Source organism: Coregonus lavaretus (genome assembly GCF_964263955.1).
Source record: "Coregonus lavaretus genome assembly, chromosome: 36".
In the NCBI taxonomy this organism is placed as follows: Eukaryota; Metazoa; Chordata; class Actinopteri; order Salmoniformes; family Salmonidae; genus Coregonus; species Coregonus lavaretus.
Window position 1 is genome coordinate 18,385,554 of NC_140023.1, and position 117,613 is coordinate 18,503,166.

Consider the following 117,613-nt stretch of genomic DNA (forward strand, 5'->3'; position numbering starts at 1 on the left):
GATTTTTTTGTTAATTGCTGAAGATAATTTTATTGTTCAGTGTTGGACTTGTTAAGTGTACACGTCCAACAGAAATTCTACATGTAAACAAGAGTTAACTTTTATTTGTACACTGCTGCTAAAGCTTTTCTAGTGTAGTAGTTAGCTAGCAGATGATTGGCCACTCCAAGGTTCTCTTATGTATTAGTTTTCCTTTTATTTCTAACTTAATCTTGTCCATTTTAGTTTTTTTCCCACTGTATCCAAGCTGTTAGGTTGCCTGTGGCTGACCAGCGGTGCGCTTTTTCCTCCAACCTATCCACGAGTCTCTTTACCCTTTCCAATGATGACCTCAGGACTAGGTTTTGAACATCCAACAAGAGCAAAGGTGACAAGTTCAGTTGAAGTACATTTTTAAAATATTTTTATTTTTGTCATCTTTGGAAATTATAAAGCATTCTACAACATCAATAAAATATCTGTGAAATGTAATGTACAGTATAGTACCAAATTCCAGATGTAATTTTGTAGTTATGTCACCATTATTTTTTGTGTATTGTGTTTTTGTATTAATTTTTATCACAATATAAAATTCTGTGCCATAGGTGACATTGAGGTGTGCATGTTGTGACATCTGATGACATTGTGTGGTTGTTGAGAGGAGAGACAACAGAGCACAGAGTATCAAGAATAATGAAAATGCATCCAGAACTGTAAAAAAGGATGGATCTGGGTATGTTTTTTGTGGATAGTCTGTTTGAAATGTTTCTGAAAAATAAATGTACACCGCTGTCATAAGGCTTGTTACTAAACTTACTGCTATTCCTATCTTTTCACTCCTGAAAGATCATTATGGTATGACAATAAACACCAGCCTATTATGAAGATATGACTTGTCTATAATTTTACATTAGATTGATAGGCTACTAAAATCTATACCATATTGGTATGCACTACTTAGACCCAAGCTTTTGATGCAACATACATTTTCAGTGTAGCCAGGCTAATAAATTGTTGAACATACTCAAATTAATTTAAATGGACATTGCTAAAGCTGCTCGTCTGAATTCAACTAGTCAGACAAAAGTAAATTGTTGATAATTACACAAAAGGCAACTCAAACCCAGTGCTTTCAGAAATATTGAAATGTTAAGCCTTTACAGACTCAGGGCGTGTTCCCTCTACCCAGGCGTTGCTGCAGCATGGCAGCTATTACAAAGCCTGGATGGGTATTTTCTGTATCAGCTAACCACATTAGGGGTGTGTTCCTATGCTTAGACGTTGCTGACGCCTGACAGATCTTACTACACATGGATAAGTATTTAAAGTACCAGCTAAGCCAGTGTTTCCCAACCCTGGTCCTCGAGTACCCCTAACAGTACACATTTGTATTGTAACCCTGGACAAGCACACCCGATTCAACTTGTCAACTAATCATCAAGCCCTCAATGAGCTGAATGAGGTATGTTTGTCCAGGGCTACAACAACAATGTGTACTGTTGGGGGTACTCGAGGACCAGGGTTGGGAAAAACTGAGCTAAGCTAACCACATATGTTATAGCAATTTGTCAGTCGATGACGTGGCACACAACCATTGGTTGTTGCATCTTTTCGCCTTAGCTGTGGAACATGCCCCATATGTTATGCTGAGTTCCCATCACAGGAGGTTGGTGGCACCTTAATTGGGGAGGACGGGCTTGTGGTAATGGCTGATGCAATTCCATTTGCGCCGTTCCAGCCATTATTATGAGCCAGCCTCCCCTGGTTCACATGCTAGTCGGAACCAGAGTTTGAGAGCAGAGTTGAGCAGTAGGAAATCAGGCTCATCGCTCATGGATTGGCGCTCCACGTCCTTTCCAACCGCTTCACTAAAATCTGCTCCTCACTCACGTGAAAAAAAATGCCGCTCCAATTTTGCTCCATTCATTAAAATCACAATTTAACCAACACCCATCAATATTTGTGACAACCTGGACCAACCATTTGGTTTTGAAGTATTGAAACCAAACCATGTGATTTGAATGAAAATTATTATAATAAACACGAAAAGGTGAATGTAAGAAGCGCTCATCATTTCAAATAGGCTACAATGAATTATTTAGACTATTATTTCAAGGCTATAGCCTACAAAGAAATACATTGTGAAGCATTTGCGAGTGCGTCACACTAGGTTAGTAGGGAGTCAGGGACATTAAGCGCTCAGAATTTAAACAACATTTTGTGTATTAAATCTTTATAGTCTATAAATTGCACATATTGGCTATGACTTACTTAGAATTAAATACAAATTAAATGAAAAATGCCTTATTAGGTTCAGTCTACAGTGCCTTTGAATTCATTTTTAGAAACACCAGTTTGGCCAGAGTCTGTGGCTTCAAGCTCATGCGATGGTGCCTGGAGAGCAGGTCAGCAGTGGAGAATGTCCTCTCCGCGCTTGCAGAGCCACTGGGATGCTAAACACCATGTTGGCCACTCTCATTCTTTGTAAGTCACCTTGATTTTGCACCTGTGTGTGTTATCAGTTAATTTTTTTAGCGAACTCCATGACAGTAGATCAAACAAGGGTATAAAGCAAGGGCATTTGAAGTCGACTACAAATGCATGCTGGGCAGGGCATGCCCTGAGCTGATGAAGTGAATGCTACTGTTATTGGAGCCGGCGAGAAGACCGACGCTCCAGCCTTTGGGAATCTCGCTCCGTGCTCCAGTCAAATTGGGCATACTCCGCTCCTTGCTCCAGCTCCACTCCGCTCACATACTCTGGTCGGAACTACGAAACGGGGAAATTTCCGACTTGCTGATTCAAGTGTATAACTACAACCAGTTAGCAAGTCGAAATGTCAGTTTAGTTCTAACTAGCACATGAACGCGGCATTATAGCAATCTGGTGCCTGACTGCACAGTCAATTACTTGGCAACGTCTGAGCAGGGGAAAGCGACCAAAAACAGAAACCTCTTGCTTGCGGTGTATCAATGGTCGAGTAAAATGAGTCCTATATCGACATAACCTGAAAGGCCGCTCAGCAAGGAAGAAGCCACTGCTCCAAAACTGCCATAAAAAAGCCAGACTACGGTTTGCAACTGCACATGGGGACAAAGATCGTACTTTTTGGAGAAATGTCCTCTGGTCTGATGAAACAAAAATAGAACTGTTTTGCCATAATGACCATCGTTCTGTTTGGAGGAAATAGGAGGACGCTTGCAAGCCGAAGAACACCATCCCAACCGTGAAGCACGGGGTGGCAGCATCATGCTGTGGTGGTGCTTTTGTTGGTGAAACCATACAGGAGAGGAAGTACAGAACCAACGACGCTAGACGGAGAGGAATATGTTTAAGCAAAAGGCAGTTTATTAAACAACAGAGATAGCTGGTACTGCTCAAGCTACATGCATGGACCCATTCAGTTGCCTCTTATCGAGACAGTTGAAAAGGGATCAAAAACAGAGTTTTCAGCATTACTTTATACAATGCAACACAAAGGAAGGGGTCCTTCTTCTAGTCCCTTGATTGGTTCCCGAAGCGTAGGAGGCGGGTCTGCTCTGTCCAGAGTAGAAGCCCCATTTTGTGCACGGCAGAGTCCTCTGCCCTAGGCACCGACCAGTAGAAAGATGTGCAGTTTGTGTGTGTGTGTAACTCGTGAGGCATGAGGATGAGTGTGCGTATGCATGGAGATGTGTGTGTGAATGTGTGTATGTTCTCAAAGGAAAGTCTCGTGGGGAGCAACCAGATTGTGGCCTGTGGCGTGGGTGTTGTCCTTGAGAAGATATTGGCTCTGTCCATTGTTCTTGCATAGGAACAGCATTGATTGAAAACAAGCTCCTAACATTAAAATGGGTCATGCACAAGATTTTAGTCAGACCAAGCTATAACATTTTAATATTTACTACGACAAATCCCCCTCTTCACGTCTCCCCAGAGACGTGACCAAGTAACAGTAAAGAAGGAAAACTTGAGACGTGACACAAGCTAACAGTGTAATTGGCAAAATAGGGAAAACTTTATCAGAAGATAAAGTTTTACATCCCCCCTCTTCACGTCTCACAAGAGACGTGACAAAAAGCTTAAATGCTATTCATCATCCAGATATCCTTGGTCAGCATCGTCAATAGCAAGCAAAGGAAACATCTGACCGTTATCTGCAGGATTTGGATCAATAGCGGTGGTTATAATCCTGGTTGTCAGCGTCCGTATGCATGGAATGCAACAGCATCCACAAAGCACTAGAATTGCAGCAAAATTGAGATGGATACAAGTATAGAAGAAACAAGCGTTTTATATTTACCAAACGCATCCATCCAAGAGTCCCACATTGAAGTGTCCACCCCTGAGTGGCTCTTCATCTTACCATTAAGAGTTCGTAACCCTTCCAGGGCAATTATCAAACTGCCATCTGCAGCAGTATTATTAGGAATAAAAGTACAACATTGTTCCCCGAACATAGCACACACACCCCCTCTTTCAGCAAGTAACATATCAACAGCAATTCTATTCTGAAAAGCCATTAATGAAGTTGCAGCTAGTTGTCCATGAACAGCCTCAAAACCTTGTTGAGTCCAGTTTTCTAATTTCTGGACATTAATGTATGTAGTTAATTCTATCGACGTTTTTATTAATAGTACAACAGTCAGCACCCAAAAGGACGAGCCCCCAAAAACTGTACTCCATGTACCCATGTTCAAGGACAGTTTCACAGACAACAAAGAGAGAGTGTTCTTATCAGCCTGTTATGTGAAACAATCCATATCAGTACAGTGCTCCTCATTAATGCATTCCTTCCAAGCTATTCATCACATACAGATCCAAAAAATAAAACCCAACAATTTTATGGTGTCACTCTAAACAGAGTATAATCACCCTTAAGAATAACAGGATATGGAAATTAAATCACAACATTTAATGTTAATAAAAAATAAAAAATAATAATTTTAACCCTCTATTCCTCCCCTACACCTAACATGTACTGAGTTGGCTACCAGCCACCCAGGAATCCTTTACCTTCACATCAGGAAGAATAAACAATCACAGTGGTTAGTAAAAACAAGGTAATAAATGAGCAAGAACTGAAAATAAATGCGTGTATGTATTTTACTAGGCAAAACATGGATCATCCAGCTTGGTCTCAGAGTCAGTAGCAGAGTCACCTGCATCATCCTGGGCCGGTAACAACAGCATCATACCCGACGCCTGCACCACTCCTACCACTGACCTCCTGAGACAGGGGACGATGCAAGTAGCACAACACATTAACAGTAAAAACACAATTACTAGGGTCAGAAATCCAGTAACCACCATAGAAGAGTACTCACCAAACCAGTCACTCAGCCAGGAAATAAGGCAACATCCACAAAGAACAAGTATACCCATAGAGGCCATAACTTCACCCAGAATAGTCACAACAATAGTTTTCCATTTACCAAATATGTTATCAAACCAACCGTTTATGGAGCTATCAATACCAGAGTTCTCAACCAGTTCGTTCGCCAGCGTGGTGATGGTCACTCAAGCGCTTTGGTCACAGGCCCGTCCGGTGCTATATTGTTGGAGATGAAAGTACAACACATATATCCAAACAGAACACAAACCCCGTCCTGCTCAGCCAAAAGCATATCTAAAGCTATTCTATTCTGCCATGTCATTAAGCTAGTTGCCGCTGTCTGCTCAGCTAATCCCTTTATTGCATCACGAGTGTGGTTAATAAATCTTTTGCTGGTTATATTAAATATAATTTATCCAATCTACATTTTTATTAATTGTTGACCACCAGAAAATACTTGATTCAAACCCAGCTGCGATCTGATTGTGGATCCCATCAATATATATCCTTTCATCAAAGGATCCCGGGAGGAGGTCCTACTTTCTATGTGACAACTCACCAGTCTCTGACACATTTGATTGTTTGCTTATGTAGGTGAGTTCACAATCAGTTATCACCACACATCCATCAGATGTCAGCACGGGCCTGCTTTTGGCTCCTATAATCCTCTTGCTGCAACAAAGAGGAGAGATTTAGTCATGGTCTCTTTAGGTGTGACATTCTCTGTGTGGGAGCAGGAGCTAAGATGCCCTACCCTGTATCCTATCCTTACTAGTCCTAGAAAAACAATAATAAGAATCCCCTGTGACTTCAAACTGAGGCAACCCAGGTCGGGATGACTTTGTTATCGGGGGAAACAGATAGTGCAAGTTACCATAAGACTCTTTCACCACATTCCCAGGTGGCTTGCATGGAGGAAAAACCTGACAGAGAGTTAAAGCCTGTCAAGGGGAACGGAGTAGTTGTTATCCCTGGTTTGGCTGTCCTACAGGCAAAACAGTCCTCTTTAGACATAGTTTTTTGCCGTATACTGAATCCATTCCAACCACAGGTTAAGATTTCTATACCCCGTTTCCACCTGTACTACTTCCTCCAGGTCTATAGTTTTGCACTATCTTTACCACAGCCCCGGTCTCACTACCTCCCTCAGAGAGGTTTACTCTAGAATTTCCCCTTTCCCTACGTCTAGCTGTCTCCTATGCCTTTTCAACTTGTGTTAGGTTAACTACCACTTCTGGCTGAAACAGGAGGGTCCGTGTGTGTTAGGAATATGGCCCCCACAATCAGACAGCTACCTACCGTCGGGAGACCTGTGAATCCCCACCCTTGCCCTGAGAACATGTCAGATGCCAGAGGCCAACCCATTGCTTTACCTTCTATCGAACTCACACAGGGATGATCAGACAGGGTAAGGGAATCTTCGTTAAGGAGGCAACCCCCGAACCATAGTGGTGATCGGATCTTTCTCCTAACTCTGTGTTTGTTCGTCAGGTGTAGCTGGTTTTGTACAGTGTGTGACATGGACCCAGATGGATCTCTCAGCTATTCTGCTGGCAAAGGCAGTACTTGGTAGGGCCCTTCCCGCCAGGCCTGATTCAGTCTCCTGGTTAGATAGAGTGGGTCACCTTCTCCTTTAGTTCACCTGTGGGGCACAAAACCTCTGACATACAGGTGTGGTTAATAAACTATCATACATGTTTTTTTTTGTTTGTTTTTTAAAAGTATTTTGTCCTCTCCTTCGTATATATTTAATATTTAATCCAACCATCCCCCTTTTTGACACATGATTTGGCCATGTGTCAATATTACCACCTACCTAAACAATCACTTTAGTTAATATTGGTATTTCATTATCCAATTACCATTCCTCCACTCTCTCTTCTGTTATTTTATGGTTCAAATCAAATATATTATTACCAAATTATAATCTTCTTCACAATTTTCACAGTACTATAAATTACCCTCAACTTAGTAAAATAAACTATCTTAAAGTCCTCCTCTCATGCCTTTAGAATTTACTAGTGTGGATGATTAAAATAACACCAGAATGTTAAAACAGAGTTCAGAGGCCATTGAAATCATTTAACGAACTGTTTAATCCCATAGTATACTAAACATTACCATTATTCTAAATATTTCATAAATGTTAGTTATCCCAAGTGTTCATTAAGTCCTCATGACATTCATTCTCATAAGAAATCATATATACCCCAAACTCAGCCAAAACCTAAAAAATCCATAAAATTCACTGTGTGCACCTTTAAGACCTATAACCCTTGACCTGCTGAAAACCCTCCAAAATTGAAACAACAAGACTTTATTAACATCATACTAGGTGTGTTGTTTTCTATTTGAAAACCCCAATTAAAAAACAACAACCAAACAGCCAGGTCATGAGGACTCCTGATTTCTCTCTTCCCCTTCTGCCTACAGTTTCTTAACTGGTGCCCTTTCCTTGCAGTAACTCCACGGTTCCTCACATTCTCTAGCAAAATGTCCCGTTTTGTCACAATTGTAACACTTCCACTCACTCCTGTCTCCACTATTACTATTTCCTTCTTGTCTGTCTTTGCTACCGTAACCTCTCTTCTCTCCTAGGTGTTGACTAATAGTCTCACTGTCTCTAATTCAACACAAAACCCCATCATCCAATTAATTTTCATACCCATTACTGTCAATGCCAAATTAGGTTTCTCTGTTCCTGTTGAAGTGCTAAGTCAATAGTAGCCAATTCAAACACCCCACAATTTGGATCAAAGGGTTCCTTAGTCTTCCCCCCACTAGAGTCTACTATTTCTCCCTCAAGGACTAGTCACGCCTTATCTTCCTCTTTCTCACACTCAAAGCTGGGGGATGGACTTCTCTCTCCTCTCTCCTGTCTGACTTTCTCTCATGATGGATTGCATGTCTCTCTGAGGCTATTACACAATTCAGTTATTTTCCCAACATACTCTCCGTAATCGGCCCATGGCAAAAGTGTCCTATGGGCATCCCCTGAAACCCACTGCCCTCTAACGGCAGCCCAAACCTTACTATTCCTGTTTTGGGGTGGGTCATTCTTTCTACCGCTCTGGCCACGTCCTCTGTGTTCATGGCCTGTCTGCTAAATGGCATATTATTATTATTACTGTATACATCTAAGGTTGCTTGGGCCCCTTTCATTCCCCGCCAATAGATTAGGTAAGGCTGTCAGTGGGTACTGGCCCCCTCAACTCTCTCTCTCTCTCTCTCTCTCACTGCTTATTTCTCCTTTACACACCTTATGTATCTGTTTAAGCATGGATTCGAGTTTATCTCCGTCCAGACGTCCCTCAAAACCATACCTCTCCCTCCACCTGGTTATATAATGGAGATTTCTTCTATCCCTGGATTCCATTTTAATTACATCAAGCATTTCTCGTCCCCAGTAAATTCTGGGACCTCTTGTGAGGATTTGCCCCCCCCCCCATGGTTGGTACTGTTAAAAATCCCTTAGCCACCTCTTCTATATTATAAGTCAATTTAACAAGTAATTCTAAATAGCTTCACACAACACGGGGCGGCAGGTAGCTTAGTGGTTAAGAGCATTGTGCCAGTAACCGAAAGGTCGCTGGTTCTAATCCCCGAGCTGACAAGGTGAAAAATCTGCCGATGTGCCCTTGAGCAAGGCACTTAACCCTAATTGTTCCTGTAAGTCGCTCTGGATAAGAGCGTCTGCTAAATGACTCAAATGTAATGTAAAAGAACAACACCTCATAAGGAGTGCCCAGCAGGAGTCCAATTCCTATCAGAAAACATACATACATCATTCAGACACTCCCAATCTCTCCCAGGGGGAAAAAGTTATCCTTCTCCCTGAGTGAGATTGTTGTTCCCATAAGGGTTTCTTCATTGTGTTGTCAGGATTGGTTCTCGCTGCTCAAATCAGCTCTTACTTCAGACAATGGTCTGGAAGGAGTGGGGGCTGGAGTGCAGTGTGTTAGATGGTGTCAGGGTGCTCCTGATTTACCTCTGACCTGGACTGAGTGTGAAGTAACCTCCTTCACTTCGTACGGTCCAGTCCACCTGGGTTCCAGCCACTTTCTCTTGTGGACTTTAACCCTCACCCCGTCTCCCACGTTTACCTTCAGTGTCAGCGTACTTCCCGACAGCTCCCCCTCTTGGGCCTTCTGCGCCTGAGAAGAGAGTGCTGCAGAAAATTCCGTCAATTTCTTCACATAATCAGTCATTTCTATCTGTTGTACATCAAGGGAGGGCATATGACCTCCCTCCCTTGGTGGACCTAGCATTACTCTCCCTGTCATTCGTTGTTCTAAGTATTCATTGAATTTGGGTATGGTTATGTTTGGTCCTGCCATCTTGCTTTCTCTCTCTTGGATGTATTATCGGTATCAAATACAGACTTATCTCATGTATGACACCCTCGCATATAAAGAGGCTAATTTATATAATTTGTAATGCAATTATTATCATAAGAATAAGAATTCCAGTCACATATACCAATGCAGTAATCTCTACACACAGCACACACCACGCTTTAGTTATCTCACGCTTGTTCTAGAATCATGCACAACTTCAATATCAGTCTCCCCAGTCCCCGGTTCCTGAAACCCTAGGTCAAATTCACTCAAATCCACAGATTGGTGTTCAGTCTCATAAGTCTCACTATAACTTCCCATCATCCATTACACGTTATAATACATAAAAACACAGACACGTTAAAATATAAACACAGCAAAACAAAACTGCCAATTAGAATACAATACCTTAAAAAATTTAGGTTACCAGAGCGTCCTAAAACATAGTCTCAGTTCAACTGCCACCCTTCACACAACCTTATACTTATGTGAAGTCACAGAAGCAACTGGATCCCTATCAAAGGATTTTCTTTAGACAACTCAATCACTAGGAAAGACTTAATCTCAGCTTAATTGTACCTTTCACACAACCATTTATATGGAACGTTTTAAGTGTGAAATCACAGAGATAACTGGCATCCCCGGGAATTTAATACCTCTGGTCAATTTTCAGTGATTCTCCCCCACCTAATGTCTAGAACTCTGCCACAGTTAAACTTCTACCTCCTCGCAACCTATAGGGTAGGACCTCCCCTAATAGGATTTATGCAAAAGGTCTCAGTTCAAACTGGGTCCCTTTAGGAATCTAGTTGTGGGTCAAATCTTATCCACCAATGCGTCAATCCGTAGTTCGACACATTCTGGATACGTTTATCTTTATTCCTTATTCCTTATTCCTTATTCCTTAATTCCTTATTCCTTAATTCCTTAGTATAAAACACAGTACCAGATATCTCATGTATGCCTTAATTCATTAGGATGGAAAATTATTTAACAAGTATTCATACTCACGCTCAGTACTACTGATCATAATTTGGTATTGGTCTATAATACAATATGCAAGATTTCGTTTTAACAGGCTCTGCATACCTTTTTTAGAAGAGCGCGCTCTGATCAGGTTCCTGAGCCAAGACGAATAGTTGATTTCTCCAGGATTTTCAGGTCACTCTTCCGTCTGTTTTTAGATCGATGATTTGCCTTTTCCTCTCGCACCAACTTTTAGATCGAATTAAAAACCATCCTCTGCTACCATTTTTGTTGGTGAAACCATACAGGAGAGGAAGTACAGAACCAACGACGCTAGACGGAGAGGAATATGTTTAAGCAAAAGGCAGTTTATTAAACAACAGAGATAGCTGGTACTGCTCAAGCTACATGCATGGACCCATTCAGTTGCCTCTTATCGAGACAGTTGAAAAGGGATCAAAAACAGAGTTTTCAGCATTACTTTATACAATGCAACACAAAGGAAGGGGTCCTTCTTCTAGTCCCTTGATTGGTTCCCGAAGCGTAGGAGGCGGGTCTGCTCTGTCCAGAGTAGAAGCCCCATTTTGTGCACGGCAGAGTCCTCTGCCCTAGGCACCGACCAGTAGAAAGATGTGCAGTTTGTGTGTGTGCGTAACTCGTGAGGCATGAGGATGAGTGTGCGTATGCATGGAGATGTGTGTGTGAATGTGTGTATGTTCTCAAAGGAAAGTCTCGTGGGGAGCAACCAGATTGTGGCCTGTGGCGTGGGTGTTGTCCTTGAGAAGATATTGGCTCTGTCCATTGTTCTTGCATAGGAACAGCATTGATTGAAAACAAGCTCCTAACATTAAAATGGGTCATGCACAAGATTTTAGTCAGACCAAGCTATAACATTTTAATATTTACTACGACACTTTGCTGCAGGAGGGACTGGTGCACTTCACAAAATAGATGGCATCACGAGGAAGGAAAATGATGTGGATATATTGAAGCAACATCTCAAGACATCAGTCATGAGAAACAAGATTCTCTGGTCTGATGAAACCAAGACTGAACTCTTTGGCCTGAATGCCAAGCCTCACGTCTGGAGAAAACCTGGCACCATCCCTACGGTGAAGCATGGTGGTGGCAGCATCATGCTGTGGGGGTGTTTTTCAGCGGCAGGGACTGGGACACTAGTCAGGATCGAGGCAAAGATGAACGGAGCAAAGTACAGAGAGATCCTTGATGAAAGCCTGCTCCAGAGCGCTCAGGACCTCAGACTGGGGCCGAAGGGTCACCTTCCAACAGGACAACAACCCTAAGCACACAGCCAAGACAACGCAAGAGTGGCTTTGGACAAGTCTCTGAATGGCCCAGCCAGAACCCGGACTTGAACCCGATCGAACATCTCTGTTGCCAAGGGTGCTTCAACAAAGAACATTTAGTCATTTAGCAGACGCTCTAAGAGCGACTTACAGTTAGTGAGTGCATACATTTTTTGTTTGTTTTTTCATACTGGCCCCCCCGTGGGAATCGAACCCACAACCCTGGCGTTGCAAACGCCATGCTCTACCAACTGAGGTATGTGGAAAAAGTCAAGGGGTCTGAAAACTTTCCGAATGCACTGTGTGTGTGTATATATTTTGGGGATGGGGAGGAGTGTCTTATTTTACGGACTATGGTCGGAATTAGCATGGCTGTTTTATTTTCTTAGTAGTATGGGATTTGGTAGGACTCGGAGGATTTAGGTTTTTGTTGTATTTTTATGTATAATCTAACCGTGGTCGACCACAAACTCCAGCACAGTAGGTGGCGGCATGCACCTTTCACGTTTGTTGGCGGACCGCCAATGTACGAAAGAAGAAGACAAGGTTTTTGGTCCATGCAGGCCGGAAATCGCAACACGGTGAGCGCTGCGTTCGTCAAACAAACTCAAATAGCTACATGGTAGTTGTAATTTGTTGTTATCACCCACTGCAGAGAGATAGTAAGTAATAGAAAACGGCAATGTGTATAAAATCAATGCGGTAGTAAGTGTCTGTAATTGATAGGGAAAGTCAAATTTAACAGATTAATATGTATCGTGGTCGGCCTCCACCTCGAGGAGGGTATCCTCCGCCGTACGAGGGCCGTGGTCCCCCGCCTGGCCGGCCGTATCCTCGGCCTCCGTTTAGAGAAGAAAGAGGCAGGCCTAGACCGCCGTTTGAGAGTTACCATGACGGTCCACCTCCAGACCCGTACAGGCGTTCTCCACCGCGTAGGAGGTATCCTTCAGCCGGTTCAGGAAGTCGCAGAGGACCAGGCGGTGAATACTGGGGCAGCGGCCCTCCCCAAAGAGAAGTAAGTGCAATAATTATTTGCAATTTACTGTACTAGCTACCTGACCAGCCTACCACTAGTTAATTACATTGGTAAATGTAGCTATAATTGTTGGGGGTAACGAGGCTAGTTGGCATAACCATTTGATCACTGTTTATTGTTAGCTGAACCAGTATCTGGGGTGTATTCATTACGTCTTGCAACGGAAACAGTTTATCGTTTAAGAACCAAACTGAAGGAAACTGGGCGGGGTCTACCTTTAATTTGTCCAATAGAAACTCTCGTTTTCGTCACAAAACATTAATTTGGAGTAAACGGTTTCTGTTGGAGAAAAAAAATCAAGCAACGGACAAAACGTTTTGCAACAGAATTGGCGTAATGAATAAGCTTCTTTGCATGGTAGGAGACAATGAATATGACAAGTCTCCTCTCTAGCACAGTTTGCTACCATTCATTTTCCCATTAGACAGTTCTGCAAGCATTATAACGTCAAAATACGTTCTTTACTCACCAAATATGGAGTTTCGCTGAGCAACTTTCATCATGTACTGCCATCATGCCTGGTATGTACTTCCAAAAAATGTCTACATTAAAATTTACAAGCACCCCAAAAAAGTATTGTTTTTGACCAAGTGCGCATGCGCCAAATCCACCTCTTCAGAAAGATCACTATAAAAACATATTCTTGTCTACTTCATCTATTTAAATACAGAGGTGAAAGTAAGGCGGTCCGGTACAGTGTCCCGGCAAACTAAATAGTGGGGGTACGCCATACCGGTAAAACATTAGCCTATCACAATAATGAAAACAAATGTCAAGAAAACTGTAGGCTACTACCCCATTATTTATAATTACCGTATGTCAGAGGCAGGAAAAATTAGCAAGTGAAAACGGGTGGACACCCTACAATCCAAAATGCAATGTGGTTCGACAAGAACACAGACATTTTGCCAAGGCAGAGATGAATGGCGGACACCGAGACACGCGCAGACAGCAGTGGAGGCATTAATTCTGGCCTAATGACAATCGCCAAATGTCATTACACTTTTTGGTGTTTTGTGTAACAGATGTCTCTCTCCATTCACCACTGTTTGGAGGTTGAAAATAAGTTGCGAGTGGATGAACGTGCACGGGTAACCTAGTAAAGGTGCCCTTTGAAGTGATTGTTTGACAATCAAATGAAAACTTCATGACTGGTTGGGTTTATGCCACAATAAAAGGTAATACATTTTTAAAACTCAAATTTGTATGGCTAGGCCCACAGAGATGCTATTGAATTAATAAGGATTCTAAATATAATTCTCTGATTAGGCCCCACGGCCGGCACACCCATTATGCAGGATTAGGTAGCTGCCCAGTTTGACGAGGGCGGCATTTTCCAAACTAAACTGACCAAGACGCACCTCCAACAACGCATAACGCCTCACATTATTCTGCCCAAAAACAATGATAAAAGGCAGGTGTGCAAAATATAATTTGCTTGTCTGTGCCCAGTGCGCCTCTCCAGGGTGCTGTTGGAGAGACGTGGCGCTCCACCAACGCTGCATCACATTCATTTTAACAGAAATCATGTAGCCTACGGTAGAAAGAGTAGTAGCCTATGTGGTTTTTCTGTATCCCATAGACTGGAGACCAAATGTATTACAATGTCATGAGACAGACACTTTTTCAATCATATACTTATTAATGAGGAGGGAGAGTGCAGGAGAAAGTCAACCAAAAAGTCAAGCGGGCAGACATCAGCTTTGGAGCGGCTGCAGCATAATCAGAGGTGGACAGCAAATGGTGCTAAAAGTTATTCATTTCAACAATTGTCTTCATTTTAATTCGACTTCACTAACAACATGAGGGCTTTGTTGGAGCCTATTTCTTCCTATATAAAAAAAAAAAGAGGTAGGCCTACCTGTTTGACAGATGCAGTTATGCTATCCATAGATTTGTCATTTATAGCCAAATCCTCCAATGCTGTCACCATGCACTCCTTAAATACATCCGTGTCTAGGAATGGCTTGGCTTGGTGTTTGGTTAAAACCAGGGCTCAAATTGAGTGAGGGTATGACATACCCTTTCTTAAAGAAAAGGGCCTTATACTAGAAACAAGCTTTAAAATGCCCACAAAAGAAGTGACTGATGCATATGGAGATATATTGATTCCTCTCTGACATTCTGAAGCTGAGCTTGGTATTTTTTTAGGATCCCCATTAGCTGTTTTGCGAACGCAGCAGCTGCTCTTCCTGGGGTCCACACAAAACATGAAACATGACAATACAGAACATTAATATACAACAGCTCAAGGACAGAACTACATCAATTTAAAAAAGGCACACGTAGCATACATATCAATACATACACACAAACAATCTAGGTCAAATAGGGGAGCGGTGTTGTGCTGTGAGGTGTTGCTTTATCATTTTTTAAAAACCAGGTTTGCTGTTCATTTTAATAATATGAGATGGGATGGAGTTCCATATAATAATGGCTCTTTATAATACTGTACGCTTTCTTGAATTTGTTCTGGATTTGGGGACTGTGAATAGACCCCTGGTGGCATGTCTGGTGGGTTAAGTGTGTGTGTCAGAGCTGTGTGTAAGTTGCCTATGTAAACAATTTGGGATTTTCAACACATTGTTTCTTATAAGAAGTGATGCAGTCAGTCTCCGCTCAACTCTTAGCCTAGAGAGACTGGCATGCATAGTATTTATATTAGCCCTCTGATTACAATGAAGAGCAAGAAATGCCGCTCTGTTCTGGGCCAGCTGCAGCTTAACTAGGTCTATCCTTGAAGCACTTGACCACACGACTGGACAATAATCAAGATAAGACTAAACTAGAGCCTGCAGGACTTGCTTTTTGGAGTGTGGTGTCAAAAAAGCAGCCCATCTCTTTATTACAGACAGACCACTCCCCATCTTTACAACCATTGAATCTATATGTTTAGACCATGACAGTTTACAATCTAAGGTAACACCAAGTAATTTAGTCTCAACTTGTTCAACAGCCACACCATTCATTACCAGATTCAGCTGAGGTCTAGAACTTAGGGAATGATCTGTACCAAATACAATGCTCTTAGTTTTAGATGTTCAAGACCAGTTTATTATTGACCACCCATTCCAAAACAGACTGCAACTCTGTGTTAAGTATTTCAGTGACTTCATTAGCTGTGGTTGCTAATGCAAACATGGACACACAAGCTTTGTTTAATGCCAGTGGCAGGTCATTGGTAAAAATAAGAAGAGTAGAGAGCCTACAAAGCTGCCCTGCGGTACTCCACACTTTACATGTTTGACATTAGAGAAGCTTCCATTAAAGAAAGCTCTGAATCATGATATGGCAGAGGTTGAAAAGCCATAACACAAGTTTTCTCAATAACAGGTTATGGTCAATAGTATTACATTGACATTTTAGTCATTTAGCAGACGCTCTTATCCAGAGCGACTTATAGTTAGAGTGCATACGTTTTTCATACTGGCCCCCTGTGGGAAACGAACCCACAACCCTTGTGTTGCAAGCGCCATGCTCTACCAACTGAGCTACAGGGGACCAAAGGCTACACTGAAATCTAACAGTACAGCTCCCATAATCTTCTTATCAATTTATTTCAACCAATCATCAGTCATTTGTCAAGGCAGTACATGTTGAGTGCCGTTCTCTATAAGCACGCTGAAAGTTTATTGTTAATTTGTTTACAGAGGAAAAAAATATGTTTTACAACAGCTGCGGCCTTGAATATTCGAGGAGACAAAAAGCTTTTCCATTTCTGAAAAGAGATGTTTAAACCCTGGCAGCTTTTATGGAAGCACTTCTGTTGTTGGGTTAAGCAACGGACGAGTAGCCAGCAGTTGAAGCTTATATTTTTCTAGGTCAGTCGAGTCTCTGGGTGAAAAGGTAACTTTTGAAAGTGCCAGGCTTAGATTCATAAGGATGTCTAATATTTAATTATTTGCAAACAGCAACCGTTTCATTGCAAACAAGGCACTCTGGTTTGACGTTGGAGAAATATGGTAAGAATGCCTAATTCTCTGTCCATTCTTCCCTGAAACTTCTATTTTCATTATCCACCTTTTGAGACTTTTTCAGAGCGACGTTTTCTCTTGATTGCAAGCCGTTTTTCCCCAATCAACTCACAAAGAAATATAAAAAACAAATTTAAAAGACATTGGTGATTTTATCATTGTAATCAGATTGAAAATATTAGGATATGTTATTGACATGTAACTGATTATATAGCATACTAACCAGATATGTTAAACATTTGTTTAATTTGTAGCATAGGCCTATGAATTGAGCTGCTATTATGTTCTATGTTGACTATTAGTGAAAAAAAATTTTTTTGGTGCACACAGGTCGTTGCGTACTGGGAAGAAATTAAATCTACTTTCACCCCTGCTTAAATAATTGTAAAACATACCCTATTGTCTCATTCGTCTTCTTATATAATGTTATTATATTGCATTCCATGTAACACTTGTGAAATAACAGGTTGATATGACATTATACACTGTTGTAGGCAGAGGTGGCACCACAGGTCCCAGAGTGGTGTGGTGAAAAAAAAACATTCTGGTGCCCATAGTTTTTCTTGATCTGGTAACCTAACTCCGGACCTTATACGGTATGATGTGATTCATCTGTTTTAAAAATGTTTAATATGGGCTATGTTCAGATCATGGTTGTATTAATTAGGTCACATGGTTTTTAAAAACTCCTGGCGTTGGAGAGGATGAAAACTCTGACAAACTGCACCAACCTTGTACTTGTTCATATGAATGATATTTTGAAGAAGGGCTAAGGGGATTCCTATACACGGACACAGATAAAGTAACATGATTGGACAATAAAACTCATAGGGCTGAGCTTGCTTTATGCAGGTTTGCTTGGTGTACTGCCCTATGCAACTTTAGGCCTAATAATTGTATTTATTTATAGTCTGTCAGCTGTTGTTTAATTAATTCCAGTTAATGATTTTGATGGATTGAAAAACTCTAGGTAGCCTAGTCAACCCAAGTTTGAATATAAACCAAATGTAATCCCATTCACATATTTTCTCACAAACAAATTGGCTATTCAGTGCCTACAGAAAGTATTCACACCCCTTGACTTTTTCAACAAACAAATAAATCCACAGCCTGGATTAAATTGAGATTGTGTCACTGATTCACAGATTCAACCACAAAGACCAGGGAGGTTTTCCAATGCCTCGCAAAGAAGGGCACATATTGGTAGATGGGTAAAAATACAAACAGAAGATATTGAATATCCCTTTGAGCATGGTGAAGTTATGAATTACACTTTGGATGGTGTATCAATACACCCACTACAAAGATGCAGGCGTCCTTCCTAACTCAGTTGCCGGAGAGCAAGGAAACCACTCAGGGATTTGGAATGGTGACTTTAAAATAGTTATATTTTGTGGTCCTCTGTAGCTCAGCTGGTAGAGCACGGCGCTTGTAACGCCAAGGTAGTGGGTTCGATCCCCGGGACCACCCATACACAAAAAAAAAAATGTATGCACGCATGACTGTAAGTCGCTTTGGATAAAAGCGTCTGCTAAATGGCTTATTATTATTATTTATTATTAATGCCTTTGATAGGAGAACTGAGGATGGATCAACAACATTGTAGTTACACCACAATACTAACCTAATTGACAGAGTCAAAAGAAGGAAGCCTGTACAGAATACAAATATTCCAAAACATGCATACTGTCTGCAATAAGGCACTAAAGTAAAACTGCAAAAAATGTGAGCAAGGACTAGGGAGTTTTTTAGGATAAAAATAAACGGAATAGAGCTAAGCACAGGCAAACCTGGTTCAGTCTGATTTCCAACAGACACTGGGAGACTAATTCACCTTTCAGCAGGACAATAACCTAAAACACAAGGCCAAATCTACACTGGAGTTGCTTACCAAGATGACAATGAATGTTCCTGAGTGGCCTAGTTAGTTTTAACTTAAATCGATGTGAATGCTTATGTACATTCAATATTTTTATTTCATTTTCAATAAATTAGCAAAAATGTCACTGTCATTATGGGGTGTTGTGTGTAGATGGGTGAGGAAAAAATCAGTTGAATCCATTTTGAATTCAGACAGTAACACAAGAAAATGTGGAATTAGTCAAGGGGTATGAATACTTTCTAAAGGCACTGTAAATGCACAACATTATCGCTTCGTTTACGCTGGCCAGAGGGACAGGCCGCATAGTAGGCTAGACTATGCAGCCGCTGTTGTTAGTAGTCTACAGTTGATCAGACTAAAAAATAGACTTGTTCCATGCAATACAGCGTGTCAGATCGCTAATGTTTAGGTCACAGTAGGTTGGTGGCACCTTAATTGGGGAGGACAGGCTTGTGCTAATGGCTGGAGCGTAATCAGTGGAATGGTATGAAACACATGGTTTCTATGTGTTTGATGCCACTCCATTTTCCCTCTGTTCCAGCCATTATTATGAGCCGTCCTCCCCTCAGCAGCCTCCACTGATTTAGGTGTATAGGCTGCTACATTTATGTACGAGTTGTAACTTGTCTTTCGGGAGTGATGTGTTATCAGACTTGCTAAATAAATACAGGCGGAAAGTGGAGCGCGCACCTTGAGCATTGTGCCCGGCCCTGATTGGTCAAGACACGCAAAGTGCCTGCAGCAGCACTCCGATGTGAAGGACAGAGAAATTGTGCACGGGTTGACAAATCATGAGACAAATTTGTTAAAAAACATCAACAAAAAACAGCACTTTGCCCCGCTTTTTTTACGCTTTGCGTCAATATACACTGAGTATACAAAACATTAAGAACACCTGCTCTTTCCATGACATAGACTGACTAGGTGAATCCAGCTGAAAGCTGTGATTCCTTATTGATGTCACTTGTTAAATCCACTCGAATCAGTGTAGATGAAGGGGAGGAGACAGGTTAAATAAGGTTTTTTAAGCCTTGATACAATTGAGACAGGGATTGTGTATGTGTGCTATTCGGAGGGTGAATGGGCAAGACAAAAAATGTAAGTGCCTTTGAATGGGTTATGGTAGTAGGTGCCAGGCGCACCGGTTTGTGTCAAGAACTGCAACGCCGCTGGGTTTTTCACAATCAACAGTTTCCCGTATATATTAAGAATGGTCCACCACCCAAAGGACGTCCAGCCAACTTGACACAACTGTGGGAAGCATGGGATTCAACATGGGCCAGCATCCCTGTGGAACGCTTTCGACACCTTGTAGAGTCCATGCCCTGACGAATTGAGGCTGTTCTGAGGGCAAAGGGGGAGTTGTAATTCAAAATTAGGAAGTTGTTCCTAATGTTTGGTATACTCAGTGTATTTTATTAAACTATACTGAACAAAAATATAAATGCAACATGAAGCAATTTCAACAATTTTACTGAGTTACAGTTCATATAAGGAAATCAGTTAATCGAAATAAATTCATTAGGCCCTAATCTGTAGATTTCACATGACTGGGCAGGGGCGCAGCCATGAGTGGGCCTGGTAAGGTCCAGCCAATCAGAATGCGTTTTTCCCCACAAAAGGACTTTATTACAGACAGAATATCCCGCAGGTGAAGAAGCCGGATGTGGAGGTCTTCAATTCTCTGGCAACTGCTCTGGTGGAAATTCCTGCATTCAACATGCCAATTGCAAGCTCCCTCAAAATCATCTGTGGCATTGTAATAATAATAATAATATGCCATTTAGCAGACGCTTTTATCCAAAGCGACTTACAGTCATGCGTGCATACATTTTTTTTTTTGTGTATGGGTGGTCCCGGGGATCGAACCCACTACCTTGGCGTTACAAGCGCCGTACTCTACCAGCTGAGCTACAGAGGACCACATTGTGTTGTGTGACAACTGCACATTTTAGTGTCCATTTATTGTCCCGTTCACAATGTTTACGTGTGTAATGTTCGTGCTGTTTAATCAGCTTCTTGATATGCCACACCTGTCAGGTGGATGGATTATCTTAGTAAAGGAGAAATGCTCGCTAACAGGGATGTAAACCAATGTGTGCACAACATTTGAAAGAAATAAGCTTTTTGTGCATATGGAACATTTCCTAAATCTTTTATTTCAGCTGATGAAACATGGGACCAACACTTAACATGTTGTGCTCATATTTTTGTTCAGCGTACCCTACCGTTCAAAATGGTTTTTCTTTATTTTTACTATTTTTTACATTGTAGAATAATAGTGAAGACATCAAAACTATGAAATAACACATATGGAATCATGTAGTAACCAAAAAAGTGTTAAACAAATCAAAATATATGTTATATTCTTAAAATAGCGACCCTTTGCCTTTGACAGCTTTGCACACACTTGGCATTCTCTCAACCACATATGCTGAGCACTTGTTGCCTGCTTTTCCTTCACTCTGCCGTCCGACTCATCCCAAACCATCTCAATTTAGTTGAGTTCGAGTGATTGTGGAGGCCAGGTCATCTGATGTAGCACTCCATCCCTCTCCTTCTTGGTAAAATAGCCCTTACACAGCCTGGAGGTGTGTTGGGTCATTGTCCTGTTGAAAAACAAATGATAGTCCCACCAAGCCCAAACCAGATGGGATGGCGTATCGCTGCAGAATGCTGTGGTAGCCATGCTGGTTAAGTGCGCCTTGAATTCTAAATAAATCACAGACAGTGTCACCAGCAAAGCACCCCCATACCATAACACCACCTCCTCCATGCTTTATGGTGGGAAATACACATGCAGAGATAATCCGTTCACCCACTCCGCGTCTCACAAAGACACAGGGGTTGGAACAAAAAATCTCAAATTTGGACTCCAGACCAAAGGACACATTTCCAGAGGCTTAATGTCCATTGCTCATGTTTCTTGGCCCAAGCAAGTCTCTTCTTATTATTATTGGTGTCCTTTAGTAGTGGTTTCTTTGCAGAAATTTGACCGTGAAGGCCTGATTCACACAGTCTCCTCTGAACTGTTGATGTTGATGTGTCTGTTACTTGAACTCTGTGAAGCATTTATTTGGGCTGCAATTTCTGAGGCTGGTAACTAATGAACTTATTTTTGTTCAGTATAAAGCCAAAGTGGTGTGGCGCTGCCTCCTGATTGAAAAGTGCTGTGGCAAATGCCGCCTCGCCACACGTTTTCCGGCAGGCCTGGTTGTAGGAAATAAAATAAATGAACTTTCGGGATACTGTGCAGACCTGTGCATGGCAGTAATGAGTGATTTGTATTGGTGCCGAAGAGGTGGATTTGGCACATGCGGACTTGGTCAAAAACAAGACAGATTATTTCCAGACAATGGTTTTTGGTTGCGTGTAAATGTTTATTTAGACCTTTTTTTGGAAGTACATATCAGTTACGCACCAAAACTCCATAGTAACGTACGTATTTTGACATAACGTTTGCAGTGCTGTCTAATGGGAAAATGAATGGTAGCTCACTGGGCTAGTGAGGAGACTCGTCATATTCATTCTCCTCCTCTGCCCAGATACTGGTTAAATTGTTAGCTAGCTAGCTAACGTTAGCTACAAGTGCAGGTGCCATTTTAAAAAAAAACATTGGGATTGGAAGTTAGTCTGTTCCCTTGCACTGGCTCGTATTTCCTTTTTACTGGAGCAATGCTTCAATTGCACAAAATGCTGTCTAATCATTTCAAAATCGAAAATAATGCAGTGTTATGAAACTGATTACAGTTTTTAAGGAAATTCATTACAAATCTATTTCTGTCATTAGAGATCTCCATCTCCTCCCCGTGGTGGCATCCCCACTGACCACAATCTGGTAATCACTGTGGGCAATGAGTTGACTGGACCACCTGGGGTAGGGCTACCCTCAAGAGACTACCCTCCTTACCTGCCAAAGAGGTCCAGTTATGACGGCCCTGATGACCGTGGCCCCAGGCGGCAGAGTCCCAGCAGGGGGAGAAGCCGTCCTCGTAGTCGCAGCCCGGGAATTGGGGGACGGAGCAAGAGCCGTGCTCGAAGTCGCAGCCCTGCAATGGGGGGAAGGAGTAAAAGCCGTGCTCGAAGTCGCAGCCCTGCAATGGGGGGAAGGAGTAAAAGCCGTGCTCGAAGTCGCAGCCCTGCAATGGGGGGAAGGAGTAAAAGCCGTGCTCGAAGTCGCAGCCCTGCAATGGGGGGAAGGAGTAAAAGCCGTGCTCGAAGCCGCAGTCCTGCAATGAGGGGACGGAGCAAAAGCCGTGCTCGAAGCCGCAGCCCTGAAATGAGGGGACGGAGCAAAAGCCGGGCCCGAAGTCGCAGCCCTGAAATGAGGGGACGGAGCAAAAGCCGGGCCCGAAGCAAAAGCCCTGAAATGGGGGGGCGGAGCAAGAGTCGTCCGCCATGCAGGTCCCGAAGCAGGAGCGGGAGTCGTGGCCAGAGCTATGGTCGGGCCCGCAGTATGAGCAGAGCACAGAGCAGAGCAAAGAGTGTTGGTCAACGCAGGAGCCGCAGTATCAGTACTAGTAGCACCAGCAGTAGCAGGAGCAGCAGGGGAGATGATGATAAGATAAAGAAGACGAGCGGGTTCAAGGAGCTGGAGTTGGCCCGTCGCCGCAAAGAGATGGAAGACATACTGAATATTCCCACAAAGTCCATCCTGAAGAGGCGCATGGACTCTGAGACTGACTCCCCCTCATATGTGCAGGTAGGGGACAATGTCATTTTATTACTATGTTAAATTAATTATGTTGCATATAGCTGTGTAATGTATTACCCATCTCTATACTCACTCTAACCCTGTCATCCCACAAGGCTTTTCTTTATCCAAATTACTATTCATGATTAATTTGGTAATCATTCTTTTGTTTTTGTTTTGCAGAACAGTAATTCGCCAAGAGTTGACCCTGCTGGTGAGGCTGAGGCAGAGCGTCTCCTCTCAGCTATGAAAGGCATGGACCCTATCATGTTGGCCACCATGCTGGGGGAACTGAGGGATGACCCGCACATGGCCCAGGGTAGGCTGGACCCCAGTGGGATTGCAGGGATCCTTGACCTGTTGGGAGGTGCACCTGCACCGCAGGAGGAGAAAAAGAGGGTACCAGACATTGACGATGAGGAGAAGTTCCTTTATGGAGATGAAGATGATGTAGAGCGGGGCAGAGCTCCAGCAGAAGCTCCCCGTCAGCACAGTCTGTCAGAGCTCTATGGTGATATTATGAGTGAGCCAGCACGCTATGGCGCCTCACCGCACCTAGAGGGCCATCCTGGTATTGTCGATCCGAGAAGCTCTCGTCAGCAACAGGTGGACATGAGGTATCGGCATCAAAGCAGGTCCTCTGCCACCCCTGACCATAATATCAAGGTTGAAGAGCCTAATGACTACCCACCAGGAACAGGGCCACTGGAAGGGAAGGAGAAGCAAGACGTGGAGGAGTACGAGAAGATCCAGGACCTCCTCAAAACCATTGGGTTGGACCTGGGGGTGACGGAGATCAGCAAGATGGCTGCCAGGACTCAGGAGCGTCTGCATGGAAAGAGGCCCCCTCCAATAAAAAACTCCCGTCGACTTGGCAAGAGGCGGGGTTGCCGTGACTCTTCAGGAAGCTCAGACGGGAGCAGGGGCAGGCGTAGGAGCCACAGTGGGAGCAGCTCTAGCAGTCGTAGCCACAGCCCGAGCCGGAGCAGCAGCCGTGATGACAGCAGGAGCCGGAAGAAGTCACCCCCATCTGACAGGCACAGCACCCATGGGAAGATTCGAGGCGCCAGAGAGGTGAGGACTGAGGACAGTAGCTGGGGGCAAAAGGCTTCACAAGCCCCTGAAACTACTCCAGTGCCACCCGCCCACCCATCTCTCTCCATGCCTGCCTACGCCCAAGCCCAGGCGCATGGTCTGGTACCGCCCAACTATCCACCTCCTGGCTATGGGCAGTATGGGAACTGGCCTTACATGCCCCAACAGTGGCCCATGTACCCACCTCCATCTATGGGCATGCCGCCTCAATCTCCCATTGAAGATTTTCCGAACGTCCCGCCTTTTGACAGACCATACCTTAAAGTCATCCAGCCAGAGTTGCACCAGGGGGGTGATCGAAAGGGTGAGAATAAACTGATGGCATAGAATAAGTGAATGTTTAATTACTTGTTCATTCCCCATCAATATATATATTTTCTTGTGATCAATGAAACTGCAGCACTTAACTCCTGTCTAATTCTGTACATTCTTCCTATATAGCATCATCCAATATGGCCCCTCAAGATAATGGCAAGGACAGGAGGGTTTTAGAAGAGCGAAATAATGAAAGCCAAAAACAAAAGGTAGGGCATTCAGCTATCCACTTCAATTCAAATGTCATTTGACACTGTTTTCGCTTGTTTTGTTCTCTTTCCATACACTAGTTCTCTCATGATTCTCCTTCATTCTATAGGTTCTTGAAGAACGGGAAAAACTGAGACGAGACAGAGAGATCCGCATGAAAAAGAAAGATTATCTCATGAAGGAACTGGAGAGATTGCGGAAACAGCAAGGTACTTCAATCATCTCATTCCTTTCCTATAGATCTTCGTATTTTAATGTATAAATGTTCATTCTGTTTTTGCACAGTTGAATAAAACATGTATTGTCTTTGTAGGGGAGCTTCTGCGCAAAAAGCGGCGTGAAAAGGATGGCCATAAGGACCCGTTACTGTCCGAGATCAGTCGGCTGCAGGAAGAGGTCATGACTCAGATTGCTGAGCTCCGCAAAGAGCACGAGGTAGCAGAGAAGAAAAGATCCGAGCTCGACAAGGTGGCTCTCATTCTCGGTCTACAACCAACTGACAAGCCCCGGCGAGAGGGTAGGGCTTCTAGGGACCTTGAGCAGCCAACACACCCACCACCTCCAGAGAAGGAGAAGAAAAAGGAGCGTGCGCACATCCGAGAGAAATCACCTGTGGCCCATGCTTCTGCTAAGGTAGAATTCCGTAAGCTGCTCCAGGCACAAGCCAGAGAGCTGAAGTACTGGTAAAACCTTAATTGCTGCAGAAACGTAATTATTTTGTAGAAATTCACATGAAGCCTTTGCTTTATTTTAGAATGAGTCTAAATGACTTCCTGAATAACTATTCTAAAGGGCTGGTTTGGATTTAAATGTCTACTTGCCCTTGTCTGATCCATTAAATACCAGTAAGCAGTATTTACTTTGAATACCTGGCATTCAGCCTTCTGCTTATACATCATATATGGGGTTAATCAATGTTGGTGCAACTACTCAATCTAACCTGGATGAACCGTGTGCTCTGTCATATGTTGGTGTTGCCCAAGAGGCAGAGTTTGACTCCTCGATTTAATACTCTTTGTATGCCAATGTCTGACCCAACTGATCTCATAACTGGTCTGCAAATTCATGCATGTTTACAAATGAATGTGTTTTATACCTGCAACCTAGGTGGGAGCTGTTCACTTTCATATGGCCAACAGTTGGGATTAAGCTTAGGGGTCTCTTCCTACATTTTACAATATTTCTAGGAGTTAACAGTATTTGTTGTTTATGAAAGACCACAACCATGTCAAACTTTTTCTCTAAAAGAGTTTCTGGAGATGCCAAACTCAGGTAAGATGTTTGTGTTAGAAGCTTGGATTTAGAGTATTTACATTCATAAATTGAAAGATTGCCATCTTTCTCCCCAGTTGTTTGGAAACTGTCATTTCATGAAAGCATTTTCACAATCAACATGTAGGTAGGAGATCAGAGATTAGTTGGGATGAATACTTTGCATACAGAGAGGGATCCTAGTTATGTGGACTGTTTTAATCCTTTCCATTGGCTCTAATTCTTTATAAAAAAAAAAAAAATTAAAATAACATGTTAATAGGGTGATCACTCATCTATAATTTCTTGTTCAAAAACGTAATCATAGGGTATTCAATTTAAATAGAAGTTATTGAATATGGAAAACATATCGTTTGAAGACAAGAATACACCAAAATTGAACATTTTCATCTTTACAGTAGAGCAGAGTGGTATCTTAAAAGTCAAATGGATTTTAATGGCGACGGCGCGTAAACTTGTAGGAATTCAGATATGACGTCATGGTTTTATCACTAACTCCATGGAGTTTTTAAACTACGGCGCCCGACATGGTTCAGTGCTCCAATAAATCAGCAATATATTATTTTCCCGATTTTTCTAATTGCCTGTGTCTTAGCGCTTAACTTGGATCATGTATACTGGGCTTATGACCATACAAAAAAGAGGAGCAGAGAGCAGTGTACAGTATGGAAAACTTGGTAAACAAGTAAATCTCTTGAAATATCATACTTGAGGTTTTCCCTCTCTACACTCATGGTCTGTGAACAGCACTCATTGAGTCTATTTCTCTCGACTGCTTTGCTCTGCTCACAGATCAGTACTTAAAATGTGATTTTGACCATTAATTGGTGGAGATTAGCGTACAAGGATACGACGATATGAGTCCGATATTAGCATTAAACAGGATTCTCTGATAACTCACGAGTAACTCCCTCAAGGCTGGAACACAGATCGCCTATGTCGCCAAGGTAAGACATTTTGAAAACTTCAGTGTTTGGGGATCATCGTAGAATTTTCTTTATTGAACGTCTGTTTTAATTTTTAACACTGTCTTTCTGTATTTTTTTTTGTCTGCTTCCTCTAGGCTTATTTAGCTCTTTTGCTGACTCGTGCAACTTCTGTTCTTCATTAGGCAGCATCATCGTCTTCAAGAGCCTCTCCTGGAAAACCGAAGAAGAAAGCCCCCGTCAGTACCCAGCCTCCCGAGACTCCAGCAGACCTGTTTGAATACTATGATGCTGGGAACCACTGGTGCAAAAGCTGCAATGTCACCTGTGGTTCCATGTTCGATTTTTTCACGCACTTGCACAGCAAATCTCACCGAAAGGTTTGTGTACTATTTGTATAATGTTCCAATAAGACTCCAGCTTCAGCAGTTCCGTGCTCAGGAGTTCTGCTGTAGAACCAGTCACATACGGTACAGACTACAGAGAACAACCAAACCGTCCTTGCTAAGCTACTCAGTAAACAAACGCGTAAGCTAGCTACAGTGTTGCTGAATGTAGAAGTCTTATTAATACATTTTGCGAGTGAAAGTGGTCAGGTAGCCGTGCTGTTCTTGCAGTTACCAGCATGGCTGGAGCGCAAGATGAACAATAAGATTGCATGGCCAGAACTACCGTTTTTATAATACATTATTAGCTAGCATAGTGTGAATGGTTTGGTGAAGGTATGATAGATAGCTAGTCGAGTTTACATGTAACTTTATATTTAAATTGCTTTCTAATAAACACTCAGATGGACTCATCTCTTTACAGGCTCTGTTACCTATGAAGTCAGCTAGCTAGTTAGTTAGCTACCTTGAAAAGGAATGCAGCAGACTCCTGAATGTGATGCTGAAAGCCTATTGGCTGTTCTTGGCAAGGATCTCTTGAGCACAGAGCTCAGGACTGATCGGCTGCAGCTGTACCCTTCTTGGATATTAAGTCATACTCAGTGAATTGAAGAGCTTTTGTTTACTATCATGAGTGCTGTCTCCTGTTCCCGTTCTTTGTCCCCCCATCACTGGTCTGATTTCCTTTACCTTTTCCAACGTAAATTTTTTTCATTTGAACTGTTCAGTCCCTTGTATTTTTACAGCAGATTGGTTATGCATTTTTTTGTTTTGCCACTTTGCAGACTCAGGATCCTTACAATCGACCGTGGGCTTCAAGTTCCTCCAACAATGAGAAGAATAAGATTCACTCTTCAGGAGAGAAAATGACTAAACCTGCTAAAGGTACAAACTTAAATTTCTGTTTTGTATTTTTCCCCTTTTCGAAATATTTATTATGTACTGTTAAATGTTAGCAATCGTTTACTGCCACAGTTTGCAGACATTGAATATAAAATATGCATAAGAAGTAAGAAATAAAAATTGATTTTTATATGCAATGTAAAGGGGATCATATTTTGGGCAACCTTTAGTCAATTACAAATGTCTACAGTGAGTATCATACGTATGCACCCACTTGGATTTCTTCACATTTTGTGCTACAAAGTGGAATTAAAATGGATTTGTATTTTTTTTTTGTCAACGATCTACAAAAAATACATTTAGTCAATGTCAAAATAATTTTATTTTTTTAATGTATGAAAATGTAATGCTAATATACCTTGATTAGATAAGTATTCACCCTCTTGAGTCAATACATGTTAGAAACACCTTTGGCAGCGATTACAGCTGTGAGTCTTCTTGGGTAAGTCTTTAAGAGCTTTGCACACCTGGATTGTGCAATATTTGCCCATTATTCTTTTCAAAATTCTTCAAACTCTGTCAAGGTGTTCGGGGTCATGGCTATACATCAATTTTCAAGTCTTGCCATACATTTTAAAGTATATTTAAGTCAACTAACTTGGCCACTCAGGAACATCCACTGTCTTCTTGGTAAGCAACTCCAGTGTAGATTTGGCCTTGTATTGTAGGTTATTGTCTCATCTCCCAGTGTCTGGTGGAAAGCAGCCTGAATCAGGTTTTCCTCTAGGATTTTGCCTGTGCTTAGCTCCATCCTGTTTCTTTTTATCCTGAAAAACTCCCCAGTCTTTGCTGATGTCAAGCATACCCATACCATGATGCGGCCACCACTATGCTTGAAAATAACCAGGCAGTTACTCAGTGATGTGTTGGATTTGGCCAAAACATAACGCTTTGCATTTGAGCCAAAAAGTGTATTCCTTTGCTGTGTTTTCTTGCACTATAACTTTAGTGCCTTGTTGCATACAGGATGCATGTTTTGGAATATTTTTATTCTGTATATTTATATTGTTCTTTTCACTCTGTCATTTAGGTCATTATTGTGGAGTCACTGCAATGTTGTTGATCCGTCCTCAGTTTTCTCCCATCACAACCATTGAACTCTCTGTAGCTGTTTTAAAATCACCATTGGCCTCATGGTGACATCCCTGAGCAGTTTCCTTCCTGTCCTGCAGCCCAATTCAGAAGGATGACTGTCTTTGTTGTGTCTGGGTGGTTTGGTACATCATCCACAGCATAATTATTAAAGAGATATTCAGTGTCTGATTTTGTTATTGTTACCCATCTACCAATCACTGCCCTTTATGAGGCATTCGAAAAGCTCCCTGGTCTTTGTAGTTGAATCTGTGCTTAAAATTCTATGCTTGACTGAGGGAACTTACAGATGTATGTATGGGGGACAGAGGAAAGGGGTAGTCATTCAAAAATCATGTCAATCCCTATTTTACACACAGTGAGTCCATGCAACTTATGTGATTTGTAAGGCAAATTTTACTCATTAACTAATGTAGGCTTTCCTAAACCAAGGGGGTGAATACTTATGCAATTACTATTTTTGTTATTCATTTGTAAGCATTTGTAGAATTTTCTTTTCACTTTGACTAAGGAGTATTTTGTCTAGATGAATGACATAAAATCACAATTAAATCCATTTCAATCCCACTTTGTAATGTAATTTATTTTGAAAACTTCCAAGGGGGGTGAATACTTATGATATGGTATATATGTTGATGTTATGTGCTTATGTATGTTTACTGGAATGGACCTAAATGTAATGACTATCTACTTTTACAACAGGTTTTCTTCCATGGAGAGCACAGTAAAGGTAAAAATCAGTGATTGTTCCATGTGGCCATTAGGTGTTTCTAAAAACGTCTCTCTTTTTCTCTTATAGGATCTGAGTTTTTGGTGCCAGTGAGGGGATATTATTGCCAGCTGTGCGAGGAGTTTTGCGGGGATGCGATTTGCGCTGAAGATCATGCCACGGGTCAATCTCACAATGAGAAATACAAGGTTAGGCCATTACTAGTTGGGAGTAGGGCATTATTTCACCATGACTACATTAAGGGCGTTTTCATCTGAAATTCGGTACTCTGGTTTGGATTCCTGGAGCGTTTGGGAGAGTTCTACAAAATGTTTTGCTTTCACAAGATTTTAAAATAACTGTTTCAGGGTGCGATTTGCAAGACGCACATTCTACATGATGTTAGCAAGCTAGCTTGTTTACAACGGGTTAAAAAGTGCCATGCAACTCGTGCTGCTGTGTCACAATACCTGGCACTCTGGTCCTGGATCTTCGACCTACTACTCACGTAGGTCCAGGATTCATTTCAGCAAAGGTTTGTTTGTGTTTCAAACATCAGGGTACCAAATGCTCCAGGATCCTGATCAAAAGTACCCTAAGGCTTTGTTTGGGGAATGCTTTTGTCATGCATTGTCCTCAAGTTATGTCTTGAACACTACTACTGAATTTGTTGTCATTGCTTTGTGCACACAGTAGTCTTTTATTCTCTACTTTGCAGACCTATGTACAAATGGTATCTGAAATAATATGTAAAATGTGCTTGATTGAGCTTTCTGGTGCAATGGAAATAACAAAATAGTCCCACAAATCTTGCCCTTTTGGCACTCCAGGCAGGCTCGAGCAACATTTTCAGATTTGAAAAGAAATGGCGGAAAATATGTCTGACCAGAGTGGATACAAATTCATTACTTTAACAAATTATGACAAATGTTAAGAAAATGTTGAGCAATGTGATAAAGTAATTACTTTTCAAATAAGTTACGTTACACGCTATGTTGGCTGACAATTTCTTAGCTACGCTAGCCTTACGACCACACGGCATATCATTACAGCAGTTGCTTGTATGTTAGCTAGCTACCTAACTAACGTTAGTTGGCGACTAATACATCGAACTTGCCAGTATATTAACTATATGCTATCTAACTACCCAACGTTTATTGATTTGATTATTTACGTCATTCTTAGCTAAGTGGTATAGTCGTTGAGCGTTCTCAATGGACATTGTTAATGAAGTCGTAAGATGTCTAGCTAGTAATTTGTTAGCTATGCTAACAAGCTAGCAAGAAGTTGCATAGCAACAGCATCAACTTCCGGTAGACAGGCGAAGCGCTAGTACGCTCAACTGAAAGGATACCGTTCATTTACAAGTATACGAAAATGAACTAATAGTATGGAGTATATACTCATTAAGTGTCTAGTATACAGTATGTCAGTATGGGTATTCAAACACAGCCATATTTCACCTATATAATTACAAAATTATATATTTGTTTCCTCAAGTAATCTGCAAACCAAGTTTTGTTTGTTCACCTAGCCACTGTCACAAACTTAGGCATTTTCTAAAAGTCTCCCAAAGTCTCTAGATTGTGTTGTTCAATGACTTGGTTTGAAGTTGAGAGAATTTTGGGCATGACATTGAAAACATGCTAATATTGGTTACATTGGCTTACAATTGTTTTTGATTTGAAAATGCTAATGTTAGTGTTTGGTGTCAATGGCTAGATAAACAAACTCAAATCATATATTGCACTCTGTCTTTGTCCATAAACTGCTTACAAGGTAAGGAAACAAATGTGTTTTTGGGTGGAATGTTCCCTTTAAGTCAAATTTTGGGACAGTTAGTTTACATTTCACTCTAATGACTTGCATATTTGTTTGGTCCTTCTGCCAGAAACGAATGTATGAGTATCCGCTCTACGAACAGAGAAGGAACCTGGATCGTCAGGCTGGACTCACGTTGGAAGTTAGTGACAAAAAGCACTCTGAGCTTAAACGTAAACACGAAGAGGAAGAGTCCAAAAAGAGCAAAGAGAAGGAGGAAGGGAAACCTAAACGCAGCAAAAAGGACAAGGAAAAGGAGGAGGAGAAGTCCAAACACAAGAAGGAGGAAGAAGAGAAGGCTAAGCACAGCAAAAAGGAAGAGGAGGAGAAGTTAAAATATAACAAGAGGGAGGATGAGGTGGAGAGGGCCAAGTACAGCAAAAAGGAGGAAGAAGAGAGGTATTTGTACCGCAAGAGAGAGGAGGAGGAGAGATACAAACATGGCAAGGAGGGAGGAGAGAGACCCAAGTACAGTAAGAAGGAGGAGGAGGAGCGATACAAGTATGGCAATGAGGAGGAGCGGTTCAGAAATCGCAGGGAAGAGGAAGAGCGGCTCAAAAACCGTAGAGAGGATGAAGACAGGCCTAGGTTTAGCAGGGTAGAGGAGAGACCCATGTTTAGTTGGAGGGATGATGAGCAGGAGGAAGAGGAAGAGCGGTCCAGATATGGTAAGTGGAAAGAGCCCAATCCTAAATGCAGCAAGAAAGAGGAGGAGAGGTATAGATCAGAGAGGGAGGAAGGGAAACCTAAGAATGAAAAGGAGGAAAGACAATCACGGAAAGAGAAGGGTGGGTGTCAAAGGGAGGAAAAGTCAGGATCTAGAAAGCAGTCTGAGCCTGAGAAGCCCAGTGAGCCTCCAAAAGTGTTCTGTGGGCCTAATCCAGCATTGAGAGCAAAGCTGCGCAAGAAAAGTGAGGAAACTGCCAAAGTGGAGCCAAAGGCTCCATCTACCTTCGGTAAGTTCAGCTGGAAAAAAAAACAAGAGAATGAGCTTGCGAAGGAGGCAGAGAGAGTGGCTGCTGAGTTCCTGAAGGAAGATGAGGTTGAAGAGGATGACGACCCAGATGCATTTTCAAAGTCCTTGGCTGCAGCCAAGAACATTGCTATCAAACTGTCGGGGAAGACGGTCATCTCCCCAACTAATGCATGGGTACCCTTCAACTCCGGGAAAATACGCCCAAACCTCCCTGCTCCTTCCATGGTCCTGAGAAAGCCCTCTGGACTTGGGCCCTGGGTATATGCTAAACCGGCCCCTCTCAACACCTTCCTCTCTATCAGACCACCCGGTGCCAGTGGAGTGACTCCTCTTCCTGTCATACAGAACCAGCCTAAAAAGGACCCGGTACTGGCAGCAGACATCATTTCCAAGGCGTTCTGTGGTGAGGAAGTAGATTTGAAAAAGTCAGAAGATGGTACCGAGAAGCCAGATCCCACTTCTACACCAGACGAAAAGAAAGCTTCCACAACAGAGTATTTTAGTCAAGCCCCCACATCCACTCCTTCAGCAGTGATGCCCGAGTTCAAGACTCCCCTGCCTCCCCTGACCATGATGACCATGAAGTCTGATGTATCTGCACCAGGAGTCCCTGAGAGTGAGCAGAATGTCCCTGTGATGGTCACACCCCCTCCTTTCATGCAGAGACCCCCAAGTGAGGTGATGAACAAATCAGAAAAGCCCAAGTCTAATCTAGCTGCCGCAAAAGCCCAAGATTTATTTGACATATTTTATAGCAGCAGTACCACAGCCAGTACCACATCCATCACCAGCACTGCCACGGCCACTAAAGCGGTCGTAGAGTCCAAAGCTGCAACAAATGATTCAAAGAACAGCGAAGCCTTGGAGACTACGGCCCCACAAACAGAGCAAACCCAACCCGAGCTTCCAGCTGTTGACAACAGTAACACAGTTGAAACCAACAATCAGGAGTCAATAGAGACTGAGAGTGGGTTTGACCCGCAGGCCACTAAAGCAGTCGTAGAGTCCAAAGCTGCACCGAATGAATCAAAGAACAGCGAAGCCTTGGAGACTACGGCCTCACAAATGGAGCAAACCCAACCCGAGCTCCCAGCTCTTGACAACAGTAACACAGTTGAAACCAACAATCAGGAGTCAATAGAGACTGAGAGTGGGTTTGACCCGCAGGCCACTAAAGCAGTCGTAGAGTCCAAAGCTGCACCGAATGACTCAAAGAACAGCGAAGCCTTGGCCCCACAAACACCACAAACCCAACCCGAGCTCCCAGCTCTTGACAACAGTAACACCGTTGAAACCGACACTCAGGAGTCAATGGAGACTGAGATTGGGTTTGACCCGCAGCCCAAGGAAGAGACTCCTGAGGATGCCCCCGTACAACTGGATAACCCATCAGATACTTTGGGTTTCTCAACAGAGACCCTGGATCTCCCTACAGAAGTGCTGGGTTTAGACCTGTTTGATTTTAATCTTGAGTAACAAACTCCACTAGACAGAAGGCCGTTGGAGGGGGATTTTGTTTTTAGGTAGTTGATGGGATTAGGGTGTACATTAGACGGGAACAAGTAGTAACCCACACAAATACTGCTGATTCGGAAACTAAGCCCTGTTAACTTGGTGGCCCTAGCAGGCAGCTCAAATTTGAATGGAGTGAAACTTCCACTAAAAGACTTGACTTTTGTATTAAGTGATGCCTCTTCAGAACTTTAGAAGCTTGTTCTGCAAGCCTTTTGTGTTGAGAATTATACTTCTTCATTCATCAAAACCTTTCTTTACTTCTTAAAAGGTAATGTACTGTACCATGTTTATTGATTACTATGGTTTTTGGTATATTCACCTTCAGACTCTTAAGCAATTTGTTCTTTTCTCTTTAAATGATTGAAAGGTATTTTAATACAGGAACAAGAGAACTCACGTTTAAGAAGAAAACAGAATTTGGTAAGGTAGTGCAGCATGGACCAAAAGATATCTGAACAATGCTTTCTTTGACAATTGCACAATGTAATATCTGTCACTCTTTACAGCACCCTCCAGAAAAGAAGATGTGGATATAGATACTCATTATTATTTTTTAAAACTTTCCATTGGTTCACTGACAGTACTATGCTCAATATTATTCTGTGTAAGTTAGTGAAAATGTAATAAAAAAACTGGTTGTCCTTTACCTGTTGTTGCTAAAGTAGAGTTCAAATAAATTTCAGTGACCACAACATTTTCTCTATTATTTCTCAGACCTTGTAATCAGACATTGTAACCATAAAGCATCACTATGGTATGCCCCTTGCAGTCGAAAGGAATTCTGAAGAAAAACCTCAGTGGCTGCAACGGCCAATTCTGAAATGAACTGAACAATGTTATATGTATTTATGTATGTACATAGGTGTTCTTTCTAATTGTGTGAATTAACTAAATGTTTTTGATTTGTGTTAAATAACTTGATTTTATTATTTATTCACTTTAATTGTGATCAGGTCCTTGATTAAGTAAATTTAATGATACACGTCTCTGTGTGTGTGTGTACAATTAGGCTGACCTGCAATAGAGTTCCAGACATTTGTAGAATCTATGCCAAGGCGCATTGAAGCGGTTCTGGCGGCTTGTGGTGGCCCAACGCCCTATTAAAACAATTTATGTTGGTGTTTCCTTTATTTTGGCACTTACCTGTGTATAGGTAGTATGGCAAAGCTGAGGGCAGCATGAATAAGGCTTTTGGCTCATAGTTATACAATATTACTGTAATAATTAATTATAGAATTCTGAGAGCAAGTGATTGGACTTGAGAGCAAAGGTATGGCAAAGACCATATCTGAAGTTTCTGCATAATGTCATGTTCGACAATGCCTGCTGGGAGATCAGTCTTCTCTTCAGAAAAGGTAAGGCCACTAAACAATGAAGATATGATTTTCTTTCTGAACGTTCAGTGGAAGGTGGATAGAATAAGGAAACAATCTATACATGAGGGGAATTTATGTACTTGCTATGTTAAGCCAGGGACAGTCTATCCTAGGATATTGCTGTTCTCTGTCTTTCATAATAGTCATTACTCTGTCACTGAATAATTATTTCTATTCTGTTTCACTGACTGTGGGTAATACTCTATTGCCAATGATCCCATATCTGTGAATTTTTGCTCACTGTCAGATCTTCGGAGTATGGCCTCAACTGTTTTGTTTATTTACTCTATGTGTTGTTTAAAACCTTGCTCAACCAATGTCATTTAATTTGCCAAATAAATTATTTTGAATGGAAGCTCATTGTCCATATTGATAATGTATGAAAAGAGGGTGCAGATCATTGCCAATAACATGCTTACCAACGTATGTTTTTACAAATGTGTTAGGCATACATAATTTCCCATGCACATAGATGGGATTCCTCTTTAGCCCCTAAGGGAATATGGATCATGCCCAGTAGGTGGTGCTGGTAAAGTGCATTGACACTACAACATGAGACCACAGCCTTTTGCCAGTAGATATTTTGTGAAGTAAAAGTGCATTGTAAGTGGTTACATACATTGTGGCTATAGTTTTGTAGGCTGTACAGCTTGCCAGAGGTCTGAAACCTTGTTTGTGAGGCTTATTTCCAGTGGTGTGCTGCACAGATGTGCACAAATTGCCTAAATGCATGTCAAACTTCTCACTTTACAGTATGGGGTTACTTTGGTAAACCCCAAATCTTCCAATATTGTTTAGAATAAAGGTATTAGATAATCATATCTTTAATCCTCCATTTCGGAACACAATATTTTTTAGATTATGAACTGAAACTAGTATGGATCAATTTCTGTTACAGAGCTGCCTGCATATGTGACAAGCACTGCATCAATGTGCTCAGCTGTAGCATACATGCCAAAGATAGGACCATGCATGGTCACGGCAAAGGTGGCTCAATGTAAGGGCTGCATCTCCGTTATACTGTAGTTTACTGTTAACTATATAGCTAGTCTTCCTATTGCTGTATTTCTGAACAATGTTTCCTGATATTTTTAAGCTGAGGATTCAGGGAGGTTGCTATATTCTTTGGCCACTTGCCAGTGATAACAATCTGACAGTTAGTGTGGGCATAGTGCTATTCTGCACCCGTTGAAAGCCAGGTCTGGTGATGACTGTTTCTTTGTGCAATGTTCTGTCTGCCCATATAACAATAGCGTCGCACTGCAATCAAAACCACTGGTGGTAAGTGGCGTGGACGGGGTCAATTATTGCACTAGATTGAATAAAAATGCAATGTATTGTCAGTGAATAGATAAACATAGACATATTATAAAGTGTACGCGATTGTTTTCAATTAATTCACAATTTTGCCCTAATTATGTTGATGTAGGTTATAAGCCTAGGTAGGGATTCATTCATGAATTGTTGCTAGGTAATAAGTACATAATTTCAGCAACTCCACCAAACTGTGCTGTCTTTACCTCCACCCTAGACGGGGTCGTCACTAGTTAGCACAGCCACATTCATAATTATGGCTAAACCCCGCCCATTTCTACAATTCATATTTTAAAAATGTGATCTTAACCCGAACTTTAACCACACTGCTAACCTTATGCCTAACCCTAACCTTAAATTAAAAATCCCATTTTGACTTTGTGGCTGTGGAATCTGATTTTGTGACTCTGTTATCTAGCATTCTAGTGGAAACCCCTTGACAGGGAGTGCAATCCGCCCATCCTATAACCACCCAATGTAATAATTACAGTGGCCCGTCACTAGGCAGTATAACGTGTGACTGGCCAATGGTCTTTTTCTTGGCCTAGAAGGGCGCAGGGAGCTGAAGGTAACCGAGTGGCAGCGATCGAGTCCCGGCGAAGTCTGTCGCGGAGTCACGGTGAAAAACACCAACAGCCACAAAATGCCGAATAAAACTAAAAAGGAAAAGGTAACGTAATGATCGCAACATAATGGTAACAATCCAAATATTGTTGCCAAATATTCAGAGGAAAGCTGACCGTATCTCGTGATTGTATTTTAATTCGCCAACTAGATTTTGTATTATTATCGTAAGGCCTAGCAGAGCAGATAATTTTCCAGACCGCGCAAATGCCATCAGTAGCCAACAACATATTCAAATGTAATCTTATCAAATTGTTTACATTACCCTGAATATTACATTCTTTAAAAAATGGTTTAATGGATGTGATACCGATAGACTAGCCTAGGCATACAGCAACAATGCATTTTAACTTTTAAATAATTAATATTCTCAAATCAGTTTTTTCGTAAAATAATGTTTATTTTTAGTAATGGCATAGTCGTATTTTTATCTGAATGTGTTGTCAGAATATGAACTGCAAGCATGCACTAGTGTGAGCCTGATCTCTGATAGTAAGTTGACAGCTATAAGCTTGCATGCATTTGGTTAGACTACATTAGTCACATAAACACAATATTATCTTCAAGTTGAGAGCTACAAGTTCAATGTCTCGTTCTTCATAAGAGAATGCACTCTTGTCTTGTTACAATATGTGAAATAGCTTGCTACAATGTTTCAATATCGTCTCGCGCTTGTGTTTAGTCGTTGCTTGAGGGGATAGTAATTGCTGTTTTTTCCTCTTAAGGGGTATTTCAAGTCTATTGCTATACAGTCTGTCTTACAAATGCAACAGTCATTGCCACAAGAATGCATTCTAACTGTTTTTGAAGGTAAAGCAAATAAGGCCATTGCTACCCAGGGCCGAACTACCGCATTTGGGGCCCCAGGGCACATACCTCTGTGATTGCTTATGAGGTGTTCATATGCTATCTGGGGCCCTCCGACCTCCTTTTGGTTGGGGGCACATGTCCTGCGTGCCCTTTCGGTAATCAGGGCCATTTAACCACATAAATTACATCTCTGTGCAGTGTACAATTACTCCATAGACCAGAAGATGTGAGTTGTGTATGGTCCCATATCAATTTTGTTCTTCTTTATGAATACAGTAAGATAACTATGGCTTGTTGTCATTCACAGGAACCAACCAAATCTGCCAAAAGTAGCACTAAAAACAGTAATGCCACTAGTGGGAAAGACACAGGAACTGAAAATGCAGATGAGGTAAGATATTATTTGATTAACATGACAGTTCCAAATGGTTCTTAAACAGTATTTATTTGTTAATTTTTAGCCTGCCATTTATTTGTGAAGATGAATTGATCAAAGATTTGTGTATGACCATTAACCTATAATTAGAGTTTATTTTGAGGTATTATAAATGGTCTATTGCATAAGGGGCCTATGCATGCACCCAATGTAATTTCATTTGACACTGTATTTCCTGTTTCTTAATCTTGTTCTATGGTTCGTTTTCAATGCTACATAGATAGTATTGCATCAGTGTCAATACTTGTTCCTCGCCCTGCTTAGGCCAACATTACAGAGAGGAGCTAAACATAATGTTATGCCTTTGCATAATGACACATATGGCCAATGTCTGATCAGCCATATAGGCCTGCTGGTTCAGTTCACTCACAGCAGCTCCTTGGGAACATTGTTAAGGGGCCATTATGATGCTTGAGTTGGATCCAGACTCCAGCCGTTTTATCAGGAAGGGAGCGGCTGTCCTCTGTGTACAGACCTCTCTGTATGCAGCTGAGCTCTCTGCATAGACCACCATAGAGGCGGTAACTTCTCCATAGTTTACTCCCCAATAAAGTGTCCTTCTGTCAAAGTAGAAGTTAGACCTGCCTATTTTACATTTTGGTTTTTAAATCTAAATAAGCATTATTGAATCAGGACTCATATTTCGTTTTGGTTAGCCAACAAGCTCTGAGATGGAAAAACAGTGTGGAAGAGGTCATGCAGGTTCAGGTACCTCAGAATATGATTGATCTGGCTGTTTATGTCTGATTTGGTATGGCCAGATAAATACGATCATGCATTTTTGTAGATGACAAACACTGACCTGTTTGCATCTAAGTGTTTCAAATGGCGTTGCACTCAGTATGCAACAGATCACTGTTGTGACAGCTAGGCAGGTGTCTAGGATATAGTGCCCACAGATTACTCCTAGATAGCAATCTAGGCACATGCTTTATGGCCACCTGGATCCTCACAGAAACAATGTAGCTCTTCTTACAGTTTCAAATATATATATTTTGATCTTGCAGTGTTTTTTAATCATTATTTTTCAGTGCAGCACTAACACACCTCATTTAACTAATCAACTACCTGATTCAACTAATCCAGGGCTTAGTGATTAGTTGATAAGTTGAATCGTGTGTTAGTCCTCGGTCAGAATAAAAATGTGTGCACAAGTGGGTCCCCAGGAATAGGGTTGAAAATCTCTGATGTACAGTATAAGCCAATACTGTGTGTTGCATCACCATGTCCTGCAACTGTACACCTCATTAACATTGGCTAGACGCTGGATACCCTCCATTAGTCACTGAGTGTGGTTTGTTAACCTCTCGCGTAAGTATTAGCGTGCGTACCTTAACAAACAATAGTGTTTGCGCTCTCAAAACATCCCACAGTCCAGAGAGCGGTATTGATGACAGGAAACGCAGGGCGCTTAGGGTTTGACGTTGCGTAGGGTGAAAGGCTATTGATTGGGTCTATTTTGAGATCGGCCCAGTCATGCAAACCGGCCATCTCTGCCATGCCTTGGGCAAGCCCCAACATGTGTCGGATGGGAATGGTCCATAACATACACCATCACCACCCAGGATTTCAAAAACATGCCCAGATGTGTTAATGCACTGCATGCAGACTATGCACTCTCAAACATACATGCAATCATAAAGGTTGGGACAACAGTTTAGAAAGCAATCTTTCTTCATTTATTTTTCTTCTGGATCACTGATCGTGATAGGTGAAAGCCATAGTAAAAACGTATCCAGTCACTCCACCTATCAAAAGGTCATACCGGAAAGGAGATGGGGGGGGGGGGGGTTCTGATAAATCAGAATTAATTGCAGCACTTAATCTTTGCAGGCCAATATATAACATTTATTGCTCAGTTTGATGGGTATTTTACACTATCTGAGGATGAGTATAAAGGACTCCCCTTTGATGGTCGTGTTGTTATTCACTTTTGGATTGATCCGTTCCCGTGGCCTCGTAAGAAAGGGGAAGCTGTTTCAGCAGCTAATCAATCCTACAGATCCTCTTACTGTACTTCAGTTACTCAACCTGCACCTTTTTACAGTACTTATTTTACCCAGACCTTTTACCCAGACCTTTTAAATAGAGTGTCATTTGACACTACTATTGAGACATGGGACCATGAATGCGTTTTTAATTAAACTTCATTTCAACAGTATACTTCAGTGATTTCATTGAATGAAATACATTTTTAACATGGAGCTAAATTCCTCAGGGAATCCCTCCTGTACTCAATTAGACTGGAAATACCCCTGTAAGCATATCTGCCTGTAATGGCAGAGGGTAGAGAGGGGTTAGTGCCCAAAATGGGATGGAGAACGGGCCTTTAGGGGAACAGCGGCCTTACAAGTGATTTGTAAAGCCAACAGTGGTGTGTATTCATTGACGCCAAGGGAAGCCAGGCTTCCCCCAAAAATTGACCAAGAAAAAAACATATAAAATAATGTATTTTGTCTCTGTGTTTCAAAATGTTCCTTCAATTCTCAAGAGGCTGAATGTATCTCACCGGAGAACGCAACTGAGCGAGCGAAACAGCGCCCCTCTGTCTCTGTATGTGTAGGCCATCTATCTGATGTGGTCTGGTCATACAGAGTATGACATTGTTGCAGCCTGTAGCATTGAATGCAAGGGAAGCCAGCGAGCATTTTGGCCTCCCTTGATAAAAAGAAAAGTGTAAAATAATAGCCAATCAGCGTTGAGCTAAACTGAGTGAGCTCAACTGTGAATGGTCCTGGCGCACCAAAAAAGTGTCAAGGGAAGCCAGTTTGGATTCGATGTCACTCCTATCAAATTGCATTGAGAGCATTCGTCATTGACAGAAACAACTTGAATTGTTGCATCTCGTTGTGTTGTTGTCCTTCAGTAGCTAGCTAGCTAAAATTGTCCCTTTCCTAAATTAGCCATGGATGGAGATAGGAATTTGGACTGGTTTTACTTAATTTTCCGTATTGGCCAGTGATTATAACGGCGATTCTGATCCAACCATTAATTCATACATTGTGCCCCTGGCCTGAGAGGATGGAAGTTCAACATGTAGCCAGATGTAGAAGGCTAATGTTAACTAGCTAGCGTTGCCCATGAAAGGACGTTAGGCTAGCAAGTAAGCATTTTAGCCAGGTAGCCTAGGACAACAAGAAATAAAGGCGTGTACTGTATGACAGAGTGATAGACCGTTTCATCAACATGAAAGAGAGGAGGGTGGCATTGGCATTTGTCTACAAGTGTTTTTTTTTACTTGCATGAACACGCAAGCACACACACACACCACGCACGCACACACACAGAAATCAGTTGACAGCCACATCATATTTAGCTTACGTTGATTTAACTAAATAGTTTTTGGTATCTTTTAGTTCTCACTGTATTAGACTAAGCATAGGTGATTTGATGATGTTGAAATGGTGCTGGAATAGTGGAGGCAGCTCCTGTTTTCTTTGCGACTTGCGATAACTCTCCGTGGTTCTAAATCAATAGTTGTTTAGTGGTCCGAAAAATGTCAGAAACATTAACTTGCTTGACCGTGCTGTAGGTCATGTAACTAACTGTTTGTTACATGCAATATGCTTTGTGAACTTCACTGGACAGAGGTTGCTCTCTGGTTTTGTGATGAAAAAAAGGTGTGGTTGAATTTATCTTGCCACTGTGTCTTCTTATTGTCTTGGCCTTTAGGCCTATATATCACGGTCGCAAGGCATATGAACTAACAGGTTATAGAGCAAACAACGCAATTATCACAACACAGGTTGTAAAATGGCGTTTCTTCTGGCTTCCCCACGCATCGCTACTGAAAGCCAAGAGAGGGTAACTAATATAAAATATACATGTAATACCCCAGCACATACAGTTGAACCTCAACTGAACTGTTTCAGTATTACAAAGGAGTAGTTGACATTACTGCTGAATGGAGTGCAGTGTTACTCATGCATACTTGAGTCCAAACTAAGTACAAAGATGTGATTGTCCACTCGATTCTAGACCTTAGTCAGTCAGCGTGGACTGCATGAGAGCAGTACATTATTCAGTAAACCTATTTACAAGAGCAGCTGCATGTCCAATGACAAGCTTGTTCAAGAACATGGATATGCAAATATTTTTTTTTTAGGTTAGCATAGAACTACAATTCCCAAGAGGCATTGTAGAGGGAAAATAATAGTGATGTGAAAACCTAAATCCTTTCTTCTGGTCTGTGATTTCACATATGTAAGTTCATTACAATCCTTGAGGAGGACCTCAATTTTGTCAGGGGTTCAATGCTCTTGAGGTTTGTGATGAACTTCTATGCATGTAATCATGGACATGAAGAAAGGATTACGAATTTGATTGAATGAAATCAGGACATCACTGACTATACTACTGTATTCCCTCTAGTCTATAATGTCCCAGAGGGAAGCTTTAGAGAAAATATATATTCTTGGGACATGGAATTATAGTGTTTGTAGTGTTTGACAGAATAAAACCCCTCCACCTCTCATTCTCAACAGCATGACCAGTCATATGTTCAGGAGTCATCTCTCTGTGTGCTCCCTTTAAAACTCCAGGATAATGGTGTCATTAGACCAAGCCAACCAGAGTGTCTCTGTGGAGTCATTTACTGCTCTCTGCATGGTGAATGTAGTATGGGTTAGCAGCTAGTGAGAAACAATGTATACCGGATTGAATGGGGTTTTATCTACTAGATTGATTTACTGTGATAGTAAATGTCAATCCCAAGAAATGGAAATGATGTTTACTGAGGGAATGCAAATGGTAATCTTCTCAAATAGAAAAGTCTGTCAAGGGTTCAGGACAGATTATTAAAATTGATATGGAATATTATACATTTAGTTTGAATAAAACATCCATCTTGCATTCTATTTTCAGTGGTTCCAACCTTTCCAAGCCTCACAGAACTTAATCAAGCTCATTGTGATTTTCGTGTGTGTTGTTCACAGGCGCAGCAGCAGCAAACTGCCAGCAAGCGTCCCAGCAACAGCACCCCACCACCCACTCAGCTCAACAAGATCAAGTACTCTGGCGGGCCCCAGATCGTCAAGAAGGAGCGTCGCCAGAGTTCGTCACGATTCAACCTCGCCAAGAACAGAGAGCTGCAGAAGCTTCCTGCCCTCAAAGGTATCACCAGCTAAACCATCAGCTTCTCTGGCTGCATCCTGATTTTCCACCTTTCTCCTGAAGTGTGCTGTTCCCTTCACTCATTTTTATAATTTTTTATTATTTTAACCCCCTTTTTCTCCCCAATTTCGTCTCATCGCTGCGACTCCCCAACGGGCTCAGGAGAGGCGAAGGTGGAGTCATGCGTCCTCCGAAACATGACCCGCCTAACCACGCTCCTTAACACCCGCCAGCTTGACCCGGAAGTCAATGTGTCGGAGGAAACACAGTTCAACTGGCAACCGGGTCAGCCTGCAGGCACCCGGCCCACCACAAGGAGTCGCTAGAGCGCGATGAGCCAAGTATAAAGCCCCCCCCGGCCAAACCCTCTCCTAACCCTGAAGACGCTGGGCCAATTGTGCGCCGTCCTATGGGACTATGAGAATGAACCCGGGTCTGTAGTAATGCCTCTAGCACTGCGATGCAGTGCCTTAGACCACTGCGCCACTCGGGAGGCCCCCCCTTCACACATTTTAAAAGCATTAGCATGGTGTAAACATTGGCTGGAGGAGGTTTCCACCATTTTAAATTCACGATGGAAGGTGTGCAAGTGCAAACTTGGGGAGAAAGGTGGAGAATCGGGATCCTATTCATAGATAACCACACAGACATCCTCTATGCTCTCCCCTCGCTCCATCCAGATCTTAAAGGGGGGCTAAACTGACTGATTTAGCCTCAGTTTCAGTCATCCTCATTAGGAAACGCGACTGAGAATGACATTTGGGTCTTGGAGGTGTGCTTTGATGTGGGTGTCTCGTGTGTATGTTCGCACGTGGGAAGCATTTGTACATTCACTCTGCCAAAACAGTACACAGTTACAATCACTCAACCTTCTAGATAACTTCAAACAGTCTAACCACATATTGTGTCTGGTCAGGTATTGTGTCTGGTAATAGCCCAGACTAGCTAGCAAGCTAGCCAACTTCTTTCGCCAATTAGCTTCAGCCAGCCGGTGTGCGACCGTGGCAAAATTGGTTTAACTTTGGATAGCATATCTGTGGGGCTAGTAAGGAACTGTCAATAAATTACACAATGTAAATGGACAATATACACTGAGTGTACAAAACATTAGGAACGCCTTCCTAATATTGAGTTGCAACCCATTTTGCCCTCAGAACAACCTCAATTCGTCAGGGCACGGACTACACAAGGTATTGAAGGCGTTCCACAGGGATGCTGGCCCATGTTGACTCCAATGCTTCCCACAGTTGTGTCAATTTGGCTGGATGTCCTTTGGGTGGTGGACCATTCTTGATACACACAGGAAACTGTTGAGCGTGGAAAAACCCAGCAGCGTTGCAGTTCTTGACACACTCAAACTGGGGCCTGGCACCTACTACCATAACCCATTCAAAGGCACTTAAATATTTTGTCTTGCCCATTCACCCTCTGAATGGCACACATACACAATCCATGTCTCAATTGTATCAAGGCTTAAAAATCCTTCTTTAACCCGTCTTCTCTCCTTCATCTACACTGATTTGAAGGGGATTTAACAAGTGACATCAATAAGGGATCATAGCTTTCACCTGGATTCACCTGGTCAGTCTGTCATGGAAAGAGCAAGTGTTCCTAATGTTTTGTACACTCAGTGTATTTATATTTTTCTGTATTGACAATTTATTTAATTTTTTCATACTTACAAAAAAAACACACAGTACACCAAACTATACCTAAGCCCAGTGCACCATAACCAATACAATCCCAAAACAATAATCAACTAAACAAACCTACATTAAACAAAAAAACACAAATACATAGGGTGATTTGTTTTTTCCCTGATAATTTATATGCTACTTGATGGCCGTGATTTGCGCCCTTAAGGAAACACAAGAATCGTTCCCATATCATTTTCAGGTATATTTAAGTTAAAACTGTAACTTGGCCACTCAGGAACATTCACTTGGTAAGCAGCTCCAGTGTAGATTTGGCATTGTGTTTTAGGTTATTGTCCTGCTGAAAGGTGAATTCATCTCCCAGTGTCTGGTGGAAAGCAGACTGAACCAGGTTTTCCTCTAGGATTTTGCTTGTGTTTAGCTCCATTCGGTTTATTTTTTATTCTGAAAAACTCCCCAGTCCTCAGTGATTACAAGCATACCCATAGCATGATGCAGCCACCACTATGCTTCAAAAATATGGAGAGTGGTATTCAGTAATGTGTTAGTGTTGGATTTGCCCCAAACATAACACTTTGAGTGCTAACATTGAAAAGCTACTAACAAAGTGATATACAGTGCATTCGGAAAGTATTTAGACTCCTTCCCTTTTTCCACATTTTGTTACGTTACAGCCTTATTCTAAAATGGATTAAATGAAACAATTTCTTAATCAATCTACACACAATACCCCATAATGACAAAGTGAAAACAGGTTTTTAGACATTTTTGCAAATTTATAAAAAAATAAAAAACAGAAACACCTTATTTACATAAGTATTCAGACCCTTTGCTATGAGACTTGAAATTGAGCTCAGGTGCATCCTGTTTCCATTGATAATCCTTGATATTTCTACAACTTGATTGGAGTCCACCTGTTGTAAATTAAATTGATTGGACATGATTTGGAAAGGCACACTCCTGTCTATATAAGATCCCACAGTTGTCAGAGCAAAAACCAAGCCATGAGGTCGAAGGAATAGTCCGTAGAGCTCCAAGACAGGATTATGTCGAAGCACAGATCTGGGGAAGGGTACCAAAAAAATTCTGCACCATTGAAGGTCCCCAAGAACACAGTGGCCTCCATCATTCTTAAATGGAAAAAGTTTGGAACCACCAAGACTCTTCCTAGAGCTGGCAGCCCGGCCAAACTGAGCGATCGGGGGAGAAGGGCCTTGGTCAGGGAGGTGACCAAGAACCTGATGGTCACTCTGACAGAGCTCCAGAGTTCCTCTGTGGAGATGGGAGAACCTTCCAGAAGGACAACCATCTCTGCAGCACTCCAGCAATCAGGCCTTTATGGTAGTGTCCAGACGGAAGCCACTCCTCAGTAAAAGGCACATGACAGTCCGCATGGAGTTGGCCAAAAGGCACCTAAAGGACTCTCGGACCATGAGAAACAAGATTCTCTGGTCTGATGAAACCAACATTTAACTTTTTGGCATGTAGGAGGGTTCAACGCCAGGGTTGTGGATTCATTTCTCACGGGGGGCCAGTATGAAAATGTATGCACTCACTAACTGTAAGTCTAGAGGCAAGAATCTTAGATAACAACTTTCCATCCACATTACTAAGGCTGATGGGCCTATAATTTCAAGGTTCGGTCAGGTCTTTCAATCGCAATGCTTCAGTGAATATTTCATTCAGTATAGGGGCTAGTATACCTACAGAAGACGTGTACTACTCTACTGGTAGGCCATCTAAACCTGGTGATTTTCCGTCACTTAGCTGGGCAATAGCTTTTCTAACCTCCACCTCTGGAATGGGGGCGTCCATACACTCTGCTTGTTCTGTTGACATTTTTGGCGACCTTTAATGAACCAAATAAGTTATTATAATCTGCATCCACTGAGTTATCCTCTGACTGGTATAGACTCCATAGAAAACCTAATTAATACCCTGTGTGCCAGTAAATAACCTATTATCTTAATTCATTATGGCAGAAATAATATTACTGGCATCTCTTTTCTTCAGCTGGCTTGCCAAAAGTTTTCCTACTTTATCACTTCCTTCATAAAACGTGCTTCTCGTCCTAAAAAGGGCATATTCCGCCTTAGTGTTGTACATCTCAAGTAGCTAAAATTTTACGTCACATTTGTTTAAACAAAATCATATAATCGTTTTTTACAAGTTCTTTCTCTAATAAATGTATCTGATGTTCTAGTGTATCAGCTTTACCTATACTTTGTTTGTTTTAGGAGAAAAGCTGATCATCTTCCCCCTTACAAAGGCCTTTGAGGTTTCCCATACCATACCCAATGTTTCAGTAGAGCCCATATTCTCTCTCCAAGTGATCTCTCAAGTTCATCATCCTGTAATAACTTGTTTAAACACCACCTACTTATTTTGACTGTTTCCCCCTGTAATTCAATTTGCAATTCCACTATTTTGTGCCCAATAGAAATGAATGGTAAATAATGTATTGTGCCATTTTGGAGTCACTTTTATTGTAAATGAGAATATAATATGTTTCTAAACACTTCTACATTAATGTGAATGCTACCATGATTATGGATAGCCCTGAATAAATCGTGAATAATATAATACTGAGTGAGAAAGTTAGACGCAGAAATATCATGTTCTCAAGAGATGCTAACCTCTCACCATTACAATAACAGGGGAGGTTAGCATTCTTTGGGGGAGGCGGTATAATATTTATGCCTCTGTAACTTTCTCACTCATCATTATTCAGGATTACATTTCCTTCTGTCATATTACCAATAATCTTATTTATACTATGGAAAAACAATGGATCTTCAATGTTGGGTGCATAGGCTAAATGTTACAAAGGTTTAATTTAATCGCATGAACAATGGCATTAACACATATCACCCGACACAGATCATCCTTATACTGCTGTAGCAAGGTTACATTTAAATGTTTGTTGAAAAGTATTGCCACACCGTGCTTTCTTTTTGAGAATGAACTATGCACAATATTTCCCACCAAGTCCCTTTTCCATTTCATTATTTATGTTTCTGATAGGTGGGTCACTGTATAAATGCAATATCTACTTTATTTGTTTGAAGATAGGATAAGCATTTCCTTCTTTTCACAGGATTATGTGAGCTATTAATATTCAAAGAGATCATCTTAAAAAACATCACTAAAAATGATCAAATGAGTGGATCGCTCCATATATTCACTGTGATGTAACCTAGAAAGAAATAGGATGTAAACCCCCAAAATGGAACAAACCATAATTGCCATGTCACTAATAATCTTTTCATTTCCCCCTTTACAATTACACACCAAACAAAAAATCCTTCCCCACACATTCCATCCCTAATCCCAAGGAGCAGTAGGGCTATGCAAATCTCTGCCCTATATAACCCTCCCTGTAACCCTCCCTGTGACTAACTGCATTGATAAATTATATCTATTTTTTTAGCATTTCCAAAACAAACAAACAAAATAAGTCACATGTCTCAAGTTATAGCCCATGCATCCCTTTATTGCAACTCAAAGTTAATGTTCTATCATGCAGAAAATACAAATAAAATTAGAACACTCAAAGGATGCAGGAGAGGGTGAGAGAGGAAAACAAAATATATAGACCTATATAGCATAAGTTAGTCATATCTACCAACCCTCCATAAATCCATGCATTCCCTTTTTATTAAATGCTCAGAGCTCTTCTTTTTTTCTCATTATATTTGAATTTCTACAATTTATAGTTGGTTTGAGGTATTTAAGTCATTGAAATTTTGAGCTACTGACATTTTAAAAATATTGTCCCATGTATATTGTGTAATTTACTCATGGTCCCTAACCAGCCCCATAGGGATATCCGAAGTCAAACCAAATTTACCATGGGCATTACGATCGGGTTGCTTGCAGCTGCGCTCCAAATTGGTGATTTACTTGGGTGCTTCCAGCTGTGGGCATGTGGGCAGGATTTAAATAAACCCAACCCAAGGAAAACTGTGGGGTACCCTTAATTCTGTGAGATACAATTTCTGTGACCAAACTTATCCTATTAACACTTGTAGTCAATTTTGACACTAGAATAAATGTTTCTGACTCATATCGCTCTTTAAATGTCCCACCTGTAGTGGCTTCGATGCTCAAGCATGGACAAGCAATGTGATTATTTAGCATCTATATGAATACTTACTGGTAATTGCTTTTGTCTGCATATTTTCGTTAGATCCCTTCCACTTGCATCAGTCATGGAGAATGATGCACATTGATGTTGGCCCTTTCCTCCCAGTACTTCAAAAAGCACGACTGCATGTCTTCGCTCAAATTAATCACACAGATATACAGTGGCATCATAAAGTATTCACACCCCTTAACTTTTTCCATATTTTGTTGTGTCACAAGGTGAGATTAAAATTGATTTAATTGTCATTTTTTTTTGGCAAAGATCTACACATAATTCTCTGTAAGAAAAATTCTAACATTTGTAGAGAATGTGAATTTTGAAAACTAAGACACTGATATATCTTAATTAGATAAGTATTCAACCACCTGAGTCAATACATGTTAGAATCACTTTTGGCAGCAATTACAGCTGTGAATCTTTCTGGGTAAGTATAAGAGCTCACCATACCTGGATTGTACAATATTTGCAAAAAATATATATATATTCAAGCTCTGTCAAGTTGGTTGTTGATCATTGCTAGATAGCCATCTTCAAGTCTTGCCATAGGTTTTCAAGCAGATTTAAGTCAAAACTGTAACTCGGCCAGGTGATGATCTCTTATTGATGTCACTTGTTAAATCCACTTCAATCAGTGTAGATGAAGGGGAGGAGGCAGGTTAAATAAGGAATTTTAAGCCTTGAGACAATTGAGACATGGATTGTGTATGTGTGCTATTCAGAGGGTGAATGGGCAAGACAAAAGATTTACAGTGGCTTGCGAAAGTATTCACCCCCCTTGTCATTTTTCCTATTTTGTTGCCGTACAACCTGGAATTTAAATGGATTTTGGGGGGGTTGTATCATTTGATTTACACAACATGCCTACCACTTTGAAGATGCAAAATATTTTTTATTGTGAAACAAACAAGAAATAAGACAAAAATATATAAAACGTGAGCGTGCATAACTATTCACCTCCCCAAAGTCAATACTTTGTAGAGCCACCTTTTGCAGCAATTACAGCTTCAAATCTCTTGGGGTATGTATCTATAAGCTTGGCACATCTAGCCACTGGGATTTTTGCCCATTCTTCAAGGCAAAACTGCTCCAGCTCCTTCAAGTTGGATCGGTTCCGCTGGTGTACAGCAATCTTTAAGTCAAACCACAGATTCTCAATTGGACTGAGGTCTGGGCTTTGACTAGGCCATTCCAATACATTTAAATGTTTCCCCTTAAACCACTCAAGTGTTGCTTTAGCAGTATGCTTAGGGTCATTGTCCTGCTGGAAGGTGAACCTCCGTCCCAGTCTCAAATCTCTGGAAGACTGAAACCGGTTTCCCTCAAGAATTTCCCTGTATTTAGCACCATCCATCATTCCTTCAATTCTGACCAGTTTCCCAGTCCCTGCCGATGAAAAACATCCCCACAGCATGATGCTGCCACCACCATACTTCACTGTGGGGATGGTGTTCTCGGGGTGATGAGAGGTGTTGGGTTTGCGCCAGACATAGCATTTTCCTTGATGGCAAAAAAGCTCAATTTTAGTCTCATCTGACCAGAGTACCTTCTTCCATATGTTTGGGGAGTCTCCCACATGCCTTTTGGTGAACACCAAACGTGTTTGCTTATTTTTTTCTTTAAGCACTGGCTTTTCTCTGGCCACTCTTCCGTAAAGCCCAGCTCTGTGGAGTGTACGGCTTAAAGTGGTCCTATGGACAGATACTCCAATCTCCGCTGTGGAGCTTTGCAGCTCCTTCAGGGTTATCTTTGGTCTCTTTGTTGCCTCTCTGATTAATGACCTCCTTGCCTGGTCCGTGAGTTTTGGTGGGCAGCCCTCTCTTGGCAGGTTTGTTTTGGTGCCATATTCTTTCCATTTTTTAATAATGGATTTAATGGTGCTCCGTGGGATGTTCAAAGTTTCTGATATTTTTTTATAACCCAACCCTGATCTGTACTTCTCCACAACTTTGTCCCTGACCTGTTTGAAGAGCTCCTTGGTCTTCATGGTGCCGCTTGCTTGGTGGTGCTCTTGCTTAGTGGTGTTGCACACTCTGGGGCCTTTCAGAACAGGTGTACAGTTGAAGTCTGAAGTTTACATACACTTTAGCCAAATACATTTAAACTCAGTTTTTCACAATTCCTGACATTTAATCCTAGTAAAAATTCCCTGTTTTAGGTCAGTTAGGATCACCACTCTATTTTAAGAATGTGAAATGTCAGAATAATAGTAGAGAGAATTATTTATTTCAGCTTTTAGTTCTTTCATCACATTCCCAGTGGGTCAGAAGTTTACATACACTCAATTAGTATTTGGTAGCATTGCCTTTAAATTGTTTAACTTGAGTCAAACGTTTCGGGTAGCCTTCCACAAGCTTCCCACAATAAGTTGGGTGAATTTTGGCACATTCCTCCTGACAGAGCTGGTGTAACTGAGTCAGGTTTGTAGGCCTCCTTGCTCGCACACGCTTTTTCAGTTCTGCCCACAGGTCAGGGCTTTGTGATGGCCACAACGTTGTTGTCCTTAAGCCATTTTGCCACAACTTTGGAAGTATGCTTGGGGTCATTGTCCATTTGGAAGACCCATTTGCGACCAAGCTTTAACTTCCTGACTGACGTCTTGTGATGTTGCTTCAGTATATCCACATAATTTTCCTTCCTCATGATGCCATCTATTTTGTGAAGTGCACCAGTCCCTCCTGCAGCAAAGCACCCCCACAGCATGATGCTGCCACCCCCATGCTTCACGGTTGGTGTTCTTCGGCTTGCAAGCGTCCCCCTTTTTCCTCCAAAAATAACGATGGTCATTATGACCAAACAGTTCTATTTTTGTTTCATCAGACCAGAGGACATTTCTCCAAAAAGTACGATCTTTGTCCCCATTTGCAGTTGCAAACCGTAGTCTGGGTTTTTTATGGCGGTTTTGGAGCAGTGGCTTCTTCCTTGCTGAGCGGCCTTTCAGGTTATGTCGATATAGGACTCGTTTTACTGTGGATATAGATACTTTTGTACCTGTTTCCTCCAGCATCTTCACAAGGTCCTTTGCTGTTGTTCTGGGTTTGATTTTTACTTTTGGCACCAAAGTACGTTAATCTCTAGGAGACAGAACGCGTCTCCTTCCTGAGCGGTATGACGGCTGCGTGGTCCCATGGTGTTTATACTTGCGTACTATTGTTTGTACAGATGAACATGGAAATTGCTCCCAAGGATGAACCAGACTTGTAGAGGTCTACAATTATTTTTCTGAGGTCTTGACTGATTTCTTTTGATTTTCCCATGATGTCAAGCAAAGAGGCACTGAGTTTGAAGGTAGGCCTTGAAATACATCCACAGGTACACCTCCAATTGGCTCAAATTATGTCAATTAGCCTATCAGAAGCTTCTAAAGCCATGACATCATTTTCTGGAATTTTCCAAGCTGTTTAAAGGCACAGTCAACTTAGTGTATGTAAACTTCTGACCCATTGGAATTGTGATACAGTGAATTATAAGTGAAATAATCTGTCTGTAAACAATTGTTGGAAAAATTACTTGTGTCATGCACAAAGTAGATGTCCTAACCGACTTGCCAAAACTATAATTTGTTAACAAGAAATTTGTGGTTGAAAAACAAGTTTTAATGACTTCAACCTAAGTGTATATAAACTTCCGACTTCAACTGTATATATACTGAGATCATGTGACACTTACATTGCACACAGGTGGACTTTATTTAACTAATTATGTGACTTCTGAAGGTAATTGGTTGCACCAGATATTATTTAAGGGCTTCATAGCAAAGGGGGTGAATACATTTCCGTTATTTATTTTTTAGAGATTTTTAAAGATTTTTAATTTATTTTTCACTTCACCAATTTGGACTATTTTGTGTATGTCCATTACATGAAATCCAATTAGAAATCCAATTAAATTACAGGTTGTAATGCAACAAAATAGGAAAAACGCCAAGGTGGATGAATACTTTTGCAAGGCACTGTAAGTGCCTTTAAACGGGGTATGGTAGTAGGTGCCAGGTGCACCGGCTTGAGTGTGTCAAAAACTGCAACGCTGCTGGGTTTTTCACCCTCAACACTTTCCCGTGTGTATAAAGAATGGTCCACCACCCAAAGGACATCCAGCCTACTTGACAAAACTGTGGGAAGCATTGGAGTCAACATGGGCCAGCATCCCTGTGGAATGCTTTCAACACCTTGTAGCGTCCATGCCCCGATTGAAGGTGTTTCTAATGTTTTGTACACTCATTGTTTTAGGTTATTGTCCTGCTAAAAGGTGAATTTGTCTGGTGGAAAGTAGACTGAAGCAGATTTTCCTCTAGACTATTCCATGTATTTTTATCCTACAAAACTCTCTAGTCCTTGCCGATGATAAGCATACCCATAACATGATGCAGCCACCACCATGCTTGAAAATATGAAGAGTGGTACTCAGTGATGTGTTGGATTCTCCCCAAACATAACCCTTTGTATTCAGGACATAAAGTTAATTTATTTGCAAAAATTTTTGCAGCTTTACTTTAGTGCCTTATTGCAGACAGGATGCATGATTTGGATTATTTTTATTATGTACAGGCTTCCTTCTTTTCACTCTGTAATTTAGGTTAGTATTGTGGAGTGGCCTCATGGTGAAATCTCTGAGCGTTTTCCTTCATCTCCGGCAACTGAGTTAGGAAGGAAGTCTGTATCTTTGTAGTGTCTTGGTGTATTGATACAGCATCCATCTACCAATATGTGCCCTTCTTTGCGAGGCATTGGAAAACCTCCCTGGTCTTTGTTGTTGTTTGAAATTCACTGCTCGACTGAGGGACCTTACAGATAATTGTATGTGTGGGGTACAGAGATTTGTATTTTTGTATTAATTATGGATCCCCATTAGCTGCTGCCAAGGCACATGTGTACGTGTGTGTATAGTGTGTATGTTATCGTGTGTATGTATGCATGTGTTTGTGCCTATGTTTGTGCTGCTTCACAGTCCCCGCTGTTCCATAAGGTGTTTTTATCTGTTTTTTAAAATCTAATTTGACTACTTGCATCAGTTACTTGATGTGGAATAGAGTTCCATGTAGTCAAGGCTCTATGTAGTACTGTGCACCTTCCATAGTCTGTTCTGGACTTGGGGACTGTGAAGAGACCTCTGGTGGCATGTCTTGTGGAGTATGCATGGGTGTCCGAGCTGTGTGCCAGTAGTTCAAACAGAAAGCTTGGTGCATTCAACATGTCAATACCTCTCATAAATACAAGTAGTGATGAAGTCAATCTCTCCACTTTGAGCCAGGAGAGATTGACATGCATATTATTAATATTAGCTCTCTGTGTACATCCAAGTGCCAGCCGTGCTGCCCTATTCTGAGCCAATTGCAATTTTCCTAAGTCCTTTTTTGTGGCACCTGACCACACGACTGAACTGTAGTCCATAGATGAGGTAGTCATTCAAAAATAATGTTTAACACTATTATTGAACACAGAGTGAGTCCTTGCAACTTATTGTGACTTGTTAAGCCCATTTTTACTCCTGAACTAATTTAGGCTTGCAATAACAAAGGGGTTGAATACTTATTGACTCAAGACATTTCAGCTTTTCATTTTGTATTAATTTGTACACATTTCTAAAAATATAATTACACTTTGACATGATTGTGTATTGTGTGTAAGCCACAAAATTCAGGCTGTAACACAACTAAATGTGGAAAAAGTCAAGGTGTGTGAATGCTTTCTGAAGGCACTGTACATCAGCCTATTTTCATCAGAAAGTTTATGAAATGCTAAGTTATTGTGCATGAAGTTGGATATTATTGCTATACAATGGGATTCAAGGTACAGAAATGCCTTTTCAGTCGTATGACTCATCAGGTATGGTCTTGATGAAATGCGTACAAATTAAAATGGATGACTAATTGACTTTATTGCGTGGTACTTATTAAGTTAAAGGATCTGGCACAAAAGCTACTGTAATACCCAGGTTCTCAATGACCACCACATCCCTTTCCTTCTCTGTCTCTGTCTCTCTCATTCTTGTTTTTCACTCAGTGTCTCTCTCGCTCTGCCTGTCCCTCCTGTTGTGGCTCTGGGCTCTCCTCTCATTGAGTCATCCCTTGTCTGGCCAGGCAGACAGCCAGAGCAGAGGGATCACATGAAGGATCACAGGCAGTAATTGGATCAGCAGTGCAAGTGTCTGCACTAAGTAGGACAGCGAAACCTCGCCATAACACACCATGCAGACCGATTAGGCACGGCCTCTTCCTCACATTCACTCTCACTCTTCAATTTAGGCTTTTTGACAAATACTGTACCTGAGGATTTGCATATTGTACTTCTAGAAGATAAATGCCAAAATCTGATATAAAAATTGTCTGTTTACCAGCACATAGACCAAGTGCACAGGCTTTAGAAAAAAAACATGTTTTCTGCCAAACCAAAATGCATAGATGTAGTTTGTAGTAGATGCTTGTTTCTCAGTCAGTATCCACGTTTGGGATGGGTGTGATGGGAACAGGAAATGTCGGTACAATTTTATACATGTTGACAGACGATTTGTTCGACATGGTGGGATCTTTTTGCGTCGGTAAAATGAATTATGCAACAAATTGCGGCGGAAACTATTTATTGCGCAATTGTTGATCGAATAACCATAATGTCAAGGTAAATGTGCAGGCACACAATGCTATGTTGTGTGGTCCTCTCACTGTGACGTGGAAAAGCATGCACAGCTTAGGATACAGGGTGGTGAAAGTGCACAGTGATGAGCTACATGCTCCTTTACAATAAATATCAAGGGTCTTAATTTGTATGGTAGTGACATGATGATCGGTGCTTAGCTGGCAATTAACAAATAAAAAGGATCTTGCTCTTATCCATCTCATCATATAACCGAACCTGTCCAGAGTCCACTTTATCAGCGAACTGTGGTCTTGAGAACATGCGCGAAAACCAGATTGGGCAAGTTTGCCATTTATCGGTAGAATGAAAAATGCAATGGAAACACATTAAACTCATATTTTTTTATGTGTGCTACGTCATCACTTTCATCCGCAACAAAGTCAGTCAGATGGAAACCTCTCTGGTGAGGAAATGCACATCTTTCTCATGCAGATTTATAATATTCGCAAATTGGATGGAAACCTCTACTTCTGAGATTTTGTCACACTCTGGCTCCGGGACTGTGTGTTAGAGCCAGGGTGTATTTCATTTGGTGGTGTTGGGGATGGGTGAGTTTCATTTTGTTTGTGTTTAGTGGTGATTGGTCAATGACTCCCAATCGGAGGTAACGAGTGTCAGCTGTCGGCTCGTTATCTCTGATTGGGAGCCATATATATTCTGTGTGTTTTTCACCTTGTGTTGGTGGGTTTTTGTTCCAGTGTTCCATGTTTCCGTGTTGCTGTTAGTCTGTATCAGTATTTGAACTTCACGTATCGTCATTTGTTGTTTTCTTCGTGGTTGCTTTAAATAATAAAAGTCATCATGTTCACTCCACGCGCTGCGTATTGGTCCGCTCCTTCAGACGATCGTGACAGAAAAACCCACCATCAAAGGACCAAGCAGCGTGTCCAGGAGCCGAGGGTCTGGACATGGGAAGAGTTATTGGAAGGAAAGGGGTCATGGACTTGGGAGGAGATCCTGGATGGCATGGATCGCCGTCCATGGAGCGAAACAGTGGAGAGGCGACGGAGAGAGGAGCAACGGCGTCGGCAGAGCCAACGTCGGAAGGACGAGAGGCAACCCCAAGAAATTTTTTGGGGGGGGCACATGGCTTGGGCGACTGAGCAGCAGGAGGCTGCCACAAGGCAGATGCAGAAGGCTACCAGGTTAAGGGGGCTGACGGAGGCAGAGAAGGGGCGGATTCAGGAAGCTACCAGGTTAAGGGGGCTACTGGGAAAAGCAGGGAAGGAAGGTGTAGAGGCTCGGCGAGAGGTACTGGGGTGTGTAACCAGTCCGGTCCGGCCCGTTCCTAATCCCGAGGTACAGCCAGTAGTGTGTGTTCCCCGTACGGTACGACCTGTTCCGGCCCCTCGCACTAAGTGTACGGTGCGCGTCGCCAGCCCGGTTCGGCCTGTTCCTGCCACCCGCACCAAGTGTACGGTGCGCGTCGCCAGCCCAGCCCGGCCTGTTCCTGAGCCTCGTAGGAAGCCTACGGTGCGCGTCGCCAGCCCGGTTCGGCCTGTTCCTGCCACCCGCACCAAGTGTACGGTGCGCGTCGCCAGCCCAGCCCGACCAGTTCCGGCACCACGCATCAGGCCTACGGTGCGTCCCCAGGGCCAAGCATGCCCTGTTGCTGCTTCCCGCACTAGCCCTGAGATGCGTGTCCTCAGCCCGGTACCTCCAGTTCCGGCACCACGCATCAGGCCTACGGTGCGTCCCCAGGGTCCTGCATGCCCTGTTGCTTCTCCCCGCACTAGCCCTGAGATGCGTGTCCTCAGCCCGGTACCTCCAGTTCCGGCACCACGCACCAGGCCTACGGTGCGCCTCAGACGGCCAGAGTCTGCCGTCTGCCCAACGGGGCCTGAACTGCCCGTCTGCCCAAAGCCTGCAAAGCCGCCCGTCTGCCATGAGCCATCAGAGCCGTCCGCCAGACCGGAGCCGCTAGAGCCTTCCGCCAGACAGGATCAGCCAGAGCCTTCCGCCAGACAGGATCAGCCAGAGCCTTCTGCCAGACAGGATCAGCCAGAGCCTTCTGCCAGACAGGATCAGCCAGAGCCTTCTGCCAGACAGGATCAGCCAGAGCCTTCTGCCAGACAGGATCAGCCAGAGCCTTCCGCCAGACAGGATCAGCCAGATCCGTCAGTCGGCCATGAGCAGCCAGATCCGTCAGCCAGCCATGAGCAGCCAGATCCGTCAGCCAGCCATGAGCAGCCAGATCCGTCAGCCAGCCATGAGCAGCCAGATCCGTCAGCCAGCCATGAGCAGCCAGATCCGTCAGCCAGCCATGAGTCGTCCAGCCGGGATCCGCCAGAGTCGTCCAGCCGGGATCCGCCAGAGCCGTCCAGCCGGGATCCGCCAGAGCCGTCCAGCCGGGATCCGCCAGAGCCGTCCAGCCAGGATCCGCCAGCCAGCCAGGATCCGCCAGAGCCAGCCAGCCAGGATCCGCCATTTAGTCCGGTGCTGCCCCTTAGCTCGGTGTTGCTCCTTATCCTGGTGCTGTCCCTTATCCTGGTGCTGCCCCTTAGTCCGGTGCTGCCCCTTAGCTCGGTGCTGCTTCTTATCCTGGTGCTGTCCCTTAGTCCGGTGCTGCCCCTTAGTCCGGTGCTGCCTCTTAGTCCGGTGCTGCCCCTTAATCCAGGTGGGTTAGGTTGTAGGGTGGTCAAATGGAGGAGGCTACTAAAGCGGGTAGTGACTATGGTGGGGTGGGGACCACGACCAGTGCCAGAGCCGCCTCCGAGGAGCAACACCCACCCAGCCCTCCCCATTTTTTGGGTTAGGCGCGGTCGGAGTCCGCGCCTTTGGGGGGGGGTACTGTCACACTCTGGCTCCGGGACTGTGTGTTAGAGCCAGGGTGTATTTCATTTGGTGGTGTTGGGGATGGGTGAGTTTCATTTTGTTTGTGTTTAGTGGTGATTGGTCAATGACTCCCAATCGGAGGTAACGAGTGTCAGCTGTCGGCTCGTTATCTCTGATTGGGAGCCATATATATTCTGTGTGTTTTTCACCTTGTGTTGGTGGGTTTTTGTTCCAGTGTTCCATGTTTCCGTGTTGCTGTTAGTCTGTATCAGTATTTGAACTTCACGTATCGTCATTTGTTGTTTTCTTCGTGGTTGCTTTAAATAATAAAGTCATCATGTTCACTCCACGCGCTGCGTATTGGTCCGCTCCTTCAGACGATCGTGACAGATTTGTTGTTCAGATGTGGCTGAAGCCCTTTCCTAGTTCCATACACACTCTGCATTCAACATCTATCACATGCTTCTTGATTCAAGTTTCAAAGGTATTTGTCCCAGAGGGCAATTGGTTTTGCAGCAAGAAGCACATGACGTAAAAACATAAAAAACACATGAATCACAATGATACCGAATGCAAAGGTACATACAATGCTAGTGCATCAGTCATGGGTTGGCAGCCATCAATATGAATATAACAATACTATGATCAACATTAGCAGTAGCAATAGTAGAAAGTAGAAGGTAAGTAAAGTGCGCTATCACATTCTCAGAAACATCACGTCAACATCATCATAAAAAAACATGCTGACCAAAAACAAAACATCCAAATGCTGATTACATCATCATCAAAATCACCATCATCATCATCCCATGTAATGACAACCAAAGACAATAAAACTAGTTAGGACAGACTAACCTACCTCCTCCTCTTCCCTGTATTCAAAAGACCAATGGCCGTAGGGGTAAACTCCTAGCTGTAGTCAGAGCTGATTTATAATGCATATACTGTTGAGGATTTGTTGCTGTAGTTATTAGTTAGTATGAACTTCTATAGCCCTTTATAAGCTCTATTGATTTTCTTTATTGATCGCAAACATCTGCTTTACACTGCAGTGTTATGAAGGTGATCTCACAGAGAAAGGTCAGTGTTTGTCGGCTGTTCCCCGCCAGGGTGATTCAGCTATGGATTTTGCATTAGGACTATTTCTCCCAACAGACAGTGATATTGTCCATTGGCACTGCACTGCTATATGTTTCTGTCTAGTGCCTGAGGCTGTGTTACACATGGCCCTACACACACTCCCTCTCTCTATCCCTCTCCGCTCCTGATCAGCACATTCTGCCAAGTGTCTTGGGTATGTGACCCGTCGACCTCCACAGCAGCTTGCTTTTTCAGGAAATGTTAAAATTGGAATATCCTGGGAAATGGTATTAACCCCATTGGATGCACTGTGTGCTGCCAAGTGTTGAAGTGCTTTAGAATAAGACTGATTTATAACTGCTAATATTTTGTATGTTTAGGGGAAGAGTAGATCGCTACTTGCCACGGCATGCATATTCAAAGATCACCAAGGATTTTTAACTCTCAGACGCAAATGCATGCAGAGAATTGGTCGTTTGAGCTAGCCACTTTGAGTGCATCATAAATGTGGGCTGTGAAAGAAAAGGTAGTGAACTAGGATAACAGATGATACAGTAACTGATCCATGCTGCTGATACAGTGTTTGCTCAGAGCACCTGAGATCTCAGCCCATATAGGTCAGAGATTACATCCATAGGTGGCGTGTGAGTTTCAAGTTAGGGTTCCCAAATGTTCTGGCCCAGGACCCCATTTTGATATCAAAAACATTCCGCAACCCCACCATGTAAAAAAAAAACAAAGTTTACTTTTTTAATTGGGGCTATGACAATCTATTACAAATCAGTTTGAAAGTACTTTTGACAGTATTTCAGTCTGAAGGAAGTATGGTTTGAAGTGACTGAAATGCATCAGAAAGGTATTGGGAAGTTCAGAAGATCATCAGGCAATAATTTTGTATGATTTTCCCCCAGTCGGATTTAGTGCCTGGTCTTGTCCACTTCTAATGAGTCCTGCGTGGCTTGTGGGCATTGTAGAGGGAACAGAAGACACATACAGTGCCTTCGGAAAGTATTGAGACCCCTTGACTTTTTACACATTTTGTTACGTTACAGCCTTTTTCAAAAATTTATTAAATGTTTTTTTTCCCCTCATCAAGCTACACACAAAACCCTATAATGACAAAGCAAAAACAGGTTTTTATAAAATTTTCAACTGAAATATCACATTTACATTAGGATTCAGACCCTTTACTCAGTACTTTGTTGAAGCACCTTTGGCAGCGATTACAGCATCGAGTCTTCTTGGGTATGACGCTACAAGCTTGGCACACCTGTATTTGGGGAGTTTCTCCCATTCTTCTCTGCAGATCCTCTCAAGCTCTGTCAGGTTGGATGGGGAGCGTTGCTGCACAGCTATTTTCAGGTCTCTCCAGAGATGTTCGATCGGGTTCAAGTCCGGGCTCTGGTTAGGCCCCTCAAGGACATTCAGAGACTTGCATTGTCTTGGCTGTGTGCTTAGGGTCGTTGTCCTGTTGGAAGGTGAACCTTCGCCCCAGAGGTCCTGAGCGCTCTGGAGCAGGTTTTCATCAAGGATCTCTCTGTACTTTGCTCCGTTCATCTATGCCTCGATCCTGACTAGTGTCCCATTCCCTGCCGCTGAAAAACATCCCCACAGCATGATGCTGCCACCACAATGCTTCACTGTAGGGATGGTGCCAGGTTTCTTCCAGACGTGACGCTTGGCATTCAGGCCAAATAGTTCAATCTTGGTTTCATCAGACCAGAGAATCTTGTGGTCTGAGAGTCTTTAGGTTCCTTTTGGCGAACTCCAAGCGGGCTGTCATGTGCCTTTTACTGAGGAGTGGCTTCCGTCTGGACACTCTACCATAAAGGCCTGATTGGTGGAGTGCTGCAGAGATTGTTGTCCTTCTGGAAGGTTCTCCCATCTCCACAGAGGAACTCTAGAGCTCTGTCAGAGTGACCATCGAGTTCTTGGTCACCTCCCTGACCAAGGCCCTTCTCCCCCGATCGCTCAGTTTGGCTGGACGGCCAGCTCTAGGAAGAGTCTTGGTGGTTCTAAACTTCTTCCATTTAAGAATGATGGAGGCCACTGTGTTCTTGGGGATCTTCAATGCTGCAGAAATGTTTTGGTACCCTTCCCGAGATCTGTGCCTCGACACAATCATGTCTCGGAGCTCTATGGACAATTCCTTCGACCTCATGGCTTGGTTTTTGCTCTGACATGCACTGTCAACTGTGGGGCCTTATATAGACAGGTGTGTGCCTTTCCATATCATGTCCAATCAATTGAATTTACCACAGGTGGACTCCAATCAAGTTGTTGAAACATCTCAAGGATGATCAATGGAAACAGGATGCACCTGAGCTCAATTTCGAATCTCATAGCAAAGGGTCAGAATACTTATGTAAATACAGTGGGGGAAAAAAGTATTTAGTCAGCCACCAATTGTGCAAGTTCTCCCACTTAAAAAGATGAGAGACGCCTGTAATTTTCATCATAGGTACACGTCAACTATGACAGACAAAATGAGAGAAAAAAATCCAGAAAATCACATTGTAGGATTTTTTATGAATTTATTTGCAAATTATGGTGGAAAATAAGTATTTGGTCAATAACATAACTTTCTCAATACTTTGTTATATACCCTTTGTTGGCAATGACACAGGTCAAACGTTTTCTGTAAGTCTTCACAAGGTTTTCACACACTGTTGCTGGTATTTTGGCCCATTCCTCCATGCAGATCTCCTCTAGAGCAGTGATGTTTTGGGGCTGTCGCAGGGCAACACGGACTTTCAACTCCCTCCAAAGATTTTCTATGGGGTTGAGATCTGGAGACTGGCTAGGCCACTCCAGGACCTTGAAATGCTTCTTACGAAGCCACTCCTTCGTTGCCCGGGCGGTGTGTTTGGGATCATTGTCATGCTGAAAGACCCAGCCACGTTTCATCTTCAATGCCCTTGCTGATGGAAGGAGGTTTTCACTCAAAATCTCACGATACATGGCCCCATTCATTCTTTCCTTTACACGGATCAGTCGTCCTGGTCCCTTTGCAGAAAAACAGCCCCAAAGCATGATGTTTCCACCCCCATGCTTCACAGTAGGTATGGTGTTCTTTGGATGCAACTCAGCATTCTTTGTCCTCCAAACACGACAAGTTGAGTTTTTACCAAAAAGTTATATTTTGGTTTCATCTGACCATATGACATTCTCCCAATCCTCTTCTGGATCATCCAAATGCACTCTAGCAAACTTCAGACGGGCCTGGACATGTACTGGCTTAAGCAGGGGGACACGTCTGGCACTGCAGGATTTGAGTCCCTGGCGGCGTAGTGTGTTACTGATGGTAGGCTTTGTTACTTTGGTCCCAGCTCTCTGCAGGTCATTCTCTAGGTCCCCCCGTGTGGTTCTGGGATTTTTGCTAACCGTTCTTGTGATCATTTTGACCCCACAGGGTGAGATCTTGCGTGGAGCCCCAGATCGAGGGAGATTATCAGTGGTCTTGTATGTCTTCCATTTCCTAATAATTGCTCCCACAGTTGATTTCTTCAAACCAAGCTGCTTACCTATTGCAGATTCAGTCTTCCCAGCCTGGTGCAGGTCTACAATTTTGTTTCTGGTGTCCTTTGACAGCTCTTTGGTCTTGGCCATAGTGGAGTTTGGAGTGTGACTGTTTGAGGTTGTAGACAGGTGTCTTTTATACTGATAACAAGTTCAAACAGGTGCCATTAATACAGGTAACGAGTGGAGGACAGAGGAGCCTCTTAAAGAAGAAGTTACAGGTCTGTGAGAGCCAGAAATCTTGCTTGTTTGTAGGTGACCAAATACTTATTTTCCACCATAATTTGTAAATAAATTCATAAAAAATCCTACAATGTGATTTTCTGGATTTTTTTTTCTCAATTTGTCTGTCATAGTTGACGTGTACCTATGATGAAAATTACAGGCCTCTCTCATCTTTTTAAGTGGGAGAACTTGCACAATTGGTGGCTGACTAAATACTTTTTTCCCCACTGTAAGGTATTTCTGTTTTTTATTTGTTATAAATGTGCAAAATTTTCTAAAAACGTGTTTTCGCTTTGTCATTACGTGGTATTGTGTGTAGACTGCTGAATAAAAAAATATTTTATCCATTTTAGAATAAGGCTGCGACTTAACAAAATGTGGAAAAGGTCAAGAGGTCTGAATACTTTCCGAAGGCAGTGTACTTGTTACTTAGAGTCTTACCTGTCAGTGATCGGGTCATATATATTTTTTGCTTCAACCGTTTAAAAGATAGAGCCACATTTGTAGGAAGAAAACACAACGCTCTGTTTATTACAACCACATCTAGCGGCTAACGGAGGTTACTGACGTAACCCTGGTTGTATTAACTAAGAGCAAATGTTTTTATTTTATTTCTGAGTTTCTCTCGTGACCCTATTTTCAAATCAGGTGTCCCGTCATGGGGTCGCGACCAATGGACTGCCGCGCAGGAGAAATGCCTTGCCGCGTAGAGACGCAAGAGATTGAACGAACTTCAATGAGTTCGCCCCATTAGTTTACACTATATAGATCAACGTTTTTATAAAGTGGTTTCTTGCATCATACAACACAATACAATGCAATTTACAGTCACCTATTTGGCTCATGGTGTTACAGACCAAGTAAAAAATAATGATTTAATATCAAGACCTTAATAATGTAAAAATGTTTTTAAAAGTATCATGCAATGTAGGCCTGCATTGAACACCACATATAGGCTACTGTAGGCCATATCTTAGAAATCAAAAGCTGTTTCCATGTGAAAATGTTATGGGGTTTGCTCCATTGGTTTTGTTGGTAGGCCTACATTATGCTCAAATAGCCACAATAGCCTATTGGCTACTGTCTAAAACTGTAAGGGTACAGCCTCAGTGTTCAATGTAAGAGTACAGCCTCAGTTGCACAAAATTCTCACAACATTTTACATAACATTTTACATTTTAGTCATTTAGCAGACGCTCTTATCCAGAGCGACTTACAGTTAGTGAGTGCATACATTATTTTTACATACTGGCCCCCCGTGGGAATCAAACCCACAACCCTGGCGTTGCAAACGCCATGCTCTACCAACTGAGCTACATCCCACAACGTTCAAGTTTCTGCTCACAAGACCTAAAATTTGCTCAGTGCCCCCAGAAAATTTGAGGGAACATTGGCCTCGACCCATAGTTTGGGAAATGCTGAGTTAGGGGGATAAAAAAATAAAAAAAAATCATGAAAAAAATCACCTTTATGATAAAGTATTGCATGCATCTACCATCACATTTGCAGACTAAAAGATAGCCTACTATTCCTAATGTGATGAGTAGGAGTGGATGCGAGCGGTCTGCCCAACACATCACCGGTGGCAAACTACCTGCCCTCCAGGACACCTACAGCACCCGATGTCACAGGAAGGCCAAAAAGATCATCAAGGACAACAACCACCCGAGCCACTGCCTGTTCACCCCGCTATCATCCAGAAGGCGAGGTCAGTACAGGTGCATCAAAGCTGGGATCGAGAAACTGAAAAAACAGCTTCTATTTCAAGGCCATCAGACTGTTAAATAGCCATCACGAGGCGGCTTCCACCCGGTTACGTAACCCTGCACCTTAGAGGCTGCTGCCCTATATACATAGACTTGGAATCACTGGCCACTTTAATAATGGAACACTATTCACTTTAATAATGTTTACATCTTTTTGCTTTACTCATCTCATATGTATATACTGTATTCTATTCTACTGTATTTTAGTCTATGCCACTCCGACATTGCTCGTCCTAATATTTATATATTTCTTAATTCCATTCTATTACTTTTAGATTTGTGTGTATTGTTGAGAATTGTTAGATATTACTGCACTGCTGGAGCTAGAAACACAAGCATTTCTCTACTCCCGCAATAACATCTGCTAAATATGTGTATGTAACCAATAACATTTGATTTGATTTGAGATTGGATAGTCATAAGTAAATCCACAGCTATTTAAAAAAAAAAATAGAAGCTAATTATCCTATGTGTCCAAAAATGAATGTAGCAATTGCTGATTGCCCCTTTAAGATACTCTTTGAAGAGGTAGGGTTACAGATGTTTTTGGAAGATGGGCAGGGACTCTGCTGTCCTAGCTTCAAGGGGAAGCTGCTGCACCATTGGGGTGCCAGGACAGAGAAGAGCTTGGACTGGGCTGAGCGGGGGCTGCCCTCCTGTAATGGTGGGAGAGCCAAGAGACCAGCACAGAGTACTCGGGTTGGGGTGTAGGGTTTGAGTATAGCCTGTAGGGAGGGTCAGTTCCTCTTGCTGCTCCGTAGGCAAGTACCATGGTCTTGTAGTGGATGCGAGCTTTGACTGGAAGCCAGTGGAGTGTTCGGAGGAGTGGGATGACATGGGAGAACTTGGGAAGGTTGAACACCAGGCGAGCTGCAGCGTTCTGGGTAAGTTGCAGGGGTTTGATGGCACAAGCGGGGAGCCTAGCCAACAGTGAGTTGTAGTAGTCCAGACGGGAGATGACAAGTGCCTGGATTAGGATCTGCGCCGCTTCCTGTGTGAGGTAGGGTCGTACTCTATGGATGTTGTAGAGCATTAACCTGCAGGAGCGCGACACTGCTATGATGTTTGCAGAGAACGACAGGGTGTAGTCCAGGGTCACGCCAAGGTTCTTTGCACTCTGGGAGGGGGACACCGTGGAGTTGTCAAACATGATGGAGAAGTATTGGAGTGGGCAGGCCTTCCCCAGGAGGAAGAGCAGCTCCGTCTTGTTGAGCTTGAGGTGGTGGGCCTACATCCAAGCTGAGATATCTGCCAGGCAAGTACAGGTGTGTGTCGCCACCTGGGTGTGAGAAGGGGGGAAGGAAAAAGGTAGTTGACTGTCATCCGCATAGCAATGATAGGAGAGACCATGTGAGGATATGACGGAGCTGAGTGACTTGGTGTATAGAGCCCTGGGGGACACCAGTAGTGAGAGTACGTGGTGCAGACACAGATCCTCTCCATGTCACCAGGTAGGAGCGGCCTGCCAGGTAGGATGCAATCCAAGAGTACAGAGCCTGAGACGCCCAGCCCTGAGAGGGTGGAGAGAAGGATCTGATGGTTCATGGTGTCGAAGGCAGCGGATAGATCTAGGAGGATGAGAACAGAAGAGAGTCATCTTTGGCAGTGTGGAGAGCCTCCGTGACACAGAGAAGAGCAGTTCGGTTGAGTGACCCTTCTTGAAGCCTGACTGGTTAGGTTCAAGAAGATCGTTCAGAGAGAGATAGCGATAGAGTTTGTCAGAGACAGCACGCTCAAGTGTTTTGGAAAGAAAAGAAAGAAGGGATACTGGTGTGTAGTTTTTGACGTCAGAGGAGCCGAGTGTTTGATTTTGAGGAGGGGAGCGACTCTGGCCATTTTGAAGTCAGTGGTCAGGGATGAGGGAAGTGAGGAATGGGAGAAGGCTTGTTCTTCAGTGACACTCTGGCATGGCTACCCAATACGTAATACTTTTCCCTCTCTGAATCAAACCTTGACCCTCCATCACTACGTAACTATTCATAGCTGCTCAGTCTCTGCTACATTGAGATCCCCAGTAGCCTATTTCTTAAGTAATGCATAGCACACCTACAGTGGGGAAAAAAAGTATTTAGTCAGCCACCAATTGTGCAAGTTCTCCCACTTAAAAAGATGAGAGAGGCCTGTAATTTTCATCATAGGTACACGTCAACTATGACAGACAAATTGAGGGAAAAAAATCCAGAAAATCACATTGTAGGATTTTTAATGAATTTATTTGCAAATTATGGTGGAAAATAAGTATTTGGTCACCTACAAACAAGCAAGATTTCTGGCTCTCACAGACCTTTGACTTCTTCTTTAAGAGGCTCCTCTGTCCTCCACTCGTTACCTGTATTAATGGCACCTGTTTGAACTTGTTATCAGTATAAAAGACACCTGTCCACAACCTCAAACAGTCACACTCCAAACTCCACTATGGCCAAGACCAAAGAGCTGTCAAAGGACACCAGAATTTTTTTTTGTAGACCTGCACCAGGCTGGGAAGACTGAATCTGTAATAGGTAAGCAGCTTGGTTTGAAGAAATCAACTGTGGGAACAATTATTAGGAAATGGAAGACATACAAGACCACTGATAATCTCCCTCGATCTGGGGCTCCACGCAAGATCTCACCCCGTGGGGTCAAAATGATCACAAGAACCGTGAGCAAAAATCCCAGAACCACACGGGGGGACCTAGTGAATGACCTGCAGAGAGCTGGGACCAAAGTAACAAAGCCTACCATCAGTAACACACTACGCCGCCAGGGACTCAAATCCCGCAGTGTCAGACGTGTCCCCCTGCTTAAGCCAGTACATGTCCAGGCCCGTCTGAAGTTTGCTAGAGTGCATTTGGATGATCCAGAAGAGGATTGGGAGAATGTCATATGGTCAGATGAAACCAAAATATTACTTTTTGGTAAAAACTCAACTCGTCGTGTTTGGAGGACAAAGAATGCTGAGTTGCATCCAAAGAACACCATACCTACTGTGAAGCATGGGGGTGGAAACATCATGCTTTGGGGCAGCTTTTCTGCATAGGGACCAGGACGACTGATCCGTGTAAAGGAAAGAATGAATGGGGCCAGGTATTGTGAGATTTTGAGTGAAAACCTCCTTCCATCAGCAAGGGCATTGAAGATGAAACGTGGCTGGGTCTTTCAGCATGACAATGATCCCAAACACACCGTCCGGGCAACGAAGGAGTGGCTTCGTAAGAAGCATTTCAAGGTCCTGGAGTGGCCTAGCCAGTCTCCAGATCTCAACCCCATAGAAAATCTTTGGAGGGAGTTGAAAGTCCGTGTTGCCCAGCGACAGCCCCAAAACATCACTGCTCTAGAGGAGATCTGCATGGAGGAATGGGCCAAAATACCAGCAACAGTGTGTGAAAACCTTGTGAAGACTTACAGAAAACGTTTGACCTGTGTCATTGCCAACAAAGGGTATATAACAAAGTATTGAGAAACTTTGGTTATTGACCAAATACTTATTTTCCACCATAATTTGCAAATAAATTCATAAAAAATCCTACAATGTGATTTTCTGGATTTTTTTTCTCATTTTGTCTGTCATAGTTGACGTGTACCTATGATGAAAATTACAGGCCTCTCTCATCTTTTTAAGTGGGAGAACTTGCACAATTGGTGGCTGACTAAATACTTTTTTTCCCCACTGTATGTCATCGCTGGGTAAATCCATCTGAATTCACCTTTTGACAGTATCCCTTTTGATTTAAACAAAACTTTCCATACATGTTTGCCCATGGAAGAAGTGGTCAGAAAGTGACTTTTTGGACCTGAATGCCAAAACATTCAGGAGATAAAGGTGCTCAAAGTTGACCTATTTTGCATAACCCACCATACCATGAGATATCCATGTCTTCATCAGTGGACGGTTGAGTTTGATTTAATTTAAAAGCTTACAAACAGGGTTGTCAAACTGTTTTTATGTTGTGCCTGCCATCAGTTAAGACACACCATGCTCTTGAATACAGATTGGGTATCATACCTTGGCTGATAAATGTACTAAAATGTGGGGAATAAAATATAAATTTCGACTTTCAAATGGTACCACAAAGGAGGTCCACACATCATAGAATGTTGACTTAAATGGGAATATCTGTTATTAAAAATTATACTGTCATCAGTGGCGTGTCCAGGGGGTGGCACAGGGTGGCCACGGCCCCCCCCCTGAAATCTGATTGGCCACCCCAGTGGCGCCCCAGAAATTCTGAGATCTGATAGGTCGTCTCTGAATATATTGAATATACAGCCCTACTGAAAGGCCTTGGCCACGTGTTATTGCCGAGATGTTGTTTTTGACAAGCAGAACTGAACTGATGGTACAGAGGGTTAAATGATATTTAGCTATGTTGTACAAAGCTCCTCATCTGATTCTGCTGTGCTTAGAGGAATGATGTTGATGTTCTGCTCCATATGCTTGGGTACATGATTATTGATTAGTTCTCGTAAGGAACTCCACTGTTTTGGCACTCACTAAGTCTTTTAAGTCAAGTCAGATAGATATCAGATTCCATGAGGCCACTGGTCATCTTTTTCAATATAGGCCTACAAGTAAGTGGGATTGTAAAGTATAGATGTACAATACTGTCCAACAGATTGTTCTTAGCTAAGTGAAGTCAATACGGATTCCAATTCATCTTCAGTAAACATTTTTCCTGAGAAGGTCATGTTTTCTACCTGTGGGCGATAGAAAGTGTCCAATCTATAGTCTGATGGAAACTTTATGAAATACAGATATAGATGCTTTGGCATCAGTAAGGTGTACTTCTAGATAAAGGAGCACTTGCTGCTGTATTGTAAGAGTGAGTCATGTATGCAGTGGTGTCCTCCCCCAAGCTCTCAGGAGGTTGCAGGGAAAGTGGTGTCCTCCCCCATGCTCTCAGGAGGTTGCAGGGAAAGTGGTGTCCTCCCCCATGCTCTCAGGAGGTTGCAGGGAAAGCACGGAGTCTTAGTAGGTCAGGAGTACAGATGTCTCTGCTTGAATCTGCTTAGAACTGGGATTCACACTGTCTGTTTTGTTTTTATGGATGACTGCCGCCCTTAGGTATAAAACAGGCTTCTAGTATATAAGGAGAGAGGATAGATGTAGCCAGAACGCTAGCCTTTTGTGACTCTTTTCTCTTTTTTGAATCATATTGAATCTTATAGAGACCCCAATTGATGTATAGAACGATCTTTAAATTATCTACTTTGGTCTAGATACAAGCATCATGAAACCACTAACACAATAAATTCATTTTACTTTAGTGAAAATCAGTTTTTGTTGTTTGTTTAACTTAATTTGATTACCACTTTTTCCATGTGGTTTCTTTCTTCACAGACTCCATGAAATGATGACCTCTTCCTAAATATTTGGTCAAATGCTTAATTTTGTGTATGGTTTCCTAGAAACAAGTGTGGCCAAACTTACCCCTTTGGCTCAACTTATCCCACTCTCCCATATTCTATATCTCCCATAGGCACTGTCACATGTTGGGCACATTGAACAAATTCTGTCTCCGTTCAAGCCATTCTCCGTTTGTGCGAGGCCTGATGAGAGTTGTGCTGTTTTGTAACTGGTCTCACATCACTTCATTGCATGCAAGTCATATGCAACCCCTCTACTAGTCCCTCAAGCCAATGGGCCAATGGGGAGCCTCCACCTGTTGTCACATGCCGCTGGCCTCCTTGGGTGATTCCTCCTCCATCACAAAAAAACCCGAAGTTGAAATTAGATAATCTAGCTTTGTGTCGTGGATTCGTGGCCCCGGCCTGAAGTGAAATGCTTGAAAATGGAGCCAGCAGTTGTTGGGAGGAGGGAGACTGAGGTCAGCAGTATAGCGTAGTGATTTTGTTTGCTGTGATTATACCACTAAGCAGCTTACGTTCCTAGTAGAATAGTGGCAGACATAAGTAGTCAAGTGCCAAACCCGTAGTGTCCAGTATCCTCTTCCACTCTAACCTACCATTTGTTCTCGTTGCTCTAGACTAAAGTAGACAAGATACATTCTTTGTTGTCTTGCGCCTTTTAGCTACTCAGTTTAAAGGCTTGTTATTGGCAACAGTATTGGGCACTCATATTATATCATCTTATGTAGGAGGATGTGCCTATGTCACAAGTCCTCCATGATGTTATACAGTAGTCCAGGGGTCGGGGCCCGCGAGTGAAACGTTTATTTTGTTGTTTTTGTAGGATTTACATTTTTTTGGTAAAAAAAGACTAAAATCACCAGGAATTCAGCAAAAAAATTGTTTAATTTAGGAAATCTGTTCCCAAGTATTCCCACAAATAAAAAAAGAGACATGATCTTGTCTCAATGTAAGAAATTATGATTATTTTCAAGTACAATCTCTTATTGGGCTTAGTTAAGGTCAATTTGCAGTGTACAAATTATTCATAATATATAGTGGGGTATTTTATACTAATACAATTGCTCAGAGAAAGAGATTTTGTTTAACAAGTAATTCACATTTTTTCTCAACGGTAGGGGTCAAAATTATTGACACACCTAAATATTAGTATAAATAAAGTAGTCAAAAGTTTAGTATTTGGTCCCATATTCCTAGCACGCAATGACTACATCAAGCTTGTGACTCTACAAATGCATTTGCAGTTTGTTTTGGTTGTGTTTCAGATTATTTTATGCCCAATAGAAATGGATGGTAAATAATGTAATTGTGCCATTTTGGAGTCACTTTTATTGTAAATAAGAATATAATATGTTTCTAAACACTTCTACATTAATGTGAATGCTATTCTGACCACCCCACACCATCTGCTCCAACAAAAATCGGCCCGTGGCTGAAATCTAATTGCCTACCCCTGCAGTAGTCTATGTGTGAGTGCATGCGAGCTTCCCCAGAGACACTGTCACATACCAGGGGGATTTGTGGGGAGTGTGACAACATTGAGATAATGAAATAGACCCCTTGTGACAAATTTGACTGTGTAGTGTCAAAGTGTCTGTTTTGTGTCGGTTGGGGCAGGCTGTACTGTAAGGAAGGCCCTGGTCTGGTCAGTGGAGAAGATGGGGCAATACATAGAGATCCTATTAAATTACTTGAGGGGCGATGTCATAAACCCTAAAAGTTCCATAATGGGGTGAAAATGGCAGCCATATTGGTCAGGGAGAAATCCAAACCAGTCTAATTGGAATGAATGGCAGTAGAGGCATAATCTTAATTTTACTAATGCAGGAAAATAAAAATAAGGCATGTGATATATCAGAAATTGTGTAATAGAATTGTCAACCTAAAATATTGTCATATAATTATAAATACCGTTTTTACTGGTTTTACACCCATTTTCTGTATAAATAGCCTCTAAAATATATGTAAACAGACCATAAATGTCTAAGTGTTTGATTTCTTGGAAAGCTGTGAGTGCTATTATATGATACATTTACAATACTTGTTGCATTTACAACTTGTCTAAGTCCTATCAAAATACACCTGATGGAACACCGGGGACTGTGAAGAGACACACACAGTTACAGACACACGCATACGCACACAAACGATAGCACACTCTCTCTACACACACGTACATTGTAATGTTGTTGTATGGTGATATTATACATTTTGTGTTGTAGATACAGTAAGGGAAAAAAGTATTTGATCCCCTGCTGATTTTGTACGTTTGCCCACTGACAAAGACATGATCAGTCTATAATTATAATGGTAGGTTTATTTGAACAGTGAGAGACAGAATAACAACAAAAAAATCCAGAAAAACGCATGTCAAAAATGTTATAAATTGATTTGCATTTTAATGAGGAAAATAAGTATTTGACCCCTCTGCAAAACATGACTTAGTACTTGGTGGCAAAACCCTTGTTGGCAATCACAGAGGTCAGACGTTTCTTGTAGTTGGCCACCAGGTTTGCACACATCTCAGGAGGGATTTTGTTCCACTCCTCTTCTCCAAGTCATTAAGGTTTCGAGGATGACGTTTGGCAACTCAAACCTTCAGCTCCCTCCACAGATTTTCTATGGGATTAAGGTCTGGAGACTGGCTAGGCCACTCCAGGACCTTAATGTGCTTCTTCTTGAGCCACTCCTTTGTTGCCTTGGCCGTGTGTTTTGGGTCATTGTCATGCTGGAATACCCATCCACAACCCATTTTCAATGCCCTGGCTGAGGGAAGGAGGTTCATTCTTTCCTTTACACGGATCAGTCGTCCTGGTCCCTTTGCAGAAAAACAGCCCCAAAGCATGATGTTTCCACCCCATGCTTCACAGTAGGTATGGTGTTCTTTGGATGCAACTCAGCATTCTTTGTCCTCCAAACACGACGAGTTGAGTTTTTACCAAAAGGTTATATTTTGGTTTCATCTGACATTCTTCCAATCCTCTTTTGGATCATCCAAATGCACTCTAGCAAACTTCAGACGGGCCTGGACATGTACTGGCTTAAGCAGAGGGACACGTCTGGCACTGAAGGATTTGAGTCCCTGGCGGCGTAGTGTGTTACTGATGGTAGGCTTTGTTACTTTGGTCCCAGCTCTCTGCAGGTCATTCACTAGGTCCCCCCGTGTGGTTCTGGGATTTTTGCTCACCGTTCTTGTGATCATTTTGACCCCACGGGGTGAGATCTTGCGTGGAGCCCCAGATCGAGGGAGATTATCAGTGGTCTTGTATGTCTTCCATTTCCTAATAATTGCTCCCACAGTTGATTTCTTAAAACCAAGCTGCTTACCTATTGCAGATTCAGTCTTCCCAGCCTGGTGCAGGTCTACAATTTTGTTTCTGGTGTCCTTTGACAGCTCTTTGGTCTTGGCCATAGTGGAGTTTGGAGTGTGACTGTTTGAGGATGTGGACAGGTGTCTTTTATACTGATAACAAGTTCAAACAGGTGCCATTAATACAGGTAACAAGTGGAGGACAGAGGAACCTCTTAAAGAAGAAGTTACAGGTCTGTGAGAGCCAGAAATTTTGCTTGTTTGTAGCTGACCAAATACTTATTTTCCACCATAATTTGCAAATAAATTCATAAAAAATCCTACAATGTGATTTTTTGGATATTTTTTTCTCAATTTGTCTGTCATAGTTGACGTGTACCTATGATGAAAATTGCAGGCCTCTCTCATCTTTTTAAGTGGGAGAACTTGCACAATTGGTGGCTGACTAAATACTTTTTTTCCCCACTGTATTTCCCTAATTAAAATGCAAATAAATGTATAACATTTTTGACATGCGTTTTTCTGGATTTTTTTGTTGTTATTCTGTCTCTCACTGTTCAAATAAACCTACCATTAAAATTATAGACTGATCATTTCTTTGTCAGTGGGCAAACGTACAAAATCAGCAGGGGATCAAATACTTTTTTCCCTCACTATGGTGTAATAATGTTGTATGATGTACTGTTTTATCTTTTGTTTTTTTGTGTGATGTAAGTGCCTTAATGTGTTTGGACCTCAGGAGGAGTAGCTGCTAATGGGGATCCCTAATAAATACAAATACAAATAAACTGATTTCAGCCAGTGTGGCTGTGGATTGACTGCATTGTTTGAATGGAATGTTGGCATATTGGCAGTTAATTTGAAACATTTATAGAATCATTCCTCCCCTAGACACACAATTCGCAACTTAGACCCCCTACTTTTATAGTAAAATAGATAATGGTACCATTGTTATTAACTGGTATTGTCTATATTTATGAACATGTGTTATAGCCTGATACCAAGTCTTGGCAATTTAAAGCCGTTTTCTCATGTATTGGTACTTGTATTGCCCAGTACAATTGAGCAATCTATGTGCCACTCTCTAAGGCTCTTCTCAAATGTAGATTAATTGGGACTGTCATCTGTGCCCCAGATTCCAGCCTCTCCCTCTTATTCAGTTCCTTGTGTTTTTGAAAAGCGGCTCAACCCTCATGTCTGTCCTTGACCATAATCCTCTCTCATACCCACTCGATTGCATGGTCCTTATCCACAATGCAAATGTAATAATTCTGTTTTATCACAACTTAATCAATGTCCTCCAAAACCACACTACAATAGAGCTCACATCCAAACATGTTCTGACCCTTTGAAATGGGTCATTCATGTAAATCCTATTAATTTAAGCTGACATGATAGTAAAGCACTCACGCCAAGTGTGCTTTAACATTACGCAACAAGCAACAACACACTAGATCAGGGCTGTTCAATTCCGGTTCTGGAGGGCCGAAACACCCATAGGCCTGTGTGTGAGGTGGAGTCTGCATGCCTCCATGGCTCAATGTCGTGCCATTTTCCTCAGTTCCGTGAGGGGGCTGACAACTACAGGAGACCTTGATGTTCATTGTCCAGGAAAAGAGGAGGAGGGGGGCTGTGGTTTCATGAAAGCCTAGTTGCATAAGGGAGTCTGAATACTAAAACAGTAGCTAGCTGTGTGGAATAGCAGAGTTTCACAACTCTAAGGGTACAATTGAGCCAATGTAAATAACGTGGTGTATCAATGGAGGTGTATGAATCTGTATGAGTCTCACACTTTATCCCCAATGTTAGCCTTGGACACTGGTGGGATGACAAAATGACAGAACAGGTGTATAATGTTCTCTGAAGTTATGAATCACTATCTAGCCCAGGGCTCTCCAACCCCGTTCCTGAAGAGCTACCCTCTGTAGGTTTTCGCTCCAACCCCAGTTGGAACTAACCTGATTCAGTTTATCAACCAGCTAGATTAGGGTTGGAGCGAAAACCTATAGGACGGTAGCTCTCCAGGAACAAATCAAATCAAATTGTATTTGTCACATGCGCCAAATACAACAGGTGTAGACCTTACTGTGAAATGCTTACTTACAAGCCCTTAACCAACAATGCAGTTAAAGAAATAGAGTTAAGAAAATATTTACTAAATAACCAAAAGATATATACAGTAAGGGAAAAAAGTATTTGATCCCCTGCTGATTTTATATGTTTGCCCACTGACAAAGAAATGATCAGTGTATAATTTTAATTGTAGGTTTATTTGAACAGTGAGAGACAGAATAACAACAAAATAATCCAGAAAAATGCATGTCAAAAATGTTATAAATTGATTTGCATTTTAATGAGGGAAACAAGTATTTGACCCCTCTGCAAAACATGATTTAGTACTTGGTGGCAAAACCCTTGTTGGTAATCACAGAGGTCAGATGTTTCTTGTAGTTGGCCATCAGGTTTGCAAACATCTCAGGAGGGATTTTGTCCCACTCCTCTTTGCAGATCTTCTCCAAGTCATTAAGGTTTCGAGCCTGACGTTTGGCAACTCGAACCTTCAGCTCCCTCCACAGATGTTCTATGGGATTACGGTCTGGAGACTGGCTAGGCCACTCCAGGACCTTAATGTGCTTCTTCTTGAGCCACTCCTTTGTTGCCTTGGCCGTGTGTTTTGGGTCATTGTCATGCTGGAATACCCATCCACTACCCATTTTCAATGCCCTGGCTGAGACCCAAGATTTGACGGTACATGGCCCCGTCCATCGTCCCTTTGATGCGGTGAAGTTGTCCTGTCCCCTTAGCAGAAAAACACCCCCAAAGCATAATATTTCCACCTCCATGTTTGATGGTGGGGATGGAGTTCTTGGGGTCATAGGCAGCATTCCTCCTCCTCCAAACACGGCGAGTTGAGTTGATGCCAAAGAGCTCGAGTTTGGTCTCATCTGACCACAACACTTTCACCCAGTTCTCCTCTGAATCATTCAGATGTTCATTGGCAAACTTCAGACGGGCCTGTATATGTGCTTTCTTGAGCGGCGTAGTGTGTTACCAATTGTTTTCTTGGTGACTGGTCCCAGCTGCCTTGAGATCATTGACAAGATCCTCCCGTGTAGTTCTGGGCTGATTCCTCACTGTTCTCATGATCATTGCAACTCCACAAGGTGAGATCTTGCATGGAGCCCCAGGCCGAGGGAGATTGACAGTTATTTTGTGTTTCTTCCATTTGCGAATAATCGCACCAACTGTTGTCACCTTCTCACCAAGCTGCTTGGCGATGGTCTTGTAGCCCATTCCAGCCTTGTGTAGGTCTACAATCTTGTCCCTGACATCCTTGGAGAGCTCTTTGGTCTTGGCCATGGTGGAGAGTTTGGAATCTGATTGATTGATTGCTTCTGTGGACAGGTGTCTTTTATATAGGTAACAAACTGAGATTAGGAGCACTCCCTTTAAGAGTGTGCTCCTAATCTCAGCTCGTTACCTGTATAAAAGACTCCTGGGAGCCAGAAATCTTTCTGATTGAGAGGGGGTCAAATACTTATTTCCCTCATGAAAATGCAAATCAATTAATAACAGTTTTGACATGGATTGGATTTTTTTTTTGTTATTCTGTCTCTCACTGTTCAAATAAACCTACCATTAAAATTATAGACTGACCATGTCTTTGTCAGTGGGCAAACGTACAAAATCAGCAGGGGATCAAATACTTTTTTCCCTCACTGTATATATGTATATATTTTTTAAAGTAACACAAGAAAATTACATAACAATAATGAGGCTATATAAAGTGGGTACCTGTACCGAGTCAATGTACGGGGGTACAGGTTAGTCGAGGTAATTTGTAAAGGGACTGCATAGATAAAAACAGCGAGTAGCAGCACTGTAAAAACAAAGCGGGGAGGGGGGGCCATTCGGTTAATTGTTCAGCAGTCTTATTGCTTGGGGGTAGAAGCTGTTAAGGAGCCCTTATGGACCTAGACTTGGCGCTCCGGTACTGTTTGCCGTGTGGTAGCAGAGAGAACAGTCTATGACTTTTTTGGGCCGTCCTCTGACATCGTCTAGTATATAGGTCCTGGATGTCAGGAAGCTTGGCCCCTGTGCTGGGCCGTACGCACTACCCTCTGTAGCGCCTTACGGTCAGATGCCGAGCAGTTGTCATACCAGACTGTGATGCAACCGGTCAGGATACACTCGATGGTGCAGCTGTATAACCTTTTGAGGATCTGGGGACCCATGCGAAATCTTTTCAGTCTCCTGAGGGGGAAAAGGTGTTGTTGTGCCCTCTTCACAACTGTCTTGGTGTGTTTGGACCATGATAGTTTGTTGGTGATGTGGACACCAAGGAACTTGAAACTCTCGACCCGCTCCACTTCAGCCCCATCGATGTTAATGGGGGCCTGTTCGGCCCTCCTTTTCCTATAGTCCACAATCAGCTCCTTTGTCTTGCTCACATTGAGGGAGAGGTTGTTGTCCTGGCACCACACTGCCAGGTCTCTGACCTCCTCCCTATAGGCTGTCTCATTGTTGTCGGTGATCAGGCCTACCACTGTTGCGTCGTCAGCAAACTTAATGATGGTGTTGGAGTCGTGCTTGGCCATGCAGTCGTGGGTGAACAGGGAGTACAGGAGGTGACTAAGCACGCACCCCTGAGGGGCCCCAGTGTTTAGGGTCAGCGTAGCAGATGTGTTGGGTTGGAGAGCCCTGATCTAGACATACAGCATATCATTGATCTTACCCCCTGCCTTCCCTTCCTCTCTCCTCCTCAGATGCGCCCCTTATTGACCGGGAGGAGCTGTTTGTGCAGAAGCTGCGGCAGTGCTGCGTGCTCTTTGACTTTGTCATGGATCCTCTGAGCGACCTGAAGTACAAGGAGGTGAAGCGTGCCGGTCTGAATGAGATGGTGGAGTACATCACGCACAACCGCGATGTGGTCACCGAGTCCATCTACCCAGAGGGTGTCATCATGGTAAAAAGAGACACACACATACACACAAACATGGACACACTGTACATAAATCCTGACAAAGTGTGGAAGGTTTGGGCCTATATTTAATCACATGTTCAGGGGAAGGTTGTGGATTTAAACATGCTATCAAGGCCCCCGTCGCCTCAGTATGCCACATCCTGACTCTGTGTTCAATAATGACTTTGGCTTGGCCTCGCTCAGGATTCCACCCAGCACAGTAGGGGGAGGGAATCAGCATCAAACCCTTGAGGAGCTCCCAAAGTTCATTATTTATTTTGGTGAAAAGTCAGATCGAGCCAAATCCCCCTGGAAGCCTTTAAGTCTCTCCCTCTCTCTTCCCCCCTGGGCTATTATCTGACTCTCTCTTCCACCTCTCTCCTCCCCCCTGGGGTATTATCTCCCTCTCTCCTCCCCTCTAAAGGTACTCTCTCCCTCTCTCCTCCCCCTGTCGTATTCTCCCTTTCTCCTCCCCCCTGGGGTATTATCTCCCTCCCTCCTCCCCTCTGAAGTACTCTCTCCCTCTCTCCTCCCCCCTGGGGAATTCTGTCCCTCCTCCCCCATGTCGTACTCTCCCTCTCTCCTCCCCTCTGAGGTACTCCCTCCCTCTCTCCTCCCCCCGGGGCATTCTCTCCCTCTCCGCTTGTGACAAATTTGAGCATCATGCTCAACGAGTAATAAGTGTGCACTGGGAAATGTTGAGCAATTATCCATCACAAATTATGGCCCATACGTCTGCTCTTCCTTTGAGCATCTCTGAATTGTTGGCCATGCACAACAACACTGGCCTCATGTGGATCTCCCCCTCTGTATATCGTTCCCCTTCTTCCTCTCTTTCTCCTACTTTCTCCCTTTCTCTCTCCCTCTCCCCTCCTTTCTCTCTCTCCCCATCCTACTGTATATCTTTCGCTTCCCCGCTGTCCATCAATGTCACTCTTTCACAACTACCGCCTCTCTTTCTGCTGTTGTCTCTCCCTCTCCCAGTGTTCTGTAATGAGGCTGAGGTTGGGCGATAGAGCTGTGGAGCCAGGCAGGCTATTTCCAGCCTCTCTCTCTCCTCAGTGCCAGAGGGGCTCTGTGCTGCGGCAGTTTCAGACCGAGACAAGAAGCAGGTGCTGGAAAGCGTTGCGTTACGTCAACTGCAGCTCTCCCAGTGGCAGTGTTAGCAGGGCTAACCTAAACAGTCTTTAAACAGAGTTAGCAGGGTTATCTTATAAACAGCCCTTACCAGGGCCTTTCTCAGTGGTAGGCAGAGGAGGCCAGGACACACTGGGGTCCTCTCTCAACACCACCTATTTGTCAAATGATTTGTGCTCTGATCTTATGAAAGTCATTCCTTTTGTGTGGTATTAGATTATCAGATGGGTTGTGCTGTGTTTTCCTAACATTTACAATCGGATGGTAGCTTTAGCATTGTTGATTGTTGCCATGTTGATTGACATCTCTCCTCTGCCCTGTTCAGTTTTCAATCAACTTGTTCAGGACCCTACCACCATCCTCCAACCCCACAGGGGCTGAGTTTGACCCAGAGGAGGACGAGCCCACATTAGAGGCTGCCTGGCCACACCTACAGGTAATGTGTGTGTGTGCGTGCGCATGTGAGTGTACGCGTTAATGTTTTCTTAAACTTACATTTAGGAATTAGGCTAGAGTTGTTTTTTTCAGCTTCAGTACTTTCAGCCTCAAATCATACCAACCTTTTATCTCAATGTCCTATTGTTCTTCTCTCCAGCTGGTGTATGAATTCTTCTTACGATTCCTGGAGTCCCCTGATTTCCAGCCTAACGTCGCTAAAAAATACATTGACCAAAAGTTTGTACTGTCTGTAAGTATCCCTCTCCTCCTCCAACAAAACACAAACTGCACTCCCTGTAACTTCTGAGCTGTTGAAATATTTAATTGGCAGTATGTGTAATATCCTGGCGCCCGGGCAGTTGGGAATTATCCTGTGTGTGTGTGTACGTGTGTTCACGTACACACTCATACCATGGCCAGCTTCCGTCTCCCTCCCACACAGTAGAGATGACATGAGAGCTGAGAGGGAATTAGCAGGGATCACTCTGCTCCATCTGACCACATGATGCTTCCCATCCACTGCTGATGGGAATGAATATTTAAACGACTTGAGTCAGCCTAGTCACTTTCTGAGTGCTGGCTTGGGCTCCAAACACACATGGCCTTGTATTATGTTATGGCAAAACCCAGCCGCTATCAAATCTCATGGCAATCGAATTTTGTTTTCACCGCACCACTTGATACTGTGTGCTATATGTTCAGGAACATGTTTGTGTATCAGTGAATGGAGTGTTTGCCTGACGAATAGTATATTTTCTACCTTTGCCTGATTGAATAATGTTTTGCTTCTACAATTGCAAGTGTCCCATTGTATCTATTGTATTAAATAGTGTTAGTTTCTTGAATACCTATGCCTGCCCCCCCCTCCCCTCCCCTCGCCCTCCCCTCGCCCCCTCCCTCCCCACAGCTCCTGGAGCTGTTTGACAGTGAAGACCCCAGGGAGCGGGACTTCCTGAAGACCATCCTCCATAGGATCTACGGCAAGTTCCTGGGCCTCCGGGCCTACATCCGCAGACAGATCAACAACATATTCTACAGGTGAGAAATGGCTTTTACACCAGTTATGTCTGTCCATAGAAATAGAATTACAGGTACACTCAATGTGGCTGCCGGTCCACCTAACACAGGACGCTGACTTGATTGGGGAGATGCCCGTTCTAGTTATTCTATTTCTATGTGTCTGTCTTGCAAGCAGCTACATCTCTCGCCCTTGAAATCTATTCACAGAGTGTGATTGAGTGAGTCTGTCTGTTCTTGGGAGAATAAATATGTAACCACAACAAAGAAAAACTGCAAGGTTTTCAAATGTTGAGGTTGTGATTGATGTATGTAAAAAGATTTGTCAGTATATCTGTTATCTGTGCCATGTAATCGATAGTTGACCTTGGTCTGGTCTCATACTGCAGGTTTATATATGAAACGGAGCATCACAATGGAATCGCAGAGCTCTTAGAAATTTTAGGAAGGTGAGTGCACACTGCACAGTGTACTATCCCCTCAACACAATCTCTTTTACAATATTTTTTTACCATTCATCTAAAACAAATCTTCCCTTGTCCCTTATCCCCAGCATAATCAATGGCTTTGCCCTGCCATTGAAAGAGGAGCACAAAATGTTCCTGATCCGAGTGCTGCTGCCGCTTCACAAAGTGAAGTCACTCAGCGTCTACCACCCTCAGGTATCATAGTGCTATGAAAGCCCCCTCACGCAGCGTGAGGGTCAGGCGGGCCTCTCATTTAAGCTCCTGCTGATATGCTCCTACTCATACCACGTGTCTCTCTCTTTATCTCTCCACAGCTGGCATATTGCGTTGTGCAGTTCTTGGAAAAGGACAGCAGTCTAACTGAACCGGTGAGTTTGATAGGCTAAAATTACTTTGCTCACGATGCACGCCGCAAATGATATCAACACCCTGAGCGCATTGCATTACACCAATACAAATGTAACAACAGCACAACAAAATAGATAAAAAAGTAATACTTTTTCGCAGGTGCCTTTTCATTATAGGATAGACACTTGTGGTTTCTAGCTGCACCAATCAAAGCAGTGTGTAGTGAAGCAAAACTTTAGTGGTCAAAACCACTAATCTTGGTGCGACGGGGGAGCGGGGTTGCAAAATGCAATCATATCACGCAATTATACAATTGATTAATGGTCAGATATATCTTTTTTATCCAGACTAGCTAAAATATAAGTGAAACTACAAATTATCCAATGGATTATGAAAATGTTCAGGGAAAAAAATGGAGGTGCAAAAACATACAGATTTTTTTCTTTTGCTGGATTTTTGCTGTTGTGGGCGTTGAATGTTAATTTTGTGTTAATGATTTGACCCCCAGGTGATCATGGGCCTGCTGAAGTTCTGGCCTAAGACCCACAGCCCCAAAGAGGTGATGTTCCTCAACGAGCTTGAGGAGATCCTGGACGTCATTGAGCCCTCTGAGTTCGTCAAGATCATGGAGCCGCTGTTCAGACAGCTGGCCAAGTGTGTGTCCAGTCCACATTTCCAGGTACACTACGCCTGCCTCATGCTCACTCACTGCTGTGTTTACTCATTCTGCTTCACTGCCCCAAACATAACAGAAAATAAAATTGCCTTCGGGAAGGAAAAATAACTTGTCATATCAATTGAAAGTAATTCGTATTAGAATCGAGTGCGATATTCTGTCATCAACCGAGTGATGAACTAGCACAGGAACTATACAATACCCACAATAGAAGAAGACTGCTTTGGTAGATGACAAGGGGTGGATTGTTTCTGATTGCCTCCTGTGTTGTGCTCTCAAGGTGGCAGAGAGGGCGCTGTACTACTGGAACAATGAGTACATTATGAGCCTGATCAGCGACAATGCAGCCAAGATCCTCCCCATCATGTTCCCTGCTCTCTACAAGAACTCCAAAAGCCACTGGAACAAGTACGACCCCTGCAGCCAAGTCAATTAAAATATCAATGCTCCTGCTGAACTTACGTGCATCCAAAACAAGCCTGACAATTAGAACCCTGGGTTCACATTTGAGAGAAAAATCTATTAATTGTTGTAATGGAAGAACATACTATTTGCATAGTGCAGAAATACTTTTCTCCCCCTAAAAATGGGGTGCTGGATCCTTTTGAATATAATCCATAAAACATTTGATGTACTCTCTGAAATATACATTTCAATGATTTAATTGTATGTTAACCACATACAGTGGCTTGCTAAAGTATTCACCCCCCTTGGCATTTTTCCTATTTTGTTGTTTGTATCATTTGATTTACACAACATGCCTACCACTTTGAAGATGCAAAATATTTTCTCTTGTGAAACAAACAAGAAATAAGACAAAAAAACTGAAAACTTGAGCGTGCATAACTACATTTACATTTTAGTCATTTAGCAGATGCTCTTATCCAGAGCAACTTACACTTAATTGTTTTATTTTTCATACTGGCCCCCCGTGGGAATCGAACCCACAACCCTGGCGTTGCAAACGCCATGCTCTACCAACTGAGGTACATCCCTGCTGGCCATTCCCTCCCCTACCCTGGACAAATTGTGCGCCGCGCCATGGGTCTCCCGGTCGCGGCCGGCTACGACAGAGCCTGGTTTCGAACCAGGATCTCTAGTGGCACAGCTAGCACTGCGATGCAGTGCCTTAGACCACTGCGCCACTCGGGAGGTAGTATTCACCCCCCCAAAGTCAATACTTTGTAGAGCCACCTTTTTCAGCAATTATAGCTGCAAGTCTCTTGGGGTATGTCTCTATAAGCTTGGCACATCTAGAGATTGGGATTTATGCCCATTCTTCAAGGCAAAACTGCTCCAGCTCCTTCAAGTTGGAAGGGTTCTGCTGGTGTACAGCAGTCTTTAAGTCATACCACAGATTCTCTATTGGATTGAGGTCTGGGCTTTGACTAGGCCATTCCAAGACATTTAAATGTTTCCCCTTAAACCACTCGTGTTGCTTTAGCAGAATGCTTAGGGTCATTGTCCTGCTGGAAGGTGAACCTCCGTCCCAGTCTCAAATCTCTGGAAGACTGAAACAAGTTACCTTCAAGAATTTCCCTGTATTTAGCGCCATCCATCATTCCTTCAATTCTGACCAGTTTCCCAGTCCCTGCTGATGAAAAACATGATGGTTGGGGCGGCAGGTAGCTTAGTGGTTAAGAGCGTTGTGCCAGTAACCGAAAGGTTGCTGGTTCTAATCCCCGAGCCGACTAAGTGAAAAATCTGTCGATGTGCCCTTGAGCAAGGCACTTAACCCTAATTGCTCCTGTAAGTCGCTCTGGATAAGAGCGTCTGCTAAATTACGTAAATGTAAATGTGTTCTCGGGGTGTTGGGTTTGCACCAGACATAGCATTTTCCTTGATGGCCAAAAAGCTCAAATTTAGTCTCATCTGACCAGAGTACCTTCTTCCAAATGTTTGGGGAGTCTCCCACATGGCTTTTGGCGAACACCAAATGTGTTTGCTTATTTCTTTCTTCAAGCAATGGCTTTTTTTCTGGCCACTCTTCCGTAAAGCCCAGATCTGTGGAGTGTACGGCTTAAAGTGGTCCTATGGACAGATACAATCTCCGCTGTGGAGCTTTGCAGCTCCTTCATGGTTATCTTTGGTCTCTTTGTTGCCTCTCTGATTAATGCCCTCCTTGCCTGGTCTGTGAGTTTTGGTGGGCGGCCCTCTCTTGGCAGGTTTGTTGTGGTGCCATATTCTTTCCATTTTTTTAATAATGGATTTAATGGTGCTCCGTGGGATGTTCAAAGTTTCAAATATTTTTTTATAACCCAACCCTGATCTGTACTTCTCCACAACTTTGTCCCTGGAGAGCTCCTTGGTCTTCATGGTGCCGCTTGCTTGGTGGTGCCCCTTGCTTAGTGGTGTTGCAGACTTTGGGGCCTTTCAGAACAGGTGTATATATACTGAGATCAGGTGACCGATCATGTGACACTTAGATTGCACAAAGGTGGACTTTATTTAACTAATTATGTGACTTCTGAAGGTAATTGTTTGCACCAGATCTTATTTAGGGGCTTCATAGCAAAGGGGGTGAATACATATGCACGCACCACTTTTCCGAATTTTTTGAAACAAGTTATTTTTCACCAATTTGGACTATTTTGTGTATGTCCATTACATATTACATGAAATCCATTTAAATTACAGGTTGTAATGCAACAAAATAGGAAAAATGCCAAAGGGGATGAATACTTTTGCAAGGCACTTTATTACATTGTGTTAAATGCCCTTCCTCTCTTCAGGACAATCCATGGGCTGATCTACAACGCCCTGAAGCTCTTCATGGAGATGAACCAGAAGCTGTTTGATGACTGCACCCAGCAGTACAAGGCCGAGAAACAGAAGTGAGTTCACTGGGCATGCTCAGAGAGGACATCTGCATGGTCCTCTAGTAAATCAGCACCTTCCTTTATTCCCTTCTGGAACTATTGATCCTCTCCCTCAAAGCACAGTCAAATGCCAAACCAGCTGATTTCCTGGTTGGCTCCAACTCCATTGTTTATGTCGCTGATGTGTTTTCAGAGAGAAGTGCAAGCTGAAGGAGCGTGAGGAGGTCTGGCACAAGATAGAGGAGCTGGCCAAGCATAACCCACAGGTGATCTCTACTGCAGGATGTCAAAAACACCACTACCCTATCCCCATGCATTATGGAACATTCACATCACGCTATTCCAGGGAGTAGGCTCAGGAAATGAGACACTGCAATTTATTTTGTTAGTTACCTACCTGTACATTCCCTAATATCATTGTCGCCAGAAGCAACCAAAAGGGAGAAAAACTCCTCAGTCCTCAGCAATTATGTTGCTATGGTTGTGTGTGAAATTGTCTGCACAGTAAGAGGTGTATGCAGGGATCTTTGGGTTTTAAACAGGGTCATGCTGTAATTAATTAGACTTTATAAAGTCCTTTTGTTCCAGACACATCTAATTATCACCGTTGATCATCTCTCATGACTGATTCCCAGCTCCAAGCGCTCAGGCACAAATAGCTGAAGTTTTAATTAAGAGGAATTGTGCTTCAGTGAATGTAGCCACGATGTAACTTTTCTACTTTCTCTGCAGGTTACCAACCTCCGACCTGGTCTCCACCCACAAGAAGAGGTCTGCCTCTTTTCTTACTGAATTCAATGGGGCTGTCTGATGTTGCTCTTAGTACATTCGTGGGTGTATTTCACAGGCCATATCCAGACCAGATACAACTAATTTGTGTCTGTCTGTAATCTTCCAGTACATGATGTACAATGAGAGTCCGGGAGGGGTGCCCTTGTACTCCATGGAGACGGAGACGCCCACTGCTGAGGACATTCAGCTGCTGAAGAAGACTGTCGAGACAGAGGCCACACAGGTACAACTACCAGCACACTCCCAGGTACACTGCTCTGTCTAGCCTACATACGCCCACCTGCAAGCTGTTGTTCTAGGCTAGTCACTTACTAACACACCTACTAATCAATGAATCATCAAGGCCTTCATTTATTGAATCACAGGTATGTACTCACACCACCCGTACCACCTGCAGGCTGTCTTTCCAGCCTAGTATAAATACACCTACCAACTAATCAATGAATCAAGAAAAAAACTAAACTGTTTTGTTGCTGTTTCACGTTTATTTCTTCTTCTTTATTTATTATTTTCATCTTTCTATGTTTTTAAAGTTTAAACGTATGCCTCAACCAACTCATGTCAGTTTCTGAATTCACCAGACCACGTCTGTCCATTCGAGACATTTCATTACTGTATTGGATATGGTCTTGAACACTTTGTTCTATAGGGGATGAAGGACATCAAGAAAGACAAGGTGATGATCCGGCGGAAGTCGGAGCTGCCGCAGGACGTGTACACTATAAAAGCCCTGGAGCAGCACAAGAGAGCGGAGGAGTACCTGACGGCCAACGAGGAGGCCCTCTGACCAGGGAGCAGTGGCACTCCTCCCTCCCTCTATGTCGCATCCAAACAGTCACCTGCTTTACGCCCCCTCTTCTCCTCCACTCCTCCATCTCTGCCGGAGATCCCCATCTGCAGAAAAAAACAGGGCCATCACAGAGACGGACAAGAACACACATACTCCTATGCGCACACATAGGAACATACAGACCTACAATTGTTCCAGCTTGCACAAAAATACTCACACATACTTGACTACAGTGGGCCGATCATTAGGTTGCACGAGGACAACAATAACACAACAGTAGTATTAAGTGTAAACATCCGTGAAGCATGTTTCTTTGTTTCCTTTCGGAACCCAGCATTACCTATAGAGGGCAGTAGATTGTGAGTGATTCTCTTGCGAGCTTGCTAGCTTGTCTGGCGTGAGAGGGTGTGGGTTATATGTATGGTTTGGTGGATAATGGGGCCATGCTCTAGTCTAGCTGGAAGTCTAGTGGAAGTAGTGGTTCTGCTCTGTAAAAACCCCTAGCTGTCAGGTCATGCCCAGGGAACATAGTAAATGTTGGGGAAGCCAAATCTGGGACACAATGCTTACAAGACAACTTAGTAGTGCTGAGCTATTATCCAAAATGTAGGTTGTTTTTCGTTTTTTTAATAACTAATTGACCGACATTGGTTCAATTATTTGAATTCCATTTTATTTATTTAATTTTTTTGTGAGCTCAATGCACAGTTTCTCTAGAGAAATCAGATCAAGCCCAAACTGTGCGATATAGTAGGGAGTTGTAGTTTCCAACAGGCCAATATTCTACATAGTTTAGCGCGGAAAATGTGGTAATTAACTACAATGACCATAATTAATTGCGCGCCTACTTGTCCGGTCTGTGTGGGGCAGACATGGACATGGATAGGGATGGAATATACAGAAGAATGCACGATCGAGAGGGAAAGAGAGCAGTTGCTTCATGAGGTACCTGAAAATACATGATCTAAGTAATTGTTAGTTGGTATTCAGCAGTCATAAAAGTATGCCTTATTTACTTTGAAGAACTAGTTGGTATTCAGCAGTCATAAAAGTATGCCTTATTTACTTTGAAGAACTACTTGGTATTCAGCAGTCATAAAAGTATGCCTTATTTACTTTGAAGAACTATTAAAATAGTGATTTTGTCAGACAGCATAGGCAGCAGCTCTATAGAGATGAGATGATGACTTGGAATGAAATAATAAAGTAATCAAATAAAACAAATGTAATATACACAACTGAAATATTTTATTAAAGTAATGTGAATAAATTATGGTTAATAAGTGATAAGCAGCACTGGGCAGTCATTACCATCATGGGACTTTTATTAATTGTTTTATTCTGTGTTATAGCATTCAAACAACTAGTGCTGAGAATTAGTGCTTTTTGAGGTCAGTTCGGTTCGATTATTAAAAAATAATCACAGTTTTCGATTTCAGTTTCGAGTATTTCTTTAAACATTAAATGCATTATGAAATAATGACATTGCAATGATTTTGGAGCTTTTTAATGGAAATTCCAAACATTCAATTGCCAAAACATTGAAAATATTCCATTGTCTCTGTCAAGTCCACATTGGGTAGACATCAATAGAAAATAGGAAATTACTATGAAATAATAAAAGACTTCCGTTTTTATTTGATGACTTTATTATTTTTCATTCCTTAAAGTCATCATCTCATCTCTGCTCAGGCAGTAGCAGTCAGCCAGCCAGGCCTTCTAACGTTATCTATGTGCACCCCATACTGTACTGTCTTTAGTCATCCTATCCAGCTAGCCTGCAAAATACTGTCTGGCAAAATATTTTTTTAACTAGTTCTTCAAAGTAGATAAGGCATACTTTCACTAACTGTCTCTGTCCCTCTCATCATTGTGTTGTGTACATTCCTCTCTCATGCGGTCTCGTCTCCCGAGTGGCGCAGTGGTCTAAGGCACTGCATCGCAGTGCTACATGTGCCACTAGAGATCCTGGTTCGAATCCAGGCTCTGTCGTAGCCGGCCGCGACTGGGAGACCCATGGGGCGGCGCACAATTGGTCCAGGGTATGGGAGGGAATGGCCGGCAGGGATGTAGCTCAGTTGGTAGAGCATGGCGTTTGCAATCCCACGGGGGGCCAGTATGAAAAAATATTTTAAAAAATAATAATGTATGCACTCACTACCTGTAAGTCGCTCTGGATAAGAGCGTCTGCTAAATGACTTAAATGTAATGTAAATGTCTGTGTATCTAACCTAACGTAGCAGGCTTAAAGGTGTATCCGTAAAAGTGTATCTGTCCAGAGATCTGTATAATGAGGAGATGCTCATGTCGCCGCCCTAACAATGTCATTGTCACAAAGGCGGGAAGGCAGGCGACAAGCTTAGGTCCAAAATAAGCCAATAGAATCGCATTGGGCTTATTTTGGACTGATTTTGGCGACAGTGAAACCTTTCGTTCCGCCTCTTCCTCTCTGATCCGTCTCTGTCCGAGCCGGGAAATGAACTAGGTTGAATATTTGCTTAAGGAAAACTACAACTCCCTTCATCCCAGCGTCCCACATAGTTCTTGACTTGATTTCTCTCGTGAATTATTTGATTTCCCACTAGAGAAACCGCACGTTGGGCTCACAAAAAAACGGTAATTGAACTGACGTCGGTCAATTAGTTGTTTAATAACCGGAGAAAAAAACAAAATGTCGGTTAATCGCTCAGCACAACAACCCACATAATGCACAGTGCATTTAATGTTTAAAAAAGTAATCGAAACCGAAATCGAAAACCATGATTAATTTTTAATAACCGAACCGACCTCAAAAAGCACTAATCGCTCAGCACTACAACTTAGGCAAGGCAATTAAATGAAGTGAGAGAGCACTAGGAATCAAGGTGGCTGACTTTATCTTTATTTAATTATTTACTGTATGTCAGTCTCTTCAATGACACTGTTTTGCTCACGTTTTAGTACTGTAGTTGTATCTTCATCACCTCTTTGCATCCTAAAATCATGGCCTTACAGCGTCTGTTGAATTACATTCCCTGTTGGTTAGTCATATGCTAATAACATGATTGTAACCCTGATGATTGGTTTATGTCAGAATCAATGAAAAAACTATCACTTACTATAGTTCAGACCCAGCTGCTCACATTAATAAGTGTAGGATTGTGTTTTTGTTTTGGTCTGTTTTTGACAGCTTTTTGTAGTTCACAAAACTGATATGGCTTTTCATATGTTAATTCCTAGCCGGTCTACTGAAAAGCACTTAAAGATACAAAACCATGATATATTAGCAATTGTCCATACAAGAGAATGAGTTGACAAATGTCTCAACTTGTAATAGTTGTAATAGAACTCCCGTTGAAAATGTTTCTTGTATTTTTTATAATTAGAGGTGTAGATCAAAAACGAATCATGTCACTGTGTCAAAAAGAAACCTTCAAAAATAATTCCATTAGATAGAATGTCAGGGTAATATTGTCCACAAGAGGTTTGTCTTTAGGAAAAGCAACCATAAGCGGGTGCAGAATGAGTCCATCCTTTTCTCCGTTTTCTTTAAGATAACCTTCTTGCTCTGTCTACAGACTCTTGACTGCCATGATTGTTATCCCAACTCATCCATTCCTTCCGTCAAATTCATGTTAATGTGTTTATTAATGTTTCTGGCCCAATGGCTAACGTCGCCTCTGCCTCTTTAATTATTCCTCTGTAGCCCTCTTCTTGCCTTTCTTTTTTTGTGGATTTATACTGGACAAAAATATAAACGCAAAATGCAACAATTTCAAAGATTTTACTGAATTACAGTTCATATAAGGAAATCAGTCAATTGAAATAAATTCATTAGGCCATAATCTATGGATTTCATATGACTGGGAATACAGATATGCATCTGTTGGTCACAGATACCTTTAAAAAAGGTAGGGGCGTGGATCAGAAAACCAGTCAGTATCTGGTGTGACCACCATTTGCGTCATGCAGCGTGAGACATCTCCTTCCGATAGAGTTGATCAGGCTGTTGGTTGTGGACTGTGGAATGTTGTCCCACTCCTCTTCAATGGCTGTGCGAAGTTGCTCGATATTGGCGGGAACTGGAAAACCCTGTCGTACACCTCGATCGAAAGCATCCCAAACATGCTCAATGGGTGACATGTCTGGTGAGTATGCAGGCCATGGAAGAACTGGGACATTTTCAGCTTCCAGGAATTGTGTACAAATCCTTGCGACATGGGTGGGGCTGTGCATAATCATGCTGTAACTTGAGGTGATGGCTGCAGATGAATGGCACGATAATGGGCCTCAGGATCTATTCACAGTATCTCTGCATTCAAATTGCCATCGATAAAATGCAATTGTGTTCATTGTCCATAGCTTATACCTGCCCATACCGTAACCCCACCGCCACCATGGGGCACTCTGTTCACAACGTCGACATCAGCAAACCGCTCACCCACACGACTACATACCCTTGGTCTGCGGTTGTGAGGCTGGTTGGACATACTGCCAAATTCTCTAAAATGACGTTGGAGGCAGTTTATGGTAGAGAAATGAACATTAAATTCTCTGGCAACAGCTCTGGTGAACATTCCTGCTGTCAGCATGCCGCCAATTGCACCCTACCTTAAAACTTGAGACATATGTGGCATTGTTGTGTGACAAAACTGCACATTTTAGAGTGCCCTTTTATTGTCCCCAGCACAAGGTGAACCTGCGTAATGGTCTTGCAGTTTAATCAGCTTCTTGATATGCCACACCTGTCAGGTGGATATATTATATTGGCAAAGGAGAAATGCTCACTAACAGAGATGTAAACAAATTTGTGGACAAAATTTGAGGTAAATAAGCTTTTTGTGTTAATGAAACATTTCTGGGGTCTTTTATTTCAGCTCATGAAACATGGGACCAACACTTTACACGTTGCATTTTTATTCAGTGTATGTTTCTTGAAAATGCTCCTCTGTTGAGTCGGCCTCATTGCAGAAAGGTAAGGGTTATTTCAGTTCAAGTGTAGGGAATCTCTACAAAATATCCTATTCCCTTTTCTCTTCCTCCAAACCGGCTTGATTCAATAGGTCTCTGGCCTAGATTGCGTTCTATTGTTTCTTTCAAGCACCTAAGCAATATTTTTTTGGTTTAAGAAAAAAACTCATGCACTTCAATTGTGTAGAATTGTGTATGGAAGTGCGCAAAACAATCCTCCTTAAAGTACTATCTACAGATGGAAAAAATATACTTGCTCCGCTAATCAGGCACAATAATTATGTGGGGAAAAGGAAAGCCTGCGGTTACTGTTGCAAATATTTGTGTTACGGTATATTGTAACGTATATTGCTTAGGGTTGCACCCCCCTTACTCATCCCTCTTTTGTTTCTTTCCACTTGCTGTACGATGTCATAATTTCTTTGTAAAGTCTCATCTATTGATTGAGCTTTCTGTAAATCACTCCAACCGTGGGGAATAACTCCTTCTATGGCTGCTGGGCAAAGTGACTCGTCATCTCACCCATGCTTAGTGAAAGGTTGGCTGCCAATGTTTCCTCCCCGAACATGACGTTACAGCAATAATGTCAGAGTAGTCTTAATCCAAACTATCTGGAGCTGTTTATTATATAATCTGAATTTCTTTAAATGTAAATCCGTGTATCCTTACACGTAAAAATACTTATCTTGAGAAAGTACTGTGCTCAGTTATCACAGTAGCGATTACCTCTACACTAACCCTGGGTGGAACAAATCTAATCGGCTCAGATGGGATTTGCCAAATCTTGTCTGTTCCTAAAACCCATGCCTGTGCATGAGACATTTATATGAATCTATTTAAACACAGTATATTATATGTCGCTATATAATTCAAAATATGAGTTATTCCTAATAGAATGAATGTTACTGTTCTCTTACCTGACTGAACAAGGCACATGCATTCCTATTGACCATGCTTCCAAAAGGTAGCTGTTGAGACATTCCAGACTCGCTAAGAGGTAGCATTGTTACTGTACACTACATGCCATTGCTGGGTGTCGAGTGATGACATGGAACTGTGCTTAGTTTGTCCAGCAGCCACACAAACTGAAGAGGACATTTTGAAACAAAGGGTCTCATGCCTCCCCTCTGTCCAGTTCTGACACTAATCTTAAACTGCTTTCCAGGTCATATGTACATATGTTGTACTTTAATTAGTTAGAGCATTACATAGTATGAAAATCATATTTTGTACAGATCATGTATGTACAGAAAAGAAAGTCAAAAAATAAAGTGGACATGTTTGACATCCATTGAGTTTGGAAATATGTTGCCCTCACACACAAGTCAATATCCATCATCAATTGAACTACAGTAGCTTAGTGTTTCTAGGGTCCTGGGGACCCAAAGGGGTGCACATTTGTGTTTTTGCCCCAACACAACACACCTGATTCCATTAATCAGAAACGTTTGATAAGTGGAATCAGGTGTCTAGAGCCAGGGCAAAAACTAAAATGTGCACCCCTTTGGGTCCCCAGGAAATTAACACTGAACTAGCTGATGAACCTCTGCAGATTTCATGTTACGAGACAGGGACATTTTCATTGTTCATTTCTTATGGATGCCCATATACATGTAGATATATTATGCTCAACAAAGACTGACTAAATAGTATTGCAATATGGTAATCACCACCCAAAAATAACAATCACATTAAAAACACAAAACAAAGGCGATCTGGTGTTGGAAAAGGTGGTTTGACTGTACACTGGAACGTTTCAGAAAGCTTAGGGTGGGGTATTTCTGTTCTCAAGGCCAATTGGCTTTACCTGTCATTACAATTTAGCCTCATTATACATAAAACTCCAATACACTGATTCAAGTTCTTCCTTCCAGAGCAGAAGCAGTAAGAGTTTGCATGACCTCGTTCACATTAAACTTTACAAATGACAAACACCAGGTTAAATGTTTACATTTTAGTCATTTTGCAGACGCTCTTATCCAGGGCGACTTACAGGAGCAATTAGGGTTAAGTGCCTTGCTCAAGAGCACATTGACAGATTTTTCACCTAGTTGGCTCGGGGGTTCGAACCAGCGACATTTCAGTTACTGGCCCAACGCTCTTAACTGCTAGGCTACCTGCCGCCCTCTAGGTTAGAAGTAGTGAGTACCCAGAGGCTCCTTTCAAACACATATTCAGGAGAGATATCCTAATCTAATAGGAATTGGACAGATGGGTTTTCACAATTTCTCTCAAATCTTAAGAATTGAGACACCTAGGACTCATGACCCGCTCAGAGGACCTTAGCTCAGACTCCCCTGGGGTAAGTGTGATGGTGAAATGCATGGCACAGTTAAAGACAGACTGTGAGAAGGAGGCAATTCAGTCTTATTTGCGCTCTAGCATCAGGCCTTCTGAGCTTTGGCGAGTCTGGAGCGTCTGCTGGACCATATCCTTCCACTGGTCGTCAGAGATCTCCTGAGCCCAGGTCGGGATAGCCAGAGAGGGCAGGGCCACTGCTGCCATGGTCCTCTTCACCAGCTCCACGTGGTCTTTAGGAGAGGAGTGGACATCAGTACAAAGTATTACATTGAGAGTGAGCATTACATGGAGACTTAATGATCCTAAGTCATTCTGAGCAACACCATAAAGGAGTAGTAATAGTTATGGTCAGTCCTAAGGCTGTATGAGTATCCCCCGTATGTTCGGGTACTGTGGATGAACTAAGCAAGGCTGGATCCTCACCTTCATCCATGGGGATGGAGGCTGCGCTGCGCTGGGCAGCGGCGCCTTCTGGCTCCTCCTCATCACTGTCTGAGGGAGGGGGCTGGGGAAGATGTAAGCCCATTGACTGTGGAGAAATCAAATACGTTTTATCAATGTCTCGACAAGCAATATGACAACTGACATTTTACAGACTTTTGTCCAAATGATAAACACATGACACTGAATGAAATACTGCACAGATCATATTCAGAATATAGGGTTAGATACCTCTATTCTCTCCTGGACTTCTTGCAGTTGCTCTGCTACTGGGGGCATATCCTCAGGCTGGTCCCCGGGTGCAGCATTTAGTCCATCAGGGTCCTGGTTTAGTGGTTGGTAATAGTAACCTCCATCATCCTCCTCCTCGTCTCCCACACCGCCCTCGTCCTCCTCCATGTCCTCTCCACTCCACTCCCCGCCCACTCCACCATCCGACGGCCGCTCCTGACCCAGCTCCTCCTCAGAGTTTGGTAAGATTCTCTCAGGACCCATCTCGAACGCTATCTCCACTTCCATTCACAGACGCCGGACTCAGGCACAAGCCCTGGCTGGGGGAGAGTGTGTTATTGAGGGGTTGAAATGGCATTTCAACACAGCAGTGATATACAGTGCTTGCGGTCTGCCTGTGGCTTATAATTTTGCAATGGATGTTCATTATGGAACTAGGGACGTTTGGCTTGTATTAAAGTTTGTAACACCCAAGTCATAGACTGTTCTCTCTGCTACCACACGGCGGTACCGATGCACCAAGTCTGGAACCAACAGGACCCTGAACGGTTTCTATCCCCAAGCCATAGTTAGTCCGAGTAGCTGTTTGGTTAACTATTTAACTATCTGCATTGACCCTTTTACTCGTCACATACGCTGCTGCTACTGTTTATCTATACTGTTGCCAGGTCACTTTATTCCTAGTTATATGTACATATCTAACTATTACCTCGTAACACGGCACATCGACTCGGTTCTGGTACCCCGTGTATATAGCCAAGTTGTCGGTACAAAAAAACAAAGTTATCGTTACTCATTGTGTATTTATTATTTTCGTTATTACTTCTCTATTTTCTTTCTCTCTGCATTGTTGATTTGGCCCGTAAGTAACGTTAAGCATTTCACACTGTTAGTATACACCTGTGTTGTTTACTTAGAATGTGACGAATAAAATGTTATGATTTTCTAGCGAGGTAACGTTAGCTAGCTATATTGACTCGAATCGAATAATGCACGAACATGGACACATACTTATATATAGTTTAGATTAGTCTATCTCCATCTACCTGCTGTTCTCTAACAGCAAAATAAGACCGTTTTAGCTAGCCTGCAAGCAAACGACGATAGCTTTTTTACGTCACTTAGATAGCTAACGTTAGCAATTTAGCTAACCGACTAGCTAGCAAAGGATGTCGATACCGACTGCCCGATGAGGGACACACCCCATGCATGAGTTGATAGTATTATAAACCCTTTGAATATATACATCTGTGTGTGTAATAATAACATCTAATTTCACTAACCTTGAAAGTTAAATATATTTTTCTAAATGTTTTGGCCCACCAAGCTACTGTCGACGTTTCTGTATGTCAAGGAAACGGAAATCAAGGCGGATTTGACGTCATCACGTGGCATATACATGCTGGCGCCAAAAGGCGAGAGGACACGATGCATGCGCTTACTGCAGCAAATCACACACTTCGGGTCGTCACTAGTTACCATAGCCACAAAGTTATAAACCCCGCCCATTACTATAATGTATCTTCTTAAAATGGGATTTTAAAACGAACCCTGACTGTAACCCAAACCGTAACCACATTGCTAACCTTGTGCCCTAACCTCAAATTAAGACAAAAAAGCAACAACAAAAAAAACTAATTTTTACGATATAAATTTGGTTGACTTTGTGGCTATGTTATCTAGTGGACACTGGATTTTTGAGGCATCATTTCACTCGCCTTAATCAAAACGTTTTCAGACGCCTATTAGTTAGCTAGCTAAAAGAAAGCTATGCATATTTACTTCTGTGGCAGTATTCGTGGAGGAAGACAGGATGTGGTTATTTATCAGAAAATTGTGCAGAAACTACAGAAATATGGAGAAGTTCTGACGGAGCACGTGAGTCACTGTGATCTGTCAGAAAAAGGTGAGCCACATTCTTTAGCACAGACAGTACAGTGTCTGACAGATCTGTTCTTTATTTCCCTGTAAGAATTTGTACAGTTGGCTACCAGTCTGATCTCAACTTGCTTGTCGTTTGCTGGACTGTTAAGTTTTTAAAAACTCATTTCTTGCATTGTGACTAGAATGTGTGCTGTGGTGGTCATGAACTTGTCAACATTTGCTTGAACCTTGCACATTGACTGTCCTAGGCGAGGATGCTGTGCAGGATGGAGAAAAGTTTATCCATGACCGAGATATGGAATGGCTTGAGATGTCTGATGGTGAGGAAGAGTTGGGACGAGTTTGCCTAGGATGAAAATATTTCAATGTCTGTTGTCTTGTTTATTATATGTGCATCTACTCTGTCAGTATTAATTGAAAGAATAGTATTTATTTCAGAATAGCAAAGTTTGGCTCTATCATTCAGTTGCAAGTGTATAGTGCTACTCCTACAGTACTTACATATTAGCTCTTGTTCTTGCTAAAAAGTTACCCATTGCTGAAAGTTACTAATCTATACCCATGTTGCAAGACAAGTTAATAGTGTTTGCTACTACACATTGTTTCAAGCTAAACATTACTCTTCTCTTATGTCAGTGATAATAGCTGAAGTGACACAGCCCTCTCTTGGAGTTGGATATGAGCTGGGAAGGGCAATGGACATGCACAAGAAGATCCTCTGTCTTTTCCGGCCCTCCTCTGGAAAATGTAAGATTACAGTTTGACTTTGAGAAAAATTATCATAATAATAATTATCATAATAAAACTTTTTTTTACCCCTTTTTCGTGATATCCAATTGGTAGTTAGAGTCTTGTCCCATCGCTGCAACTCCCGTACGGAAGGGTGAGAGCCATGCGTCCTCCGAAACACAACCCCGCCAAGCTGCACTTCTTCTTGACACACCGCTCGCTTAACCCGGAAGCCAGCCGCACCAATGTGTCGGAGGAAACACCGTTCAGCTGGCGACCGAAGTCAGCGTGCATGCGCCCGCCACAAGGAGTCGCTGGAGCTCGATGGGACAAGGACATCCCGGCTGGCCAAACCCTCCCCTAACCTGGACGACGCTGGGCCAATTGTGCGCCGCCTCATGGGTCTCCCGGTCGCGGCCGGCTGCGACACAGCCTGGGATCGAACCCGGGTCTATAGTGACGCCTTAGACCGCTGCGCCACTCGGGAGGCCCGTGTAATTGAATTCTATAATAAATATCACAGCAAGCTGTAAACATTTAAACAATCACACATTTTAGACAGTCACAACTTGATGTTGATTTGATTACATTTACATTTACATTTGTCATTTAGCAGACACTCTTATCCAGAGCGACTTACAGTTAGTGAGTGCATACATTTTTCATACTATATTCCAGTCTTTTTAACCTACTGACCTTGTATGATATGGCTTCTCTACCCATGTCCAGCACTGTCTGCCATGATCAGAGGGGCAGTTGATGGGTCCCTTTTCCAGGTGCAAGATTACAAAGAGGAGGAGGTGGAGGGCATCCTGGAAGAATACTTCAACGGACTCGTCAAAGTCTGTACATCTAAGGTGCCTTCAAAAGTATAAGAAGATATATGGTTATGATTCCCGCTTTGCTGATCTACGAGTTTCTCAATTAAGGACCTATGTTTGTCAAAAATGGTTATGAATAAAAACAATTGTAAAGATTTTATAGATATGACGTGTTTTTAATACATTTTCTACATACACATTTCTTGTCTTTTTACTGATTTCATATCAGTTTGTTGAAGACTTTTAAAGCTAAATCATAAGGTCACATCCATGGTGCATGCGCTATCTTGCTCATTGTACTTTTCTTCATGAGGTAATCAGTAGATGCAGGTACCTCTGTCCACTGGGTGTCACTGGCTCCCTTTAACCTCTACGGGATCGGTGTCCCATATACGGGACGGTTGAGCTAATGTGCGCTAATGTGATTAGCATGACTGTTGTAAGTAACAGCAAAATGTCTTATATGGGCAGAAAGCTTAAATTCTTGTTAATCTAACTGCACTGTCCAATTGACAGTAGCTTTTACAGTGAAAAAATACCATGCTATTGTTTGAGGCAAGTGCACAACAACAAAACTTATCACGACAACTGGTTTGATACATTCATCTCTGAAGGTAAATAATGTACTTACATTCAGTAATCTTGCTCTGATTTGTCATCCTAAGGGTCCCAGAGATAAAATGTAGCATAGTTTTGTTTGATAAAATCAATTTTTATATTGAAATGTAGGAACTGGGTTCTACAGTTTGAACACCTGCTGTCTCTGGCTCCACACCCACCCCGCCGGCCATCTAGATGTGTGAAAGTTAGTGTATAAGCTAATGATCCATCATGTATGACATTCCTGGGAGTGTGTAAACTTACATTTTGTATTACCATATCATTTTTGTATGTTCTCTATAGTTATGTACTTGAAAATGTATCAATTGACCAATTCGGCACATTTGGGCAGACTTGATACAAAATAGTCCAGTATTGCAATGCTTCGCTGGATCAATCTGAAACTTTGCACACACACTGCTGCCATCTAGTGACCAAAATCTAAATTGCGCTTAAACTGCAATATTATATTGTGGCCTTTCTCTTGCATTTCAAAGATGATTGAACAAAAATAATAATAGAAAATGCATGTTTTTTTGTTTGTATTACCTTTTACCAGATCTAATGTGTTATATTCTCCTACATTAATTTCACATTTCCACAAAATTCAAAGTGTTTCCTTTCAAATGGTATCAAGAATATGCATATCCTTGCTTCAGGTCCTGAGCTACAGGCAGATAGATTTGGGTATGTCATTTTAGGCGAAAATTGAAAAAAAGGGTTAGATCCTTAAGAGGTTAAACACCAAGTAGGGCTCTTTTCAAATAAAAATGAATGATATCCTAAAATTGACAGATGGTTGACACATTGAGCTAGTGAGATATTTCTCACTGATGCAACAAGAACGTGTGCTCTTAGTACCAGAGCAGGTGAATGAGCTAAGTCAATCATAACACTTTCTCTCATACAGTATACAGTGGGGGAAAAAAGTATTTAGTCAGCCACCAATTGTGCAAGTTCTCCCACTTAAAAAGATGAGAGAGGCCTGTAATTTTCATCATAGGTACACGTCAACTATGACAGACAAAATGAGAATTTTTTTTTTAAAATTTATTTGCAAATTATGGTGGAAAATAAGTATTTGGTCAATAACAAAAGTTTCTCAATACTTTGTTATATACCCTTTGTTGCCAATGACACAGGTCAAACGTTTTCTGTAAGTCTTCACAAGGTTTTCACACACTGTTGCTGGTATTTTGGCCCATTCCTCCATGCAGATCTCCTCTAGAGCAGTGATGTTTTGGGGCTGTCGCTGGGCAACACAGACTTTCAACTCCCTCCAAAGATTTTCTATGGGGTTGAGATCTGGAGACTGGCTAGGCCACTCCAGGACCTTGAAATGCTTCTTACGAAGCCACTCCTTCGTTGCCCGGGCGGTGTGTTTGGGATCATTGTCATGCTGAAAGACCCAGCCACGTTTCATCTTCAATGCCCTTGCTGATGGAAGGAGGTTTTCACTCAAAATCTCACGATACATGGCCCCATTCATTCTTTCCTTTACACGGATCAGTCGTCCTGGTCCCTTTGCAGAAAAACAGCCCCAAAGCATGATGTTTCCACCCCCATGCTTCACAGTAGGTATGGTGTTCTTTGGATGCAACTCAGCATTCTTTGTCCTCCAAACACGACGAGTTGAGTTTTTACCAAAAAGTTATATTTTGGTTTCATCTGACCATATGACAGTCTCCCAATCCTCTTCTGGATCATCCAAATGCACTCTAGCAAACTTCAGACGGGCCTGGACATGTACTGGCTTAAGCAGGGGGACACGTCTCGCACTGCAGGATTTGAGTCCCTGGCGGCGTAGTGTGTTACTGATGGTAGGCTTTGTTACTTTGGTCCCAGCTCTCTGCAGGTCATTCACTAGGTCCCCCCGTGTGGTTCTGGGATTTTTGCTCACCGTTCTTATGATCATTTTGACCCCACGGGGTGAGATCTTGCGTGGAGCCCCAGATCGAGGGAGATTATCAGTGGTCTTGTATGTCTTCCATTTCCTAATAATTGCTCCCACAGTTGATTTCTTCAAACCAAGCTGCTTACCTATTGCAGATTCAGTCTTCCCAGCCTGGTGCAGGTCTACAATTTTGTTTCTGGTGTCCTTTGACAGCTCTTTGGTCTTGGCCATAGTGGAGTTTGGAGTGTGACTGTTTGAGGTTGTGGACAGGTGTCTTTTATACTGATAACAAGTTCAAACAGGTGCCATTAATACAGGTAACGAGTGGAGGACAGAGGAGCCTCTTAAAGAAGAAGTTACAGGTCTGTGAGAGCCAGAAATCTTGCTTGTTTGTAGGTGACCAAATACTTATTTTCCACCATAATTTGCAAATAAATTCATTAAAAATCCTACAATGTGATTTTCTGGATTTTCTTTTCTCAATTTGTCTGTCATAGTTGACGTGTACCTATGATGAAAATTACAGGCCTCTCTCATCTTTTTAAGTGGGAGAACTTGCACAATTGGTGGCTGACTAAATACTTTTTTCCCCCACTGTAAATCTTGGGTTCTATGTAGACTAATACCTTAGAGCGCTGTATGCCTATAAGGATAGATGGACTAGTGGAGTGGTGCCAGCTTGACTTGGCACCACTTAACAGGCGGCAGAGCTGTGGAAACCAGTCTACACAGGTTTACATTTTTGCTATCCCTAAAGAGGCAGCTGCCATTGTGGCACAAGCGTTGTTGCCCACACAGGCCCAGTTGTTGGCACTCGGCACTTCCATCACCTCTGAAACCATATCATAATCCTCTCCAAGTCCTTTTTTACCACTGAACTGTGAAAGGTGACCAGGGAAAAGGAACCAGTCAGCCTTAGAGAAAGAAATAGTAAATAGTTATTGGTTCACACTAGGCCCGTCTCTGGCAGTATTGAGTATCATAACTGTGTTCATTACAAAGTTAGGACAGTCATTTTCATTTCTGCCAATAACAGGGCATAGAGGACTAATATCAACCAAAGAGGGATGTTGCACCTCTCTCCTAAAACAACCGGATGGGTTTCTTCAGGCTCACTGGCTCATATTTTATGGGATCTGAATGCATGACTGTTTATGGACCATCATACACGTAAACAGTTCCCATTTGTTTCACATCAGTACCAGTTTCCAGGCACAGTTATGATGATGCTGTACCCAGTTGGAGGCACACCATTAGGCTCCCAGAGCAAACCATCTGCTTCAGGAACAAATTCTCATCGGCAGTGATTAGGCACTGAATAACTGTAAACCTCAATGAGATTACAGACAACTACATTTCCTTGTGCTGGCTGCTATTTTAGGGATTATCATGTTATCTTATTGTGTGTATGGTCCAGGGCCTGACTTTTCAATTAGTAAAATGACAGTGATTTTGGTGTGTTCTAACATTGATTCCAACAATGCTATCTTACGGTAACTTGTGTTGTGATGAAATGCATGTTACAGAGTAGCTCTATCACTCTCCTGTGTGGTGAACCTGAAGAGGGAAACTGTCTGGAGCTCTTTCCCACAGGAAGTGAGGACTCTAGTTTCATGTTATTCTTGGGGTCTCCATAACTTCCTCTGCTGGATATTATGTCAGGGTGGGGTCAGGTCACATTTCACCCCCACCGGGTATTATTTGGCAAATTCAAGGGCTTGGGAGCTGATGAAATGTTGATGGTGGGATAGGAGCACAGAGACTCAGGGAAGCTAAAAGGGTAAGTCTCAAATTATGTAGAAACAATTGCTTGCTAGAAAAAAGTGCAGGTCTATACCAGTGATGGTATAAAGCGCTAAGTCTGAACCATTGGTGGTTGTCTCCTGGAAAATAGACATTCAGAATGCTTTTTTTTGTAGCAAAGAAAGGGACAGTATCATAAGTAAATGGATGAACAATGTGTTGTTTTCAATTGCTTGATTGAATTAACCTGTCACGCTGTGGTCATGTAATTTAGGGATAAAGACAGGCAGCAGTGGAGGCTGGTGGGAAGAGCTATAGGAGGACGGGCTCATTGTAATGGCTGGAATGGAATGAATGGAACGGTTTAAAACACATCAAGCATATGGAAAGCACATATTTGACTCCGTTCCATTAATTCCATTCCAGCCATTACAATGAGCCCGTCCTCCTATAGCTCCTGCCACCAGCCTCCACTGACAGGTAGGTATGTGTTCTTAGATCTTCTGTACCTGTTATCTGTATCCTGACTCTATCTACACTGAAGTGGAAGCATTTTGACAGTCATTACGGCACTTTGTACAGGAAACAGTTCACAACTTTATTGCAGACAATTCAGTATAAAAAATAAGACTCTTTGCAAAAAGACCACATTCCACAAATAAATTACAGAAAATAAATAAAATGTACAGCTTCAAAATACTGTTAAGCAAATCCATATAGTTATTCGCTATTAACCACCATACAGAAGTAAACAGATCACAAATTATTTTTCAGTGTTGACAGAACATTACTTTATACAAAATAATACAATTATAATTTGAAGTAACTGTCCAGAGAAAATCTCACTTTTAAAAGTTCATATTCTGTTAACTAATACCCAAATAATGTTGTTGACTCATCCTATACTCATATGTGGCCAAAGCATACATTGGAAAAAAACACTTCAAGTCCCCACCTCAAACGTGTATCTCAAACAGAACATTTAGAAAATGCTTGCTATTTCCTCATAGAGGATGATATCATCCTCCGGAGAAGGATGAGCTTCCGATATATGCCGGTATATGCCCACATCATTCTGTTGTTGGGATACTCCACAGTGATAGATATACACTGAGTGTACAAAACATTAGGAACACCTTCCTAATATTGAGTTGCACCCCCTTTTGCCCTCAGAAAAGCCTCAATTCGTCGGGGGCATGGACTCAACAAGGTGTCAAAAGCATTCCACAGGGATGCTGTTCCATGCTGACTCCAGTGCTTCCCTCAGTTATGTCAAGTTGGCTGGATGTCCTTTGGGTGGTGGACCATTCTTGATACACACGGGAGACTGTTGAGTGTGAAAACCCCAGCAGCGTTGCAGTTCTTGACACACTCAAACCGGTGCACCTGGCACCTACTACCATACCCCGTTCAAAGACACTTAAATCTTTTGTCTTGCCCATTCACCCTCTGAATGGCACACATACACAATCCATATCTCAATTGTCTCAAGGCTTAAAAATTCTTCTTTAACCTGTCTCCTCCCCTTCATCTACACTGATCCAGCTTTCACCTGGATTCACCTGATCAGTCTACGTCATGGAAAGACCAGGTGTTCCTAATGTTTTGTTCACTCAGTGTATGTCCCATTATGGTGCCTGTGAGCGCACATGCAGCTCCGTTGAGGCAATCTTTTTATTTTGAAGTAGTCCAGTTTCTTCTTCTACTACTTCTATGAGTTGACAAACAAACTGAAAAGGTACATGCTGTCATCTAGTGTTTTCTCACAAGTATAATTCATTGGCTGATCCCTCCTGATGACCTGGATGGAATCATGTGATCCTTCCTTAACCCATAGGAAGTCCCACCCAGTTGACTACCTTAAAATGTTGAAAGCACTCAATGGCAATGCCCATGCCTCTATCGAACTCTATGGGGCACGCCCACACCATTCCAACACAGAATACATACTTAATTACACTTTCTTTGGAAGGAACTATTTTACTCATATTGTAATTAATTATAGGTCATATTTCATAGACATCTGAAAAGACTGGACAGTTACTTAAATGAAGTAGGTGTTGCGGTGTTGCAGTTCTTTTAGTCTGTGGTATAAAAAGTACATTGTTAAAACAACATGAATAACATGAATAATTTGTCTGGATGTCTGAATTCTGGTCACTGCAGAGCTGTACGCAGGGAATTTGTTCCGAGGCTGAGAGGTCAGAGCCCATTTGGAAATAAATGGGCAGATTCATTCATGTCTAACATTTTGGCCTAATATCGTGACGAGAACAGCAGTGACAAATACCAGTACACCAATTAGGTTGACATAACAAGGGCATTGTCTCGGCTTGCATTCCAAAGCTGTTTGTCAGTAGGCCTGTCTTACATGCAGTTCGTGCCAAGAAACCGCATCAGCTGATATTGAGGACGGACAAATTACACATTGGTTGTCCGTGACAAGTAACCATGGGACTTGAGTATATTTCTCATTATGGTCAAGCAATAATCCGTCATATTAGGACAATGCTCCTTTTGCTAGGAGTGTGAAACACATTCTCCTAACATCTACCCTTGAACAGACACACTGGTCCCTTCTTGGTCCTGAGTCTCTCTAGGTATCGATTCCTAGATCGGTATGTTGTCTGTATTTTGACTGTCAGTACTGAAGAAAATCAGTCATGGAGGCAGGGCTGGGATGAAAGCATGGCTTTCCTTCTGCTGAGAGCAGTCTGTTGTCTGCTCCTGTCCTGTACTCAGGGCTGTGGAGGTAGTAAACCTAGCCTAAATCACCTCAGTGTTCAGTTTCTTCTTCTCCAGTTCTGGGGCCGTGGGCGTGTGCATGAAGCTGATCTTACACTCCTGCTCCACGGTGACTAGGTGGCTCTGCGGGGGTGGCTGGCAGTCTCTGTGTCTCAGCGGGTGCAGGCGGGGGGTGGGGCCGCACCGGCAGCTTGCACAGCGGTCCTGCCAATGCCCCTTCAGCACCAGGCCAGCTGTGAGCGCCACCACGGCCAGCGTCATGCCCCCCAGCACCAGCAGGGTGTTGAGCTGCACCTCTGACAGGCCAGATGACCCCCGCTGGGTCACCACCTCCTTCACAGAGATCTTCAGCAGCCTGTCTCCACTACTATTGTTACTGTTGCCCTGAGAGTTCCCCCTCGTGGTGTCCTTGTCTGGCCTGGCCTGAGTCACCCTTCCCCAGCCCCCACCTCCCCCAGCCCAGCCATGGGAGCTTCTGATGGGCGCTTGGCTCTCTGGGCTCTGTAAGGGCACCTCGCAGGTCCTGCCAGTGAATCCAGGCTTGCAGAGGCAGTGGAAGGTGCTGGCGCGGTCCAGGCAGCGCCCTCCATTGAGGCAGGGCTGGCTGGCACAGTCGTCCAGGTTGATGGTGCAGAATCGGCCCGTGAAGCCCTCGGGACAGAGGCAGGAGAAGCGGTTGATGCCATCCAGGCAGGTGGCACCGTTGGCACAGGGGCGCATCAGGCAGTCGTCCATGTTGTTCTCACAACGCGGCCCGGTGAAGCCTGCCAGGCAGCGGCAGGAGAGCTCTGGGGCATAGCCGCCACTGTCCTCACACTGCCCGCCATTCTTACATGGAGACCTGAAAGATAAAGACAACATAAGCACTAAAAACCCTGAGGGAAATGTTCATAATAACTGAATAGATGTTCAATGCTGAATTGATTACTTAACCCAAGCCTGTTCATATGGGCCTGGACAGCCAACTGATTTGTAAGTAAATGTGTGGCGCTTACTCTGTGATGATCACTGATTACATTCAATCAGGCATTGATTTGGCACTTTAAGACTAATCTAACCCAGAGCCTGTGCCTTGGCCTGCATGGTTTCCCTGGTAACCGTTTAGCTAGTGATTTGGGAACTCCATGGGGGCTGTAGTGTAGATGCCTGGCTTCAGTGTGTCTGTTAGCACTAGAGGCCACTCACTTGGCCGATAATGAGCCCATTAAATCACATGATTGCTCTCCAGTGGATACAAATTGACCAGGCTGCTACGTGGCCCGCGCCAGTCTGCATGTGTTTGACTGCCATCAGGGGACCAGCTGGGACACCACACAGTCAAAACACACACACACACACTGAAACACAGACATCGAACAGGCTCTGAGAGAACAACTGATTTATTGTCATTTACACACACTAATACTGTAGCTAGTTTCCCGTTTGAAAGCCTAAAATGACCACTCAATCCTTTATGTTGAGTCACTGGTTGGAGTTGAATTTGTGATTTGTTTTGATTAAGGCAGAAGCAGTAGGCCTGAGACAAACTTGTTCCATAGTTTGTTTTCGAGTGTGTTGCTAATTGAACTCACCTGCCGGTCTTATGACAGGGCCCTGTCTTGTGCTCACAGTTCCTCCCGTGAAATCCCTCAGGGCAGAGGCAGGAGTACTCCCCTGAAACGTTGGCATAACAAGTGGCACCGTTCTGACAAGGTGCCTCATTTGTACACACATGGATATCTGAAGCAAAGGAGAGAAGCGGTGAATAAGTACTGCGCTACCACTCACTGAACAAATACAATTATGATGGGCTGATACATACAAATATTTTCTGTCACCTTTGTTGCAGAAGCGTCCCGTCCATCCAGGCTCGCAGGTGCATTGCCAGGGTTGATGACATGATCCATGGACACAGCCTGGCATTCTCACACATACGTCGCACTGCTGCCCCTCCCAACCCGGGTCACACCTGCAATACAGCACAGCCAGTTAGATCAGCTCTCATCTCTATAGCCAACACAGCCTCATGAGGGAGATGTACAGCACATGAGGTTGGTGGCACCTTAATTGGGAGGATGGACTCGTGGTAATGGCTGGAGCGGAATCAGTGGAATGGTATCAAATACATTAAACACATGGTTTGATGCCATTCCATTTGCTCCATTCCAGCCATTATTATGAGCCGTCCTCCCCTCAGCAGCCTCCACTGATATACAGTTATATACAGTGGCATATTAAAAAATTGCATGGCCACTCTTACCCTCCGCAATGGACACAGGAGGGCGCCCATACTTAACAAAATAACCTTTGCAATGCCCTGCTCTGTAGAGTATCTGTGAGGCAAATACATATGAACATTCATAGAATGTCCTTTTGTAGAAACACTCCATACATTTTGTGAGTGTGACTAGCTCTAAAGAGTGACAAGGACATACTTGACACCAGAATATCGTGGGCCTGGATGATGGCTTTATAGGTTTGTCATATATGCTTGACATAGTCAACACATTCAAATATATCATATCTTAGACATGTTAAAGATGGATGCATCTTCCATCAAGTTTCTCCTTACCTGCACACTGCATTTTCATCACACCGACTATTGGTCACATTACACGTGCAGTTTAGAGCTGTAAGAGAAAGGAAACTCTCATTTCAGAGAAAGATCCCAGATGTACCAGAAATTCCCTGACGTTCAGACTTAATACTTGTCATTGATTAGATACGGCTATTATCCATGAAACAGATTCATTTGCCGTATCTGTGATATTTCTGCTGTTTGTAAGCATGTACTCCACAACTCTATTCCTCCAGCAGCAGCTGATAATAAATACATTTTATGCTCTATAAAACTCAGTTGAATTCAGGGAGTTTATTCCTAATATAATATATGCCGTTTAGCAGGCGCTTTTATCCAAAGCGATTTACAGTCGTGTGTGCATACATTTTCTACCACAACCATTTCTAACACAACAGTTGCTGAAAAATACACTGGTGGTTCGATAATTGTAAAGTCAGAATAAGTGTATCTGAATGACCACTGTTTGAGTGCTACATGAGGGATTTCAGGGCTCAATGGGATGCTAATGGTACTACTACCTCTAACCCTAGGCAGTCGGTCATCCGTGTGTGGTGTTTATTTACAAGAGCTTGTCTTCCACGGAGCCTGTGAGATGACTCCTCAGTGCAACTGCTGGGGAACTTTGAGCTGCTGCTCAGACAGACAGACAGGCATCTGAGGATCTGCCTTATAGGGCGACTCATTTGTTATGATGAAACAATAGTGAAGAAATGTTAGTCAAAGCCAGTCTCGTCCACCAGCCAGATATCTGTGGAGTGGGGACTAGGTTAGATGAAGCCCACATGACTCACAAAGTTTGATTTCACTTGGGGTTTCATATGATTGTATCTGAATGTATCTGACTATTAATTATATGCTATTGGTTTCAGAAAGGTAACTACAGCTGCATTGCTGAGTTATTAAACATCCCTGTAAACTGGCAAGCATTTGAACTACTACTAAAGGGATATGTGATTAATCTGTTATTGTCCTCAGTTATTACTAGTGGATTTGGCTGGCCTTAGGCATACCTATGTACTGTCTGTACTTGGCTTTAGTAAATAATGGGGGGTTGCCAGGTAGGTTGTAGGGGGTGCGTGTGGTAGCAGTAAGCAGCACGAGGGGAGCGTGTGCGGTGGGAGGAGAGGAATGCTGTACAGTCATGTCTCCGCCCGCACAAACTCTGCCCAAACCCCACTGGAATTCACAAACACTCCTTGTCTCGCCTTCCACACTGTAGTACAGTACAAATCCTAACCCTCTCACTATAGAGAGGTGGACTTGGAGGGATTTTTAGAGCAGTGTTCTTACAGACTATATTCTATTTCTTCCCAAGCAGTAACTTCTACAAATTATGTCTTTAATATACAGTAGGACATTTTCTCGTACAGCCTGTGCTGTTAGCTTTAGTTTCTCAGCTAATCAGACTATATTTCATACTTTTGTTGCGTCTTCACATCTCAACATTTAGAATAGTGTAGCTTTGGCAATTATAATCTGTACCATAAGACAATTGAGTTATCCTGCAGTTGCGTATGCATACAATGCAGACACTCATTGGCTTGATGTGGAATTGCAGGCATTTTCCATGAACAACACGACAGTGGGCTGCAAAAAGCCCTGTGTCCGTGGGAACATAGCGGACCTTGAACAATGAAATTCTTGGCTTTCCCGTCGCCATCACGGGAACAGCTGAGAAGTAGTAACTGTTATCTGAGAATGGTGAAGCAGTTCAGAAAAACAACAACAGTAACCGTAATCTCTTAAACGCGGACAGCTGGGAAAGCCCAATATTTGCTAATGTATTCTAAACAGGGAAGCTATTAAAACAAGTATTCTCACTGACAATGGGAATACTGCAGTAAGCTGTTATGTTTTCAGAGACCTTATTTATGTTTTTGGCATGCAAAAATGAAACTGTGCTCTTTTAAAAGCATGTTTCATTCAATTTAACAACAAGCATTAAGAGATGTGTCACCTTATATGACTTGGGGCTGAATTTAATTAAACCTGCCTGTACATATGCATGTATATCTAGGAACATTTAGCAATTTTATATGACCATAGGAAATAAATTGGTTTAAATGCTACTGTGTACGCAAAGCAAAGCAATTCAAGTTGAATTGATCCCTGATCCAGCCATTTGCCTGGCCTGTACAGTGTCCTGAAATAGCATGGAGGATGTCAGTATACACCATCAACAATCCTTCAGATGCCATTTACCCCATGCTGCCAGTGCTTCAGGTTTGAATGGGAGCATTTTTCTGTTATTTGCTGAAGAGCAGAGAGCTCTCTGATTTCTCATCCTCCCTAGTGTTAAAGCTACATGGAGGCCCTTTTATTTCCCTTTTATTAGAGTAAACTTCAAAGCCTCTTGAAGCGCTTTGTGAACTGTGTTATATCTGGCAGGAGGAAAGACAGATTGAGAATTTAAGGGGATGGAAGAGTTGGGCCACAGTGAGCATCACAATGAGTGAGAAGAGAGTGAGAGGGACAGAGAGGAGGAGTATGCAGGATGGGCATGCATCAAAGGCACACATCATGCACATGTCCATAGGGAGGGAATGAGCAGGCCAGGGTGCACAAACAGACAGCCGTCTGATCACTGCAGAGTGTGGATAGACTGATGAGACAAGTCAGCCTCCTGGCATCGACAGCCGCCTGCCTCTCATTCCTTCTGCTGGCCCTGCAGCAAGCCAGAGTGACCCAGCCCCAGCCACTGTTTGCCAGGGAAGCCTGTCTGGTCAGCCCCATTCCCTGTCTCTGTGGTGGGCTCTGTATGTTTGTAATAAGTTCCCCCCAGCTCTGCTAAGACTGGAACCATGAAGGCAACAGACTGCATCCTGGAAGACTGGGAATCAGGATAAAAAGTCCTGAACTAATCTGGACAAAGTCCCCAGCTGCTTGATTATTGACAAAGATAACAAAAGATTCAGTACAGTATAAACATTGTCAAAATATAAACAATGACAACTGTGTAACATTATATACAATATACTGTAAGTTGTCAACTTGTCATTCATAGAATGCTGGTTGGTGATATCGTATGTATCCAGGCCTTGGACCAGGGTCTTGTCACCAGCTTATGTATCACCATGATAATCACGGAAATAATGACTGGACCACCAACTGTTAAACACAATGTCCTTTGTTTGGAGCAGTATTATTTAAGAGCTTCTAATTTGCCATCTAATCATGGGGGGACAGGTGCTGTTTTCTTCCCTAGGCTGGCCCTCAGGGCCTGCAAGCTCCCCGGTGCTACTCTGGGGGGGTACTTCACACGAGTCTCTCCGTGTTAAAACCAGGGGGATCTAAATTTAACCCTGGCCATGAAACTTTATCCCCCCTCCCATCCTCCCCTGCTCGCGCCTCGGTCAGAGCTCTGGTGCCAGTCATACACGCAGCACAGGTTTGGGTTTCCTCCATTTTGATCCCCAGACAGGCCGTGTGCCTGCCACCAGCCCACGCTCCAAGGAGTGTGTGCACGTGTGTGTGCCCTAAGTTCAGATTGAAGAGGAAAGGGAGGTGAGGAGGGACGTGCGAGGGGCCACCAGTGTCTGAAGGAGCTGAGGGAGTCGTAACCAGATCCCTGAGAAATTAAGGATAATTCAATCTCTGTATCCACTCAGCTGCTTGCGGCGCTAGAAAAATATTTAGGCAAGATGGCTGAGCAGGGATCATCAGCCGCTGTCCCCTGGCTCCGAGGCTCCTGGAAGGGCCTAAAGACGCAGACAGGGTCGGGAAATACTGTACGACCCTTTATCCTTAAATCAAACCCCCTGGCTAGTGGCTACTGCTGTCACACAGAGGGCTTGACTGCTGCCCACTCTGGGGTCAGACATCTGTCCTCTGACACGTGTCACACACCTCTTGACACAATGCCTCATACCACATCAAGGCTCCCCTTCTCACCCCAAGGGGCCATGCAAAAATTAATCACATTCTGTAACCAGACAGGAATTTCACAGTTGAGTTCACAAGGGAGGGAGAAGGAGTGAAAAACTTCTCTGCTTGTGATATTACACTCCATACCGAGGGCAGATTATGACTGATTCAACATTTCTATTTGTTTATTTAGTAACAAACACAGATAGACAAGGAAAGTCATACAAATTCAAAACACAACAATATACAAACAATACAACAACAAAAAATAATACAAACAATACATAAAAAATATATGTGGGTGTGTGTGTCCCAATCAGACACAGTGCCTTCGGAAAGTATTCAGACCCCTTGACTTTTTACACATTTTGTTACGTTACAGCCTTATTCTAAAATGGATTAAATAAAATCCTCAGCAATCTACACACAATACCCCATAATAATAAATAAACAAAGCCTACAGGTTTTTATAAATTTTTGCAATAAAAAAAAAAAACTGAAATACCTTATTTACATAATTATTCAGATCCTTTGTTATGAGACTCGAAATTGAGCTCAGGTAAATCCTGTTTCCATTGATCATCCTTGAGATGTTTCTACAACTTGATTGGAGTCCACCTGTGGTAAATTCAATTGATTGGACATGATTTGGAAAGGCACACACCTGTCTATATAAGGTCCCACAGTTGACAGTGCATGTCAGAGCAAAAACCAAGCTATGAGGTCGAAGGAATTGGCCGTAGAGCTCAGAGACAGGATTGTGTCGAGGACAGATCTCGGGAAGGGTACCAAAACATTTCTGCAGCATTGAAGGTCCCCAAGAACACAGTGGCCTCCATCATTCTTAAATGGAAGGAGTTTGGAACCACCAAGACTCTTCCTAGAGCTGGCCGCCCGGCCAAACTGAGCAATCGGGGGAGAAGGGCCTTGGTCAGGGAGGTGACCAAGAACCCGATGGTCATTCTGACAGAGCTCCAGAGTTCCTCTGTGGAGATGGGAGAACCTTCCAGAAGGACAACCATATCTGCAGCACTCCACCAATCAGGCCTTTATGGTAGAGTGGCCAGATGGAAGCCACTCCTCAGTAAAAGGCACATGACAGCCCGCTTGGAGTTTGCAAAATGGCACCTAAAGATTCTCAGACCATGAGAAACAAGATTCTCTGGTCTGATGAAACCAAGATTAAACTCTTTGGCCTTAATGCCAAGCGTCACGTCTGGAGGAAACCTGGCACCATCCCTACGGTGAAGCATGGTGGGGGCAGCATCATGCTGTTGGGATGTTTTTCAGCGGCAGGGACTGGGAGACTAGTCAGGATCGAGGGAAAGATGAACGGAGCAAAGTACAGAGAGATCCTTGATGAAAACCTGCTCCAGAGTGCTCAGGACCTCAGACTGGGGCGAAGGTTCACCTTCCAACAGGACAACGACCCTAAGCACACAGCCAAGAAAACGCAGGAGTGGCATCGGGACAAGTCTCTGAATGCCCTTGAGTGGCCCAGCCAGAGCCCGGACTTGAACATCTCTGGAGAGACCTCAAAATAGCTGTGCAGCAACGCTCCCCATCCAACCTGACAGAGCTTGAGAGGATCTGCAGAGAAGAATGGGAGAAACCCCCCAAATACAGGTGTGCCAAGCTTGTAGCGTCATACCCAAGAAAACCCGAGGCTGTAATCACTGCCAAAGATGCTTCAGCAAAGTACTGAGTAAAGGGTCTGAATACTTATGTAAATGTGATATTTCTGTTTTTGTATTTTTATAAATTAGCTAACATTTCTAAAAACCTGTTTTTGCTTTGTCATTATAGGGTATTGTGTGTAGATTGATGAGGGAAAAAAACAATTTAATTAATTTTTGAATAACGCTGTAACCTAACAAAATGTGGAAAATGTCAAGGGGTCTGAATACTTTCCGAATTCACTGTATATGAATAGTGTTTAAATAGTATATTTGTTGTCTCTTGGTGTCTTTCCTATATATAACTTTTTTTTAAAAACATTTTACGTCAAATCTTATGTTGTTCTTGTCTATTACTGTTCTGTACTTTGTAATGTATTTGTATGTTTTATGTGGACCCCAGGAAGAGTAGCTGCTGCACTAGCTAACGGGGATCCTGATAAACTAAACAGTCCCCGCCGTTCCATGCACATGATTCTTCACACACAGCCAGCAATGTTCAAAGTTTAAATTAAGATGCAGTTAAGAATCTTTGTACTTTATGCTTTAAACATTGTTTTATTGAGTCGGATCTAAACATTCGTTATTGCACATATAAATATTATTATTTGTTTTATTATAAAGTGTGCTCCTTTAAGTTGCTTCTTTCGATTTAAATTTTTTATTTAATAATTATTTATCAAACTACTTCTGATGTATGTTTGTAACAGAGTTTTGTTTACTTTTATCAACAAGCATAAATTGTATTGCTCCTTTGGCTTCAATCCGATAGTTACCCAGCATACAGTATCAGTTGCCAGGGCTCTCTGTCTAGTAGTACATATATGTACTATAATAAGTACACACCGGTATACATGTACTTCTGTAGTGGGTGGCTACTGGCTAGCCTTGAGCCATTGACTATTTGAAGGCACCCATTGACATGCAGCAAATGCCTTACCTTGAGTCTCACATTGGTGGATGAGCAGTAGTACACAGCAACTCCAGAGCAGCAGGGTGACTGAGTCTCTCAGAGGCATGGTGCAAACGGGATCTGAAACCGAGCACAGAAGATTCCTCTTTAGGCTGTAGGGGGTTACCTTGTGCCGATACACTCGAATGTAGGGACATCTATCTTTGGCATGACATAAATCTCTACCATAAGGCAAACGTGATTATGGCCACAAAGGGGTCTCCAAAGGTTACAGAACAGGAGTGAGAAATTCCACCATGGAGGCCTGCAGGGTCATTACATCTTGGCTCATAACTCTTATTCTGCTGTCATCGTTTTGATAAAGGACACTTAACCAGGTGTCCCAGTTATAAATCAGCCGGACATGATGGCATTCCAGGACAAGTGTTGGTCCTGGAGAGAGACACCTACAACTGTTGATGCCAACAAAACCTTGTATCAGCCTAGATCTCTTTCCCCACGTTACTCAGCTCTATGTCTCAGTAGTTCCAGAACTCAGAAGTGGGGCTTTGCTTACTCAGTCTACCAAAATGAAGTGTGCTTTTAGTCAGGAGTTAGTCAGTAACGCAAAAATACTCCTCCAACTCCCCCAAAGATCAAACTGAGAGAAACCTGATCTGCTCAACAGGCAACAGACACTCACGCAATAATTTACACTGTTGTGTGAATCTTTAATACTGGACATTTACAGCAAAACCCACCACTCCAGTGCCACCTCTCTCTCTCAGGGCCATCATACACACTGACACCTAACTTCTGTTAGAATAATAACTGACCATTATGTCTTCTTGAGATCAGTGCAGTGATACTGCATCTAAGCTTACTGCATAAACCTGCTCCTCCAACTGTGTTTGTATCGTGTTGCTTTTAGTTACCTATGTGACATGTGAGCGTGGTCTCTTTACTTACAGTGGTCTGCTAAACCATTTAGATGGCTAGAGTATGCAGTGACTCAGGTATATCACATTTGCATTGCCGCCACACAGCACTTGAACTTACATTTTTGATATCCACTTGGTAGTCGGCCGACTCAACCCTATCCAGGTCCATCTAAATGTCTTATCCAGATGAAGGCGCTGTCCTCACTTTTCTATGCAGTGGCAAGTTGACCTTTCCAGCTCTTCCTGGAATGGAGCAAACTAAGAGCGAGGGGCCGGGAGCTATACTTTTCAGCCTTACCCTTGGCTGGAGTTTTCATATCCTTCACAGTAATCTCCCAATTGTCATTCTGAGATTCCGTTGTGAATGTGGCTGTGGGCACCAACTGGGCCCTTCTCTGTTCCTGCTACAGCCTAATGGAGCTCTGTGAACTGCTAATGAGAGCCAACATGGGCCCTGCTTTGAACGGGAAACCCGAGAGGAGTTTTAATTCCATATAAGGAGGGTTTTCTCCCCATGCCACATTTAATAGCCACAGTCCATTGTCCTTGACGCTCTGGATTCCATGTCAATTATCAGCTACGCTGTCTGTGTTGACAAGAATGTTATACAACCCCAACAAATTCATTGTATGGATTTGTTTCCCACGCTCACAAAAACCTGACCAACTACGCCAAATGTAACATGTACTGGCCTTTCTGACACAAAATCTACATTATGACATTGAGATCCTTCCATTTCTCACCTGTTCTCCTTTCTGAAGATACATTTTCCATGTGCCTTATGTCAGTTTGTTGACAGAAAATGGCAGCGAGATCTGAGTGTATAACAGCTAGAGCAGATGACACATACTAACAGCAGGCAGCATGTCTCATCCTGGCCCTGGCTCTTCATCAATCAGATTCAGGTCTGACTTCAATAGACCATCCACAAGATGCACTCTGATACCTGCTTTAAATAGAGACTTGAGTGCAGCTCTCTTCATTAATAAGACCTACCTTCTGTCCCCTTTCTCCTTTGGTTATAACATAAGTGTTTTGTGCTCAACTGCTGAATCAAAT

The 117,613-nt window shown here is 42.8% G+C and overlaps 5 protein-coding genes across 9 annotated transcripts in view; 3 read left to right on the forward strand and 2 right to left on the reverse strand.

Moving 5' to 3' along the window:
- The first annotated feature begins 12,436 nt into the window (after nucleotides 1-12,436).
- Nucleotides 12,437-35,400, forward strand: LOC311110874 (zinc finger protein 318-like). Of its 2 annotated transcripts, XR_014610731.1 has the most exons (11): nucleotides 12,437-12,918; nucleotides 22,586-23,497; nucleotides 23,672-24,887; nucleotides 25,025-25,107; nucleotides 25,218-25,317; nucleotides 25,422-25,741; nucleotides 27,492-27,686; nucleotides 28,478-28,577; nucleotides 30,487-30,605; nucleotides 32,288-35,128; nucleotides 35,215-35,400. XR_014610731.1 is itself a non-coding variant. In XM_084153480.1 (10 exons), exons 1-10 carry the CDS (start codon nucleotides 12,655-12,657, stop codon nucleotides 34,667-34,669), a joined length of 5,691 nt encoding a protein of 1,896 aa, XP_084009606.1. In that variant the 5' UTR covers nucleotides 12,437-12,654; the 3' UTR covers nucleotides 34,670-35,400. The 2 variants fall into 2 exon arrangements, 1 of the variants encoding a protein (XP_084009606.1); XM_084153480.1 differs by having other exon boundaries at nucleotides 32,288-35,400.
- Nucleotides 35,401-37,958: 2,558 nt separating this feature from the next.
- On the forward strand, nucleotides 37,959-88,390 carry LOC311110901 (serine/threonine-protein phosphatase 2A 56 kDa regulatory subunit delta isoform-like). 2 transcript variants are annotated; one of them, XM_084153528.1, is made up of 17 exons: nucleotides 37,959-38,068; nucleotides 39,140-39,223; nucleotides 44,203-44,380; nucleotides 79,602-79,801; nucleotides 81,261-81,371; nucleotides 81,531-81,623; nucleotides 82,281-82,411; nucleotides 82,780-82,839; nucleotides 82,944-83,052; nucleotides 83,172-83,225; nucleotides 83,714-83,884; nucleotides 84,162-84,289; nucleotides 86,614-86,715; nucleotides 86,894-86,966; nucleotides 87,433-87,471; nucleotides 87,599-87,715; nucleotides 88,142-88,390. In XM_084153528.1, exons 1-17 carry the CDS (start codon nucleotides 38,042-38,044, stop codon nucleotides 88,277-88,279), a joined length of 1,815 nt encoding a protein of 604 aa, XP_084009654.1. In that variant the 5' UTR covers nucleotides 37,959-38,041; the 3' UTR covers nucleotides 88,280-88,390. The 2 variants fall into 2 exon arrangements, with proteins under 2 accessions (XP_084009654.1, XP_084009653.1); XM_084153527.1 differs by having other exon boundaries at nucleotides 37,961-38,068; nucleotides 87,599-87,739; nucleotides 88,142-88,369.
- A 6,008-nt stretch (nucleotides 88,391-94,398) lies between these two features.
- LOC311110902 (male-enhanced antigen 1-like) lies at nucleotides 94,399-97,571 on the reverse strand. Of its 2 annotated transcripts, none has more exons than XM_084153530.1 (4): nucleotides 97,489-97,571; nucleotides 96,206-96,525; nucleotides 95,957-96,062; nucleotides 94,399-95,763 (listed from the first exon to the last, which is right to left on the reverse strand). In XM_084153530.1, exons 2-4 carry the CDS (start codon nucleotides 96,491-96,493, stop codon nucleotides 95,600-95,602), a joined length of 558 nt encoding a protein of 185 aa, XP_084009656.1. In that variant the 5' UTR covers nucleotides 96,494-96,525; nucleotides 97,489-97,571; the 3' UTR covers nucleotides 94,399-95,599. The 2 variants fall into 2 exon arrangements, with proteins under 2 accessions (XP_084009656.1, XP_084009655.1); XM_084153529.1 differs by having other exon boundaries at nucleotides 96,206-96,521; nucleotides 97,489-97,560.
- A 220-nt stretch (nucleotides 97,572-97,791) lies between these two features.
- dnph1 (2'-deoxynucleoside 5'-phosphate N-hydrolase 1) lies at nucleotides 97,792-99,769 on the forward strand. Its single transcript, XM_084153236.1, has 4 exons — nucleotides 97,792-98,111; nucleotides 98,338-98,409; nucleotides 98,726-98,836; nucleotides 99,548-99,769. Exons 1-4 carry the CDS (start codon nucleotides 97,976-97,978, stop codon nucleotides 99,691-99,693), a joined length of 465 nt encoding a protein of 154 aa, XP_084009362.1. The 5' UTR covers nucleotides 97,792-97,975; the 3' UTR covers nucleotides 99,694-99,769.
- A 5,963-nt stretch (nucleotides 99,770-105,732) lies between these two features.
- LOC311110947 (protein delta homolog 2-like) overlaps nucleotides 105,733-117,613 on the reverse strand; it is a 17,217-nt gene continuing 5,336 nt past the window's right edge. Inside the window, exons 2-6 of one of the 2 annotated variants that reach the window (XM_084153594.1) lie at nucleotides 115,662-115,754; nucleotides 109,173-109,230; nucleotides 108,439-108,569; nucleotides 108,193-108,340; nucleotides 105,733-107,462 (exon numbers count right to left, since the gene is read on the reverse strand). In XM_084153594.1, coding sequence (XP_084009720.1) covers nucleotides 106,643-107,462; nucleotides 108,193-108,340; nucleotides 108,439-108,569; nucleotides 109,173-109,230; nucleotides 115,662-115,740 — 1,236 coding nt within the window. In that variant the 5' untranslated portion in view covers nucleotides 115,741-115,754 and the 3' untranslated portion in view covers nucleotides 105,733-106,642. Of the gene's footprint in view, nucleotides 107,463-108,192; nucleotides 108,341-108,438; nucleotides 108,570-109,172; nucleotides 109,231-115,661; nucleotides 115,756-117,613 lie in introns of those variants that run through there. The other variant, XM_084153595.1, reaches the window with a different exon arrangement.

Bases quoted from the DNA above. Each gene is read 5' to 3' on its own strand.
- LOC311110874 (XM_084153480.1), top strand. From the start codon at position 12,655: ATGTATCGTGGTCGGCCTCCACCTCGAGGAGGGTATCCTCCGCCGTAC. The intron at 12,919-22,585 runs GTAAGTGCAATA...TTCTGTCATTAG, and splicing joins GCGGCCCTCCCCAAAGAGAA to AGATCTCCATCTCCTCCCCG. The intron at 25,318-25,421 runs GTACTTCAATCA...TTGTCTTTGTAG, and splicing joins GAGATTGCGGAAACAGCAAG to GGGAGCTTCTGCGCAAAAAG.
- LOC311110901 (XM_084153527.1), top strand. From the start codon at position 38,042: ATGCCGAATAAAACTAAAAAGGAAAAG. The intron at 81,624-82,280 runs GTAAGTATCCCT...CCCTCCCCACAG, and splicing joins ACCAAAAGTTTGTACTGTCT to CTCCTGGAGCTGTTTGACAG. The intron at 83,053-83,171 runs GTATCATAGTGC...ATCTCTCCACAG, and splicing joins TCAGCGTCTACCACCCTCAG to CTGGCATATTGCGTTGTGCA.
- LOC311110902 (XM_084153530.1), bottom strand. From the start codon at position 96,493: ATGGAAGTGGAGATAGCGTTCGAGATGGGTCCTGAGAGAATCTTACCA. The intron at 96,063-96,205 runs GTATCTAACCCT...ATTTCTCCACAG, and splicing joins AAGTCCAGGAGAGAATAGAG to TCAATGGGCTTACATCTTCC. The intron at 95,764-95,956 runs GTGAGGATCCAG...CCTCTCCTAAAG, and splicing joins CTCCATCCCCATGGATGAAG to ACCACGTGGAGCTGGTGAAG.
- dnph1 (XM_084153236.1), top strand. From the start codon at position 97,976: ATGCATATTTACTTCTGTGGCAGTATTCGTGGAGGAAGACAGGATGTG. The intron at 98,410-98,725 runs GTGAGGAAGAGT...CTCTTATGTCAG, and splicing joins ATGGCTTGAGATGTCTGATG to TGATAATAGCTGAAGTGACA. The intron at 98,837-99,547 runs GTAAGATTACAG...ACCCATGTCCAG, and splicing joins CCGGCCCTCCTCTGGAAAAT to CACTGTCTGCCATGATCAGA.